The sequence below is a fragment of the Leucoraja erinacea genome, chromosome 28 (genome assembly GCF_028641065.1).
Source record: "Leucoraja erinacea ecotype New England chromosome 28, Leri_hhj_1, whole genome shotgun sequence".
NCBI lineage: Eukaryota > Metazoa > Chordata > Chondrichthyes > Rajiformes > Rajidae > Leucoraja > Leucoraja erinaceus.
In genome coordinates this window covers 30,597,692-30,741,870 of record NC_073404.1, presented here as the reverse complement: position 1 = coordinate 30,741,870, position 144,179 = coordinate 30,597,692, and the positions used below count along the sequence as shown (strand labels likewise).

General features: G+C 45.3%; 3 protein-coding genes and 1 long non-coding RNA gene across 4 annotated transcripts in view; 2 read left to right on the top strand and 2 right to left on the bottom strand.

Moving 5' to 3' along the window:
- The window catches only part of LOC129710475 (EF-hand calcium-binding domain-containing protein 5-like), a 59,278-nt gene extending 39,763 nt beyond the window's left edge, over window positions 1-19,515 (top strand). The window contains exons 13-21 of the mRNA XM_055657431.1: window positions 2,388-2,822; window positions 3,982-4,151; window positions 5,660-5,879; window positions 6,731-6,883; window positions 7,627-7,733; window positions 11,078-11,328; window positions 12,298-12,518; window positions 16,273-16,369; window positions 17,531-19,515. Coding sequence (XP_055513406.1) covers window positions 2,388-2,822; window positions 3,982-4,151; window positions 5,660-5,879; window positions 6,731-6,883; window positions 7,627-7,733; window positions 11,078-11,328; window positions 12,298-12,518; window positions 16,273-16,369; window positions 17,531-17,769 — 1,893 coding nt within the window. The 3' untranslated portion in view covers window positions 17,770-19,515. The remainder of the gene's footprint in view (window positions 1-2,387; window positions 2,823-3,981; window positions 4,152-5,659; window positions 5,880-6,730; window positions 6,884-7,626; window positions 7,734-11,077; window positions 11,329-12,297; window positions 12,519-16,272; window positions 16,370-17,530) is intronic.
- Window positions 19,516-25,260: 5,745 nt separating this feature from the next.
- LOC129710872 (uncharacterized) lies at window positions 25,261-34,951 on the bottom strand. Its single transcript, XR_008725742.1, has 4 exons — window positions 34,902-34,951; window positions 27,226-27,374; window positions 27,081-27,138; window positions 25,261-26,624 (listed from the first exon to the last, which is right to left on the bottom strand). It is a non-coding gene; the product is annotated as an uncharacterized LOC129710872 (long non-coding RNA).
- Window positions 34,952-34,992: 41 nt separating this feature from the next.
- Window positions 34,993-67,131, top strand: nsrp1 (nuclear speckle splicing regulatory protein 1). The gene is made up of 7 exons (XM_055658162.1): window positions 34,993-35,126; window positions 47,926-48,007; window positions 56,978-57,034; window positions 59,533-59,661; window positions 59,949-60,156; window positions 60,980-61,091; window positions 65,942-67,131. Exons 1-7 carry the CDS (start codon window positions 35,107-35,109, stop codon window positions 67,005-67,007), a joined length of 1,674 nt encoding a protein of 557 aa, XP_055514137.1. The 5' UTR covers window positions 34,993-35,106; the 3' UTR covers window positions 67,008-67,131.
- A 4,113-nt stretch (window positions 67,132-71,244) lies between these two features.
- LOC129710870 (sodium-dependent serotonin transporter-like) lies at window positions 71,245-121,070 on the bottom strand. Its single transcript, XM_055658161.1, has 13 exons — window positions 120,552-121,070; window positions 112,332-112,466; window positions 108,023-108,242; window positions 104,015-104,153; window positions 100,158-100,292; window positions 98,149-98,252; window positions 96,088-96,215; window positions 94,085-94,197; window positions 92,578-92,709; window positions 84,419-84,518; window positions 82,197-82,297; window positions 76,801-76,968; window positions 71,245-76,102 (listed from the first exon to the last, which is right to left on the bottom strand). Exons 1-13 carry the CDS (start codon window positions 120,940-120,942, stop codon window positions 76,025-76,027), a joined length of 1,944 nt encoding a protein of 647 aa, XP_055514136.1. The 5' UTR covers window positions 120,943-121,070; the 3' UTR covers window positions 71,245-76,024.
- Window positions 121,071-144,179: the final 23,109 nt, after the last annotated feature.

Sequence of the window (144,179 nt, the reverse complement as noted above, 5' to 3'; positions counted from 1 at the left end):
TAAACAAAACTAATTTATTTGTTTCACAGCATCTTGGTTTTCCCACGACTTTTCCTGCCCTTATATAGAAAATCAGTCGGATCGGGATGTTTGCAATTGTCTACATTTGCAAGTTCATATTTCAGGCTAAAGGTCTTACGTTTGGGAATAAAAGAAGGATCAGAGGATATGGTCACAGTGGGAGATTTATTAGATACAGCTGCTGAGTTCAGACATTTTTTTACTGTGACAAGACTTGTATCTACTTTAGTTTAGTTTAATTTTAGTTCAGAGATACAGCGCGGAAACGGGCCCTTCAGCCCATGGAGTCCAAGTCAACCAGCGATCCTTGTACACTAACACTATCCTACACACACACACTAGGGACATTGATACCAAGCCAATTAACCTACAGACCTGGACATCTATGGAGAGTGGGAGAAAACTCGTGGGGAGAACGTGCAAACTCCGTACAGACAGTGCCCGTAGTCAGGATTGAACCTGGGTCTCTGATGCTGTGAGGCAGCAACTCTACCACTGCGCCACCGTGCTGCCCTGTTCCTTACAAGTGTGTGCTTGGACGACTCTTATTCAAACCCCCTGAAACCTTCGTGTGTTTTAAGTCGGAACGAGTGGATTGATGCAATGCTGGGGATGAGTGGGTTAAAGTGCGATGAGCATTTGTCAGCACTGGGCCTCTACCTGCTGGAGTTTAGAAGAATGAGGGGAGGACTTCATTGTAACTTACCATTTAGTGAAAGGCCTGGATGGAATGGATGGGGAGAAGGAATGGGTGACGTTTCAGGTTGAGACCCTTCTTCAGACTGAGAGTCGGGGGAGAGGGAGACAGAGATATGGAAGGATGTGATAAGGACTGATCAAAGCAGACGATGATAAGCAAATGTTAGAACTAGGGTGGGGGGGGGGGGGGCGAAGGGAGAGAGAGGGACAGGGAGGGTTACTTGAAGTTCGAGAAATCAAATTTCCTATTGCTGATAGACACAAGAAGCTGGAGTAACTCAACGGGTCAGACAGCATCTCTGGAGAGAAGGAATAGGCGATGTTTCGGTTCGAGACCCTTGTTCCACTGGGTTGTGAGCTGCGAGAGCTAGAGGCTGTGAGACAGTGTGGATATTTCCAGGCCTCTGCCAGAGATGGTGGGGAACCAGGATATTGACAGCACGTTCCTGTAACTGGCTGGTCACAGACACTGATAATCCTTCGTTCCACTCTCCATTGTATTACACGGCTGCTGAAGTTCCCAGACGCACTGTTTGGCCGGCTGGAAGGAAGTCCAACAGTCATAACGACTCCATCCCTGAAATCACAAGGGGTGACATGGGTGGTGCAGCGGGTGGAGTTGCTGCCTCACAGCGCCAGAGACATGGGTTCTATCCTGACCACGTGTGCTGTCTGTATGGAGTTTGCACGTTCTCCCCGTGACCACGTGGGTTTTCTCCGGGTGCTCCAGTTTCCTCCCACCCTCCAAAGACGTGCGGGTTTTGTAGGTTAAATGTCTTCTCTAAATTGTAAATTGTCCCCGGTGTGTGTAGGACAGTGTTAGTGTGCAGGTGATCACTGGTCGGAGCGGACTTGATGGGCCTAAGGGCCTGTTTCTGTGCTGTATCTCTAAACTAAAGCTGAATTATACTACAGATGCTGAAATCTTACAGCATTGTAGCACGTTTAGTTTAGAGACACAGCACGGAAACAGGCCCTTCGGCCCACCGAAGGCCGCGTACTAATACTATCTTACACCCACTAGGGGCATTTTATATTATACCAAGCCAATTAATCTACAAACCTGCACGTCTTTGGAGTGTGGGAGGAAACCAAAGATCTCAGAGAAAACCCACGCAGGTCACAGGGAAGACGTGCAAACTCCGTAAAGAAAGCACAATCTCTACCATCTACTTCTGCCTTAAAAATACCCATTGCCTTGGCCTCCACAGCCATCTGTGGCAATGAATTAAACAAAACTTCTCACAGGTAATTTTTCTTGCGCTGTGGACAATATGGGCGCTGTGTTTTGCTGAGTTATAATAGGAAAGATATTGTCAAGCTTGAAAGAGTTCAGGAAAGATTTACGAGGATGTTGTCGGGACTGGAGGGTGTGAGCTATAGGGTGAGGTTGAGCAGGGCTGGGGTCTCTATTCCATGGAGCGCAGGAGGATGAGGGGTAATCTTATAGAGGTGTACAAAATCATGAGAGGAATAGATTGGGTAGATGCACAGAGTCTTTTACCCAGGGTAGGGGAATCGGGGACCAGAGGACATAGGTTCAAGGTGAAGGGGAAAAGATTCAATAGGAATCCGAGGGGTAACTTTTTCACACAAAGGGTGGTGGGTGTATGGAACGAACTGCCAGAGGAGGTAGTTGAGGCTGGGACTATCCCATTGTTTAAGAAACATTTAGACAGGTACATGGACAGGACAGGTTTGGAGGGATATGGACCAGGTGCAGGCAGGTGGGACATTGTTGGCTAGTGTGGGGGAGTTGGGCCGAAGGGCCTGTTTCCACAGTGTATCACTCGATGACCTGCGTTTGCCCCACAGCCCATCACAAGCTGAAGCTCTACCGTAAGTACTACTCGGACAACCCCGCCCTGACCAAGTCAGAGTTCAACGTGTACATCGAGACGCTGGTGGCTGAGATCTCGGGCAAGGAGGACGACTTTGAGAACCTGGTCACGTTCCTGACGGCCAGAAGTGAACAGAACTGCCTGGAGAGAGCACGTCACAGAGCCAGACGCAAATGGTTTTACGACATCAAACGGGCCGCAGCCACCTCCAGCTCCAGCATGGAACCCGTTTATAAAGTTGTCTTTCAATCTCTTTACAAGGTAGGACCGAACAATAGTCCTGGGCCGGTGGGACTGACATGTGATGAAAGAATGGGTCGACTAGGAATTGTATTCACTGGAATTTAGATGGATGAGAGGGGATCTTATAGAAACATATAAAATTCTTAAAGGATTGGCCAGGCTAGATGCAGGAACATTTTTCCCGATGTTAGGGGAGTCCGGAACCAGGGGTCACAGCTTAAGAATAAGGGGTAGCTCATTTAGGACTGAGATGAGAAGAAACCTCTTCACCCAGAGAGTTGTGAATCTGTGGATTTCTCTGCCAGAGAAGGCGGTGGAGGCCAATTCACTGGATGTATTCAAGAGAGAGTTAGATTTTGCTCTTAGGGCTAACGGAATCAAGGGATTATGGGGAGAAAGCAGGAACGGGGTACGGATTGTGGATGATCAGCAATAATAGTGCAATAATAACAATAATAGTTCAGAGCTTATTTGAGGTTGTAGTGTTTAATAGCCTGATGGCTGTGGGGAAGAGGCTGTTCCTGAACCTGGACGTTACAGTCTTCAGGGTCCTGTACCTTCTTAGAAACATAGAAAATGGATGCAGGAGTAGGCCATTCGGCCCTTCGAGCCTGCACCGCCATTCAAAATGATCATGGCTGATCATCCAACTCAGTATCCCGTACCAGCCTTCTCTCCATACCCCCTGATCCTTTTAGCCACAAGGGCCACATCTAACTCCCTCTTAAATATAGCCAATGAACTGTGGCCTCAACTACCTTCTGTGGCAGAGAATTCCACAGATTCACCACTCTCTGTGTGAAAATGGTGGTGGTGAAATGAGTGTGTGGCCAGGGTGTTGTGGGTCTCTGCTGCTGAGCACCTTGTTGAGGCAGTGACTCCTGTAAATCCCTTCGATGATGGAGAGATCAGAGCCGGTGATGGACTGGGCAGTGGTCACAACTTTCTGCAGTCTACTCCGCTCCTGGGCGAACCAGGCCACGATGCAACCAGTCAATATGCTCTCTGCTGTACACCTGTAGAAGTTCAAGAGAATCCTCTCTGACATACCGAATCTCCGTAATCTTCTCGGGAAGTAGAGGCGTTGATGTGCTTTGTTTATAATTGCATCAGCGTGCTGGGTCCACGCTGTGTCTGTAACGTCGACCCTCGTAATGGGACAATTTTCCCGTGACAGGACACGGAGGCGCACGGTGACAACAAGAGAATCAGCTCGTCCATTGCCCTGCTGAGGCACAATTACCACAGGCCAGACAGGGGTGAGGTCTTCCTACACTATGTGGCTTGCACAGTGGAAGATGCACCTTATGTACTCAACCAGGCACTGTACAGAGACATGGGCGTAAGGTAAGTGTGGGCCTTTAATACATCGCGCCTCCACTCCCAACCCTAACGTCTATAGACATAAAATACTGGAGTAACTCGGCGGGGCAGGCAGCATCTCTGGAGTGAAGGAATGGGTGACGTTTCGGGTCGAGACCCTTCTTCAGATCGAAGAACATCACCCATTCCAACGTCCCGCTGAGTTACTCCAGCATTTTGTGTCTATCTTCGGTTTAAACCAGCATCAGCAGTTCCTTCCTACACAAGTGTTTAAGAAGGAACTGCAGATGCTGGAAAAATCGAAGGTAGACAAAAATGCTGGAGAAACTCAGCGGGTGAGGCAGCATCTATGGAGCGAGGGAATAGGTGACGTTTTGGGTCGGGACCCTCTGAGGCAGGTGAAGCGAAGGCATGACTATCGGGTCAGCTGCAAGGAGGCAGGTGCAACGTTGTCTTTCAGCATCGCCAAGGACTGCTCTCACCCCAACCATGGGTCCGGGAGGGACAGGTCCTTGCAGGGCTTCTTGCGGCTGCACTCTATAAACAACGTACCTCGGTGACTGCCAATCACCCCCCCCCCCCCCCCCCCCCCCCCCCCCCCCCCCCCCCCCCCCCCCCCCCCCCCCCCCCCCCCCCCCCCCCACTTATTATTATTTTTTTCAAATCGTTTGCTATGTCGCTCTTCAAGGGAGATGCTAAATGCATTTCGTTGTCTCTGTACTGTACACTGACAATGACAATTAAAATTGAATCTGAATCTGAATCTGAGGTGACGTTTCGGTTCAGGACCTCTGCAGGTGAGGCAGCATCTATGAAGCGAAGGAATAGGTGACGTTTCGGGTCGAGACCCTTGCGGGTCTCGACCTGAAACGTCACCTATTCCTTCGCTCCATAGATGCTGCCTCACCTGTTGAGTTTCTCCAGCATTTTTGTTTACCTTCCTATACAATGTAATTGTTAAGATCGATATGTGAATGGCGGTCACTTTAGATACGGTTTCTAAGAAAGATGGTGAAATAAGGAAAGGTTCCAGGTTCCGTAGCCCCTTGAGTTGGGCCAGCGACCTGTTCAAGTCAAGTCAAGTCGAGTTTATTTGTCACATACACATACGAGATGTGCAGTGAAATGAAAGTGGCAATGCTCGCGGAACAACAAAACAACCAAACAATTTATAAACACAATCATAACACACATATTATTTTACATAATAAATAATAGAAGGAAGAACGTTCTGTACAGTTAGTCCCTGGTGAGATGGGCGTTTACAGTCCGAATTGCCTCTGGGAAGAAACTCCTTCTCAACCTCTCCGTTCTCACTGCATGGCAACGGAGGCGTTTGCCTGACCGTAGTGGCTGGAACAGTCCGTTGCAGGGGTGGTAGAGGTCTCTCATGATTTTGTTTGCTCTGGAGTTGCTCCTCCTGTTGTATAGTTCCTGCAGGGGGGTGAGTGAAGTTCCCATAGTGCGTTCGGCCGAACGGTTGGGGTGGTGAGTGAGCTTGTGTCTGTGTTGCTTGCCGCTTTGTGCCACAGTTTTGCGGTGGTGGACGAGGGGAGGCCGCTGCATATCTACAGGGTGCAGGATCACAGCAATGTCCACTTCTGGAACTGCCACCGGGAGCGGACGGAGGGGTCGTTCCTGGTCATCCCCATCAAGGACCACTACAATCGAGTCTTCGGGGTGATGGGGATCGACACGCTGAGGGACAAGTGCGGCAAAGTGTTCACCGCTCACGAGATCAACTTTTATCCGGTGCGGCGCCCCCCCCCCCCCCTGCTGACTTCTGTGAAACCTCGTTAACCTCTCCGAAACTCCGAAAGAGCAAAATGTATTAAAAAATGGAAAGTCGGTGTTTGCCTTCTCCTAACATTCCCGTTACGTCAAGAGCGTTTTGGTGTCATAAGTCCCAGAACAATGACAATGACAATAGACAATAGGTGCAGGAGTAGAGGCCATTCGACCCATCGAGCCAGCACCGCCATTCAATGTGATCATGGCTGATCATCCCCAATCAGTACCCCGTTCCTACCTTCTCCCCATATCCCCTGACTCCGCTATCTTTAAGAGCCCTATCTAGCTCTCTCTTGAAAGTATCCAGAGAACCTGCCTCCACCGCCCGGCAGAGAATTCCACAGACTCACAACTCTCTGTGTGGAAAAAGTGTTTCCTCGTCTCCGTTCTAAATGGCTTGCCCCTTATTTTTGTGGCCCCTGGTTCTGGACTCCCCCAACATCGGGAATATTTTTCCTGCCTCTAGCATGTCCAAACCCTTAGTAATCTTGTATGTTTCAATAAGAGTATACAAGCCCAGCCGCTCCATTCTCTCAGCATATGACAGTCCTGCCATCCCAGGAATTAACCTGGTACATGACATTCTTGCAGCAGCACAACAGTACAATACACAATACAAAAATAGTATTGAACCCGGGTCCCTGGCGCTGCGAGGCAGTAACTCTACCGCTGCGCCACCGTGCCGCACCAATGACTCTTATGATTTAGGAATGTACCAGCTTGTGAATTCGCAGGTGCCATTGCAACTCTGCTGCTGCCCCCAGTAAATGGCATATTAGTCGGGGGAATGACGGGTGTAATGTGTTTACTAGGGCATCGCAAAGGCGTTCAGCATCGCCTACCACCATGTCCGTCTCCAGAGCAGCATCCTGCGGGCAGTGGACAGCGCCATGATGTGGCTGCTCAACATCAGCCCCAGCATCCAGACCGGCATCACGTATCTCGTGGAACCCACCACCACCAAGGTAGTCCATCACTCCCCTCACAAGCGTTTTTAATGAGTATCTTCGGGCCTAGCTTAATCATTTTAGTTGTAGATTTAGAGATACAGCGCGGAAACAGGCCCTTCGGCCCGTCGAGTTTAGTATTGAATGATTTATTGTCACGTGATAAGTCACAGTGAAATTCTTTGCTTGCAAAGGTATGCAAATAGTGGCCACAGGAAGGGCGCTTACAAAGTTACAAATCCCCCCCCTCCCTGTGCCATGTCCCCCTTTGTTTTTTCCCCCCCTCCCCCCCCGTCCGAGCGGCCCCCCCCCCCCACTCCAGTCCTCCATTCATTCCCCCGGCAGCGGCGTCCTCACTTCCACGTATCCGTCCTCATCTGTCGGTCAGTGCCATCATTGACCGTCGCACCGACCCCTCCACTCTCGCCGCAGGGTCCTCTCCGGACGGCACCGTGGCGCTGACCAGCGATCTACGCACGCTAACGCTTTCCTATACACACTGGGGACAATTTGCAATTGACCTACAATGTTTGGAGTGTGGGAGGGAACCGGAGCACCCGGAGAAAACCCACGCAGTTCACGGGGAGAACGTGCAAACTCCGTACAGACAGCACCCGTAGTCGGGATGGAACCCGGTCTCTGGCGCTGTGAGGCAGCAACTCTACCGCTGCGCCACCGTGCCTCGACAGTGATTCTTATGACATAGGAAGGTATGAGCTTGTGAATACATACCTGCTAACCTATTCCATTGCCCCTCAAAGGAATATGTTTTATGCAAGACGATGACCTCTGAAAACGACCCCATTGAGCAATGGTCCGATGTTCACTCTCCCCCGATGATTCTCAACAGAAAGGACAACTACTTCAGGTCAGACACTAACTTTTGGTTGAAGGTAGACAAAAAAGCTGGAGATCTATGGAGCGAAGGAAAAAGGCAACGTTTCGGGCCGAAAGCGAAGGAAAAAGGCAACGCTGCACCCGCTGAGTTTCTCCAGCTTTTGTGTACCTTCGATTTTCCAGCAAGTGCAGTTCCTTCTTAAAAACATTTGGTTGAAGATGGACACAAACAGCTGGAGTAACTCAGCAGGACAGGCGACATCTCCGGAGAGAAGGAATGGGTGACGTTTCGGGTCGAGACCCTTCTTCAGTTCCTACACTAACTTTTGGTTTATTGGTGTCACCTGGACCGAGGCTACAGTGAAAAACTGTTTGGCGCACTTATCACATAGTCTATTTTACACGGCAGTAAATTTCATCAAAGGTTCAAGATATGCAGTAAAGTGCCTTGACCTGGAATCCCCGTGTTCCGTTCCTTTCATATTTAATTGATTTGTAGGGAATGTGAATCGGGTCAAACTGAAACAGATGCCACAAAATGCTAGAGTAACTCAGCGAGACAGGCAGCATCTCTGGAGAACAGGAATGGGGTCACCAACAGCATCTGCAGTTACTTTCTACACAAAACTGTGTCTCTGCCTCAGAGGGCGGTGGAGGCCAATTCTCTGGATGCTTTCAGAAGAGAGCTCTTAAAAATAGCGGAGTCAAGGGATATGGGGAGAAGGTAGGAACTGGGTACTGATTGTGGATGATCAGCCATGATCTCAGTGAATGTCGGTGCTGGCTCGAAAGGCCGAATAGCCCACACCTGCACCTATTGTCTCTTGAAAACAGATGTCATTTCATTTCAAGTTGATCATCCCTTAATAGAGTCACAGAGTGATACAGCGTGGAAACAGGCCCTTCGGCCCAACTTGCCCACACTGCCCAACATGTCCCACCCAGCTACATTAGTCCACCTTGCCTGCATTTGGCCCATATCCATCCAAACCTACCCTATCCATGTGCCTGTCTAAATACTTCTTAAATGTTGTGGTAGTCCCTGCCTCAACTACCTCTTCCAGCAGCTCGTTCCATACACCCACCTCCCTTTGTGCGATACAGCTGCCCCTCGGGTTCCTATTAAATCATTCCCCCCTCACCTTAAATCTCTGTTTAAGAAAGAACTGCAGATGCTGGAAAAATCAAAGGTAGACAAAAATGCTGGAGAAACTCAGCGGGTGAGGCAGCATCTACGGAGCGAATTAATAGGTGACGTTTCGGGGCTCTGTGAAACGTCACCTATCCATGTTCTCCACAGATGCTGCCTGGCCCGCTGAGTGACTCCAGCACTCTGTGAAACGTCACCTATCCATGTTCTCCACAGATGCTGCCTGACCCGCTGAGTTATAGTGCAGCAGCATCTATGGAGCTAAGGAAATAGGCAACTTTTCGGGCCGAAATCCTTCTGGAAATAGGCAACGTTTCTATTATATAATAGAAACGTTGTCTATTTCCTTAGCTCCATAGATGCTGCCTGACCCGCTGAGTTACTCCAACACTCTGTGAAACGTCACCTATCCATGTTCTCCACAGATGCTGCCTGACCCGCTGAGTTACTCCAGCACTCTAGCTTACATTTAAACCAGATACCAATCTGAAGAAGTGTCCCAACCTGAAACGTCACTTATCCATTTTCTCCAGAGATGTAACAAAAAGGAACTGCAGATTGAGGTTTATACCAGATACTTTAAATGTTGCCCCTCCCAACTTAAATCTGTGCCCTTTAGTATTTGATGTATGCATTCAAGGAATCTTCTGACTGTCTACCTTATCTATAGTGCTCATAATTTTATATACTTTTACGAGGTCACCCCTCATCCTCCGACGTTCCAGAGAAACCAATCCACGCCTGTCCAACTTCTCCCTGTAGCTAATCCCCTCCAGTCCAGGCAACATTCTGGTAAACCTCCTCTGCACCCTGTCCAAAGTCTCTGTATCCTTCCTGTAATGTGGCCACCAGATCTGCACACAATACTCCAAAATGCTGTCCATGCGATCAGATAATATTATACAAGCAAGTCAAACTCCAGTACAATAGGTAGAACAAAGGGGAAGATACAGGGTGCAGAATATGGTTCTCAGTATGTAGCACATCAGTTCCATTGATAAAATCCAATGTGGTTAAATATGATTGGAATATTTAGAATTGCTACTGACTCAGAGGGTGGTGGAGGCCGGTCCTCTGGATACTTTCAAGAGAGAGCTAGATAGGGCTCTTAAAGATAGCGGAGTCGGGGGATATGGGGAGAAGGCAGGAACGGGGTACTGATTGGGGATGATCAGCCAAGATCACATTGAATAGCAGTGCTGGCTCAAAGGGCCGAATGGCCTACCCCTGCACCTATAGTCTATTGTCTAAACTAGATAGAAAAGAGATTTAAAACCGAGTGATTGTATTGGACGATAGTTGATCATCCTTTAGACTCTGGCAATACAGCGTGGAAACAGGCCCTTCGGCCCACTGAGTCCGTGCCGACCAGCGATCGCTCTATAGGCACTAGCACTATCCCACACACAATCCCACAATTGACCTACAATCTTTGGAGTGTGGGAGAAAACCGGAGCACCCGGGAATAACCCACTCAGGTCATGGGGAGAGCGTACAGAGAGCACCCGTAGTCAGGATCGAACCTGTGTCCCGGGCGCTGTGAGGCAGCAACTCTACACCGCACCACTGTGCACTGGGAAGAGCATGCTCAACAGCACCACACTGTGGTGACATCTTCCCATTACGTGGAGTTCCACCTGCCATTGTGTGAACTTCTGTGCCGGACAATTATTTTTTTCCTCTATTGCACTTGGATAGTAGATTTAGTTTTTTTTCCAGATTTGTAAGATTTGTGTAGGGTAACTTCAATTTTTGAAATGATGTTCTCATGGGCCATTTCATAGAAACATAGAAAATAGGTGCAGGAGTAGGCCATTCGGCCCTTCGAGCCTGCACCGCATTCAATATGACCATGGCTGATCATCCAACTCGGTATCCTTTACCTGCCTTCTCTCCCTTTAGCCACAAGGGCCACATCTAACTCCCTCAGATCACCAGCACGAAACTTCTGATCGGAAGTGTTTAGCTTGGGGATACAGCATGGAAACAGGCCTTTCAGCCCATCGAGTCTGAGTCTGAGAAACTTATTGCCTCATAAGTTCATAAGTAATAGGAGCAGAATTAGGCCATTCAGCCCATTAAGTCTACTCCGCCATTCAACCATGGCTGATCTATCTCTCCCTCCTAACCCTATTCTCCTGCTTTCTCCCCATAACCCCTGACACCTGCCTGTTGTCCAATATCAGTGCACATTCTAACTCCTCTTCAATGTTCTTCACACTCAGAAACTACCTCTTCAGATGTGCTGACACCTCGGAAGTAGTCTTCTCATCGACGTATAAAGGGAAGAGGGTGTGTGTGCCTCTGCGCGGCAGAGATGGGATAACGATGGCCATCCTTGACATTGACCTTGGGACTGAGCACGAAATTGTGGCTCACGAGTACAGGAGCATGCTGAAGATGCTGGACATCCTCACCAAGACCTGCTCCATCATCGTGCAGGGAGCTACTGACCCAGAAGGCAGTTTGGACATTGGTAACCTGCCCACCCTCCTCTGTAGAGTTGAATTACAATTAAAATATCAGGTTAAGTGCTCAATCAAGAAAACCCAACCCAAAGTATAATCACAGTGATACAGTGTGGAAACAGGCCCTTCAGCCCAACTTACCTACACTGCTAATATGTCCCATCTACAGTGTACCAGTCCCATCTGCCTGCATTTGGTCCATATCCCTCTAAACCTATCCTATCCATGTACATGTCCAAATGTTTCTTAAACGTTGTGACCGTGATAATAACTCTCAGTCAATAATGTGGCAAGTGTATGGGGTCTGAAGAAGGCCCTCGACCCAAAATGCCACCTGTCCATGTTCTTCGGAGATGCTGCCTGACCCGCTGAGTTACTCCAGCACTCTGTGAAACGTCACCTATCCATGTTCTCCACAGATGCTGCCTGACCTGCTGAGTCACTCCAGCACTCTGTGAAACGTCACCTATCCGTGTTCTCCACAGATGCTGCCTGACCCGCTGAGTTACTCCAGCACTCTGTGAATCGTCAACTATCAATGTTCTCCACAGATGCTGCCTGACCCGCTGGAGTTATCGTGCAGCAGCATCTATGGAGCTAAGGAAATAGGCAACTTTTCGGGCCAAAATCCTTCTGGAAATAGGCAACGTTTCAGGCTGAAACCCTTCTGGGTTTCGGCCCGAAACGTTGTCTATTTCCTTAGCTCCATAGATGCTGCCTGACCCGCTGAGTTACTCCAACACTCTGTGAAACGTCACCTATCCATGTTCTCCACAGATGCTGCCTGACCCGCTGAGTTACTCCAGCACTCTGAAACGTCACCTATCCATGTTCTCCACAGATGCTGCCTGACCCGCTGAGTTACTCCAGCACTCTGTGCCTATCTTTGCTATAAACCTGTATCTACAGTTCTTTATTATGACATTTTCTAACACGAGCATCTTCTTTCTTTCACTTGCTGTGTGGTTTCTCTGCAGATTTTGATAATGAGTATGAAGGTCGAGAGAAGGTGTTGTTCCATGAGCTAATGTTGAAGGAATTGATTGAAAATATCAGGAAACTGAATGAACAGGATGTAGTAGATGTCATGAAGTCAAGTGACCCTCCACTGATGGTCCATAAGGTTTTCAAAATAGTGTTCCATCTCATGAAACCAAACGTCACTGTGGAAGGCCTCGCATGGAACCAGTTGCAGGAGGTAAGAGACAAGATGCATCCACAAGCGTCAGGTTGGCACACTGCCGCAACTTTAGTGCTTTACTTTAGTGGACTTTAGTTCATTGTCACTGCAGTGTCTTTGCTGTGACGGGACAATGGAATTCTCACTTGCTGCAGCACAACACAATATGTGAACATGTAAACATTGTATACAATGGGGAAAAAAAGAAACAGTTCAATAAATAACAAATATAGTGCAAATAACAAATAATAATATAGTCTTTTTGTTTGGCACGGACTTGTAGGGCCGAGATGGCCTGTTTCCGTGCTGTAATTGTTATATGGTTATATGGTCATGTGGACTGAGGTACAGTGAAAAGCTCTTTATGCTTGCGAACCAGTCAGCAGAAAGACAATACGTGTTCACAATCGAGACATTCACAGTGTACAGACACATGATCAGGTAACAACGTTCAGTGCAAGGTGAAGCCAGCAGAGTCAAGGGTCAAGAGTGTTTTATTGTCATGTGTCCCGTGACGGGACAATGGAATTCTCACTTGCTGCAGCACAACACAATATGTGAACATGTAAACATTGTATACAACGGGGAAAAAAAGAAAAAGTTCAATAAATAACAAATATAGTGCAAATAACAAATAATAATATAGTCTTTTGTAGTTCGGAGCTCATAGCTTATTCGATGTGTTTAATAGCCTGATGGCTGTGGGGAAGAAGCTGTTCCTGAACCTGGACGCTACAGTCTTCAGGCTCCTTCTACCTGATGGCAGTGGTGAGATAAGTGTGTGGCCAGGATGTTGTGGGTCCGTGATGATTTTTTAGGTAGTGACTACGATAGATCCCTACGACGGTCAAAGCCGGTGATGGACTGGGCAGTGGTCACAACCTTTTGTAATCTTTTTTGCTCCTGGACGTTCAAGTTGCTAAACCAGGCCACGATGCAACCAGTCAGAATGCTCTCTACTGTACACCTGTAGAAGTTTAGGAGAATCCTCTTCGACGTGCCAAATCTCCGTAATCTTCTCGGGAAGTAGAGTCGCTGATGTGCCTTCTTGACAATTGCATCGGTGTTCTGGGTCCAGGAAAGATCTTCTGATATATGCACGCCCAGGAATTTGTAGTTATTGACCCTCTCCACCATTGTCCCGTTGATATAAACGGGATTGTGGGTCCTCATCCTTCCCCAACTAAAGTCCACAATCAGTTCCTTGGTCTTACTGATGTTGAGAGCCAGGTTGTTGTGCTGGCACCATTTGGTCAGTCGGTCGATCTCACTTCTATACTCTGACTCGTCCCCATCTGTGATTCATCCAACCACAGTGGTGTCATCGGCGAACTTGATGATGGAGTTCGCACTAGAAACATAGAAACATAGACAATAGGTGCAGGAGTAGGCCATTCGGCCCTTCGGGCCTGCACCGCCATTCAATATGATCATGGCTGATCATCCAACTCAGTATCCCGTACCTGCCTTCTCTCCATACCCCTTGATCCCCTTAGCCACAAGGGCCACATCTAACTCCCTCTTAAATATAGCCAATGAACTGGCCTCAACTACCCTCTGTGGCAGACAGTTCCAGAGATTCACCACTCTCTGCGTGAAAAAAGTTCTTCTCATCTCGGTTTTAAAGGATTTCCCCTTCATCCTTAAGCTGTGACCCCTTGTCCTGGACTTCCCTAACATCGGGAACAATCTTCCTGCATCTAGCCTGTCCAACCCCTTAAGAATTTTGTAAGTTTCTATAAGATCCCCTCTCAATCTTCTAAATTCTAGAGAGTATAAACCAAGTCTATCCAGTCTTTCTTCATAAGACAGTCCTGACATCCCAGGACTATGACCGGCTACACAGTCATGGGTATAGAGTGAGTACAGCAGGGGGCTGAGCATGCAGCCTTGAGGTGCTCCCGTACCGATTGTTACTGAGGATGAAGTGGTTCCTCCAATTCGAACAGACTGTGGTCTGTGGATGAGGAAGTCGAGGATCCAATTGCAGAGGGATGCGCAGAGACCCAGTTCTGTGAGCTTGATAACCAGCTTGGTGGGGATGATGGTATTGAGCTCCGAGCTGTAGTCTATAAACAACAGCCTGGCGTAAGTGTTTTTATTGTCCAAGTGGTACAGTGCGGAGTGGAGAGCCAGTGAGATCGCATCCTCCGTTGACCTGTTGTGGCGGTAGGCGAATTGTAGTTGGTCGAGGTTCTTGTCGAGGTAGGAGTTGATGTGCACCATAACCAACCTCTCAAAGCACTTCATCACCACAGACATTAGTGCCACTGGTCGATAGTCATTGAGGCACGTCACCTTACTCTTCTTGGGCACCTGTATTATTGATGCCCTCTTGAAAATGTCCGTAAAATCTCCCGCCAGTTGGTCTGCACAGGTTTTGAGAACTCGACCGGGTATACCATCAGGTCCAAGCGCTTTCCAAGGGTTCACCCCCCTGAAGGATCTTCTGACGTAGACCACCGTGACTGTAACACCATCAGGGCGAATAGGGGATCGGGAAGGCACATCAGTGTCCTCCCGATCAAACCGTGCGTAGAACGCATTGAGCTCGTCAGGGAGTGAAGCTTCGCTGTAGTTTGAGCCGCCTCCGATAACTATCAAAGATAGTCCAATAATAGTTCAGGACTGGTAGGGCTGCTGCCTCAAAGCGCCAGAGACAAGACCTCAGGTGCTGCCTGTGTGGAGTCTGCACGTTACCCCCTGTGACTATGTGGGTTTTCTCCGGGTGCTCCGGTTTCCTCCCAATTCCCAAAAACGTGTGGGTTTGTAGATTAATCGTCCCTCTGTGTGTAGGGAGTGGATGAGAAAGTGGGATAACACAGAACTAGTGTGAACGGGTGACGGATGGCTGGCATGGACTCGATGGGCCGAAGGGCCTGTTTCCATGGTGTTGTTATCTTTAAAATATCCTCCAAAACCAGAAGGAAAGTTGATGTTTGTCTCCCTCTGCTGGCAGTTCACAACCTAGAAACCAAAGAGTCAGAGAGTTGTACACACGGAAACAGGCCCTTCGGCCCATCTTGTCCATGCAAACCAAGTTCCATATCCCTCTAAACCTTTCCTATACATACACCTGTCCAAATGTCTTTTAAAAGTAGTCAATATACCTGCATGTACAGCTTCCTCTGGCAGCTCGTTCCAGATACAGACTACCCTCTGAGTGAAAAAGTTGCCCCTGAGGCCCCTCTAAAATCTTTCCCTTCTCACCTAAAGCCTGTGCCCTCTAGTTTTAGAATCCTCTACCTTCTCCCCATAACCTCTGACACCCATACTAATCAAGAATCTATCTATCTCTGCCTTAAAAATATCCATTGACTTGGCCTCCACAGCCTTCTGTGGCAACTAATTCCACAGAATCACCACCCTCAGACTAAAGTAATTCCTCCTCATCTTCCTAAAGGAACGTCATTTAATTCTGAGGCCGTGACCTCTAGTCCTAGACTCTCCCACTAGTGGAAACATCCTCTCCACATCCACTCTATCCAAGTCTTTCACTATTCGGTAAGTTTCAATGAGGAACCCACTCATCCTTCTAAACTCCAGCGAGTACAGGCCCAGGGTCGTCAAATGCTCATCATCTGTTAACCCACTCATTCCTGGGATCATTTTTTTAAGCCCTGTATTTTTAAGGTGGAGATTGACTGATTCTTGACAGTGTTAGTGCATGGGGATCGCTGGTCGGCATGGACTCGGTGGGCCGAAGGGCCTGTTTTCCCTAAACTAAATTAAATGTCGACACTCAATGGCGTTTTTATTTTTCTCCTTGCAGCAGCTCAATTATGATTTGATTCAACAAATCTGTGACTTTAATCCCATCACCACGATCTCTAAGATGACAACATACCTTCTCCAACAGTACTTTAAAGGTAGGTACTGCCGAGAATGGTATTGAGTGGATTTCAGATGCTTCACGACTAGAATGGTGCCCGGTTTAAAGGGTATCGGCTCGAGAGAGATGAAGGGAGAGGAGGTGGTGATGGTTAGGGGGTGGGGATGGAAGCGAGTGTCGGGGGAGGCACCCCGAAGGTCAGAAGTTGGGGGCACCCCCCGCCCTCCCTTCCCCGCCTCCACACTCCCCCTCCTCCATCCCCCCCCCCCCCCACCCCGCCTCCTTTTCCCCACCCCTCCTATCAGGAGTGCCTGTTTTGCTGAAGTCTAAAATGGCTATTTTTTCCCCGGAGAATAAGGGCATAGGAGTTAAGGAGGCATAGAGCGTGCAAACAGGCCCTTCGGCCCAACTTGTGAATGTTGACCGACATGCCCCATCGACACCAGTCCCACCTGCCAGCGTTTGGCCCATATACCAGGGAGAGGGAGTGTCCATTATGTAACTTATTTTCAATTCGGCAAAATAATTGTGTTCATCTCGGTGTCCCACAGACACAAGGGTTGATGTGGCTTGAAGACAGACACAAAGTTCTGGGGTAGCTCAGCGCGACAGGCATCATCTCTGGAGAGAAGGGATGGGTGATGTTTCGGGTCGACACCCTTCTTCAGACATGTTAGGGGGTGGGAGATTGCAACCTTCACGTGGTCCACCTGTTTCGACGAATGCAATCAACCTGGCGTGCACATACAGAAGATCAAACGGAACAAAGGTACACAAAAATGCTGGAGAAACTCAGCGGGTGCAGCAGCATCTATGGAGCGAAGGAAATAGGCAATGTTTAAGGAAATAGGTAACGTTTCGGGCCGAAACCCAAGGGGTTTCGGCCCGAAACGTTGCCTATCTCCTTCGCTCCATAGATGCTGCTGCACCCGCTGAGTTTCTCCAGCATTTTTGTGTACCTTCAATTTTCCAGCATCTGCAGTTCCTTCTTAAACATCAAACAGAACAAGTTGTCTGACCACTTTAGCAAGAAGACATGTTAGCATGCAGTGTCATCTTGCGACCACGAAGAGGTGCTGTGCTACATGCCACAGCCACAGTAAAATATCCTAATGGCCTGTCCCCGCTGACTGACCCCAGCATTTTGTGTCTATCATTTTGAAACCACTAAACACTCCTCCCTGCGTGTGTTTTTCAGATGTCCGACCTGATGAAGTGTGGAACTATGGCTGCCATATTGTGTACTATCTCTATAACTGGTCGTACCTCTGCTTCACACTGATGGAGATGAAATCCAACCTAAGACACTTCTACCGACCGCCCTCTGTGTGCCACTTGGCTTCATCTGTGGAGAAAGGTTCTGATGACTCACTGTCTGGGAGGAAACCTATTCTCAGTGAAAGAACCCAAAAGCATGCAGCTGCATTTAGTATTTAAATAAATGCCTGCTTGTTTCATTCATGATATCTGTAAGCGCTCACTGAAAACTATGTTGTGTGTCGTGCAATGAATACTGACATGTCAATGATCCAAACTTTCTCGGAAAAAGCTATCCTTGAACCCGGGGGTCATGATTTTAAGACTCCTGTACCTCAGTCATGATGGTAGCATCGAGATGAGAGCGTGGCCAGGGTGGTGGGTGTCTCTGGTGATGCTGGCTGCCTTTTTGAGGCAGCGCTTCCTGTAGATCCCTTCGATGGTAGGGAGGTCAGTACCTGTGATGGACCTTCGATGGTGGGGAGGGTCAGTGATCTGTGATCTCCTTTGTTCCTGGGCACTTGAGTTGCTGATCTACCAGTCAATATGCTCTCCACTGTACACCTGCCGAGGTTCAATGAAGTATTCGGCAGCTTTCTAAATCTCCTCAAACATCGGGTAGAGCTCTGCCTCACAGCGCCAGAGACCTGGGTTTGATCCTGACTACGGGTGCTGTCTGTATGGAGTTTGTACGTTCTCCCTGTGAATGCGTGGGTTTTCTCCGGGTGCTCCGGTTTCCTTGAACACTTCAAAGACGTACAGGTTTGTTGGTTAATTGCCTTCTGTAAATTGTAAATTGTCCTGGGTGTGTAGGATAGTGCTGGTGGATGGGAATCGCTGGTCGATGCGGACTCTGTGGGCTGAAGGGTCTGTTTCCACGCTGTATCTCTGAAGTCTAAAGTAGAGAGGGAGATGGGCCTGCAAGCAGCAGAATCCTATAATCTCCTTATTTCTATCTTGTTTAGTTTATTGTCACATGTACCGAGGTACAGTGAAAAGCTTTTGTTGAATGCTAACCAGTCGATGGAAAGACAATACATGATTACAATCGAGCCGTCCACCGTGTACAGATACATGATGAAGGGAATAACGTTTAGTACAAGGTAAAGTCCGATTTAAGATAGTCCTAGGGTCTCCAAAGAGGTAGATAGCAGCTCAGGACTGCTCTCGAGTTGCTGGTAGAATGGTTCAGTTGTCCGATAAGCCTGATCAGGTACAGCAACCAAGGTACTGGGAGAATTACCACTATCCTTCTATTCGCCTTATATCCATCAGATATCTAATTCTCATATATCCACCTGGAAAAGCAAATAGGATCTCAGTTTAATGTCTTATCCAAAATAATGGCATCTTCATCAGTGTTAGTCTTTCAATGATGCACGGATTTGTTTGCCTAGATATTGAGCATTGGACGAATGTATGACCTTTCTATCAGGTGTAGGAAGTGAGTATCAGAAGCCAGTGGTGTACAAGTCAGCACAGAAATAGCAACTAGAAAATGGCAGCTTTGCAGCCATGTCATCAGTGTCCTGAAATTTAATTTTGGAGGGATAAATAAATCCTTCCACTCAGGGCAGCTGCCACAGTGGTGCAGCGGGTAGAGCTGCTGCCTCACAGCTCCGGAGACCCGGGTTCCATCCTGACCTCGGGTGCTGTCAGTGTGGAGTTTGCACGTTCTCCCTGTGACCGCGTTGGGTTTCCTCCGGGTGCTCCGGTTTCCTCCCACATCCCAAAGACGTGCGGGTTTGTAGGTTAATTGTCCCTCTGTAAATTACCCCTCGTCTGTAGGGAGTGGGTGAACATAGAAGTCGTGTGGAGCCAAAGAACTGCAGATGCTGGTTTATACCAAAGATAGACACAAAGTGCTGGAGTAACTCGGTGGATCAGGCAGCATCTCTGGAGAAAAAGGATGGGTGATGTTTCGGGTCGGGACCCTTCTCCGGTCCCAGCCCAAAATGTCACCCATTCTTATTTCCAGAATTGCTGCCTGACCCACTGAGTAACTCCAGCACTTTGTGTCTATCTTTGCAACCAGAGTAAACAGTTGATCAATGGTCAACGTGAACTCGATGGGTCGAATGGCCTGTTTCCATGCAGTGTCTTTCCATCAATTAAAGAAAACTAGAATACAAAAGCAGGGTTGTAGTGATGAGGCATGATAAGACGTTGTTCAGACCGCATTTCGATAGAATTATGAGCTATTTTGCGCCCCATTTCCAAGGAAGAATGTGCTGGCTCTGAGTGGGTCCAGAGAAGGTTTGCAGAATGATCCCAGGAATGAGTGGGTTAACATATGATGAGCGTTTGACGGCATTGGGCCTTTACTCGCCGGAGTTTAGAAGGGTGAGAGGGAACCTCATTGAAAGTTACCGAATAGTGAAAGGCCTGGATAGAGTGGATGTGGAGAGGATGTTTCCATTAGTGGGAGAGTCCAGAACCAGAGGTCATAGCCTCAGAATTAAATGATGTTCCTTTAAGAAGGAGATGAGAAGGAATTTCTTCAGTCAAAGGGTGGTGAATCTGTGGGATGGCTGTGAAGGCCAAGTCGGTGGATATTTTTAAGCCGGAGATAGATAGATTCTTGATTAGTACGGGTGTCAGGGGTTACGGGGAGAAGGCTGAAGAATAGGGTGAGGAGGGAGAGATATATCAGCCACGATTGAATGGCGGAGTAGACTTGATGGGCCAAATGTCCAAATTCAGCTCCTATCACATATGAACCTGAAAACAGTGGAACAAAGTTTGAGGATGATCAGCCATGATCACGCTGAATGGCGGTGCTGTCTCGAAGGGCTGAATGGCCTCCTCCTGCACCTATTGTTTATTGTCTATTGACATTTGCATCCTTTGCGGTGGCATTGACTGGCAGATGTTCAACGACATTAAGTTTATTCCCTGCAGGGAAAACATCCACACTGAGAGAACATTTAATCTTTCATCGCTCGCCCTGAACTTTATTGAATCAGCTGATGATAAGTATTATACGAGCTGTGTTATTTGTCCTCTGTCAGCAGCCTGATATAATGTAGCACAAATGTCTAGTCATTTATTAGAATGTGGAACCAGGAGCAGAAGTGGCATCAGATAAATTAGACGGTGAGGGACATTAATAACAGAACGTTGGAAAGTCTCATATCTTCAAAGCCTGTGACAGTAATGCCAATGAAGGCTTGTTCAAAGTGAGCGCGCAAACGTTCAAAGTACAACTTTGCGCAAAGTGCAACTTTCAGCCATTCCAGTGATTTGCGAAAGAACTGGAAAGGGATGGTTTTCTTTTCTTTTTTTTGTTTGAAACGAAAAGTGTTTTTTAAGCTTAAATGTCAGTAATTGAACTTCAGTTGCATGATAAATAAGCTACACAAGTTAAGACGATCTTCAGAACAAACCGGCGAGTGTGAGTGAAGATTGAGAAACGCATTTGAAGATTATTTGCTTAGCGTTCACCTCGGTCCGTTTGTAAATTGCATGTGATCAGTTGATTTGCTCTTATTCATCTTGACTGTAACAATTTGTAACTCTGCTTTTTAATATAAACACCGTAATCTAACTGAGACGACTTGCCCATTGACCAAACTCATCCATGCTGCAAGATTCCTGCCTTTGCTAGTCCCATCTGCCTGTGTTTGGTCCATATCCATCTCAACCTTCCTATTCATGTACCTGTCCAAGTGTCTTTAAAATGTTCTCATCTACCTGCCTCGCCTACCTCCTCTGGCAACTCATTCCATATTTCCACATCCGCTGAGTGAAAAATGTGCCCCTCAGATCCCCTTTAAATCTTGCCCTTCTCACCTTATACATGTCAAAAAAAATTAGAAAATAGGTGCAGGAGTAGGCCATTCGGCCCTTCGAGCTAGCACCACCATTCAATATGTTCATGGCTGATCATTCAAAATCAGTACCCCGTTTATGCTTTCTCCCCACATCCCTTGATTCCGTTAGCCCTAGGAGCTATATCTAACTCTATCGTGAATATATCCAGTGAATTGGCCTCCAGTAATGCCAATGACGGCTTGTTCAAAGTGAGCGCGCAAACGTTCAAAGTACAACTTTATGCAATCCACTGACTTGTGTGGCAGAGAATTCCAGATTCACCACTCTCTGGGTGAAAAAGTATTCCTTAAATGGCCTACCCCTTATTCTTAAACTGTGACCCCTGATTCTGGACTCCCCCAACATGGGGAACATTCTTTGTGCATCTAGCCTGTCCAATCCCTTAAGAATTTTACATGTTTCTATAAGATCCTGTCTCATCAGAATACAGTAGAGTACAGAATCAGTTGGTGAGACTGGTGGCCGACAGTTTTCTAAAGACAAACAATAAGTGTGTGGATAGACACAAAATGCTGGAGTAAGTCGGTGGGGGGACAGGCAGCATCTCTGGAGAGAAGGAATGGCTGACGTTTCGGGTCGAGACCCTTCTGCAGACAGAGTCACGGGAGAGGGAAACTAGAGAAATAGACGGTACCCAGGAGAAAGGCAAATATTGAAAATAGATTTTGTAAGATAATTATTTGTAAACAGCCACAGTTCCAGTGTCACAATTACATGCAGTGAATGAAGAGCTAATTGACCAAATATGCCTCTTCCTGGTTGATATATTTTGCTCTTATAAGAATGAACCGACCTGCAATTATTTTAGTGGACTCTGGTGCTGTCTCTATGGAGTTTGCACATTCTCCCTGTGGCCGCCTGGGTTTCCTCTGGGTGTTCCGGTTTCCTCCCACATCCCAAAGATGTACAGACGTGTAGGTTAATCGGCCCTCTGTAAATCGACCCTTCTTCAGTCTGAAAAGATGCTGCCCGTCCCGCAGAGTTACTCCAGCATTTCTTATCCATCTTTGGTTTAAACCAGTATCTGCAGTTCATTCCTACAAAATAAGCGTAATGTGTTCTGTTTAAGAAGGAACTGCAGATGCTGGAAAATCGAAGGTAGACAAAAATGTTGGATAAACTCAGCGGGTGAGGCAGCATCTATGGAGCGAAGGAAAAAGGTGACGTTTCATCACCTATTCCTTCTCTCCATAGATGCTGCCTCACCCGCTGAGTTTCTCCAGCATTTTTGTCTCCCTGCGTAAGATGTTCGTTCACTTTTAAACTACACAAACTACTGGAGTTTGATAATAATTCTCAGAGGGCGACGGATTGTTTATTGTGAATTCTGTGTTGATGTTAATAACGGTTCTGAAATGGTGATTTTTATCTTTGTAATAAAGCCCAGCTACAATAATATTTTTGGTACTTTGCATGTAATTTGGTTTCTTTCAAAATGACAATTTTAGCGTAGCTTTGCAGATAAGAAATATATTGATTTCAGAGCAAAACCAGCAGGATTTTTTTATTACATGCACTGTTCTGTTCTTTATCTTTTGATATCCAATGATGATTTGTCATTGTTCGGTATGTCTCGCTGACATGTTCAACATCAATTAATAAGTCCATTGGATAGGCATCTGAAAAGCGAGACACTGATGTAGGGAGGAACTGCAGATGCTGGTTTAAACCGAAGACAGACGCAAAATGCTGGAGTAACTCAGTGGGACAGGCAGCATCTCTGGAGAGAAGGAATGGGTGACGTTGCAGGTTGAGACTCTTCTTCAGACTGAATCAGGGGAGTGGGAGATACAGAGATAAGGAAATGCGAGGTGTGAAAACGTGACAAAGGGGATGGAGACCAAGGAACATGTAGAATGGATCAGTCTGAAGAAGGGTCTCGAACGAAAATGTCGCCAATTCCTTCTCTCCAAAGATGCTGCCACACTGGGTTTCTCCAGCATTTTTTGTCTACCATAGAATGGATCATTGTTAGCTAGCAGAAGGTAACAACAAAGCAAACAGATATAAAATGTAAATGAGGACAGTCAGGCTGGTCGGAGAATTGGGAAGGGGGAAGGATGGAGAGAGAGGGAAGGCAAGGGTTACTTGAAGTTGGAGAAGTCAATATTCATACCGCTAGGTATAAGCTGCCCAAGCAAAATATGAGATGTTGTTCTCGACGCGAAACGACACCCATACCATCTCTCCAGAGATGTGGCCTGTCCCGCTGAGTTACTCCAGCATTTTGTGTCTGAAGTGTTCCTCCAATTTGCACTGGGCCTCACTCTGACAATGGAGGAGGCCCAGGACAGAAAAGTCAGTGTGGGAATGGGAGGGGGAGTTAAATGTGGGCGATATAATGATGCTTGGTACCAAGATTCTCCTGTAAGCCCACGTTCAAAACTTCAAAAATCATTCATTCTTTAAACATTTTTAAACTAAAATTGTGTCTTTAATTAACCGATGGACTGGACAGGTTTAGAAGGATATGGGCCAAAAGCAGGCAGGTGGGACTAGTGTAGATGGGACATGCTGGTCAGCATGGGCAAGTTGGGCTGAAAGGTCTGTTCCCACACTGTATGATACAGGAACAGGCCCTTTGGCCTACAATGTCTGTGTTGAACATGATGCCAAATTAAACTAATCTCCTCTGCGGGCACGCGATCAATATCCTTCTATTCCCTGCATCTCCTCTTCAAAAACCTCCACCACCACCCCTGGCAACACGTTCCAGGCACCCACTACCCCGTGTAAAAACAAGCGTCACACATCCCCTTTCCTCTCTTACCCTAATGCTAAGCCCTCTAGATTGAAATAATCTATTATACAGATCATCTTAAGCATTCCTCAAATCACAAAAAGACATCTTTAAAGTCCAGTTAATTGTCACGCATACCGAGGTACAGTGAAAAGCTTTTGTTGCGTGCTAACAAGTCAGCGGAAAGACAATACATGATTACAATCGATCCATTCACAGTGTGCAGATACATGATGAGGGGATAATGTTTAGTGCAAGGTAAATCCAGCTAAGTCCGATCAAAGATGGTCCAATAGTAGTTCAGGAATGTGTAGGAAGGAACTGCTGATGCTGGTTTAAACAAGAAGATAGACTCAAAAAGCTGGAGTAACTCAGCAAGTCAGACAGCATCTCGAGAAAAGGAATCGGTGACATTTTGGGTCGAGACCCTTCCCTGTCTGAAGAAGGGTCTCGACCGCAAAACGTCAGCTATTCCTTTTTTCCAGAGATGATATCTGACCCGCTGAGTTACCCCGGCTCTTTGTGTCTATTATCAGAAGTTTAAAACTGCTCTCTGGTTGCGGTAGGATGTTTCAGTTGGCCAGTAACTGAGCTGAAGTGTGTCAATAATGAGCAGATTCCAACGCGAGTGATAAGGCCACGTGATGATATTCACCCATCAGCCAGCCACAGCTCCAATGTCAATGACACCACTGTTGTTACACGTATCACACGAGGTGATGAGTCAGCATAAAGGAGAAAGAATATACCTGTGGCATGCACTGGAAGCTGAAAGAAGTTACATTTTTCTATGGATGTACGGAAACTTAATTATTTATTTTATGTAAAGCACTTTGGTTTCAACACGAGTCGATTTAAATATGCTATATAAATAAAATTGACTTATTTACTTACTATGTTCTTGTAACCTCCGACCGATGCCGCATGGTGACGGATAATACCAAAGATTATAGAGCAGAGTAAGATAGACCACCCCTCCGAAATCCAATGGACTGACGTGTAGTACGTAACGGAACGTCACGGCAGCCATTTGTTTATGCCAAACACGACATCTTTGGTAGTGGGGACGGAATCCACTGTTCTACAATCTGCTCTTACATCAGGTCGCAGGGAAAAGCAAAGACACTAGAGGCTTCTCTAGTATCTTTGGGGGAAGAGGACGTTTCCTCCACTCCTGAGTTGACCCAGGACTGATTCTCGGTCTCCCCGATACCAGATGAAGGCGGCTGGCGGGATAGCCTCAAGCGTCTGCCCACGGTCGGCACTCCCGAGGGAGGCAGCGGGCAATGCTCCTCTAGTATCTTTGGTGTAATCCATTCCAAAGATTGATCCGCTCAATCATCTTTGGTGTAATCAGTGTTATAGGGAACAGAAGGTACACAGAAATGCTGGAGAAACTCAGCGGGTGCAGCAGCATCTATCGAGCGAAGGAAATGGGCGACGTTTCGGGCCGAAACCCTTCTTCAGACTGATGGGGGGTGGGGGGGAAGAAGGAAGGAAAAAGGGAGGAGGAGGAGCCCGAGGGTGGGGGGAAGGGAGGAGATAGCTCGAGGGTTAAGGAAGGGGAGGGGACAGCAAGTGCTAGCAAAATTGGGAGAATTCAATGTTCATGCCAACCGAACGCAAGCAACCCAGGCGGAATATGAGGTGCCGTTCCTCCAATTTCCGGTGTTGCTCACTCTGGCAATGGAGGAGACCCAGGACAGAGAGGTCGGATTGGGAATGGGAGGGGGAGTTGAAGTGCTGAGCCACCGGGAGTTCAGGTAGGACTGAGCGGGAACAGTGTTTTATGGAGCATCGATCACTTCACATATTTAGTTAATATTATTGTAAATTTTATTAATATTGTAAATTACAGCTCAATAAAATGGCGTCATGTCATACCCATGTCATACTATGCTCTTTTCGCAGAGTGGCGCACCTTGCTCTGCTCTATAATCTTTGGATAATACGCTGTACAACATGTGAGTCCACACAGAGGTTGTCAGTTTCCACTTGATGATAGTGGCTTGGCCATGAGAAAGTAGGAGTAACATCTCAACTGTCTTCCAGATCTTTCTGTATGCTGGACTTACCCATAGTCTCTTGAGGCAATGTGTCAACTCTGTGTGAGGAATAATTAAAGTTCTTGAAGGAGGAGCTCTTTGCCTCGTGTTCAAGGAATAGCTTATACTGCCCAATGATATCCTCGCTATTACTCTCATTCACTAGCTTTGATTCCAGCAGGATCTTCAGGAGGAATTTCATCTTAATTGTTCTGTATTTTCTGATGCCATCTTCTCGGGGTCAAGGCAAACCATTGTCCGAGCTAAGGAGTACTGGATGGGCGATTTCTCAAGCACCTCTCCAACTGTTGTTTTAGAAAGTCTCTACATGCAATACGGAACTCCAAGGCTCTTCTGACATTGATGTTGTTGCCCCCTTTCAGTTTCTCCTCGGTAAAGAACCCCAAATCCACCTGCTTCAATTTCCAACAATTGCAAATTTGCAACAAAAGGGTAAAAGGAAGGAGAAGGTGAAGTAAACAATAATAAAGGTGGTGCAATACCCACTAAACAAAGTACACTGTCTGAAATGAAAGCTGTCATGGCTGAGCACAAAGTCAGAAGGCAAAAATATGTCAGTATTTCAGGCAATCATGTGGAAATGCACATCCATTCATATCTTGAAAATTACAAACACAATTTTCACAAAATTGTACCTGAATACTTTCAATGAAGTCCAAATTGGCTCGCTGCCTATCACCTTGAATACCAATTATTCCAGTTGATATGTCAACTATAGCATCAAAATACACTTTTGTAACTAAAAGTTGCCTTATGCAAAAGGTACTTGCACATTTTGGTCATGAAATCGTCAAGTAAATTTAACATGAATGTACCGTTAGCATTGTAGGTGTTGCTCCACGCCTACTCACCTTCCCAATAAGTGGACTCATTGTCGAATTTTATTATTTATACATAGAAGTTTAGATGCTGAAAATAATGATAATAACAATAAAAATAGTGGATCTAGACCAATACGAAATAATTATGAAAAACGATAAACTAGACATAGCCTACCTCTGCTTGTAACAGGCGGTGAGACTTCCTGTTGCCATTTGGTCCATCCATAGAGATTTGCACTAGATTCCTCAATGGCAAATCACCAAGACCCAGATGGAATTTTTCCACCATGATTTCAGATGATCCATGCCCCATAAACTGAGATCCTAGAAGAGAGGACATAATGATCCTGTTCTTTAGCTTGCGAGGGCTCTTAAAGATAGCGGAGTCAGGGGATATGGGGAGAAGGCAGGAACGGGGTATTGGTTGGGGATGATCAGCCGTGATCACATTGAATGGCGGTGCTTACTCGAACAGCCGAATGGCCTACTCCTGCACCTATTGTCTATTTAAACGCAATGTCAACAAATCTTTAAAGTGTGGTGCCAACCCAAAGATAGATAAATAGGAGGTTTTTTCCTCACCATAGTGAAGCCTGCAGGCTATCTCGCTATCAGGAAACATCACCCTGAACAGTTCACCCGCATCCTCAGATGATTCGTAACTATTGTGTGCTGTCACGTGCCTCAATAGCCACCGTTATCCGGCTTTTAATGTATCCATGTTGCTGGCTAATGACGCTGGAGCTGATCGTGCATGGGGCTTGCTACTCGGTGGTATAGTCCCCGAGTCTGATGAGGATGAAGGAGCTGCATCTGGTGGTTTATGGGCAGTTGTGGGAGCGGCTGAGCTTGAGTCTCTTGTAAAGAATGATTATGATCATCTTGCTCTGGTTTTCTTCACATAGGGCAGCTAATAACTTTTGGCGTTTAGCTCCTTTTCCATGACTAGTGAGTGCCGATTCACACATGCAGGCCAAGTCTATTGTCTTATGACAGAGCCGACATTTGGCATGATGTATGTCAGCTTTAGCAATCCACTTTGGATCATGGATCCATCTAGTGTTAAACATACAACTTCCCGGCATTGCTGTTTGCTGAAATCTGTCAGTGACTGGAGAGAACTTTCATGGCCGTCATGACTTTTGTTGCATGATCATTTCCCACTCTGAATCCAAGTCTTCTCCGATCAGTAATTAGGGGCCAGCATCAGAAAAAAACTTTCTTGACTTCGTATCATACACACAAGCAACCTGGCAGCTTATGAATATGTATGTCATAGTTGTAGATCAGTAGAGACTGGTACATTCAGCAGATGGGTGCTTGAGTAGATTTATTGCATGTGCCAAGAGGATTTTTATAAGATTTGCTATAGTCGTTTCTTTCTTATTTTATTGGAAGTGAAGATGTCATTTTTGTAGAAGAAACAAGTTTAGCAGAGTACTTTCATGCCTATATTACCAGCAATGTATCACTCTAATACCTTACACGCCCCTGTAAGAGAAAATGAAATTGTCCGGTGTTCATAGACATACATACATGCATACATAGTACATGCACACAGTATAGTGCATGTACGGAGCTGGAGATTTTGAGCTCCATGGTGCATGCATGCCTTGTGCATGGGGAATGCATTGTGCCTGCAGTGTGTGTGTGTGAGCTTTCACACACTCGGAGAGAGAGAACAGTGCAGTTAATGCTTTCCGTACACTGACAATAGGTATGTTCCAGCCACGTGGTCCTACCTAGCTACACAGACTTGCCCCAGAAAGCTCCACAGTTGAAGACAACCCCCCCCCCCCCCCCCTATTTATTAGAAACACCTACATGAGCTTGAAGCTTAGATTTTACTCTTCATTATTGTATGATACATGGGGAGTCTGTGACCAGTGCTAATTTTTTAGGTGCCGGAGCTGTCAAACAGGGGCATCATTTCAGGTTTTGCTGGAGGGGCAAGCTAGTCTCCCAAAAGGGTCAAACAAGATTATAGCCTATCACTACATCCCGGTGTATAGCTAGTACAATAAAACATATAATACTTAATTTGATAATATGACAAAATATTGCACAGTTACACTCACTAACTATCATGAAATATAATTATCGAGCAAGTAAAGAAAAAGACAGTAATCATGTATTTTTGTAGGGGTGGCGGCCCAGCACCAACTCGCCCTGACCCTCCTGCAGCTCTGGGCCTTCACACTCACTCACACTCACACAGGGGTGGGAGATTGCAACCTTCACGTGGTCCGCCTGTTTCGACGAATGCAATCAACCCGGCGTGCACAATCAAATAAGATCAAAAAGAACAAGTTGTCCTACAACTTTAGGCTGTGCACGCCATACGCAAGAAGAAGACACTCACACACCCACACACCCACCCACTCACTCACTCAAACACACACTCACTCACCCATTCACTTACCCAGCGGCCAAACCTGGGCCCGGACTACCGAAACTGCCGCGGCTGCCAACTCTCACCACCTCGCCGGGCAGGGCCACTGCCGCTGTTGCCGACATTCACTGTCTCCCCGTACATGAATGCTACTGCCGCCGACCCGTATCTCTACTCCAGCCCCCACCTCAGGCCTCCACCAGCGACTCTGCCGACCCTCGCCTCTCCTCCGCCGTCAACTCACCAGCGTTCCAACCTTAGCACTAGGCCTAAGTAGCAATGTTACAAAATTTTGAGATTTTATAAATCAAGTCTGCAATTTATCCCATCAGATAAAGCATAACAATAAGTTTAATTTGACACCAAATTCACTTTCATATCTCGTATTAAAAAGGTTATGGCCATTTTCATACTCGGAAATTAGCATCTTGTTCCCTATTGATTTTCAATGGACATTACAAAAAAGCTGTGATCTTGGATAGTCAAAAGTCCATTTCTTAAGGAAAGATTAACATTTTTAAATAGCCTAAGTGTCCAAAGATTATTCACAAATAATTCACAATATAACATGATTTTTATATCTAATTTACATTAATTTATAGGCCAAATGGAAGGAATTTAGTGTTCAATTGCTGTAAATAAATGCCCATTTAAATCGGCTTTCTAGTGGGTTCCTGTGAGCGCGCTGGTTTAGAACGTTCACATCGCGCTGGATTAGCGCCCTCAAATGCCGAGAAAAATACTGCGGGATATAAAAAGCCCAAAATGAACTATTCGCTATAGATAACTTTATATACAAGGTTATATACATGCCCCATTTAATGTAAAAATAAGGTACATACCTTTAATTGTTTGCTTTATAAAACCCTGGGGCTGCGAGAGGTTGCGGAATGAGAGAGTAATTTTAAAACTATTATAACTATATTATCGAGGCTTATAAAATTAATAATACCTTTTGCGACCGGGTCTTGCAGCGATTTTTCGTTAATGATTTACTAGGCTGAACATCTGCGATTAGAACAGCCTAGTAAAAATCGCGTTTTAAACCCGCCCCCTCCAAACAGCGCCAAAATCGCGGACATGGCTTTGGGCAGATTCCCAATTACGATTCAGGTAGGTTTTGTAACATACCTAGCCTAAGCACTCCACGATGCAGACACCACGTGGTCTGACTCTGCTGGGTCCTACTGCTTCCCCACCCACCCCCCTCCTCCTTCAGTGAACATTGTTAGCAATCATATCTAACAATGTTTCCTGACTTTTACTAAAAATACACATTATAAACGATGAAAAAACGCCACATTACTCAGCATGAATTAATGGTGTTGATGGTGATAGACATAGAAACATAGACAATAGGTGCAGGAGTAGGCCATTCGTCCCTTCGAGCCTGCACCGCCATTCAATATGATCATGGCTGATCATCCAACTCAGTATCCTATCCCTGCCTTCTCTCCATACCCCCTGATCCCCTTAGCCACAAGGGCCACATCTAACTCCCTCTTAAATATAGCCAATGAACTGTGGCCTCAACTACCCTCTGTGGCAGGGTGATGTTGTTGGGGCTGTTGGTGTTGGGGCTGTTGCTGATGGTGTTGGTGTTGGTGTTGGTGTTGGTGTTGGTGTTGTTGATGTTGGGGCTGTTGGTGTTGGGGCTGTTGGTGTTGGGGCTGTTGGTGTTGGTGTTGGTGTTGTTGTTGGTGTGGTGGTGGTGTTGGTGTTGGTGTTGGTGTTGATGTTGTGTGTGTTGTTGGTGTTGGTGTTGGTGTTGTTGGTGTTGGTGTTGTTGTTGGTGTTGTTGGTGATGTGTGGTGTTGGTGGTGTTGTGTTGGTGTTGTTGGTGTTGGTGTTGTTGTGTTGTTGGTGTTGGTGTTGTTGGTGTTGGTGGTGTTGGTTGGTGTTGATGTTGTTGGTGTTGGTGTTGTGTTGGTGTTGATGGTGATGGTGTTGATGGTGTTGGTGTTGGTGTTGTTGTTGTTGGTGTTTGGTGTTGATGGTGTTGGTGGTGTTGTTGGTGTTGGTGTTGTTGTTGTTGTTGTTGGTGTTGTTGTGTTGTTGGTGTTGATGGTGTTGGTGTTGGTGTTGATGTTGATGGTGTTGGTGTTGGTGTTGGTGTTGGTGTTGGTGTGGTGTTGATGGTGTTGGTGTTGGTGTTGGTGGTGTTGGTGTTGGTGTTGTTGGTGTTGGTGTTGTGGTGTTGCTGGTGTTGTTGTTGTTGTTGTGTGTTGTTGGTGTTGTTGTTGTTGGTGTTGTGTTGGTGTTGTTGTTGGTGTTGGTGTTGTTGGTGTTGTGGTGTTGGTGTTGGTGTTGGTGTTGGTGTTGGTGGTGTTGGTGTTGATGGTGTTGGTGTTGTTGGTGTTGTTGGTGTTGTTGGTGTTGGTGTTGGTGGTGGTGGTGGTGTTGGTGTTGGTGGTGTTGGTGTTGGTGGTGTTGGTGTTGGTGTTGGTGTTGGTGTTGTGTGTTGGTGTGGTGTTGGTGTGTGTTGTGTGTGGTGTGTTGTTGTTGATGGTGTTGTTGGTGTGTTTGGTGTGGTGTTGGTGTGTGTTGTTGTTGTTGTGGTGTTGTGTGGTGTTGGTGTGTTGTGGTGTTGGTGTGGTGTTGTGTGTTGGTGTGGTGTTGTTGTGGTGTTGGTGGTGTTTGTGTTGTTTTTCTTGGTGGTGTGGGTGGTGGTGTTGTTGATGTTGATGGTGTTGTTGGTGTTGGTGTTGGTGTTGGTGTTGTTGTTGTTGATGGTGTTGTGTTGTGTGTTGGTGTTGTGTTGTGTGGTGTTGTTGTGTTGTGTGTGTTGGTGGTGGTGTTGGTGTGGTGTTGGTGTGTTGTTGATGTTTGGTGTTGGTGTTGTTGTGTTGGTGTTTTGTGTTGGTGTTGTTGTTGTTGTGTTGGTGTTGGTGTGTGTGTTGGTGTGGTGGTGGTGTTGTGTGGTGTGTTGTGTTGTGTTGGTTGTTGTTGGTGTTGGTGTTGGTGTTGTGTGTTGGTGTTGTGGTGGTGGTGGTGTTGGTGTGTGTTGGTGTTGTGGTGTGTTGTGTTGGTGTGTGTTGTTGATGTGTGTGTGGTGTGGTGTGTGGTGGTGGTGTGTGTGGTGTTGATGGTGTGGTGGGTGTGTGTGTTGGGTGTTGGTTGTGTTGGTGTTGGTGTTGTTGTGTGTTGGTGTTGTTGGTGTTGTTGGTGTTGTGTGTGTTGTTGGTGTTGGTGTGGTGTTGTTGGTGTGGTGTTGGTGTTGTGTTGTGTTGGTGTTGATGTGGTGTGTTGGTGTTGGGGCTGTTGGTGTTGGTGTTGGTGATGGTGGTGGTGGTGGTGGTGATGCTGGTGATGGTGATGGTGTTGGTGGTGGTGATGGTGTTGGTGGTGGTGTTGATGTTGTTGATGGTGTGGTGGTGTTGTTGGTGTTGGTGTTGGTGTTGGTGTTGATGGTGTTGGTGGTGGTGGTGTGGTGTTGGTGTTGGTGTTGTTGGTGTTGGTGTTGGTGTGTTGGTGTGGTGTTTTGTGTGTTGGTGTTGTGTGTTGTGTTGTTGTGTGTGTTGTGTGTGTTGGTGTTGGTGTTGGTGTGTGTTGGTGTTGGTGTGTGTGTGTTGGTGTTTGTTGTTGGTTGTTGGTGTTGGGGCTGTTGTGTTGTGTGTGGTTGTGGTGTTGGTGTTGTTGTGTTGATGGTGTTGTTGGTGTTTGGTGTGTGGTGTTGGTGTGTGTGTGTTGTGTGGTGTTGTGTGTGTGTGTGGTGTGTGTGTTGGTGTTTGTGTGTGTGTGTGTGTTGTGTTGTGTTGTGTTGGTGTTGGTGTTGGTGTTGGGGGTGATGGTGTTGGTGTTGTTGGTGTTGGTGTTGATGGTGTTGGTGTTGATGGTGTTGGTGTTGGTGTTGGTGGTGATGGTGTTGGTGGTGATGTTGTTGATGTTGATGTTGTTGGCGTTGGTGTTGTTGGTGTTGATGGTGTTGGTGTTGGTGTTGGGGCTGTTGGTATTGTTGGTGTTGTTGGTGTTGTTGGTGTTGGTGTTGTTGATGTTGATGGTGTTGGTGTTGGTGTTGTTGGTGTTGTTGGTGGTGATGGTGTTGGTGGTGTTGTTGTTGGTGTTGGGGTTGTTGTTGGTGTTGTGTGGTGTTGTGGTGTTGGTGTTGGTTGGTGTTGGTGTTGTTGGTGTTGTGTGTTGTTGATGTTGATGGTGTTGGTGTGTGTGTGGTGTTGGTGTGTGGTGTGTTGGGTGCTGTTGGTGTTGTTTTGTGGGTGGTGGTGTTGGTGTTGGTGTTGTGTGTTGTGTGTGTTGGTGTTGTGTTGGTGTTGTGTTGGTGTGGTGTGGTGTGGTGGTGTTGTTGGTGTGTTGGTGTGTGTGGTGTTGGTGTTGGGGTTGGTGTGTTGGTGTTGGTGTTGGGGTGTTGGTGTTGGTGTTGTTGTTGTTGATGTCAATAGTCAATACTCTATTTAATTGTCATTTGGACCCCTGGAGGTCCAAATGAAATGCCGTTTCTGCAGCCATACATTACACACAAAGAGACCCAAGACACAACATAATTTACATTGTACATAAACATCCATTGGTGTATGTGTGATGGAAGTGCCAAATAAACTTATCTCTGGGTGCACTGTTTCCCCCCCCCCCCCCCCCCATGTCAGTCAAAGGTTGTGGCTGGTGATGGCGATTGTGTGTGTGGCCATTTTTTGCCACGCCGGGTGTGTGCGAGGTGTGTGTTGGTGTGTTGTTGGTGGTGTTGGTGTTGGTGTTGGTGTTGGTGTTGATGGTGATGGTGGTGTGTGGTGTTGGTGTTGTTGGTGTTGTTGGGGGTGTTGGTGTTGGTGTTGGTGTTGGGTGGTGTTGGTGGTGGGGTTGGTGGTGGTGGTGGTGGTTGTTGGTGTTGGGGGTGGTGGTGTTGGTGTTGGTGTTGGTGGCGGTGGTGTTGGTGGTGGTGTGGTGATGGTGTTGATGGTGGTGATGGTGTGGATGGTGGAGAGGGTGTGGATGGTGGAGAGGGTGTGGAGGGTGGAGATGGTGGTGATGGGGGAGAGGGTGGTGATGGGGGAGATGGTGGAGTTGGTGTTGATGGTGATGGTGTGTTGATGGTGATGGTGTTGATGGTGTTGGTGTTGTTGGTGTTGGGGGTGATGGTGTTGGTGTTGGTGTTGGTGTTGATGGTGTTGGTGTTGGTGTTGATGGTGTTGGGGCTGTTGGTGTTGGTGTTGATGGTGTTGATGGTGTTGGTGTTGGTGTTGGTGTTGGTGTTGGTGTTGGTGTTGGTGTTGATGTTGGTGTTTGGTGTTGGGGCTGTTGGTGTTGGGGAGTTGGTGTTGGTGTTGATGGTGTTGGTGTTGTTGGTGTTGGTGTTGATGGTGTTGGTGGTGTTGGTGTTGGGGCTGTTGGTGTTGGTGTTGGTGATGGTGTTGGTGTTGGGGCCTCCTCTATAATATTCGGTGTACAGAGACTGGGGGAGGGAACGGCGTGACGGATCGACGACGAGCGGCGGGGGCGGGAGTTACCTCAGGCCCGGGGCGGGGGCGAGCGTCGGCCGGCGTGATGACGCAGTGAGCGCGGCGCAACGTGACGTCGAGGAGCGTCGTGACGTGACGTGGCGTGACGTGAGGACGCGGGCCCCTTGCCCCTCCCCCACCGGAGCCGCCTCGAGTCGAGTGGAGTCAAGGCCGACACAGGCGGCGGGAAGCGGCGGCGGCGAGAGTTGGGCCTATGGCGGCCCCCGGCAGGCAGTGAGTGACCGACCGGCGGGAGGGAGCGGCCCCGGGGCCCTGTGTGTGTGTGTGTGGGGGGAGAGGGAGAGGGAATCCGTAACCCGGGGCCTGTGGAATTGGGTGGGGACAATGCCATTTACATCCAGTGTAGTTTATGTAACTCCAGCAACTCCCTCATATCCCTTTTTAAATTATATTTTGGAGCCACACAACACAGACACAGGTCCAGCATCTACAGAGAGATGGAATGGGTGGCGTTTCGGGTCGAGACCCTTCTTCATGTTGTAAACCTGCCTCTGCAGTTGCGTCCAACACTGTAAACAGGCCCTTCGGCCCAACATAGAAATATAGAAATTAGGTGCAGGAGTAGAGGCCATTCGGCCCTTCGAGCCTGCACCGCCATTCAATATGATCATGGCTGATCATCCAACTCAGTATCCTGTACCTGCCTTCTCTCTCCATACCCTCTGATCCCCTTGGCCACAAGGGCCACATCTAACTCCCTCTTAAATATAGCCAATGAACTGTGGCCTCAACTACCCTCTGTGGCAGAGAGTTCCAGAGATTCACCACTCACTCTCTGTGTGAAAAAAGTTCTTCTCATCTCGGTTTTAATGTCTCTGGAATTCTCTGCCACAGAAGGTAGTTGAGGCCACAGTTCATTGGCTATATTTAAGAGGGAGTTAGATGTGGCCCTTGTGGCTAAAGGGATCAGGGGGTATGGAGAGAAGGCAGGTACAGGATACTGAGTTGGATGATCAGCCATGATCATATTGAATGGCGAATGGTGCAGGCTCGAAGGGCCAAATGAACTACTCCTGCACCTATTTTCTATGTTTCTAACATGTCCACGGCAACCGTGATGCCCCAGAGAGACTAGTTCCATTTGTCCCGTATCCCTCTAAGCTTCTCCGATCCAAGGGACAGATCTTGAGTTGTGTAGGAAGGAACTGCAGCTGTTGGATTACACTGAAGATAAACACAAAATGCTGGAGTAACTCAGCGGACCTTGACCCATAACATCATCTACCAATTCCCTTCACGACGGGTGGTGCAGTGGTAGAGTTGCTGCCTAACGGCGCCAGAGACCCGGGTTCGATCCTGACTACGGGTGCCGTCTGTGCGGAGTTTGTAAGTTCTCCCCGTGACCTGCGTGGGTTTTCTCCAGGTGCTCTGGTTTCCTCCCACATTCTAACGACGTACAGATTTATAGGTTAATTGGCTTCTGTAAATTGTATGTAGTATAGTGCTATGTAGGATAGTGCTATAAGAGCCTGTTACCATGCTGTTCATCTAAAGTCTAAGTAAAGTCTAAAAATGCTGCCTGACTTGCTCAGTTCCTCCAGCACTTTGTGTTTTGCTCATGATTCCAGCATTTATAATCTTCCAGCTTCTTGATTAGTATAGTTGTCCGGGGTTATGGAGAGAAGGCAGGAGAAAGGGGTTGAGAGAAAGAGATCCGCCATGATTGAATGGTGGAATAGACTTGATAGGCTGAATGGCCTAATTCTTCTCCTATAATGTTTTTTTGCAGTTCCTTGTGTGTATCATTTTTAAAAGGTGCTGTTTGTGTGTTCATAAGTTTAGTATTGAGTAGTTTTTGCAATGGCAGAAGGTTATAGGTTTAACACTGCCAAAAACACCTACAAAGCCCTCCACCATCTGGCCCCTCCATATCTCACTGACCTCTCCCCCTACCAACCCTCACGGTCCCTCAGATCCACATCAGCCGGTCTCCTCTCCATCCACGTCCAACCTCCGCAGTTTTGGGGACAGAGCCTTCTCCAGGGCAGCTCCCAGGCTCTGGAACTCCCTCCCCCAACTGATCCGTAATTCCGTGTCCCTCACCATCTTCCAGTCCCGCCTCAAGACCCATCTCTTCACCTCTGCCTATCCTTAGTCCCACGTCCCCCTCCCTTTTCATCTGTGCATTAATTGCCTCGTATTGTGTTTTGAATTGAATTCTGTCTTTACTTTGTATACTACTCATGTTTCTACTATTTATTTAATTCCCCTTACATGTTTTTCCTCTACCTGCTAAATTTTTGTAAGGTGTTCTTGAGACTCTTGAAAGGCGCCCATAAATAAAATGTATTATTATTAATATTATAACTCTGACCCTAGGAAAATAAAATGGAGTCCTAGTGTGTGTTTGAACACTGGGCAGAATAATTGGAGGATTACATAATTAATACATTTCTCATTCTATGCCAATTCTTTGCTATCCCAGTTCCGACAAATCTCCTTTTACCTGTCACCATAAGTTTATTGACTTCCAGATAGTTAGGTATCACCTTAGTATCTTAAAAAAATATATTAAAACCTTACATTTTTCTTTCCAGAAAAAAAAGATTGATATGATTCTCGGTTCGAGAGATAAATTGCTTAATGTGCAAGAAGTCCTAGGGTCAAACCCTGGACGAGTACCCAGTGTACAAAATCATGAGAGGAATAGACATACAATAGAGGGTAAACACACAAGAGTCTCTTATCCAGAGTAAGAACCCAAGGAGGTTACACAGAAAAGCTGGAGAAACTCAGCGGGTGCAGCAGCATCTATGGAGCGAAGGAAATAGGCAACGTTTCGGGCCGAAACCCTTCTTCAGACTGATCAGGGGTGGGGGTGGGTGGGGACAAGAAAGGGAAAAGGAGGAGTAGCCGGAAGGCTGGAGGGTGGGAGGAGACAGCAGGGGAGCTGAGGAAGGGGAGGAGACAGCAAGGACTAACAGAATTGGGAGAAGTCGATGTTCATGCCCCCGGGGTGCAGACTCCCCAAACGGAATATGAGGTGCTGTTCCTCCAATTTCCGGTGCTGCTCGCTGTGGCCATGGAGGAGACCCAGGACAGAGAGGTCGGAGGCGGAGTGGGAGGGGGAGTTGAAGTGCTGAGCCACCGGGAGGTCAGCTTGGTTATTGCGGACCGAGCCTTCGCTCCATAGATGCTCCGCTTGGTCTCACCCGCTGAGTTTCTCCAGCTTTTCTATGTAACCTTCGATTCTCCAGCATCTGCAGTTCCCTCTTAAACACTAAGAACCCAAGGACATAGGTTTAAGGTGAGGGGGGAAAGATTTATTAGGAACCTGCAGGGCAACTTTTTCTCACAAAGGGTGGTGGGTGTATGGAACGAGCTGCCAGAGGAGGTAGTTGAGGCAGGTACTATTGCAACGTTTAAGAAACATACACAGGTACATGGATATGATAGGTTTAGAGGGATATGGGCCAAAGGTAGGCAGGTGGGACGAGTGTAGATGGGAGATACTAGAATTCCTTCACTAAACCTCACGGCCTCTGCAGCCTTCTTTCTGCCCTTAAATGATCACCATTCGGTGTAGGCAAGTTGGGCCAAAGGGCCTGTTTCCGCTGTATGTCTCTATGACCTTATTTCTGATTGTATTATCAAGGAACTGCAGATACTGGTTTTACACCAAAGATATTTAGTTCATTATTGCCGTGGTACAGTGAAAAGGTTTTGTTTGCATACTATCCAGTGAATAGAAAGACAATCAAGCCATCTACAGTGCAGGGATAAAGGGTACAAAGAGGCACAACATGCTGGAGTTACTCAGTGGGTCAGGGAGCATCTCTGAAGAACATAGATAGGTGACGTTTCAGGTCTCTGGCACTGTGAGGGGCAGCAGTTCTACCTGCTGTGCCACTGTGCTGCCCAAAGGCTGGTGTGTGGGCAATATGGAATATCAGTAGAGAACTCAGCAATTTTAAAGCATTTGTCCACCCTTGGCTGGATCATAAGGAATAGGGGTAGAATTAGACCCATCAAGTCTACTCCGCCATTCAATCATGGCTGATTTATCTCTCCCTCCTAACCCCATTCTCCTGCCTTCTCCCCATAACCTCTGACACCCGTACTAATCAAGAATCTATCTCTGCCTTAAAAATATCCACAGACTTGGTCTCCACAGCCTTCTGTAGCAAAGAAGGCTGATGTTAGATCTCTGAATTAATTGGCAAGGTGCTCCAGTGCGGCATCAGACATTATGACAAACACCTAGGTTCAGTGCAGGTTCAATGGCCACTCCTACACTATCAATGAATTTGCCTTTCAGATGCTGATACTGTACTAGTGACAGTATTTAAGTAAACTTCTGTTTCTTGGACAGCGTTTCCTCCTACAAATGGCACTAAAAATGCTGTTTTTTTTAGAAGATACCACATAATAAACATTTGTAGGGTACAAGATTAAAGGAACGGAGGCAATTTAAGGCTCCCTTGGTATTGAGATTGTTATGTATGGATTATTGGTTCGAGGAGCAGAATAAGGCCATTCGGCCTACCTCATCTACCCTGCCATTCAATCATGGCTGATCTATCTTTCCCCCTCACCCCTGTTCTCCTTCCTTCTCCCCATAACCCCTGACAACCGTACAACTCGAGCATCTGTCAATCTCCCCCTTAAAATATCCATTGAAGGCCTGCATATCTGTCTGGCAATGAATTCCACAGATTCACCACCCTCTGACTAAAGAAATCCCTCTCTTCTTCCTAAAGGTACATCCTTTTAGAAGACTCTTCCACTAGTGGAACATCCTCTCCACATTCACTCTATCCAAGCTATTCACTCTGTATTGGAATAGGAGGGCAGTTTTGTGATAACTACTGAAGTTGATTGTAATACGCGTTCGAGGGCCAGAGACAGACTGAGAAAATTTATCATAGCTAGCGTTTTTCAGTGTGGATAAATTTGAGTTTGGAGCAGTTGTGGAACAGTAGATAACTCTTTTGTCCGGGCCAACGATTAACTCTTCATTTTGATAAGAACATTAAAGAATCAAGTGGGGGGTTGTTGGGCAGATTAGTTACCTAGAATTGGGGAATTCCATGTTTAAACCATTGAGTTGTAAGCTACCAAAGCGGAATACGAGGTGCTGTTCCTCCAGTTTGCGTATGGCCTCACTTTGGCAAAGGAGGAGGCCCAGGACAGAAAGGTCGGTAAGGGAAGGGGAATTCAAAAGATCATGAGTGATGGGAGCAGAATTAGGCCATTCGACCCATCCAATCTACTCTGCCATTCAATCATGGCTGATCTATCTCCCTCTTAACCCCATTCTCCTGCCTTCTCCCGACAACCCCTGACACCTGTATTAATCACAAATCTATCTATCTTTGCCATAAAAATATGCATTGACTTGGCATCCACAGCCTTCTGTGGCAAAGAATTACACTGATTCACAAGGCTCTCCATTAAAATGGTTCCAGTGGTCCTTGACGGACCAAGCACAAGTGCTCAGCGAAGCGGTTCCCCCCCCCCCCCCCCCCCCCGACCCATTCTTCCTTGTGTCCCATCTGGATGCAAACCGATTTCTCCCCTTTGTGTGGTGTGCCAGAAAGAGGTGTGATTTGGAGTTTCAAAAAAGCCATGGTATATTGGGTCAAAACTAACTATTAACAGTGAGTAGTCTACCCTGGCTGAAGGGCAGCGTGCTTTTTGTGAATTCCTCAATGTTGATTTGCAGGGTGTGCAAAACAAACACGTAGCAACACACTACAGGGGAGGTGAGTGTCAGCCACTGATGGATAATGGGCGTTACAATATGGAACAAGTCGATCTACTCAAAATGCCAAGAAATGCATTGTTTGCCATGCTATCCAAACAGATCAGATAATACTATACATAAATACAATCGAGCCAAACTCAAGTACAATAGGGTGGAGCAAAGGGGAAGATACAGAGTGAGCAATATAGTTCTCAGCATTGTAGCGCACCAGTTGCAGAGACAAGGTCCATTGACCACACAGGGATTGGACAGTACTCTAGTTTACGGAAGGACCGTTCAGAAGCCTGATAACAGAGGGGAAGAAGCTATTCTTCAGTCTGGTGGTGCACGATTTCAAGCTTCTGTACCTTCTGTTGGATAGGAGCATGGAGAAAAAAGGAATGACTGGGGTGGGACAGGGACAAGTCTTTGATTATGTTGGCTGCTTTTCCAAGTCAGCATGAAGTGTAGATTAAGTCAGTGGTGGGGAGTTTGGTCAGTGTGATGAACTGGGCTACATCCACAACTCTAATTTCTTACAGTCTTGGGCAGAGCTGTTTCCAAACCAAGCTGTGATGCAAGCATACATTCTGCTTCCTATGATGCATCTCTGGAAATGTGGAAGAGTCAATACTATTAATTCAGTTTAGTTTATTGTCGCGTGTACTGAGGTACAGTGAAAAGCTTGTGTTGTGTGCTATCCAATCAGCAGAAAGACAACACATGATTACAATCGAGCAATTTACAGTGTACAGATACATGATAGGGGAATAACGTTTAGTGCAAGGTAATTAAAGGTCACCGAGGAGATTCACATAAATTGTATCACATATGTTTAAGCATTGAAATATGTTAACGCAAACTCAAAACCAGAACTATGTATGCCTGTCCTGCCTCATTTGCTGTTGCTCTGTAAAAATGCATGGGGTCATGTGGGGCGGGAGTAGAACTTGGCCATTCGGCCCATCAAGTTTACTCGCCATTCAATTATGGCTGATCTATCTCTCCCTCCTAATCCCATATCTCCCCATAACCCCTGACCCGTTCTAATCAAGAATCTATCTCTGCCTTAAAAATATCCACTGGCTTGGCCTCCACAGCCATCTGTGGCAATGAATTCCACATATTCATCACCCACTGACTAAAGAAATTCCTCCTCATCTCCTTCCTAAAGGAACGTTCTTTAATTCTGAGGCTATGATCTCTGGTCCTAGACTCTCCCACTAGTGGAAACATCCTCTGAACATCCAGTCGATGCAAGCCTTTCACTATTCTGTAAGTTCTTCTAAACCCCAGCGAGTACAGGCCCAGTGCTGTCAAACGCTCATCATATGTTAACCCACTCATTCCTGGGATCATTCTCGTCTTGTTTTTTGGAAGATGTATGTTGATAGTTTGGGCTTGGATGGGGATGGTGCTGCAGACCTGTTAGAAGTATCTAAAATGATGAGAGGCATAGATGGGGGAAGAAATGGCCAAGAATGCACACCAACGCCTGTACTTCCTGAGAAGGTTTAGCAAGTTTGGCATGTCCCCAACCACTCCCACCGACTTCTACAGATGCACTGTGGAAAGCATTTTATCGGGATGCATCATATCACGGTTTGGGAACAGCTCCATCCAAAATCTTCCAAGAAATTGCAGAGAATTGAGGACACGTCCCAGACCATCGCACAAACCACCCTCCCTTCCAATGCCTCCATCTACACCTCACGCTGCTTCGGCAAGGCCAGCAGCATCATCAAGGACCAGACTAACCCTGGCCACTCCCTCTTCTCCCCTCTCCCATTGGGCAAAAGGTACAGAAGTGTGAAAACGCACACCTCCAGATTCAGGGACAGTTTCTTCCCAGAGGTTACCAGGCAACTGAAACATCCTACCAACAACCAGAAAACAGTCCTGAGCTACTATCTACCTCATTGAAGATCCTCAGACTATCTTCAATCAGACTTTACTGTACTTTAACACATTAAATGTTTTTCCTTTATTTTGCATCTGTACACTGGATTGCTCGAATGTAATTTTGCATGCACTGTAACTTGGTACATGTGACAGTATACTAAACTAAACTAAGAGTTGACAGTAAGGACCCTTTTCCCAGGATGGAGAAATCCAATGCTAGAGCGGATATCTTGAAGATACGAGGGGAAACATTTAAAGGAGCTGTGCGGGGCAAATGTTTTACACAGAGGTGCCCGTGACGCTGTGCCGGAGGTGGTGGTGGGGGCAAATACGATAGTGGTGTTTAAGTGACTTTTGGATAGCCACATGGATATGCAGGGAATGGAGGGATATGGATTAAGTGCCGGCATTTCAATACTGATAAAGACCGTTGGTTAGGCTGCATTTGGGGTATTGTGAGCAGTTCTGGTGGCCCCAACACAGGAAGGATGTGGAGGCATTGGAGAGGGTGCAGCGGATGTTTACCAGAATGATGCCTGGATTAAAGGGTATTAGCTACAGGGAGAAATTGGACAGACTTGGATTGTTTCCTCAGGAATGCTGGCGGCTGAGGGGAGATCAGACAGAAGTATATAAAATTATGAGCGGCATAGATAAAGTAGACAGTCAGAAGACTTGATGGGCCGAATGGCAGTTGAGAGCCAGGTTGTTGTGCTGGCACCATTTGTTCAATCGGTCGATCTCACTTGTATACTCTGACTCATCACCATCTGTAATTCGCCCAACAACAGTGGTGTCGTCGGCGAACTTGATGATGGAGTTCGCACTATGTCCGGCTACACAGTCATGGGTATAGAGTGAGTACAGCAGGGGGCTGAGCACGCAGCCTTGAGGTACTGATTGTTACGGAGGATTAAATATTTCTGCCAATTCCAACAGACTGGTCCATTGATGAGGAAGTAGAGGATCCAATTGCAGAGGTATGCGCAGAGACCCAGTTCCCTGAGCTTGGTAACCAGCTTTTGTTTTGTTTTTTGTATCAAAAAATTATTTATTTAATTTCAACACGATACAAAAACCAAACAAAAAACAAAACCGTGGTGACACCCCACCCACCATGTTACAAAATCATCAAACAACTATTTTACAAATATTCTAATAACTACTGTATAACCCCGGTAAAGGGGAAGCATCTGGCTCGGGCAAAGCCCTCTTGTGCCTGGCGCGTGACTCGCGGATGGCCAGGTTGGCCAGGCCTAGGAGCAACCCAACCAGGATATCTTCAGCCCTGCCTACTCCCTAGATCCCTTCACCAGTCCTTCGGTCGCTGACAGCAGAGCCACTCCTCCTCTCACGGACCCTAGGTGGAGTGGTGGTGCTCCTTGCCCTCTGGACCCTGGCTACAAGGGATGCTCTTCTGGTCCCTCTACCCTCAACATGAACGACGCTGCTCTTGGTCTTGGCGTCCTTCTCCAGGTTGTCCAAGAAGGAGCTGACCTGACGCCGGTCGTGGTAACCAGCTTGGAGGGGATGATGGTATTGAGCGCCGAGCTGTGGTCTATAAACAACAGCCTGGCGTCCAATGCAGAGTGGAGAGCCAGTGAAATCGCATCCTCCGTTGACCTGTTGTGGCGGTAGGCGAATTGTAGTTGGTCGAGGTTCTTGTCGAGGTAGGAGTTGATGTGCACCATAACCAACCTCTCAAAGCACTTCATCACCACAGACGTTAGTGCAACTGGTCGATAGTCATTGAGGCACGTCACCTTACTCTTCTTGGGCATCGGTATTATTGATGCCCTCTTCAAGCAGGTGGGAACCTAAGACCTCAGAAGTGAGAGGTTAAAAATGTCCAAAAAAACTCCAGCCAGTTGGTCTGCATTGGTTTTGAGAACTCGACCGGGTATACCATCAGGTCCGGGCTCTTTCCGAGGGTTCACCCCCCTGAAGGATCTACTGACGTCAGCCACTGTGACTGTGACTGTAATACCATCAGGTCGAATGGGGGCTCAAAAAGGTCACAACAGTGTTCCCCCCCTATCAAAGCGTGCGTAGAACGCATTGAGCTTGTCAGGGAGTGATGCTTCGCTGTTGTTTGAGCCGCCTCCTGATTGATGGTCGGGGTAGACTCGGTGGGCTGAAGAGCCTGTTTCTGCACTGTATTTCTAAAACTAAAACTAGATGATACCTTGTTAGGATTTGCCTATTGGGGTAGGATCATCAGCATAAAACAAGGCTCCTGAAAGTCTGGTGGTGTGTTGTGTGACAGCCACAATTGGCCCTAATAAAGCACCCTTAATGCATTTCCTGTGATTTAAAGTTTTTGCAAGCTGTGTTGTTGCATCAGTAGATCTTAAAGATTTTCTTGTAATTAAGTTAGATAATGGATAAACCTTCTGTTTTGGAGCTTCGGCAAGTCCTTTGATAAGGAAAAAATTGCAGTCAGACTAAATAAATTTATAGATTATGAGATGGGAGCTGGTTTCAGATTCAATCTGTTTCTTAGCACACAGTTCATTTCCATATTTTGAAGAATGGGATTACATATAAAATTTGCTCAGGTTTAATTTGACTCTTCAAAGAGTTAAGGAGATTAAAGAGACGGATGGGAGGTCATCCGTTTAAGGTCAGAGGTGTTGGGTACATGGTACATGGAACGAGCAGTCAGAAGAGGTAGTTGAGGCAGGTACTATAACAACATTCAAAATGTATTTGGAGAGGTGCATGGAGAGGCAAGGTTTAGAGAGATGGAGCAAAAGCGGGCAAATAAGACTGGCGTAGATGGGGCATCTTGACCGGCATGGATAAGTTGGGCCGAAGGGCCTGTTTCTCCATGACTCTTAACTGGTCAATATCCGAGCTGCGAGATTTGCTGGAGTTGGTAATACTAACTTGGCACGGGAATGGACAGAGCAGGTGTCTAGTCACAGGCGTGGTTCATTTAAATGAAAACAAAAATTCCGGTTAGTCCAGTGTACGTAGCAGGCACGGGCATGTACAACACATGGAATGATTGCAAGCCTAAATTGCATCTTTGGCATCTGATGTGGAGGTCAGACAAACATAGAGCATTAATTAGCAGGTGAGAGAATGAAATTGGTGCTATACTTATCTCATCATTTATGTCTCTACACCTCTAGCCTTTGTCCAACCATCTTCCTATCAAAATCCCCCTCACCTGTATCCACCCATCATTTGACAAGCTTCGTCCTGCCCCTCCTCACTTCCAGCTTTCTTTCTCCTCCCAACACCACAATCGTTGGGGGTAGGAGATTGCAACCTTCATGTGGTCCGCCTGTTTCGACGAATGCAATCAACCCGTCATGCACAATCAAATGAGATCAAATAGAACAAGTTGTCCTACAACTTTAGGCTGTGCACACCGTACGCAAGACCATATAGATAGACCTACTAGGGATAGGGAGTATTAGGGCGGCATGGTGGTGCAGCGATGCGATCCTGACTAAGGGTGCTGCACATTCTCCCCGTGACCGCGTGGGTTTTCTCCAGGTGCTCCAGTTTCTTCCCACACTTCAAAGACGTGCATACGTAGGGCGGCATGGTGTGTAGGATAAGCGATGCGATCCTGACTAAGGGGTGCTGCACATCTCTCTAAAACCCGTAATCCAGAGAGTGTGTGGGTTTTCTCCAGGTGCTACAACATGGTAACGTTTCTAGTTAGATAAACACTTCAAAGACGTGCATACTGGGGTAGGTTAATTATGTGTATTCAATGTCATTCTTGCTTGCAGCAGCAAAAGGTTTGTAACATAGTACAGGTGTCCCGAAAGCCTTGTGGACCAGTGTAGGATAATGTTGGTGTGCAGTTATCACTGGTCGGCGTGGACTCGGTGGGCCGAAGGGCCTGTTTCCGTGCTGTATCTCTAAACTAAAACTAAACTAAAGTTAATCCCAGGGAGTGAAGTAAGCAAGTGGTTGAAACAGTACAGGGTGAAGGTGACTACAACATGGTAACGTTGCAAGTAGTTAGATAAAGGGTTAATTAAGATCTGGTAAATGTAAACTGGGTCTGGGGAATCCAGATTGGAATTTAATCTTCATGTGTACTGACACGGAATAATGTCATTCTTGCTTGCAGCAGCAACACAGGTTTGTAAACAAAGTACTATAAAATAACAGTTCAATAAATGGAAAAAACCCAATACAGTGCAAAACCAAACAAAACCACATGGAATTTAATCCTGATATGTGTGATGTGCTGATTTGTGTTTGGGTTTAGTTTATAGCCACGTGTACCGAGGTACAGTGAAAAGATTTTGTGCGTGTTAACCATTCAGCGGAAAGACAAACCTGATTACAATCGGGCCATCCATGGTGTACAGATACATGTTAAAGGGAATAATGTTAGTAACGTTTTGTGCAAGATAAAGTCTGATCAGAGATAGTCCGAGGGTCACCAACGAGGTAGATAGTAGTTCAGGACCGCTCTCTAGGTGTTGACAGGGTGGTTCAGTGGCTTGATAGCAGCTGGGAAGAAACTGTCCCTAAATCTGGAGATGTGCGTTTTCATACTTCTGTACCTCTTGCCCGATGGGGGAAGAGGGAGTGGCCGGGGTGAGACTGGTCCTTGATTATGCTGCTGGCCTTGGTGTGCTTGGCATTGGCACTTCTTGGCCATTGCTTCAATATAGGCAGCCCAGGCCGAGTTGCTGGTGATAATTCCTCTAGGAATATCTCTTAGCTCTCCAAGGAGCTCTTAGCTACACATGGTTGAGGATTTACAGAGTGATGAATTCAAATGGGATGCGTGGCTTTATTAGCTGGGGCGTAGAATATAAGTGCAAGCTAGCCTTGATACAAGTTTATAAAACAATGTAGAACCACGGATCTGCTGGTTTCCACATACATTTCACTTACATTACTTGCTCTAGCTTCACGACACGCAACCCTTCAATCCTTTTGTCTCGCACCTATCTTTTCAACCCTGGCCTTTGTCCACCCAGCCAGTGAGTACAATGTGTGACACACTGCCGCACAGAGGAGGAAATGGAGACAAGTACAGTCAATACATCTCAGAAACACCTGGATTAGCATACCAGTCGTCGAGGGCTGGCAATTGCTGGTGCATCAGATTAGTGTAGATGTGTACTTGGTGGCCACTTGGTAGGTCAGGCGACATGTTTCTGTGGTGTAAAATTATGTGAGTACTTTATTATTTTACATCCAGGGCAATTTAAAAAAACATGTGGGCTGGTATGTGGATAGGAAAGGTTTAGAGGGATATGGGCCAAACGATGGCAGGTGGGACAAGTGTAGATGAGGCGTGTTGGTTAGCATGGATTGTAGGGCCTGTTTCCATGCTACAGCACATGATGCTTTGAATCCAGGGCAGTTGCTGATCTAACATTTGTGTGATTTTTGGGAATAAAAACAGCATTATGCATAATGTATTTATTATTTTCACAGGTATGGGCTTATACTTCCAAAGGCAAAGCAGAACACCCTAGCATTATCCAAACATTCGATTTTCAATGATTCAGATGATGAGGTAAGAAGCATTTTTAATATAACAGCTACTGATTTAATTTCATTTTCTGTTTGCCACTGATGTAATTTCCTGTTTTGCCACTGGTTTCATTTAATTTCCTGTTCGCTATGATGTGGTGAGACTATTTCCACTAGTGGGAGAGTCTAGGACCAGAGGGCACAGCCTCAGAATAAAAGGATGTACCTTTAGAATGGAGACTAGGAGAAATTTCATTTGTCAGAGTGGTGAATCTGTGGAATTCATTGACACAGACTGCAGTGGAGGCCAAGTCATTGGGTGTTTTTTAAAGCAGAGATTAACGGGTACTTAATTAGTGCGGGTGTCAGGGGTTACAAGGAGAAGGCAGGAGAATGGGGTTGAGTGGGATTCGTAGATCAGCCATGATTGAATGGCAGAGAAAATGGGCTGAATGGCCTAATTCTGCTCCTATGACATGAACTTCCATTGCAACAAGATATATGCGGTAAAAATATACAATTATTCAAAATTAACTCAACATTTGTATTATTTCTTCTGAGTGCTTTAAGAATGAAAATGCATGTTTAAGATGTTGGCAGACTTCTTTAATTTGGCAGACTGTGATCACCTTGTTCATCATCTGTTTCAAAACCCTGTAGGTTGAAGCTGTGTGCGTGTGTGATATGATACAACTTTCAGTTCGGCAAACAATCCTCTCTATTTGAAGTTGTTATTACAAAGTACAAGGGATTCAACTACTGTCTGAAATTTCCGATAGAAAACCTTATCATCAAAGCAAGAGGCATTATGCAGCTTTGAGCTATTATGAAGGTTTATTCTTCACTGTGTTAAGGTAGACACAAAATGCTGAAGTAACTCCGCGGGACAGGCAGCATCTCTGATATAAGGAATGGGTGACGTTTCAGGTCGAGACCCTTTTTATCCACTATTATTGGCCAAAGCATTCAGTGCAAGTGAGATTCTGATTGCTAAGTATTGTCCATTCAAAATAAACCTCAGGCAATATTCCTTGGAGAACTCAAATTGATAACTTCAAGTAATAATTGTTAATGAAAATTCTTGATTAGTATGGGTATCAGTGGTTATGGGGAGAAGGCAGGAGAATGGGGTTAGGAAGGAGAGATAGATCAACGATGATTGAATGGCAGGGTAGACTTGATAAGGTTGTAAGTGATAGGAGAAGAATTGGGCCATTCGGCCCCATCAAGTCTACTGTGCCATTCATTCCTGGCTGATCTCTGCCTCCTAATCCCATTTTCCTGCCTTCTCCCCGTAACCCTTGACACCCGTTCTAATTAAGAATCTGTCTCTCTGCCTTCTTCCTGCGTATGGCGTGCACAGCCTAAAGTTGTAGGACAACTTGTTCTATTTGATCTAATTTGATTGTGCACGCCAGGTTGATTGCATTTGTCAAAATGGGGCAGACCACGTGAAGGTTGCAATCTCCCACCCCTCTGCCTTAAAAATATCCATTGACTTGGCCTCCACAGATCTCTGTGGCAATGAGTTCCACAGATTAACTACCCTCTGACTAAAGAAGTTCCTCCTCACCTCCTTTCTAAAAGAGTACCCTTTAATTCTGAGGCTATGACCTATGGTCCTGGACTCTCCCACCAGTGGAAATATTTTCTCCACATCCACATTATCTGTGCCTTTCATTATTCTATCATTCCCATGGGTCATTCCCTCTGACATCCTTCATCTGTTGTTTTTTAGAAAGATCTTTCGAAGATTCTATTTTAGTCTAGGATTCCTTCAATAAAATATTCAAAGACTTTCATCTGTTTTTGGGAATGCAATCGAAAGTCCTGATGCATAGCTTAATTTCCACATAATGGGCCTGAAATTTATTTACAAGATTAAATCTATTTCCTCCTGACCTAATCTCGCAAAATAACTCACAATTATATTTGAGTCACGAGAAAACGCAGATGCTGGAATTTTGAGCAAAACACAAATTCCTGGAGGAATTCGGCAGTGTCAGGCAGCATCTTTGGAGGAAGTATACAGACGACGTTTCGGAGTGGGAACTCTTCTTCTGACTTGAACTTCCCCTTGAGTCTGACGAAGGGTCACAACCCAAAACATCAGCTGTGTCTTATCTCCACAGATACTGCGTGACCCGCTGAGTTCCCCCAGCACTTTGTTTTCTCAAATTATACTCCACGTTTAGCATCTCTATTAAAGAAACAACGGTGGCGCAGTGGTGGAGCTGCTGCCTCACAGCGCCAGGGGCCCGGGTTCGGTCCTGACTACAGGTGCTGTCTGTACGGAGTTTGCACGTTCTCCCCGTGACCGTGTGGGTTTTCTACGGGTGCTCTGGTTTCCTCCCACATCCCAAAGACGTACAGGTTTGTAGGTTAATTGTCCTTAGGATGTAGGGAGTGGATGAGAAAGTAAGGATAACAGAACTAGTTAACTAGTGATTGAACAGCATTGACTCAGTGGGCCGAAGGACCTGTTTCTACTCTGCATCTCTCAACTAAACTAATTATATTCCTGACCTTAATTTCTCAAGTATATTTAATAAGTTCTAAGAGTAGAATTAGGCCATTCGCCCCATCAAGTCTATTTTGCCTTCAATCATGGCTGATCTATCTTTCCCCCTTAAATGCATTCTCCTGAACCCCTGACACCCCTACTAATCAAGAATTAATCTACGCCTCAAAAATATCCACTGACTTGGCCTCCACAGCCTTCTGTGGCAATGCATTCCAAGATTCACCACCCTCTGACTAAAGAAATTCCTGCTCATCTCCTTCCTGAAGGTACGTCCTTTTATTCTGATGGCCTCTGGTCCTAGACTCTCCCATCAGTGGGAACATCAACATCACGTCTACTTTAAAGCTTTAATTGGATTTGTTTTGTTTTGGATTAAAACGAGTACCTAACACCACTGAGAAAATGAAAATGCTGGCAAAAAAAAGCTCCAAAGAAGTAAATGGATAATTTAAATATATCTGAAAAGAACTAACCATTTTATATATTGTTCTATTTTCTAAGTTCCAAGTACTTTTCATTTCCTGGCATTTTTTGCTAATACAGCGCTTATTGTACCAATGTGTAAGGTGTCGTGCTGGTTGGTTAAAATACAGAAATCTTTCATAAAAGGTAGTCACAGTAAAAGATGTTGGTTATCTTAAAGTAGGGGAGGACTGACGTCAGAAGCATGAAGCAAGTATTTACTATGGTAACATTTTAATGTAATAATACGTACTTATGGAACAAGATTTTTAGTTTAGAGATACAGCACCGAAACAGGCCCTTCTGCCCACCGAGTCTGCGCCAACCAGCGATCCCTGCACATTAACACTACCCTACACACACTAGGGACAATTTACAATTTCACCAAGCCAAGTAACCTGCAAACCTGTACGACTTTGGAATGTGGGAAGTAAACCGGATCTCCCAGAGAAAACCCACGCAGGTCACGGGGAGAACGTACAAACTCTGTACAAACAACATCTGTAATCGGGATCGAACCCGAGTCTCCAGCAGCAACCCCACTGTCACGCCACCAAACCGCCCGCGAGATGTTCTCTTTGCAAGTTGAATCTTGCATTTTTTTTAAACTTTCCAACTATTTGAACAACAAGCTAATAATTTGTATATCAGTTTAATAAGAAAACTGCCTTCTATTGTAATGGTGACAGCTGCAGCTCTAAGTTCCCAAAATCCAATAAAATACTGCCTCTGGTTTGATGCTATCTTGAGAAGATAAGATATGTTCTTCAGACACAAAAAAACTTAATTGGTTTTGTAATAAATGGCGAGTGATATAGATAAGTAAATTCAGGGAAGGGAATTTCATTTCCTGTGAAAACTGATGTCTTTCTGTGTCACTTGATATTCAAAGCAGTCCCACACAGTTGCACAATTTGTACTATGCACTTATTTATGTTTATCATCCATATTTTGTGAGAGGAAATGAAACGGGAGACAAGATGAGGTCGTTTTGGTGTAAAGTTTAGAAAACCAGAAATTAAACTTGCATAAACTTAGTACGCACTTGACCACGGTGATGGTACTGGATTCTGCTTATATTCAACGTTAGTTTGTGGCTTAGAAGGGGTGAAATTCATAAAATACACTTGCATGGTTTTTTAAAGCGGTTTGTATAGGTTCCTGTAGATACAAGGAACTGCAGATGCTGGTTTACAGGGAAGGGCTGTACTCAACCTTATCTGCCTCGCAGTACCAGAGACCTGGGTTCGATCCTGACCTTGATGCTGTCTGTGTGGTTTGCACATTCTCCCTGTGACCACGTGGGTTTCCTCTGGGTCCTCTGGTTTCCTCCCACATCCCAAAGACGTGCAGGTTTTACGAAAGGTAAATCATGTCTGACGAATCTTATAGAATTTTTCGAGGATGTAACTAGTAGCGTGGATAGGGGAGAACCAGTGGATGTGGTGTATCTGGACTTCCAGAAGGCTTTCGACAAGGTCCCACATAAGAGATTAGTATACAAACTTAAAGCACAAGGCATTGGGGGTTCAGTATTGATGTGGATAGAGAACTGGCTGGCAAACAGGAAGCAAAGAGTAGGAGTAAACGGGTCCTTTTCACAATGGCAGGCAGTGACTAGTGGGGTACCGCAAGGCTCAGTGCTGGGACCCCAGCTATTTACAATATATATTAATGATCTGGATGAGGGAATTGAAGGCAATATCTCCAAGTTTGCGGATGACACTAAGCTGGGTAGGCAGTGTTAGCTGTGAGGAGGATGCTAGGAGACTGCAAGGTGACTTGGATAGGCTGGGTGAGTGGGCAAATGTTTGGCAGATGCAGCATAATGTGGATAAATGTGAGGTTATCCATTTTGGTGGCAAAAACGGGAAAGCAGACTTATCTAAATGGTGGCCGATTGGGAAAGGGGGAGAAGCAGCGAGACCTGGGTGTCATGGTACACCAGTCATTGAAGGTAGGCATGCAGGTGCAGCAGGCAGTAAAGAAAGCGAATGGTATGTTAGCTATCATTGCAAAAGGATTTGAGTATAGGAGCAGGGAGGTTCTACTGCAGTTGTACAGGGTCTTGGTGAGACCACACCTGGAGTATTGCGTACAGTTTTGGTCTCCAAATCTGAGGAAGGACATTATTGCCATAGAGGGAGTGCAGAGACGGTTCACCAGACTGATTCCTGGGATGTCAGGACTGTCTTATGAAGAAAGACTGGATAGACTTGGTTTATACTCTCTAGAATTTAGAAGATTGAGAGGGGATCTTATAGAAACTTACAAAATTCTAAGGGGTTGGACAGGCTAGATGCAGGAAGATTGTTCCCGATGTTAGGGAAGTCCAGGACAAGGGGTCACAGCTTAAGGATAAGGGGGAAATCCTTTAAAACCGAGATGAGAAGAACTTTTTTCACACAGAGAGTGGTGAATCTCTGGAACTCTCTGCCACAGAGGGTAGTTGAGGCCAGTTCATTGGCTATATTTAAGAGGGAGTTAGATGTGGCCTTGTGGCCCTTGTGGCTAAGGGGATCAGGGGGTATGGAGAGAAGGCAGGTACGGGATACTGAGTTGGATGATCAGCCATGATCATATTGAATGGCGGTGCAGGCTCGAAGGGCCGAATGGCCGCTACTCCTGCACCTAATTTCTATGTTTCTATGTTTGTTCATTAATATGTCTGTAAATTGACCCGCGTGAGTAGGGAATAGATGAGAAAATGGAATAACATAGAACTAGTGTGAATGGGTGATCGATGGTGTGTGGACCGAATGGCCTGTTGCCATGCTGTATCTCTAAACTAAACACGTTGTTACGTGGGGCCACAACCTATCGTTCAACGTCGACACGACCGAGAAACATGATTAACTTCAGAAAGAGGAATTTGGGAGAGCACTGGTGACGGAGAGAATTAGCAGCCTCAGAATCCTCAGCATTGACCTCTCGACTGATGTCCTGGATGCATCATGTAGGTATAATAATGAAGAAGGTGCATCAGTGCCTCTGCTCTCTTGGAAGTCTTACAAGATTTGGTATGTCGTTAAATACTTAACAATCTCTCCCTTAATGTCAGCAAGACAGAGAAGAAGGTAATTGACTCCAGGAAATGAGGTGGTGTACAGATCCCAGTCAGCCATGATCATATTGAATGGCGGTGCAGGCTCGAAGGGCTGAATGGCCTACTCCTGCACCTAATTTCTATGTTTCTATGTTATTTTTAAGGCTGAGATAGATTCTTGATTAGTACAGGTGTCGGGAGATATGGGGCGAAGGCAGGAGAATGGGGTTAAGAGGGAAAGTTTGAATAGAGGAGACTTGATGGGCCGATTGGCCTAATTCTGCTCCTATCACTTATGAACATAAACATCAACAGTGCCAGTGGAGATGGAGGGGAGCCTCCGGTTCCTGGGTATAAATCTCACTGCAGATTTGTCCTGGACCAAACACAATGAAGCTACGGGCAAGAAAGAGGAAGGAGCTGGAGCTGAAACGTAAGCAGAACAACATGAGGCATGAAGAGCATTCGTTACAGGCTACATGTGACCAGTGGTCTGGGGAGGCAAAGCAATCAGGACTGTGCCAACGAGCTAAACCTGTTCATTAACAAACTTGATGGAGGAGGGAAATTGGTCGGCCAACAGTTATAAAACACAACAATATACAAAATATACAATATACAAAAGTAACCTAATGGAGGTATAAAATGATGAGTAGATCGTCTTTTTGTTGAGGCAGGGGTAACCTTTTCTAGCTTCACTCTCCCAAACTTGATCAGACTGAAGCAGGAACCCGACTCAAAGTTGCCTGACCCCTCCCCACTCGGCAAAGAAAGCCAAGCCAAGATTCTAATCTTTCAACGTAATAAAAAGGAACTGCGGATGCTGGTTTATACCAAAAAATGCACAAAGTGTTGGAGTACCTCAGCGGGTCAGGCAGCATTTCTGGAGAAAATAGGTGACATTTCAGGCTGGGACCTTTCTTCAAAACGTCTAACTTTCATATTGGTAGGATTGGAATTTGTGGTATTTATCAACATGTATATCTGTGTCATTATCTTTTGGCTGCCATCATTTAATGGACTACATAAACTCTTCAAACAAGTTTGTTTCTGTTTCTGTCTTTTTGCATGAACAATCCTGTTACTAAAATGTTTAGGTAGAGATGTTATCTTCCCCCTCTATTACATTATGAGACCAAATTATTACAGAACTTGAATCGTTTAATTAAATCCTGAACCAGGATTGAAATTTAGCTAATCCCATTTTAATAACTACGCAGGCACAGTGACCCCATACCCAAAATAACAGCTTGATTTAGATATTCCTTTAATTAAAACATTTAATCTAGGTGGCGTAGCGGTAGAACTGCTACCTGCTAGATGCAGAGATGCAGGATCTGGGTTCGATCCTGACTACGGGTGCTTGTCTGTACAGTCTCCTCGTGACCTGCGTGGGTTTTCCACGGGTGCTCCGGTTTCCACCCACACTCCCTAGATGTACAAATTTGTAGGTTAATTGGCTTGATTAAATTGTCCCTAGAGTGTAGGATAGTGCAAGTGTGCAGGGATCGCTGGTCGGCGTGGATTCGGTGGGCCGATGGACGGGCCTGTTTCCGTGCTGTATCTCTCAACTAAACTAAGATTGTCCAGTGAAGTGTTTTTGAAGTGTACACACAGCAATATGTTGGTTTAGAATGTCCTGAATATTTTTATATCTACACTATGGAGATTGTCCTCTTTGCGATGGATAGACTTGAAAGAACTGAATTTGTTTTGTTGAAAAAAACTGAAAAACATTTTCTAATGTTGCATATTTTATTAAAAATGCAGTATTTGGTTTAAGAGTCTTGCTTGCAATGCCTAACCTAAGCCTGAAACTGGATTCTCATTACTCTTACATTGGACTAGATATAGTGCCTTAATTAGTGCATGGATGCTAAATATAATCGTGCACAGCTTTGACTTTTAACATTGCGTTCATTTATTCCAACAATTTCATTTTCATTTTTTAGTACGCAACTGTATCTAGACCTGAGCTTCTAAATATGATTAATCTTGTAACTCATTTAAAATTCTAACGGATATTTAAGTCTCCATTGAGTGTTTAGTTTAGAGATCCAGCGTGGAAACTGACCCACCGAGTCCGCGCCGACCACCGATCCCCGTACACTAACACTATCCCACACATGATAGATCAGCCATGAGTGCACTTGATGGGCTGAATGGCCGAATCCCGCTCCTGAATTTATGAACACTCAGGACAATTTACAATTTACCAAAGCCAACTAACATACAAACCTGAAGATTGCCGCAAAATGCTGGAATAACTCAGCAGGACATGTAGCATCCCTGGAGAGAAGGAATGGGTGAGGTTTTGGGTCTGGACCCTTCTTCAGACTGATATTAGACCTACAAGCCCATACGTCTTCGGATTGTGGGAGGAAGGAGCGCATGGGGAAAACCCACACGGTCATGGGGAGAACATGCAAACTCCGTACAGACAGCACCCGTAGTAGTAAATCTCTTAATCTCTTTTAATGGAAGCATTGGTTCATTTATTCCCACAATTGCATTTTCTCAATAAATTTTCTAGTGCACAACTGTACCTAGACCTGAGCTTCTAAATCTTGTAACTTAATTAAAATTCTATCTTGAATATTTAAGTTTAAGTCTGCACGCTCACCCTGTTATCGCCTGGGTTTCCACCATGAGCTCCGTACGGTTTCCTCCCACATCCCAAATACGTGCGGGGGTTTGTAGGTTAATTGGCCTCAGTAAATTGCCCCTAGTGTGCAGGGAGTGGATGAGAAAATGGAATAACATATTAACTAGTATTAACTAGTTGGTGGTTGGTGCGGACACGGTGATAATTGTACAATTTTCACGTGCTCAGTGTTTCTGCTTTTGTGCAATGGTTAAAAATGTGAAAAAGTCATGCACGTTCCCACTTCTCTGTGTCCAGTTTAAAATATTAAACGATTAATTACAAGACATAAGATCAAGTTTTGAGTTTATTCAGCATATTTATTTTCTCCTTTCAGACGTCGGTCAATGAGAACCTTCAGAAGGAGTCGCTGAAGAAGTCGATGATGAAGCAGGTATAACATCATATTACTTTTATCAGTGTAACATTCATACTTGAAACAACCCGTTTAAATAGTACAGCACTGCGGTATGACTGGTGTAAAATCAGTATTAAAGTTTAATTAACCTGCAAGATCCTATATAACAGGTCTCCAAAACTGTGAACATAGAACTGTGCAGTACAGTGTGCAGTGAAAAGATGTTATACAGTCAAAGAAAAGTTTGTCCATGATTACAATCAAGCTGTCCGTCCACAGTGTAGAGATAGAGGACAAAGGAACAACATTTAGTGCAAGACAAAGCCCAAATAAAGATAGTTCTATTATCTCCAATGAGGTCGATGGTGTGTCAGGACCACACTTTAGCTGGGGAGAGGACAGTTCAGTTCCCTGAATCTGGAGGTGTGCGTTTTCACACCTCTGTACCTCTTGCCTGATGGGAGAGGGGAGAAGAGGGAGTGACCGGGGTGAGACTGGTCCTTGATGATGCTACTGGCCTTGCCGAGGCAGCGTGAGGTGTAGATGAAGTCAATGGCAGGGAGGTTGGTTTGTGTGATGGTCTGGGCAATCTTGGGATCCCAAACCATGCTGTGATGCATCCCGATAAAATGCTTTCCACGGCGCACCTGTACTCGGTGAGGGTTGTTGGGGACATGCTGAACTTCCTAAGCCTTCTAAGGAAGTAGTAAAGTTGGAATGTTTTCTGGGCCACAGCTTTGATGTGCCTGGACCAGGACAAATTGCTGGTGATATTTATTCATAAGGCCGTGAAAACTTTTGACTATCGGCACCATCAATGTTTACTGGGGTATGTGTACAGCTCTGTTTCCTGAAGTCAACCACAATCTCCTTTGTCTTGCTGTCGTTGAGAGAGAGGTTGTTGGCTTGGCGCAAAGTGGTCCTTCTGCAGTTGTACAGGGCCCCAATGAGACCACACCTGGAGTATTGTGTGCAGTTTTGGTCCCCTAATTTGAGGAAGGGCATTCTTGCTATTGAGGGAGTGCAGTGTAGGTTTACAAGATTAATTCCCAGGATGGTGGGACTGTCATATGCTGAGAGAATGGAGTGACTGGGCTTGTATACTCTGGAGTTTAGAAGGATGAGAGGGGATCTTATTGAAACATGTAAGATTATTAAGGGTTTGGATACGCTAGAGGCAGGAAACATGTTCCCGATGTTGGGGGAGACCAGAACCAGGGGCCACAGTTTAAGAATAAGGGGTAAGCTATTTAGAACGGAGAGGAGGAAACACTTTTTCACACGGAGAGTTGTGAGTCTGTGGAATTCCCTGCCTCAGAGGGCGGTGGAGGCAGGTTCTCTTGATACTTTCAAGAGAGAGCTTGATAGGGCTCTTAAAGATAGCGGAGTCAGGGGATATGGGGAGAAGGAAGGAACGGGGTACTGATTGTGGATGATCAGCCATGATCACATTGAATGGCGGTGCTGGCTCGAAGGGCCGAATGGCCTACTCCTGCACCTATTGCCAGGGTAGGAGGTTCTGGTACTCCGTCTCGTCATTATTGGGTATCTGGCCCACTACGGCGGTGTCTTCTGCAAACTTGTAAATGGAGTTGGATTGGTATTTGACTACACAGACGTGGGTGTACAAGAAGTGAAGAAGGCCGCTGCAAACACCTCCATGCAGAGCACCAGTGTAGAGGATTATCGTAGAGGATGATTTGTCTCCTATCCTCACTGATTGTGGCCTGTTGGTCAAGAAGTCAAGGATCCATTTGAGAAGGGGAATGCAGACTCCAAGTTCCATAAGTTTGGAGGTGAACTTGGTTGGGATAATGGTATTGAAAGCAGAGCTGTAGTTGAGGTGCATTTTGTATTATGGTACATGTACAGCCACAGATGGAGTCTCCCACTAGTGGAAACATCCTCTCCACATCCACTCTATCCAGGCCTTTCACTATTCGGTTAGGTTTCAATGAGGTTCTCCTTTCATCCTTCTGACCCTCGGCATGCAGAGGCCCAGTGCTGTCAAACGCTCATCGTATGTTAACCCAATTGTCCCCGGGATCATTCTCGTAAACGTCCTCTGGACCCGCTCCTGGACCAGCACATCCTTCCTCTGATGCGGGGCCCAAAACTGCTCACGATACTCCAAATGTGGCCTGACCAGTGCCTTGTAGGACCTCAGCATTGCACCCCTGTTTTGTATTCTACCCCTCTTGACATAAATGCTAGAATTGTGTTTGCCTTCCTTACTACCGATTCAACTTGCAAATGAACCTTTAGGGAATCCTGCACCAGCAACTCCCAATTCCCTTTTCACCAGACGTGCACCAAGGGACAGTGAAAAGCTTTTTTTGTTGTGTGCTATCCAGTTAGCAGAAAGATTATCCATGGTTAATTGGCATGGGAAAGGCTATTGTATCCTGGACCTTGGATATGTTTCCATATTTGTGGTGTTTTCTAAATACTTATAGCATTGATGTGAAATTTTTTTTTTCCTTACGATGAATTCCAGTTCAAGTGCTTGATCAGTATCTCTCTTTTATAAATAGACTAAATTGGAAATGCAAAAAGCGCTGGCCGAAGACGCCACGGTCTACGAGTATGACAGCGTTTATGATGATCTTCAGCAAAAGAAGCTGGAGAGTAACACAAAATCACTGTCTGGTTCAAACAAACAGGTAGATGTACTAATTGTCAAGTTATTCTCAAATTGCACTGCTGAAGTTTTCTCATGGAAGAAATTTCATTGCCTTTTTTTTTTTTGCTGAAGTGTTTTGAGAAATGACTTGTGTACGTGGAGGAAGTTGGGATAAATTGTGAATATTCCAACTGTGTGAATCACCAGCGGCTGGCTCTGGGCAATTTGCTATTGCCACCCCCCAGCAGACATTTTATGTTTAACAATGTATTTTATGTGTAAACAATCTCACTGTTTTTCCCAATTCCCACCAACCCCCCAACCAAGTCCAAGTACATAGAGAACCTGATGAAAGCGGTGGGCGAGCGAAACAAGGAGCAAGATCGAATGACGGAGCGCAAAATCCAAAAGGAACGAGAGGCTGAGGGAGAGAAGTACGTGGACAAAGACGCATTTGTCACGTCCGCTTATAAAAAGAAGCTCCAGGAAAGAGCTGAAGAGAAAGAGCAAGAACGCAGAGCAGCAGATATGGAGGGTGAGTTATTGTGTCTGCGTGGGTCTGTCTGTCTGTCCGCACGCGTGTCTTTGCGTATGTTCCTGTATGCGGGTGTCTGTGTGCGTGAGTGTATGTACATGTGTGTGATCTCTGTCTCATCATTAGTAAAATGGGTAATTTTTGGTGAACACACTGCTGTCCGACTTCATAGTTTTGCTTCACATGAGAAACTGCATTCAAATTGTGGCTGCAGGTTCTGCCTTAATGTTCACTGCTCCAAAGGGAATACATTTATTTTCTTCCCAGAATTAAGTCATGGCAGGAGTTAAAATGAAAGAGTGAGTATCCAGGGATGTCCTGTGAGTTTATTAAAACCATTCTACCTTTTTCCTTGGTTTTTGCAATCATTGTGTCAAAATGATGACTTCATCCATTTCTGTAACGGGAGTGAACTGCTGGCAGTACAGCAAGATGCAGGATTCTGCAGAATATACATTTCCAAGTAAAAACGTTGGGAGAGGTTGTGTTCCACGAGCATGGGGCGACACAGTGGCACAGTCAATCCTGACCTTGGTTACTGACTGCCTGTGTGGAGTTTGCACGTTCTCCCTGTGACTGCTTGGGTTTTCTCCGGGTGCTCCAGATTCCCCCCGCATCCCGAAGAACATGTAGGGTCTGAGGTTAATTGGCTCGATGTAAATTGCCCCTAATGTATGGGGAGTGGATGAGACGGTGGGAAACCGTTGAACTAGTGTGAACGGGTGATCGATGGTCAACGTGGACTCGGTGGGCCGAAGGGCCTGTTTCCATGCTGTAACAGTTATTAAATATATTTAAAGGTTTTTGTGTTGGTTTTTGTCAGCCTCTCTGGACGTGACTAAACAGAAAGATCTGAGTGGTTTCTACCGGCACTTCTTGAATCAACAAGTGGGTGAAGAGGTTATTCCCGAGTGCAGCATCCGTGCTATCAAAGGGTAAGATGCATCACTGCATTGGTTCTACATGTGGCAAACCTGATCCTCTAGGGTGGCACGGTGGTGTAGCGGAAGGGCTGCTGCCTCACAGCGCCAGAGACCCGGGTGCTGTCTGTATGGAGTTTGCACGTTCTCCCCGTGACCTGCATGAGCTTTCTCTGGTACATTTCTCTTTGCACTATCTGTTGTACTTGTGGCTGGATTGTGCTCAAGTACAGTATGATTTAATTTGACTGGACAGCATGCAAACGTGAGCTAACGTCATAAGGAATAGGAGCAGAATTAGGCCATTCGGCCCATCAAGTCTACTCCGCCAATAAATCATGGCTGATCTATCTCTCCCTCCTAACCCCATTCTCCTGCCTTCCCCCCATAACCCCAGATACCCGTACGAATCAAGAATCGTATCTATCTCTGCCTTAAAAATATCCACTGACTTGGCCTCCACAGCCTTCTTTGGCAAATAATTCCACAGATTCACCACCCTCTGGCGAAAGAACTTTCTCCTCATCTCCTTCCTAAAAGAACGTTATTTAATTCTGAGGCTGTCACCTCTAGTCCTAGACTCTCGCACTAGTGGAAACACCCTCTCCACATCCACTCTATCCAAGTCTTTCACTATTCTGTACGTTTCTATGAGCCCCCCCCCCTCATTATTCTAAACCTCAGTGAGTACAGACCCAGTGCCGACAAACACTCATCATTGGTTAACCTACTCCTTCCTGGGATCATTCTCATAAACCTCCTCTGGTCCCTCTCCAGAGCCAGCACATCCTTCCTCAGATACGGTGGTACCCGTGCCAATAGTGCACCAATGACATGGGTAGAAAGGGGGCGGATTACACACCTGGGTCTGTTGTTCCCAGCTGCTGCTGATGGCATCTTGCAGATTGTGGAGTCCTTGGTTGTGTTCGTGATTAAAATGGAGGGGACATCCCATGATCCTGTCGTGGGCTTGGTCAGTCGATGGCTTGGTCTGGCAGAATATTGCTCATACTTTAATTTCCATCTCCCATTCCCACACTGACCTTTCTGTTCTGAGTCTCCTCCACTGTCAGAGTGAGGCCACACACAAATTGGAGGAACACCATCCCATATTTTGCTTGTGCAGTTTACATCCCATTGATTTCTCTAACTTCAAGCACCCCCTGCATTCTCTCTTTGTCCATCCCTCCCCCACCCAAGTCACATCAGCTTTTGTTCTCACCTCGCTACAGCTAACAATGGCCTATCTCCTTTATCATTGTTACTTTTTGTGCATACCTTTCCTTCACTTCTATATCTCTACATCACCCTCTATATCTCTCGTTTCCCTTTCCCGTGACTTTCCGTCTGAAGAAGGGTCTTCGACCCGAAACATCACCCATTCTTTCTCCCCAGAGAAGCTACCTGTCCCGCTGAGTTACTCTTGCATTTTGTGTCTATCTTCGGTTTAAACCAGCATCTGTAGTTCCTTCCTACACAAGATGTATAACTGTTTTGCGAGTGGCAAACTTCATCTTCAAATGCTGGAGGCACTTGAAGATCAAGTTTGCCACTTGCAAAACAGTGGTGTTTAAGAGACTTTTAGATAGGCACATGGATATGCGGGGAGTGGAGGGATATGGATCACGTGCGGACAGAGGAGATTAGTTTCACCTGACATTATGTTTGGCACAGACACTGGGCTAAAGAACCAGTTTTATGTTCCTTTGTGATGTCACTTCACTTGAATCAGCAAAACTAATGAGTTAATAAATGACGGACTGGTGCAAAATATAGCAAACCGTTTAATTGGGATTATTTTTGATAATTGCCGCCTGCCAAAAATGAATGCTGCTGATCTTTTCCAACTAAAGATTTGTTTAAAAATATAGCATGGAAACAGGCCCTTTGGCCCACCGAGTCCATGCCGACCTCTTCAGACTCGAGAAGGGTCTTGACCTGAAACGTCACCCATTCCTTTTCTCCAGAGATGCTGCCTGTCCAGCTGGGTTACTCCAACATTTTGTGTCTTATCATCAATTAACTATGGAGTTCCATATAACTTTGCTGATTAGAATATTCCACTACTCTGAGGTTCTTAATTTTAAAGTTAGATTTGGTTAAACAAATATCAACGTTGCAATTATAATGTTGTTTAGGCCAGAGTTTCTGCTTTATGCCTGGTGTCAATTTGCAGCAGTCATCTCTGTGATTAAACAGGGAGATTTATTTGGATGGTAAACATTTAAATTCTTACCACCTGACCACAGAGTTGGCTGGAATTATGAGAGAAGGGATTTGCATTGGAATGAAATAAACATCCTGGTGTGAGCCTTAGAGTTTTTTATTTGCTGCCTGGCATGTTTAGTTTAGTTTAGAAATACAGCGTGGAGCCAGGCCCTTCAGCCCAGCGAGTCCATGCCAACCAGCGATCATCCCATACACAAGTTCTAGCCTACACACTGTGGGCAATTAACCCACGAACCTGCATGTCTTTTGAGTGGGAGGAAACCGGGGCACCTGGAGAAAACCCATGCAGTCGCAGTGAGAACGTACAAACTCCGTACAGACAGCACCCGTAGCCAGGATGGAACCCGGGTCCCTGGCGCTGTGAGGCAGCAGCTCTACCACTACGCCACCATGAGACCCTATTTTTATTAGACCAGCTGAGAATCTAAAACTCTTAGTAACACACAGAACTACTTTTGACGTGATCACTATGATAATGAGGGTTTTGAATAGCAATTTATTACAGGAGAAAATGATGAATATGAAATAATCTAGATAATTAACATTCAGTCTCGGTCTACTCCACGGCAGAAGGGGGAGGGGTCGTAAAGTTTGACACCCACAGGGAAGATGTTCTGTCCTGCATCTTAATAGATTCAACTGCAGATTGACAGCAGGCTTACATTAGAAACCTGGTATCTTCACGGCAGCCACCTAGAATGTCATGGGTCCCAAATGTCAAGCATGTGCCTGACCAAATGAATTTGGTGTGAATCTGTAGAATTCTCTGCTACAGAGGGCAGTGGAGGCCAATTCACTGGATGTTTTCAAGAGAGTTAGATATAGCTCTTAGGGCTAACGGAATCAAGGGACATGGGGAGAAGGCAAGAACAGGGTACTGATTTTGAATGATCAGCCACGATCACATGGAATGGCAGTGCTGACTCGAAGGGCTGAATGGCCTACTCCTGCACCTATTTTCTATGTTTCGATGAATTTTGTGGTGTATACATGTGTTAGTCCAGAGCAGGATTTGTACCAGATGGTGGGAACATCCTCGACTTTCCACTAATGCCCTTTAATGAAACTTAATGTAGTTGCTAGCACTGACATCCCTACTAATGGGAACCTAATCTTCCTTGTTTAATTTAGTGGGATATAAAATAATGATTTTCCAAGCGTGATCAAGTTTGAGGGCAGAGAGCTAAAACCTGATGCCTTTTACAGAATTAACCTTCCACACCATGAACATGTCATTTGCCAAAAAGGGTACATTTGAAAACCATCTGTGTAATCTCTTGCATTTGAAAGTATCTTAGTTTAAAGCCTCGAGCCGCTGGCTTTGTGTCATATTTTCAGTTTGAGTGTGATTCTTGACAGAGAGAAACATAAATTGTTCATCATGCTTAAATCATTTTTAAAATTGGAATATTTCTCAAGATGTCGAGAAAATAATATTTCAATACAATAATATTTTATACAATACAATAATACTTTATTAGCCAAGTACGTTTTGCAACACACGAGGAATTTCATTTGCCAAGTCAGTCATACAAATAAAAACGAAATACAAACCAGGACTTGAAGTCCTGAGCTACAGGGAGAGGTTGGGACAGGCTGGGACTTTATTCCATGGAGCGCAGGAGCATGAGGGGTAATCTTATGGAGGAGTAAAAGATCATGACAGGAATAGATCGGGCAGTCTCTTGCCCAGAGTAGGGGGAAACAAGAACAAGAGGGCATAGGTTTAAGGATTTACTGGGAAACTGAGTGGCAATTTGGAAAGATTGTCTTCAAATTTCTTGGTTACTTGATAATGAAAGTAAAGCATTTATTAAACAGATTTTTCATCACACATAATTTTGATAATTCCGTATTCACTTCATATTTACAAATGTAATTAACAAATAAGCTTCCACGTTTGTGTAGGAAGGAACGGCAGAAGCTGCTTTAAACCAAAGATAGACATATAAAGCTGGAGTAACTCAGTCGGACAGGCAGCATCTCTGGAGAGAAGGAATGGGTGACGTTTCTGGTCAAGACCCTTCAGTGATGTGAAGGGAGAGGGAGATGCACAGATAAGGAGTGAAAACAGGACAAAGGGAATGGAAATGAAGGAAACTAGAATAGATCATTGTTGGCTGGGAGAAGGTGATAACAAAGCAAACAGAGATGAAATGTAGTCGACGGCAGCTTCTACGTTTCTAGACTTTGCTACAATAGACAATAGGTGCAGGAGTAGAGGCCATTTGGCCCTTTGAGCCAGCACCGCCATTCAATGTGATCATGGCTGATCTTCCCCAATCTGAGAAGAACTTTTTTCACACAGAGTGGTGAATCTCTGGAACTCTCTGCCACAGAGGGTAGTTGAGGCCAGTTCATTGGCTATATTTAAGAGGGAGTTAGATGTGGCTAAGGGGATCAGAGGGTATGGAGAGAAGGCAGGTACGGGATACTGAGTTGGATGATCAGCCATGATTATATTGAATGGCGGTGCAGGCTCGAAGGGCCGAATGGCCTACTCCTGCACCTAATTTCTATGTTTCTATGTAATCTGTACCCCGTTCCTGCCTTCTCCCCATATCCCTTGACTCCACTATCTTTAAGAGACCTATCTAGCTCTACGAAGAGTTGACATTGTGTATTTTTGTCCTCAGGATAAAAGAAGAACCTGAAGATAATGCCCGTAAAGATCTCGAAGGTTCATCAGGTAACAAACCAGACCAAGACCCAGATGCTGACGCTGGCTTTGACACTGGCAGCGATGATGAAACCAAAGCTAAACACGGCCAGAAGCAAATGCCTTCCAAAGCGAGAAATGATGGCGACAACTCGGACACCAACGAAGACAAAGCCAGAAGTCGTCAATACAGAAGACATGCGGAATCTTCCAGTGATGAAGAGCAAAGTCAACGCGTGGGCCAATCAACCAGAGAGGGCAGAAGCGAGAAAGGCAAGAGCTATTCCAAGACTCCTCGAGATGCAGAGAAAAGAAGCAGAAGTGGAGAAAGATCAAGCCATAAGGAGCACAAACGTGTAAAGGAAAAGCACAGAGAAAAAGACCATTCAAGAAAAGACAGGGACCGAGACAGGTATCAGGACAACAAAGAGAGAAAAATCAAGGAGGAGAAACCGAAAGACCACAACAGTGGCAGGGACGAGAGATCACGGGATTACAGAGAAAGACCTAGAGATGACCAAGCGAGAGATGAAAAGCTCAAAGAACGACAGCGGAGCAAAGTGGAAAAATACCCAATGAGAGATGGGAGAAGAAAGGATGAAAAGAAGAAGGAGAATGAAGAACCAGAAGAGAGAAACTGTGACCGGGATATCCAGGAAGCGGGAGGGGACCCGCGTGAGCCAGTTGATCCGAAGCACGGGGGCAGTGAAAGCAAGGAAGATAGTTCCGGGAATGCTTCAGATAAAGAGAAATCCAAGGAACAATGTCACAAGAGGTCCATGTTACAAGAGAAGGATGAACAAGGGAATGCGGAGCTCAAAGATACCGGGGACGAGGACAAGAGTTTGGATTTGTCGAGTGAGCAAGTATTGAAAGATGACTCCGAGAAGGAGACAAACGGACCTGACCACTCTCAGCAGCTCAGTAAATTTGTCAAACGCAGCAATCAAGAGACTATTACCTCGGCCAAAGAGCGGTATCTGGCAAGGCAGATGAACAGGTCCTCGACAAAAGCATATATCGAACCAGAGGAAAACGACTAGATTTATTCCAGACTATCTACCCAAAAAAAAAAATTCAGTTTAAGTATATGCACACATAATTGTTTTAAGTTTTTTTGTGGTCTTGTATGGAACACAGTAACCATTAAAAACATCGATTAGCAAACCAATGCTTTGTGAAATGATGTCAATTATCACTTTTAAATCAGCACTCGTGCATAAGGATCTGGGCATTTCTGGCAAACCACTCACTTTGTTGTTTAGGTTCACGTTTATTATTGTCACGTGTACTGAGGTCAGAAGGTCAGAAGTGATAGGAGCAGAATTATGCCATTCGGCCCATCAAGTCTACTTTGCCACTCAATCATGGCTGATCTATCTCTCCTTCCTAACCCCATTCTCCTGCCTTCTCCCCATAACCCCTGACACCCACACTAATCAAGAATCTATCTATCTCTGCTTTAAAAATATCCACTGACTTGGCCTCCACAGCCTTCTGTGGCAATGAATTCCACAGATTCACCTCCCTCTGGCAATAGAAATTCCTTCTCATCTCCTTCCTAAAAGAACGTCCTTTAATTCTGAGGCTGTGACCTCTGGTCCTAGACTCTCCCACTAGTGGAAACATCCTCTCGACATCCACTCTATCCAGGCCTTTCAGTATTCGGTACGTTTCAATGAGGTACCCCCTCATTCTTCTAAACTCCAGTGAGATACAGTGAAAATCTTTGTTGTCCAAACAGATAGCTAATACCATACATAAATACAATCAGGCGTGGAAATTGCTATCAAAATATGGAGGGGGCCGGTGGACAGGGGGGACACAATTTCTTGGCGGCCGCACACACGCACGCGCGCACACGCACGCACACACACACACACACTCACACTGTGCGCGCACGGCTTTGGAGGCTCAATCCAGCTCTAAATGCATTTCAACTCTGCCTGTCTCGCCGGGTTATACTACAGCCCTGCCTGGACTGACGGGACACCAGCGCTGCTTCTCCGCGCAGGCTGTAAACCTGGGCCATATTTCCCGCAAGCCCAGGCAGGGCTGTAGGTTAACCTGGCGGGACAGGCAGAGTTGAGCTGGGTTTAGCGCTGTTTCTCTGCGCTGGCTGGGGGCCTGGGGGCACTGCTCCCATCTGACTCCCGACCTCTCTGGCCACCTGTGGGGGGGGGGGGGGGGGGGGGTGGGGGCACTCAGGTGGGGACGGGACACGACGGAGAGCCGGGATCGATCCTGTCTGTGCCACGTCTCCCTCCTCCAATCACCACACTCTATCCTCAGTCCCACCCCCCCACTCATCCCTCCTCCAATCATCGCACTGAATCATCCTGTCCCGCCCCCATTGCCTGCTGACCGACTTCTCTCTCGTCCAATCGGCGCCCTCCATCAGCAGTCCCACCCCCACTGTCTCGCGGAAAGCGGAGATTTCACCGGGTTTTAAAATCCAGATTACAAAAAAATGGGGGGGGAATCATCCCCCCCCTTTCCAAACAGAGGGGGGGGGGGTCGTGTGTCCCCTGCACCCCCCCGGGATTTCCGCCCCTGAATACAAACAATGTAAACTCGAGTCCAATAGGTAGAGCAGAGGGGAAGATACAGAGCGCAGAATATAGTTCTCAGCATTGTAGCGCATCAGTTCCAGAGTCCAATGTCTGCAATGGGGTCGAGGTGAAGAAGGGTCTTAACCTGAAACATCACCCATTCCTTTCCAGAAATGCTTCCTGTCCCGTTGAGTTACTCCAGCTTTTTGAGTCTATCTTTTGGAAAGAATATCATTCCTTGCAGTTGGTATCTATGGCAGATCATCACAAGATAAAGTGCTTGATGTTTATTTTGTTTAGTTTATTGTCATGTGTGCTGAGGTACAGTGAAAAGCTTTTGTTGTTGCTTGTTATCCTGTCAGTGGAAAGACTATACATAATTAGAATCAAGCTGTCCACAGTGTATAGTTACTGAATAAAGGGAAGAACAATTAGTGTAGGATAAAGTCTAGTAAACCACCTGACATTTATTTTTTAACTTTAGTGATCTTTTTCTAATATTAACAATTCAAAACATTGGGAACATAGTTTTCAACTTTTTAGAAGTGCAGGTGTATGGTTACAAAAACATTTGCTAACTTCTGCTCCTCTCTGGCTAAATATCTCCCACTTGCCCATCTCCTGCCCCTTGCAGCCCTCCCTCGTGTCTCCTCTCCTGATTTGACCCCCTTTTGTCTCATTTCATGGTGCGAGCGGCATGGTGGAGCAGAGTTAGTTTTGCTGCCTCGCAGCATCAGAGATCCCAGTTCGATCCTGACTACGGGAGCTGTCTGTACGGAGTTTGTACGTTCTCTCCACGAACTGCATGGGTTTCTAAGATCTCTGGTTTCCTCCCACACTCCAAAGACGTACAGGCTTGTAGGTTAATTAGCTTCGGTAAAATTGTAAATTATCCCTAGTGTGTGAAGGATTGTGTTAGCGTGCGGGGATCGCTGGGCCTGTTTCTGTGCTGTATCTCTAAACTAAACCTCTATCCCATCAAACTACAGCCCCCGGGCCGAATGCGTCCCATAGTAACACAAAATCATCCGGCCCGCCGACTTCCTTCACCTCCGGTACTTCCCGAGGGTGCAGCGCCTGGGCGCGGTGACGCAAGGAGGCCTGCGCTGGCGGGTGCAATAGCTGAGCAGTGGCGAGCTCTGCCTGTACTACATCCTACACAAAGCTGCCGGCATGGCCACTCACCTTCTGAATCTGGGCTTCACTGTCAGGATCAGAGGTAGACAAAAAAAGCTGGAGAAACTCAGCAGGTGAGGCAACATCTATGGAGCGAAGGATTAGGCGACGTTTCTGGCCGAGACCCTTCAGAAGTGGCTGACGCTGCTCTGAGACCAGTCTGAAGTAGGGTCTCGACCTGAAACGTCACCTATCCCTTCACTCCATAGATGCTGCCCGACCTGCTGAGTTTCTCCAGCTTTTTTGTCTACCTTCGATTTTTCCAGCATCTGTAGTTCTTTCTTTAACACACTGTCGGGATCGGGGTTGTCAATAGGGCGTGGACGAGTGAGTGAGTAATTGAGCCACCACTTTCAGGACAGAGCCACGGCAATGGTCCGTAGGTACGCCATGTTGGTGAGCGCCCGTAACTAGGGGCCAGTGATCCGGGTGGTGTCCTTGAAGGGGCAGGATCTATGTGAACACGTGATTCGATGCCTGTCATCCGGTGCGGGATCCATGTGTACACGTGATAGATGTGCGTCCCGGCCCCCATGCAGAACAAGGTTGCCGACCCTACTCTATCCTTTCTCCACCCTTCTGTTCATCAACCCCCCTTCTCCCCTCACCAGTATCCACCTATCACTTGCTCTATCCCATCTTCACCTCTTTGCCAGCTTTCTCCCCGTTACAATCAGACTGAAGAAGAGTCCCAACCTAAAACGTCATCCCCCCAGAGATGCTGCCTGACCCGAGTTATTATAGAACGTTGTGTTATTTTTTATCTTAATGTAATACTAACTGAAATGAATACTATTCTGGTGGAAATTACTTGGGTGTGGGTGGCGATTCAGGAAACTACAGGTAGAGTCACACAGCTTGGAACCAGACTCTTCGCCCAACTTGCCCACGCCGACCAACATGTCCCTTCTACACTAGTCCCACCTGCCTGTGTATGGCCCATATCCTTCTAAACCTGTCCTATCCAAGTACCTGTCCAAATGTTTCTAAAACATTGTGATTGTCCCAGCCTCAACTACCTCCTCTTGCAGCTCGTTCCATACACCCACCACCCTCTGTGTAAAAAAAAAAAGTTGCCCCTCGGGTTCCTATTAAATATGTCACCCCTCACTTTAAACCTATGTCCTCAAATAAAAAGGAAATTAGAGTCTTGAGGATGGGAGATGAGTTTTCTGGAGGTTGGGGAAGGTGAAGGGAGGCAAGGATGGGAGACTGGGAGGGATGTTCACTTCAGTTTAGTTTATTGACACGTGTGCAGAGGTGAAGTGAACAACTTTTGTTGCGTGTTATCTGGGTCAGCGAAAAGACTATACGATTACAATCAATACATTTGTAGTGTATATATACGTGATAAGGGAATAACGTTTAGTGAAAAGCTTTTATTCCAATTTTGTTGATTATAAAATATAACTGAGTACGAATTTAGAAATGATTTCTACTTTGAATGGAAATAGGCGAGGTAGACAGTGTCGAGGGCCCAAAAGCCACCGGCTACGGGAGCCAAGATCGTCCCATTAACGGAAGGCTTGAGGCCCCCGGCCGAGGGAGAAGGGATGAGATTGAACTTGTTTTTCTCCTTCCATCACATTGAGGAATGTGGAGGAGTCACTGTGGTGGATGTTTATGTTAAAATGTATTTTGTGTGTTCTGTTGCTTTTTATTGGTATGACTGAACGGCAAATACAATTCCTCGTATGTTGCAACACATACTTGGCTAATAAAGTATGATTAACTAATGGAAACGATAAACTTTATTGAATCATGTAAAATGATACCAGTAACAGTGGCATACATCTGCATAAATACGACGATTTAGAAATAATCGGCGTACAGAAGCTGGACAAGTACATGGGTGAGAAACACGGCAATAGCAGATTTGAAAAAACAGACGGACTTGAGCTACAAATACAGCAGATGTACAAAAATGGCTTTATATAACCTGTTCCACAAACAACCAGGTCAATCTCACAGACACAAAAATACTCATCTGTTTTTGCCCACTGTATTTCTGGGGCTAACCTGTGACGATCACTAGATGGAGCTGCACTCTGTGCGCGAGAGAGAGAGAGAGAGAGGCTTTCAGACATACATCTCATAAGCTAGCCAACTTTTACAATAGTCACATTATATCTCAGTAATGTCAAATTGCGTTTACATACAAATACGTTCAATTCAGGCTGGAAATATATACTACCAAGCCCCAGAGAAAACATTTATAAATTCAGGGGATATATTCACCAATTCTAGTTCTGTGATCTTTCTCATCGATTTGGTTAAACTATTTTAATTTTGTGGTATAATGAGTTTTGTGTTGCAGGTACAAGCGAGGGACCCTGCAGCCGGTTCATTCTACCCTCTCCAGCTTTGCCAGAAAACAAAGCATGGCTTATGTTTAGAAAACGAATGACAAGGATACAGAAAGATACAAAGACCAGCAGATGCTGGTTTACAAAACAAAAAGAGACAAAGTGCTGGAGTAAGCATCATCAGAGACCCACACCACCCTGGCCACTCTCTCATTTCATCACTGCCATCGGGAAGAAGGTACAGGAGCCTGAAAACTATAACGTCCAGGTTCAGGAACAGCTTCTTCTCTACAACTATCAGGCTATTAAGGTCATAGGTGATAGGAGTAGAATTAGGCCATTCGGCTCATCAAGTCTACTCTGCCATTCAATCATGGCTGATCTATCTCTCCCTACTAACCCCTTTCCCCTGCCTTCTCCCCATAACCCCTGACACCCGTACTAATCCAATTATTAAACACTCCAACCTCAATAAGCTCTGAGCTACATAGATTTTGGGGACATTATTTTTGTCTTTGCGCTAGTATTTTTTAAATATACAATTTATCTTTTGTTGTCTAGTTGAGAGATATAGCGTGGAAACCGGACTCACCAGATCTGCACCTCGACCAGCGATCCCCGCACACTAACACTATCCTACACACACTTGGGACAATTGATCATGTTTACAGAATATTATGTTTACATATCTGCTGTCCTTCTACAAGTAAGAATTTTATATTCCGTTTCTGGACATACGATTTATTATTTTCTAAATGGGGAGAGAATCCAGAAATCGGAGGTGCAAAGGGACTTGGGAGTGCTGGTGCAGGATTCCCAGAAAGTTAATCTGCAAGTCGAATCAGTAGTAAAGAATCCAAACTCAATGTTGGCATTTATTTCCAGAGGGCTTGTATACAAAAACAGGGATCGAGGCTCTATAAGGCACTGGTAAGGCCACATTTGGAATATTGTGAGCCATTTTGGTCATCATATCTGAGGAAGGATGTGCTGGCTCTGGAGAGGGTCCAAAGGAGATTTACAAGAATGATCCCATGAGCAGGTTAACCTACGATGAGTGTTTATCAGCACTGGGCCTGTACTCGCTGGAGTTTAGAAGAATGAGGGGGGACCTCATTGAAACTTACAGAATAGTGAAAGGCCTGGACATAGAGTGGATGTGGAGAGGATGTTTCCACTCGTGGGAGAGTCTAGGACTAGAGGTATTGGCCTCGGAATTAAAGGACATTCTTTTAGGAAGGAGATGAGACTTTTCTCTACTCAGAGAGTGGTGAATCCGGAATTATTTGCCACAGAAGGCTGTGGAGGCCAAGTCAGTGGACTATTTTTAAGGCTGAGATCAATAGATTCTTGATTAGTAGGGGTGTCAGTAGTTATGGGGAGAAGGCAGGAGAATGAGGTTGGGAGGGAGAGAGATCAGCCATGATTGAATGGCAGAGTAGACGTGATGGGCCGAATGACCTGATTCTACTATCACTTATGGCCTTATGATCACAGAGTCAGACAGTATCTATCCACGTGCTTCACAGATGCTGCCTGACCCACCGAGTTACTCCAGCACTCTGTCTTTTTACTGGATGGTGTGAAATGGGAAATCATGCGAGTGGAACAATTTACAAATGTATTTTTTTTACCCACAATATCAGAACAAGTCACTCCATCACTGTTTCAGAAAGCAAATGATGAGAGGAAATTTAATCTACCTAACCCCTATATCACCTCTGCCAAGTACCGCTTTCTGGCCACAAAACACAATCCCACAGATTATAACGGCAGGAGGGTTGGTCACAAGAATGCATAGCTAACAGCTTGTCAATTGACAGAAACACTCTTGTCTTCACCTCCTTTGAAATCAGTTACTGCTTTCTGTTTCAAAGGACAAGTACGTGACTGATGCTCTATGAACGATAGTGGCACAAGACAGAATTTCATAAAGCAATAACTGCAATTCCATGCTAGTTTTGAGATACAGCGCGGAAACAGGCCCTTCAGCCCACCGAGTCCGCGCCGACCAGGATTCACCCCACACTCCAACACAATCTTACACACACTAGGGACAATTTACATTTATACTAAGTCAATTAACCTACAAACCTGTACATATTTGGAGTGTGAGAGAAACCCACGCAGGTCACGGGTTGAACGAGAACGTACAAACCCCCTACAGACACAGCACCCGTAGTCAGGATGGAACCCGGGTCTCTGGCGATGTGAGGCAGTAACATTACTGCTGCGCCACCATGCTGCTTTTGAAATATATCTGGCTACATAAATTAAACTGGCCAGAATGTGTAAAATTGTGAGGAATATATGGGGTAGATGCACAGAATCTCTTGCCCAGAGTAGGGGAATCGAGGGCCAGAGGACATAGGTTTATGGTGAAGGGGAAAAGATTTAATAGGAATCTGAGGGGTAACTTTTTCACACAAAGGGTGGTGGGTGAATGGAACAAGCTGCCAGAGGAGGTAGTTGAGGCTGGGACTATCACAACGTTTAAGAAACAGTTAGACAGATACATGGATAGGACAAGTTTGGAGGGATATGGTCCAAACGCAGGCACGTGGGGCTAGTATAGCGGAGACATGTTGACCGGTGTGGGCAAGTTGGACCAAAGGGCCTGTTTCCACACTGTATCACTATGACTCTATGAGGATATTAATGTCATCATACGACCTCATTACTGAACTAACGTTGCCCAGTTATTGTGTCGTTTCAGTTAGTTTGCTGTGCTCAAAATGCCTGAAAGCAGTTTGGGGAGTCAAGAAAATGTGAGTTTAAGCCTTCAGCTGAAGAGATTGCTATATATATATATAGTATATGTATATCTCATTTAACTTTGAGACTTTTACATATTAAAGTAGTAATGTTAGACACAAACGCTGGGGTAACTCAGCAGGTCAGGGTCAGACCTGCAACATCACCTATTCCTTAATTCCAGAGATGCTGTCTGACCCGCTGAGTTACTCCAGCATTTGTCCCCTTTCCCCAGGCGTCTATTAGAATGCCTTGTAAAAATGATAAAATGTATTTCTTGCCTAATAATTAAAACAAAAAAAACGATTTAATTGTATAAAAACAAAGGTTTACAATTTATTCCAGCTAATTGTATTTAAGTGACTTTGAAATCTTCTTATCCGTTTAGAAAACTTGAAATTAAGAAATAAGGCACCAAGAACAATGATGTGAATTGTAACATCAAATGTTACATTGTGAATACACAGGTTAAAAATCAATAATATACAATTCTGAGCAAATTTTTAAGGCATAACCTCCATTAGCCATTGCAATCCAACAAAAATCCAGTTTGCATTTAATGTAAATTCATAATGAACTTTGATACGGTGCTTTGTAGAACTGGTCATGAAATGTATTTCAGTGATGTCCACTTATAAATACAATTATTTTAGTTTTTTAGACATAGCGCAGAAACAGGTCCTTCGGCCCACCGAGTCCGTGCTGACCAGTGATTACCCCGTACACTAAAACTATCCAACACACACTAGGGACAATTTACAATTTTAACAAAGCCAATTAACCTACAGACGTGTAGGATAGACAAGAAAACCGAAGACCCCAGAGAAAACCCACGCAGGCCACGGGGAGAATGTACAAACTCTGTACAGACAGCACCCGCGGTCATGTTCGAACCCGGGTCTCTGGCGCTGTGAGGCAGCAATTCTACCGCTGCGCCGCTGAATTTTCTCAATTAAAATACACAAGCTACATTATAGAACAAAGCAACAGTCACATGGTATTTGTTATCAAGGTGTACGAGTACACCCTGTGGGCAGTAAATAGAAATTGGAATGTCTAACTCTTATTAAGTTATTCCAATACTTAATGTCCCAGTACAACTAAAAGACAATTTAAACATATTTTGAGGGAAATACTAATATCTCTAAAGTTGCAGTTAGAGGCGCTGTCTGGAGACGTGCTGTTACTCTGGGTTTGGTTCTTTGACCTTGTAATACCTCTTGCTGATCGGAACAGTTAGTCCAAGAAGTAAAGCACACCAATAATTGTTGATTAAACAGCATTCAGATGGACCACAACAGTCGAGGATTCGATTTCACTCCTCTCAGGAGTTATGCTTTTCAAGATCCTCTGTAAAAACAATCAAAAACATGTTATTAGGTGATGTTAAACGGGCCTGTACACTGGGAGACTGCCGGCGTGATATCAGTGTCGCCAAAAGATTTAGAACATTTCAAAACCTAGCGGCGACAAAAAATATGTTGCGACACTTGAAAAAATACCGCCGCATCATACGTCATCATGCCGCAGCATGCCGCAAATTGTTTGGTGACCTGATATATCAGCCAATGAAGCCGGCAGTCGCCGAAAAAAATCAGCAAGTGGGACAGGCCCTTATGTCACACGAGCAGAATTAGGCCATTTGGCCCATCAAGTTTATTCCGCCATTCAATCATGCATGATCTATCTTCACCCTCTAAACCCCATTCTCCTGCTTTCTCCATATAAACCCCTGACACCTGTACTAATCAAGAATCTGTCAATTTCACCTTTAAACGACTTAATCTCACTTTCGCATCCACTCTCTGCACATAGGGACAATTTACAGAAGGCTAATTAACCTACAAAAACCCGCACGTCTTTGGGATGTGGGAGGAAACCGGAGCACATGGAGAAAACCCACGCAGATCACAGGGGGAAACGTACAAACTCCACACAGACAGCACCCATAGCCAGGATCAAACCCATGACATTATAGCTGAGCGGCAGCAACTCTACCCGCTGCGCCACCTAATGTTAAAATAGTTCGTTGAATGTTTGTCTCCTACCTCTCCAAATGTTCCAGGTGTAATGATGATTTTGTAAACCATATAGATTGGAACCCAGATAATTGAGGACAGGCCCAAGAAATTGCCCAACACTTTAGACCAGTGAGGGTAGGTGTAATTAAAGAGTTTAATTTCCATTGGAAGTGCCAGAAAACTGATAATGATGAACTGTTGGGAAAAATAATAGGACAAGCGTCAATGAAAACAGAAGCACAAACACAAATCTAAACACATGCAACTCTTTGATTAGAAAGGAAAATAAGTAGTGCTACCAAGAAGTTTAATTTTTCTGATCAATTTTAACTTTGATGTTCCATTAAGCACTGACATCGCAAGCGTTTGACAAAACAACAATGGTTTTGGCAAGAAATACCTGTATGTGCTGATGTGTTAAATGTTCATATTTGCTTTTTTATTGAGAGCTAATAGATCAGAACTAAAAGGGTTTAATACTGTCAGAGTTTCCTCAATACCGGTCCAAATTATAATTGAAAATTAATTCCACATCCCGAATGATTCTACTGGAAGCGATACATAGTTACATAACAACTGAGTTTAAGTTTAGTTGATTGTCACAGTGAAAAGCCTTTCTTGCGAGCTAACCAGACAGCGGAAAGACTACACCTGATTAATATCGAGCCACCCATGGTGCACAGATACAGGAAAAAGGGAATAAAGTGAATAATGTTTAGTGCACGATAAAGTCCAACATCAAGACCCGGAGCGCAGCCTTAAACGGCCATGGGACTTGCCATCGTCCGCTGGGGGCTCCAATATCGGGAGAAGAATAAGGGACAGGGGAGAGACAAGACTTTGCCTTCCATCACAGTGAGGAGGTGTTTGGAGATTGGGAGTGAGGTAAAAGAGCACGTGGACCCTCAAGAACGGGCAGAAGACACAGCTCAGGTAGGATGTGGAACCATCATTTCCATCCAAGTAGCTCCCCAGAGACAGAATCCAACAGAGAGAAAGTAGTGATACTGTCCTGTCCCTTTATCGTTTACAATCTGGGAAAGGCCAACAGACAAAGATGGCTGCTCCTCATTGTGGTATTCCTACTGCTGCAAATTTAACATTAAGAAGGAAAGGAAGATCTATATACCCTAGTGCCCAACCATACCAACATAACATAATATTTAACACCAGTGAGGAAGAAAGAACGATGTCTCAGGAATTTGAAGAAATATAGACAGCCTCTAGAAACCATTGAAGCAATCTCCAATTTAAAAGGACTGAACATGGAAGCCTGGGAATGAACACTCCTCTGTGGTTCGGGGACACCTACTTTGCGCCCAGGAATAAATTGACCAATTCTAAATTAGATCCCTCAAATTGTATGGTAATGTATTGGAAGGACTTTAAAATTTGAGATTTGGAAATGACATGGGATACGGCTTAAAAGTATTTGAAATTTGAGTATTGACCTAGTATCTTTTATTGTCTCACCCCCAGACAAACAGCCAGAGATGGGAAGGATTGGTAATAGTCATGGAGGAAAGGATAGAACTCGGCAGAGGTCCGGTATTGTAGAACATGAATTGTGTAACTGGTATTGTGTAACATGAATATCCAGGGAACGTGAGAGATGGCATAGGAAGAATAGAGAATGAGGAAGTGTAAATAACAAAGCTCCCCTTCAAGAAGTTGATGCTGACCACCTAGAAAAAGAGTGAGTGGGTTATAAGAAGTACCAGGGGAGTGGGCAGTTGTTGTCAGACTCGATGTATTTGACCGGTGGATCGAAATGTATCTAACCCATTGGTTAAAGTTTAAAAAAAAAAGTTGTACACGAAATGTATTATGTTGCATATCATTGAGATGTATGTACATTGCTTCTAATAAAAAAAAAAAAATAATAAATAAAAAAATAAAAAAAATATCTAATCCTTGATAATAAAACGGCTACTATTATCAAGGTGAAAAAAATTGTCCCTAGATTCGGCATTCTTATTTGGCTTTATTTAAAATAATGGTCCACAACATATTGAAATAAATTGATGAAATTATATATCTGGGAATTCCACAGTAATTGAATTGAATTGTGCTTATCGACCACAAGCTGTGGATTGAAAAGGGGTGAATTCCCTGAAAATCAAAATAGCAAATTAAAGGCTGAGTGAATTTAGGTGAATTGAAGCATTCCCTACAATTGTTTTGAACAAGAGTCATGCCTGTAGGGAATTTGCACTGAACCCAGCTGAAATTCACATGAGGAACCTTCATTAAGAGTACATTGGAAACCACCATGTGACTGCGGAGATAACGGACTACATTGTAGCCAGTATCATAGTATGGGAAGGATTGTATCATAGAATAGGAGCAGTGTACAGAGAGAGGCCTTTTGTTGAGAGTGGATGAAAGGAATGCATGGGAATATCTCCACCACTGCAAGTGGAAGTATGGACTGCTAACTTACTTTATCCCAGGTTCTCTTAGGAACTTTACACTCTATTATGAATCAAGCACAGAGGAATTGGCAACACGGATGGAGGGAATTCGCGCCCAAGAAAACCCGGGAGGTGAAGACTCATCAGACGGGAATCATGAAGCAACGCCCATGAAAACTCGGGAAGCTTGATGAGATTCTGGGAAGGTACATCATCATCTTGTTGTTAATATGTGTGATAGAATGTAACAGTCACCAGTGTACAATTAGTTATCATAGATGGTACACAAAAAAGCTGGAGAAACTCAGCGGGTGCAGCAGCATCTATGGAGCGAAGGAAATAGGCAACGTTTCGGGCCGAAACCCTTCTTCAGACGTTTCGGCCCGAAACGTTGCCTATTTCCTTCGCTCCATAGATGCTGCTGCACCCGCTGAGTTTCTCCAGCTTTTTTGTGTACCTTCGATTCTCCAGCATCTGCAGTTCCTTCTTAAACACTAGTTATCATAGATGCTGCTTATCATATGAAAAAGGGAGGAATGTGAATCCTGGCTAAAACTGAGCAGGAATAAAACCAAAATTTAGTAACCGATTCACGTATTGCTCAGCCATTTTGGTCAAGTCTGTGTTTCTGCATATATATATATTTTTTTTTTCTTTTCTGTTTTGTTTTGTTTATTTTATTAGAAGTTAATACAGTACAAAACAGTCCAGTGGAACCTGATTTTAGGGGCCAATTATGTCATACCGTAATCCATTCTATGTACAACCTCTACTTTTATGTTTTGAGAAGGAAGTAAGCAAGACAAGAAAAAGAAAACAATAGAAAGGGGAAAAAGAGGAAAAATAGATGGTAGAGAATAGAAAAACGTGAAGTGTGTATATATAAAAAAAAGAAAAAGTGGAAAGTAGAAATAGGAAAGAAGGCCCCTTAAAAGAGAAATTTTCGAATCTTTATTCGGAGATGTAGATCTATCCGCGGCATGAACTGAAATCAGCAATCTTTACGGTACCGCTGCATCACATGATTCCAAAAAGTCGATGAAAGGAGACCAACTCCTTAAAGAATTGGTCATATTTATCTATTAGTCGGAGTCTCATTTCTTCACGGTGTGCTATGTCCATCATATTCCTAATCCACATTTTAACAGTTGGTGTGGTTATATTTTTCCAAAATTTAAGTATCAATTTCTTTCCAATTATTAACCCATAATTAAAAAAAACGTTTTGGTCTTTATTTAAATTGATATCTTCTACTATTATTCCAAATATAATCCATTCCGTTTTAGGTTCTATTGTGGACTTGAAAAGCTTTGTAAATATATCAAATATATCACTCCAAAATGCATTCGACTTTGTACATCCTACAAATGAATGTGTTATATTAGCGTTTTGAAACAAACATTTATCGCATCTGGGAGAGACGTTTGGATAAAATTTATTCAACCTCGTTTTTGAATAATATAGTCTATGTAATAATTTGAATTGAATTAAATTATGTCTTGCATTAATAGAACAGTTATGTGTATTCATCAGATACTTTTCCCATCTATCCTTCGAGATCTTTATCATTAGCTCATGTTCCCAATCTTCTCTTAATGCTTCTGTTGAGGGTGATTCTCTATTTAATATATTATTATAAAAGTATGATATTAGTTTTTGTGAATCAGCCTTAATATTCATTGCTTCTTCTAAAGGGTCTAAAAATATAGTTTGAAATCCATGTATATATTTCTTCATAAAGTCACATATCTGTAGATATTTAAAATGTTGATTATCCTTCAGTTTAAATTTTAATTTTAACTGTTGAAATGATAACAGTTTGCCCAATTCATACATATCCCCTACTTTCCTAATCCCCAGTCTATCCCATTGTTGATATGTGTTGTCGATGAGAGATGGTTTGAATGTGGGATTGTTCACTAGTGGGGTTAGTACTGATAGATTATTTAATTTCAAGGATACTTTTATTTGTTTCCAAATTCTTATTTTATTGTGAATAATTGGGTTCTTCTTATATATTATACTCTTCAATTTTATCGGTGAGAGCAAGATCGTTCCTATATCGTGCGGATAGCACTCCTCTTTCTCCATTCTTATCCACTCCAACTGCTGAATGGAGAACTCCAACCAGTACATTATGTTCTTAATATGCACTGCCCAGTAGTAATACATAAAGTTAGGTAATGATAAACCCCCAACTTCTTTAGGTTTACACAAATGCTTTTGTTGAATTTCGTTTCTGCGTATATATGACAAGCTGTTGAATGGTGCCAGTAAGTCTAGAGCCTAGATCAGTGTTGCAGATAAGAAATGTATGAGTATCTCTCCAATTGTCAGTATGAATTAGATTTTTGCAGAGGACCCCCAAAGAAGTGTAAAATGCATGAGTTTGATTGGATTACTGCAAAAGCCTTGCAAATAATGTAAATAATGTTGCCAGACTGTTACCCTGCTGCATGTTGATTGGCCAAAGTGTTAAGCCCTGACAGGGTTGTTTCGAATTCCAGGGTAAATGTTGCATTATTCAAGTTAAGTTAGCTTCTTCCAGAAGCTTCTCCTAGAAACAATGTATGGGAGACTCTGTTATTGGTTTGGGGAACTGTCAATAATGTATTGGTGTAATTAATATGTTTGATAGGACTGTAAAGAGACCACCCCTATGTAGTTCGGCCCCTCAAGGTGCGGGGACTATAAAAGGCAGCCCCCACGAGGTCCTTTGTCAATCTTCTGGAAGAGCACTTGGGACTGCGTGACCTTTTGGAGTGTTTCTGCTTGCACGAAGGACTTGGCCAGGCAGAGACAAGGATCGAACCCACGGTGGTTTAGGTATCGTATAGGGGAATTTGCTGTTCAATCTAAAAATAAAGTTTAGTTGTTCCAGTGCTTGACAGTGCTTTTTTGACTGATCTAGACTGGGGGGGGGGGGGGGTAAGCTTAGAGGAGCATATTTACACTTCTGCTGCCTCTCTCCCCCCCCCCCCCCCCCCCACCCCTTGCAAGTAATCTTACCAGAAGAAAAACTGGACTAATAACGACCCAGCATATCTGCCAGAACTTCCCAGGAACGAACCCAATCATTTCCTTAATATCTTTGCAGAAGTTTTTCATACCTAAAGCATTGAAACAAAAAGTGAACATGAATCAACACAGTTCAACACTTGAGCAAAACACAAAGTGCAGGGGCAGAGAGTTGTGGACAGCCCAGATCATCACACAAACCAACTTCCCTTCCATTGACTCCATCTACACCTCACGGTGCCTTGGCAAGGCCAGCAGCATCATCAGGGACAAGTCTCTCCCCGGCCACCCCCTCTTCTTCCCTCTCCCATCAGGCAAAAGGCACAGAAGTGTGAAAACGCACATCTCCAGATTTAGACACAGTTTCTTCCCAGCTGTTATCAGGCAACTGTACCATCCCACCAGTCCTGAACTACTACCTTCCTCATCATTGACCCTCGGACTATCTTTGATCGGACTTTATTGACAGGGGGGTGGGGGGCAGAATAGTGGAAAACAGAGGCACACCAGGGTGGGGGAACAGGAAATAGAGAGGGGGAAGACGGGAGTGGTCGTTGGAGGATTCAACGTTAGTACCGCAAGGCTGCAAGTTACCCAAGTGGAATATGAGGTGCTGTTCCTCCAGTCTGCGTGTGGCCTCATGCTGTCAATGGAGGAAGCCCATGACAGAAATGTCAGCTATCTTTGAAACACTGATTGTTTCTCTTCCCACAGATGTAGCCAGACCTGCCTGTTTTTCTTACAGTATGAAGTTTGGATTATACTTGATAGTTTAGACTTTGGAGATACATTGTGGAAACAGGCCCTTTGGCCCACCGAGTCCACGCCGATCAGCGATCACCACTGTACACTAGCAAGTTTGCGGATGACACAAAGCTGGGTGGCAGTGTGAACTGTGAAGAGGATGTTAGGAGGTTGCAGGGTGACCTGGACAGGTTGAGTGAGTGGGCAGATGCAGTTTAATATAGATAAATGTGAGGTTATCCACTTTGGCAGCAAAAACAAGGGGGCAGATTATTATCTCAATGGGGTTAGGTTAGCTAAGGGGGAGGTGCAGCAGACCTGGGCTTCCTTGTACACTGGTCACTGAAAGTTGGCTTACAGGTACAGCAGGCAGTGAAGAAAGCTAATGGAATGTTGGCCTTCATAACAAGAGGATTTCAGTATAGGAGTAGAGAGGTTCTTCTGCAGTTGTATAGGGCTCTGGTGAGACCACATCTGGAGTATTGTGTACAGTTTTGGTCTCGTAATTTGAGGAAGGACATCCTTGTGATTGAGGCAGTGCAGCGTAGGTTCACGAGATTGATCCCTGGGATGGCGGGACTGTCATATGAGGACAGATTGAAAAGACTAGGCTTGTATTCACTGGAGTTTAGAAGGATGAGGGGGTTCTTATAGAAACATATAAGATTATAAATGGACTGGACAAGCTAGATGCAGGAAAAATGTTCCCAATGTTGGGTGAGTCCAGAACCAGGGGCCACAGTCTTAGAATAAAGGGGAGGTCATTGAAGACTGAGGTTAGAACAAACCTTTTCACCCAGAGAGTTGTGAATTTATGGAATTCCCTGCCACAGAGGGCAGTGGAGGCCAAGTCACTGGATGAGTTAAGAGAGAGTTAGATAGAGCTCTAGGGGCTAGTGGAGTCAAGGGATATGTGGAGAAGGCAGGCACGGGTTATTGATAGGGGACGATCAGCCATGATCACAATGAATGGCGGTGCTGGCTCGAAGGGCCGAATGGCCTCCTACTGCACCTATTTTCTATGTTTCTATCCTACACACTACAGTAGGGACCATTTACAATTTTTACCAAAGCCAATTAACCTACAAACCTGCACGTCTTTGGAGTGTAGGAGAAAACCGGAGCACCTGTAGAAAATCCACAAGATCACGGGGAGAACGTACAAACTCCGTACAGACAGTGCCCGTGGTCAAGATCGAACCCGGGTCTCTGGCGCTGTGACGCAGCCACTCTACCGCTGCACCACCGTGCTGTCAACATTCACTCACCTTAACCCTATGTCCTCTGGTTCTCGATTCCAATACTCTGGGCAACAGTCTACCTGATCTATTCCTCTCTATAAGATCATGGTTCATAGTTTTTATTAACTAGCGCTAATTAATTCCATTGTTTGTGGACATATTTTTTTCCAATCTTTCCCAGTCTCACTACATGTGGAATCAGCCTTGCACAAGTGCAGAGTAACTTACCGTAAAACCAAGACACAGCAATGGCCTCCAGAAACACCACAACAATAATAGCGGTTCCTGTGGCATATTCTTCAAAGAATTTCACCACGTATGCTCCACCCTGAATTGAAACAAGTAAATAAGACCTTGCTGTGAATGGTTTGCAGAGCAGAGGAACAATGGCTTAGGAATTCAGTAACATCAACAGTTCAGTTTAGTTTAATGTCACGTGTACCGAGGTACAGTGAAAAGCTTTTTGTAGCATGCTAACCAGTCAGCATAAAGACTATACACTATTACAATCGAGCCATTTAACGTGTATAGATACATGGTAAAGGAATAACGTACAGTGCAAGGTAAAGCCAGCAAAGTCCCGATCAAGTCCGAGGTTCATCAGAGTTAGATAGTAGTTCAGCACTGCTCACTAGGTGTGGTAAGATTCTCTATCACTTATGACCTTGTGACAATTTAAGGGCCTGACCGCCTAATTTAATTCGTACAATTTATTTTTTAAACACTAGTAATATTAGAAATTTGAAAATGTGGTTTTCTGTCCCTGTCTGTGACGCTGTGAGGCAGCAACTCTACCGCTGCGCCACATTGCCACCCACAGTTCTCCTCTCCCCTCTTGACATGATTGTATTCATGTGTAATATGATGTCATAAGATGCCATTCGGCCCTTCCAGCCAGCACCACCATTCAACATGATCCTGGCTGATTATCTAGAATCAGTACCTCATTCCTACTTTTTCCTATATCCCTTGATGCCTTTAACCCTAAGAGTTAAATTTAACTCTTTCTTGAAAACATCCAGTGGATTGGCCTCCACTGCCTTCTGTGGCAGAGAATTCCACATAAGGTCATAAGGAATAGTAGAATTAGGCCATTCGGCCCATCAAGTCTACTCCACCATTCAATCATGGCTGATCTATATCTCCTTCCTAACCCCATTCTCCTGCCATCTACCCATAACCCCTGACACCCCTCCCAAACAGGAATCTATCAATCTCTGCCTTAGAAATATCTACTGATGGCTTCCACAGCCGCCTGTGGCAAAAAATGCCACGGATTCACCACCCTCTGACCAAAGACATTTCTCCTTATCTCCTTCCTAAAAGAATGTCCTTTAATTCTAAGGTTATGACCTCTAGTCCTAGACTCTCCCACTAGTGAAAACATCCTCTCCACATCTACCCTATCCAAGCCTTTCACTATTTTAGACAATTCTAGCACTTCATTAAACAGCATGCAAACAAAAGCTTTTCCCTGAATCCTGTTGTATGTGACAATAATAAACCAGAATCAATAATATCCTACTGACAATCGTGCTTTCCATTCCAGTCAAGCATGTGCTAAACAGATGTAGCTGCCTGAATATTAAACTAACCCACTAATCAGCCCAGTAAAGGCAATTATACGTTTTTAAGATAAACTCATTGTGACAAATCTCTCTCCCTCATTTGTCTGTACTAAGCAAGCAATATAGAAGTGTAAAAAAGACACAGAGTGCTGGAGTAGCTCAGCGGGTCAGGCAGCATCTGTGGAGAAGCAGCTTATAGGACTGAACAATAAATTCATGTTCCTCAGTTATACGAGCAGAATTAGGCCATTCGACCAATCGAGTCTACTCCGCCATTCAATCATGACTGATCTATCTTTCCACCTCAACCCCATTCTCCTGCCTTCTTCTCATAACCCCTGACACCCGTACTAATCAAGAATCTCCCTCTGCCTTACAATTACTGATTGACTTGGCCTCCAATGTCTGTTGCCGTGAATTCCACAGATTCACCACCCTCTGACTAAAGAAATTCCTCCTCATCTCTTTGCTAAAGATATGCTCTTTTATTTGGAGGCTATAACCTCTAGTCCTAGACTCTCCAACTAGTGGAAACATCCTCCACATCTACTCTATCCAAGCCTTTTACTATTCGGTAAATTTCAATGAGGATCCCTCTCATACTTCTAAACTACAGAGAATACAGGCCCAGTGCTGTCAAATGCTCATTGTATGTTAACCCCACTCATTCCAGCGATCATTCTTGTAAACCTCCTCTGGACCAGAACATCCTCAAAGGAAATGTGTAGGAAGGAACTGTAGATGCTGGTATAAACAGAAGATAAACACAAATTGCTGGAGTAACTCAGCGGGACAGGCAGCATCTCTGGAGAGAAGGAATGGGTGACGTTTCGGGTCGAGACCCATCTTGGGATGGGATGTGTGTACCAGCACCTTTGTGACCAGAGAAAAAAACACAGGACATTGTCTGCATGCCTTAAATGTTTTAATTCAATGAGTAAAAAAAAACATGAATGAAAAGATTTTAGTTTGCTTGCAAACAGAGTTCTTCAGATTGTTGAAACTAAAACAAAGATATGAAATATTAAACAAACAAGTTCTAAAATTAGGGATATGCCAATTGTCGCCAGAGTATTACTGGAAGCATTCTTGCAAAATGTAAACTCTGATAAGGGAAAGTACAAACTGTGTTTGCTTAATTTATGAACTATTGGCAGTAATTAAGGCATTCAGGGCGCAGCGGTAGAGTTGCTGCCTCACAGCGCCAGAGACCCGGATTCGATCCTGACTTTGGGTGCTGTCTGTACGGAGTTTGTACGTTCTCCCCGTGACCTGCGTGGGTTTTCTCCAGGTGCTCTGGTTTCCTCCCACACTCCAAAGACACACAGGTTTGTAGGTTAATTGGCCGATAAAATTGTTTAATTGTCCTAAGTGCATGTAGAATAGCGTTAGTGTGCAGGGATAGCTGGTAGGTGTGGACTCGGTGTGCCAAAGGGCCTGTTTTCGCACTGTATCTAACTATACTTATCTATAGTCTAAACTAAACTATACTAAGTATCACAGACATAGCAAAGACAATAGGTGCAGGAGTAAGCTATTCGGTCCTTCGAGCCATTCAATGTGATCATGGCTGATCATCCACAATCAGCACCCCATTCCTGCCTTCACCCCATATCGAAGGTAGACACAAAATGCTGGAGTAACTCAGCGGGTGAAGCAGCATCTCTGGAGAGAAGGAATGGGCGACGTTTCGGGTCGAGACCCTTCTTCAGACTGAAGAAAATCACCATTTTCATTGTGGGGGGTGGGATAGAGGGGAGGTGAGGAATGGGGGAGCAGGGAGATAGAGGGAGAGGAGGGGGTAGGGGAAAGGAGATGGAGGGAGAGTTGAGGGAGGGAGTTGGAGAGGGGAGGAGGAGAGCGGGAAGAAGAGGGAGGGTGAAGAGGGCAAGGGAGTGCTGGGGATGAGGGGGAATGGAGAAGGATAGGGGTAGGAAGAGGGATGGCGAGGCGCAGTTGGGGAAGGGTTGCCGTGACTCGCGTCACAACGGGGATCTCTGGCGTCACAACAGGAACCCGTCAGCAGCGCCTGTGCAGTTGGGGGCTATAGTGAGTGGTGGAATATTGCGTTGGGGAACGGTGCCCAATGGGTCCCACTTGGTCTGGTGTATCATATACCTATTAATAGTCTGATCTTGGATGTGTGTATTGGTTTGTGTGTTTGTTTGTGTACAATCACATCTTCTTCAAAAAACTACGCGCTAACAGTAAAAAATTTTACATATTCCGGTAGACATTTTTTCCGTGGAGTCCGAAATCGCCTTATCTGAAAATTCCAAGCTTTATTTCTTATTATTACTGAAAATGTTTAAAAATCTGAATTTAAAAACGACTGTCTTTCGCTGCTGACGTCACAATGGGTCTGCGTGCCGTTCTGCCTCACGCTGCGAGTGACGTCACCCCCCCCCATCTCCCTCCCCCGTTATTCAAAAGACGCAGAAAGAACGAGCAAGTCAGGCCCCGTACTGAAGCCGCCAAGTTCTCGGGTCGCTCGGTCGGTTCCTCTCTCTCTTCCTCTCTCTCCCCACCCCTCTCTGCCCCCCCTCTCTCTCTGCCCTTCTCTCTCTCTCTCTCTGCCCACCTCTCTCTCGCTCTGCCCCTCTCCCTTTGCCCCTCATTCTCTCTGCCCCTCTCTCCCCATCTATGCCCCCCTTCTCTCTCTCCCCCTCTCTCTATCTCTCACCCTCTCTCTCTCTGCCCCCTCTCTGTCTCTCTCTCTGCCCCTCTCTCTCTCTCTCTCTGCCCCTCTCTCTCTCTTTCTCCCGCTCTGCCCTTTCTCTTTACCCCCCTCCCTCTCCCTCTCTAGCCGTGCCTGCGAGTTGGGGGCTATGCGTGCGTGGATAGGGCGGAGGATGGGGTAAAAGGAGCAATAATAATATTAATATAATATCAAAGGGGGTGGTTAGTGTGCGTGTGTGGGTGTGGGGGGAGGGGGGGGGGAGTGGTTAGTGGGTGTGTGATGCCGCAGGCCGCCCTCCTTCCCAGCACGTTGAGGGGACGGGACCCAATGGGTCCCACTTGGTCTAGTATATATTACTAAAACTCTCATCTTATTTGTTTCTATATGTGCCGTTTTATAACTATATTTGCGCAAAAACAGTACATGATAGCACTACAATTTTTCCTGTGATGTAAATTAAACAAATTTCATTCAGATTAATGGTATATTTTACATGTTATTACCATTTTAAACTTTACAAAAAACACTTTAAAAAAGCTCTTTTCCAATTGCCCTGCCCGTCAGAAGTGTTCCACCCTACAATAACATCACAATGGGATCTCATTAAAAATAAATTTTTAACTCAGTTTTAAAAAACATTCACTCACAATGACGTCACAATGGGATTCCCAATTTCATTTACATTATCGAATATACATTATCGCATCACAAAATAAAATCATTTTTTAAAAAAATAATCACGATTTTCTTGTCGAAGCCGGGATCACCTTATCTGAACATTTTATGCTTTATTTTTCGACTTATTTTAGACTCATTACTGATTTAAAGTCTAAAAAAACAAAAGACTTTGAAATTAAAACCATCAGCTTCAACTGATAATGTCACAATGGCTCACCTAGCAGAGACCAGCCTGAATGAAGATTTCATCCTATATTTACAAAACTTACAAAATTCTTAAGGGGTTGGACAGGCTAGATGCAGGAAGATTGTTCCCGATGTTAGGGAAGTCCAGGACAAGGGGTTACAGCTTAAGGATAAGGGGGAAATCCTTTAAAACCGAGATGAGAAGAACTTTTTTCACACAGAGAGTGGTGAATCTCTGAAACTCTCTGCCACAGAGGGTAATTGAGGGTAATTCAGTTCATTGGCTATATTTAAGAGGGAGTTAGATGTGGCCCTTGTGGCTAAGGGGATCAGGGGGTATGGAGAGAAGGCAGGTACGGGATACTGAGTTGGATGATCAGCCATGATCATATTGAATGGTGGTACAGGCTCGAAGGGCCGAATGGCCTACTCCTGCTCCTGCACCTAATTTCTATGTTTCTATTTGACACGTTATTCATGATTTTGACATATTCTGATTCACATTTCCCCCCTCGATGCAGAGATCACTGAACATTTTATGCTTTATTTCTCGACTTATTAACGATAAAAGTTAAAAAAAAAAACCTTGAATTTTAAACCGTCCGACTTCAACTGATGACGTCACAGTGGCTCGACTAGCAGGGGGAGGGCGAATTGCTATTGCACCACACAGGGCAAGTTCAATTGGATTTTTTTTTAAAGCCCACTGTTGAGGGAGGCAGGGGAGTGCTGGTACCTTAAGTTCAGGAACAGCTTGAGTTGGAGGACCACACCTCCCTTGGGGGCTACGGGTAGGGAACGGGTGCGTTGGGGGAGCAGATCCAACGGGTCTGCACTTGGTCTAGTGCTTATTAAAAATCTGATCTTGTTTGTGTGTGAATATGCGGTTGTCTTTACATTTCCTTAAAACACTACGCTGTAACGATTACATTTTTACATATTCTAATTGACATTTTCCCCCTCGAGACCGAGACCACCTTCACTGAACATTTTATGCTTTATTTCTTGACTTATTACTGATTAAAAGTAAGTAAGAAGTTTAAAAACATCAAAAGACTTTGAATTTAAAAAGACCAGCTTCAACTGATGATGTCACCAATGGCTCGGCTAGCAGTGATCAGCTTCACTGAAGATTTCATCCTATATTTCACGTTATTCACGATTAAAGCTTTAAAAATGCCAACTTTTGCAAGATTTTCACTGTTAAAATCATTCCTGCCAGCTTCCAACACACTTCGATCCAATGTTGCGAAACTGGAACACTCTGAACTTCACAGGAGGGAGAGGGCGAATTGCTATTGCAACACGCAGGGGGCAACGGGTAGGGAACAGGTGCGTTGGCACTTGGTCCAGTATCTATACTATTACTAAAAGTCTCATCTTGACCACTTCCTGTCTATGTTGTAAATAGATTTTAGAAAAAACGCTACGCTATATCACTATGATTTTTTTCGCCATCTTACTCACTGTCCTCCAACTGCCCCAATATATTTTTCCGATCGGTGAAATAATAAAAAAAGTTCTGAATGTTTAAAAAATCGTGAGGTCAGCAGATTGGCCTTCTCGCCTGTCAGTCACCATGAAGGTAACGCCCCTTCTGGCACCCGCTGAGAATAGAGTCCTGGAGGCGGAGCTGAGTCTGTGAGCTGCGTGCGGGCAGAGAGAAAGTTGAACCGGGAGCCTCTGAGTGAAGTCGGAGTGGGACAGGGAACTGTGTGTGAGGCCGAAAGCTGAAGGTACGGGGAGAGCTGCGACCACCCACCCTTCTGACACCCCCACCTGTCTTCACGGGCTGCTGTTTTTCCCGGAGGGGGGTGCTGCGTTCGCGGGCGGGGGCAGCGACCACCACGAGGAGCCAGGTGCCGATGAGTGCAGGTGGGGCTGGGATCCAATGAGTGCGACAGGAGCTCGGTCTTGGAGCCGATAATTGAGTCCGGAGCCGGGACCTGCAGCCGATGAGTGCAGTTGGAGCCAGAGCCGCTGAGCCCACACACCACCCTCCCACATACACCCCCACCCCTATCCACACAACCACCCTCCCCCACACAATCCCCTACCCGTCAGCAGTATTCCACCCACCAATTACATCACAATGGGATCTCATTTACCAATGCTTCCGCAGGTCCTCTCTTCACTTTATTAACTTTAACTTAATTTCTGCCCCCCAGTCCCTCGCAACATCTCCCGCCTCAAGTACAACTTCATCACCGATGTGGTGCAGAAATCGGGGCCAGAGGTGGTTTACAGCGAGATCCTGGGGAGGTGAGGAGGGAGAGGATGGGGGGATTGAGGGAGAGGAGGGGGTAGGGAGGGAGAGGATGGGGGGAGAGAGGGAGAGGAGGGGTGTAGGCAGGGGAGAGGGAAAGAAGAGGGAGAATGAAAACGAAGGGGGGAGTTCTGTGGGATGAGGGGGAATGGAGGAGGATAGGGGTAGAAAAAAGGATGGCGAGGTAATGGAAATATTAAACGCAAAGATATTAGCTTTAACTTAATTTCTGCCATTAGTGCGGGCCCGTCAGCCGAGCTTGCGCAGTTGTGGACTATGGGTCGGTGGAATATCATGTTGAGGGACCAGGCCTCCCATGTGACAGGGACCCAACGGGTCCCACTAGGGGTCTAGTATATATTACTACAACGCTCACCTTGTTTGCTTGTTTGTTTGTATGCGTGTGTGTTCTGGAAACACCGCCAAAATGGTACACCTTACTCACCATTGTCCCGTGATGTGCATTAGCCAAGTTTTGTTCAGATTGATGTTATATTTTTCAAGTTGTTGACATTTTAATCTTAAATTAACTTAAAACAGTGCCCCCACTTGCTGGCGGCGCCTGCAAGTGGGGGCAGACCGGTCAGTTGCATCACAATTTAAAATGGCGCCGGTGACGTGGCAGTGACGCAAAATGACGCCATCTCCCCGCGCCTGCGCAGTTGAGGCCTTTGCCAATTTTCAGATCGCTTTTTTTTTTCCTGGTGTACTTGCTTGGCCTCATAACGGGGACCCAATGGATCCACGGGTAAGTTTTGTTCTATTTTAAACACGGCCCACAGGTCCTCTATTCAGTTTATTAACTTTAACTTAATTTCTGCCATCAACGGCACAACTTTGAACGCGGCAATTGCGCTTGCGCAGTGCAGGTCCGTCAGCCGCGCATGCGCAATTTAGTGGAATATTGTGTTGAGGGAATGGGACCCAACGGGTCTGCACTTGGTTTAGTATGACAATAAAACACTCTTGACTCTTGATTTAACAATTAAGATTAGACCTTTACACTTACATACGTGAGGGTGCTCATCGATCCCAGAGTGCAGATCATGATCAGTACCAGCACAAACCACTCTCGCCGTTTTCTCAGTAAGTCCGGATATTCATCCACTACTGCGGTGATCACACCTTCCAGACCTGCAAACTAAAGATCCAAAACAACATCTTACCAAAATATGCTGAAAGAATTTCACCGCTATGAATTATGTTGAACATCATGTATAGCTGGAGTATGCTGCGGGTCAGACAGCATCTTTAGAGGAAAGGAATAGGTGACGTTTCAGTTCGAGATCGTTCTTCAGACTGAGAGTCAGGGGAAAGGGAAACGAGAGATATAGACGGTGAGGTAGAGAGATATAGAACAAATGAATGAAAGATATGCAAAAATATAACAATGATAAAGGAAACAGGCCACTGTCAGCTGTGGGCTAGGTGAGAACGAGTTACAGACAATGAGACTCAACAAGACGACTTTGAAGCTGGTACGACTTGGATGGGGGATGGAGAGAGGTGGAGTGCAAGGGTTACTTGAAGTTAGAGAAATCAATATTCATATCACTGGGGTGTAAGTTGCCAAGTGAAATATGAGGTGTTGTTCCTCCAATTTGCATTTGGCCTCACTCTGACAGTGAAGGAGGCTCAGGACAGAAAGGTCAGTGTGGGATTGGGAGGGGGAGTTACTGTTTAGCAACCAGGAGATCATGTAGGTCCAGGCTGACTGAGTGAAGGTGTTCAGCAAAATGATCTTTCCACTGGCTGGTCAGCTCGCAACAAAAGCTTTTTACTGTACTTCGGTACACGTGACAACAAACTGAACTGAACTGCCTAGAGAAGGAGGGGGGAGGAGGAGGGGGGGGTAGAGAGGGAGGGGGTAGAGAGGGAGGGGGTAGAGAGGGGGGGGGGGAGAGAGGGGGGGGGGGGGTGGCAGAGAGGGAAAGGTGGCAGAGAAGGAGGGGGGGTAAAGAGGAAGGAGGAGGGGCTAACAGGCCCAGTGCTGTCAAACGCTCACGATACGTCGGCGCGGACTTGGTGGGCAGAAGGACCTGTTCCCACGCTATATGTCTGAAATCTAAATGGCCAAAGTAAAACATCTCTTTCTTATAACTGAGTTGAAATACAAATTTTAGTTCAGTTTAGTTTATTGTCAGTGAAAAGCTTTTGTTGCATGCTAACCAGTCAGCGGAAAGACAATACATGATTACAATCGAGCCATTTACAGTGCACACATGCATGATAAGGGAATAACATTTAGTGCATGGTTAAGCCAGCAAAGTCCGAGCAAGGATAATGCGAGGGTCACCAATGAGGTAGATAGTTCAGCACCGTTCTCTGGTTGTGGTAGAGTGATTCATTTGCCTGATAACAGCCGGGAAGAAACTGTCCCTGAATCTGGAGGTGTGCGTTTTCACACTTCTGTACCTCTTGCCTGATGGGAGAGGGGAGAAGAGGGAGTGACCGGGGTGAGACTGGTCCTTGATTGTACTGCTGGCCGAGTGAACTCGAGTAACGCCAATGCTTACCGTGCTGTCCAGACCCAGAGTGACGAGCATGAGGAAGAAGATGGCAGAGAGGAAGGAGGATGCGGGCATGTTGGCCAATGCCTCTGCATAGGTGATGAAGAGAAGACTCGGTCCTACAGGCAGTGGAGAAAACAGGAGCAATTTGCCACACATAGTATTCGGTAGTAAAGAAGGCAAACTTAATACGTATCTATTTCAGAAGGCTTGTATACAAAAAAAGCAATGTAATGTTGAGGCTCTACAAGGTGCTGGTAAAGCCACATTGGGAATAATGCGAGCAATTTTGGGAACCATATCTATAGTAAGATGTGCTGGCTCTGGGCAGCATCCAGAGGAGGTTTACAAGAATGATCCCAAGGATGACTAGGTTAACCTATGATGAGGGTTTGGCAGCACTGAGCCTGTACTCGCTGGAGTTTAGAAAAATGAAGGGAAAATCATTGAAACATCCAGAAGAGTAAAAGGTTTGGATAGTGTGGATGTGGAGAGGATGTTTCCATTAGTGGGAGTGTCATTCCAATAGTGGGAGCGTTGTCAGCGAATCGTCAGATCAGCAGAGACCTTCCCTCTATTGACGAACTGTACATTGCAAGGGCCAGGAAGCGAGCGGGTAAGATCATCTCTGACCCCTCTCACCCTGGCCACAAACTCTTTGAAGCACTTCTCTCTGGAAGGCGACTCCAGACTGTCAAAGCCACCACAGCTAGACATAAAAAAACAACTTTTTTCCACGAGCAGTAGCTCTACTCAATAACCAAAGGCCTGTAGCCTCATTTTGCCCTGGTATTTTATTTAATTCACATGTTTACACTATAAAGTTTTATTATTAATGTTTAATATTTTATGTGTCATTCTTAATTGTTTACTGTATGTCGTGTTGTTACTTGCGAGCAGAGCACTAAGGCAAATTCCTTCTAGGTGTACATACTTGGCCAATAAACTTATTCATTCATTCGTCTAGGACCAGAGGTCAAAGCCTCAGATTTAAAGGACGTTCTTATTGGAAGGAGATGATGAAAATGTCTCCAGTCAGAGGGTGGTGAATATGTGGAATTCTTTGCCACTGACGGCTGTGGAGGCCAAGTCAATGGATATATTTAAGGCAGAGATAGATAGATTCTTGATTAGTACGGGTGTTAAAGGTATGGGGAGAAGGAAGGAGAATGGGGTTCGGAGGGAGAGACAGATCAGCCATGATTGAATGGTGGAGTAGACTTGATGGGCCGTAGGCCTAATTCTACTCCTATCATTTATGACCTTATGACCTTTCTGTTCAGTGTCCACTGCACCATTTAATCTCCTGTCTTCTTTTCCATGTACATTGTTACACATTTGTTTTGAAGCTCGACAGATATTCTGCTTTGAAAAGCCAGGCAAAATCAATAGTTTTACTTATTTATTAGTGACAAATGTGTAATTACATGTACCTGATTGCATTACAAACTGGTTAGCCATTCCCAGCTATTTATTCTTATAATATGTCAGTTATTGGGGAGAGATAATCAGTGCTTCATAGATGGTTAAAGATCAGCTTCTATATTTACTGTTTGTAACCACTTTAAGGTTTGCAGGCACAATAATGAACACCTCCGTAAATTGTTTAAGCCTATGCATAAATCGCAAAGGTTCATTGGGCTTCCTGCTTCTCTCAAGAATCATTTTTAGTTCAGTTTAGAGATACGACAAGGAAACAGGCCCTTCGGCCCACCGAGTCTGTGCCGACCTGCGATCCCCGCACACTAACACTATCCTGCACACTCTAGGGACAATTTACATTTTATACCAAAGCTACCTCAGGAACAATACGGCAAATTGACCCGAATGGAACTCGGAACAGTACAGCACCAGAACAGGCCCTTCATAATTTTATAAATTTTATTAGTTGGATATCCAAAAATATTTCTCAATTTGAAGATACATAGTGCGTTTTTTTTTTTGCAAGAAGGATGCAATTTAAAAAACAACGGTCTGTAACAATTAAGGAGTTGGCGATGCGATCTCACCCAGATCTTTAGCCACTTCTGAAACATCTTCTTTCCTCTTCTCTGCCATGTAGCCCAGGATGGTGAATATAACAAAGCCGGCAAGGAAACTGGTCAAACAATTCACAGAGCTGGTGATCATTGCATCCCTACAGCACCAAGAGAACACACAAAGGTCATCATGAAGGTAGGAACTTCAGATGCTAGTTTACACCGAAGATAGACACAAAATGCCAGAGAATTTTGCAAGGAACAATTTCATTGTTCTATCTGGGACAGATGACAATAAAACACTCTTGACTCTAAGTCAGGCAGAGATAACCCGCAAGTCTTTGGAGTGTGGGAGGAAACTGGAGCACCCAGAGAAAACCCACACGGGTCACGGGGAGAACATACAAACTCCGCACAGACAGCACCCGTGGTCACGTCTCTGGCGCTGCGATACAGCAACTCTGCTGCTGCGCCACCGTGCTGCCCTTGTGTTCTGGAGACAATTCTTGGTGAGCTGTTCATGATAGCATTAACCTCTTCCTTCACCTCATAACTAGGGAGGCAAACCATAGAGTCATAAAGTCACACAGCATTTAAACAGGCCTTTCGGCCCAACTTGCCAACATGCCCCATCTACGCTATAGCATATATGTATACACCTTCTCCTCCTTCTTCCTCTCCCTCTCTCTCCCTGGCAGGCTGTGGGCCAGGCCCGGCAGGGCCATGAGGCAGTTGGGTCAGGTGCAAAGGCATTGTGAGGTCAGCAGCTGGGCAACCTTAATATTTTTTTTTAATGTCAGTTGGTTATAAATTTTAGTAAATATCTCGGGAGATAATCATCCACATTTATAGAGGATTGAATTTTGAAACGATAAGGACATTTTATACCAGAAGATGTAAAAATGTCTGTTATTGTAACGTCAGCAGCTGGGTAGCGGTGGCGTGAGATGGTGCTGTGACTCATGCAGCAGTTTGATTTTAGTGGGACCATGTGAAGGTTCCCATCTCCCCCACCTGTCCCATTGTGATGTCATATATGTAAATGAGATCCATTGTGATTGGACATGTTGCATGGTGGCTGACAACAACCTTCAGACCAAGGAGATCATTGTAGACTTTGAAGTCCAGAGGCGGCAAACGGAGGTGGATTTTTGCTTCATGGGAGTTTTGTTGGAACCACAATTTTATTGATCAAGAAGGCTCATCAATCTGAGGGACTGAAGAAGGTCCACCTGAATCCTTAGATCCTGGGAGTGGATTTATCGAGAGCATCCTTAAACTCATCACAGTTATGGCAATCCCTACGAAATTGAAAATTGCCCAACGCATCACCGGTTCCACGCTCCCCTCCATTGAACTCTCCCAACGCTGTTTTGCTGCTCTCACCCCAACCATGGACTGTTTACCCTCCTACCATCGGGAGGCGCTACAGGTCTCTTTGCCGAACCAGCAGGGCGAGGAAAATGTCACTCTACTCAACACGTACCTCACTGCCACACCCCCCCCCCCCCCAGATTTTTTTTTAAATTAAAAGTGCTATGTCGCTCTTCAAGGCAGCTAAATATTTCGTTGTCTCTGTACTGTACACTGACAATGACAATTAAAATTGAATCTGAATCTGAATCTGGACATGTGAGGTGGCACTGATTCATACAGCAGTTTGATTAAATTTTTTTTGATGTTTTGTTAACAATTTTATTCAAAATCTGGGAAAATAATTGACTGAATTTAGAGAGGAGTGGATTTATGAAATCATAAGTTAAATCCCTACCGAAATTGTAAAACTCTCCACGTTTTTGCGTCTGGTTTTCGAGGAGATACGTTTCAAAGGCAAAATGACATACACACACACAGAGTTTTAAAAGTACATAGGCAGATAGATAGATAGATAGATAGATAGATAGATATCTATATAAGATAAACACAAAATGCTGGAGTAACTCTCTGGAGAGAAGGAATGGGTGATGTTGCGGGTTGAGACCCTTCTTCAGATTTCTCTTCAGGGATGCTGCCTGTCCCGCCGAGTTATACAGCATTTTGTGTCTATCTTCAGTTCAATCCAGCATTTGCAGTTCCTTCCTGCACACTGACCTGAAGCAGTTGTTGTTGAATTTGTTGTAGCTGGCAAATGCCATCAGGACACCAAACCCGGGACCAAGCGAGAAGAAAATTTGTGTAGCCGCGTCAATCCACACCTGCAAGGCAACGAACAGAGGTCACACTAAACCAACTTTTCAGATCGCTACAGCAATTAGTCATAGAGTGATACAGTGTGGAAACAGGCTCGTCAGACCAACTTGCCCACACCGACCAACATGCCCCATCTACACTAGTCCCACCTGCCCATGTTTGGTCCATGTCTATAAACCGTGCGAAAGAAGGAACTGCAGATGCTGGTTTAAACCAAAGATAGACACAAAATGCTGGAGTAATTCAGCGGGTCAGGCAGCATCTCCAGAGAAAAGAAATAGGTGATGTTTCGTGTCGGTGTCTGAAGCAGGATCTCCCCATAACCTCCGTGGGTTTTCCCCGGGTGCTCCGATTTCCTCCCACACTCCAAACACGTGCGGGTTTGTAGGTGGCCCACTGTAAATTGCCTCTAGTGTGTGGGGAGTGAATGAGAAAGTGGGATAACATAGAACTGGTGTGAATGGGTGATCAATGGTCAGTGTGGTCAGAAGGATTGAATTGCTTCATTGTGGGCTATCACACAAACCAACCTCCCTTCCATTGACTCCATCTATACCTCACGCTGCCTCGGCAAGGCCAGCAATATAATCAAGGACCAGACCAATCTCACTTCTCCCCTCTCCCATCGGGCAAAAGTTGCAGAAGTGTGAAAACGCACACCTCCAGATTCAGGGACAGTTTCGTCCCAGCTGTTATCAGGCAACTGAATCATCCTATCACAACCAGAGAGCAGTGCTGAACTACTATCTACCTCTTTGGTGACCTTCGGACCATTCCTTGATGGGACGTTACTGGCTTCACCTTGCACTAAACATTATTCCCTTAGCTTCCTTTACACTGTAAATGGATCAATTGTAATCATGTATTGCCTTTCTGCTGACTGGTTAGCATGCAACAAAGGCTTTTCACTGTACCTCGGTACATGTGACAATAAACTAAACTGCACTGGTACATATGACAATTAAACACCCTGACTCTGTGCCACAGCCTTCGATACCCCCAATGCCTCTGTCTGTCTCACTGCAAGGATCTTTAAATAAACACTCCCTTAGTGTTCAACAGGGAACCCAGTGTGTTGCTCAGGGTAATTTAGTTTAGTTTCGAGATGCAGCATGGAATCATGCTTTTCGGCCCACCTTGTCCATGCTGACCATCGATCAATAATCTCAGAGAAATTATGAAAATGTAAATATCTCAAGGGGTGATGTTATAGAGGTGTGTAAAATCATGAGGGGAATAGATAAGGTGAACCCTCCATTCTCCAGCGTAGGGGAATCAAGAACTACAGGTCATAGGGTAATGGTGAGAAGGGAAAGATTTACTTTAGTTTAGAGATACAGCACGGAAACAGGCCCTTCGGCCCAGCTTGCTCACACCAGCCAACATGTCTTATCTACACTAGTCCCACCTGCCTGTGCTTGGTCCATATCCCTCCAAATCCCACCTATCCATGTACCTGTCGAACTGTTTCTTTGAAGTATTTCTCTGGAATGTGCAGAGGTTACAGGTGGCCGGACTACCTGACAGGTGGGCTACCTGCTACCTTTACCGGCACAAATAAGGGGAAAAAAGGAAATGTAAAAACCGATGCAAAAGTTCATGTTTATAAGTGATAGGAGTAGAATTAGACCAATTGGCCCATCAAGAATACTCCACCATTCAATCATGGCTGATCTATCTCTCCCTCCTAACCCCTTTCTCCTGCCTTCTCCCCAAATTCCATGACACCCCTACCAATCAAGAATCTATCCATCTCTGCCTTAAAAATATCCACTGATGGCCTCCACAGCTTTCTGTGGCAATGAATTCCACTGATTCACCACGCAAAAGAGATTGATCAGGATGATTCCAACATTTGCAAAGAGCTGACAAACTGGACAAGTTTGTGCCTGCCCCGTCACCCCACTCACCTGCATTGTGAACATTTTTCCCCACTGCGGATGCAGGTAGAAGACGATTCCTTTCCAAGCCCCTGGCAGTGTGGCCCCACGGATCAGGAGGACTAAAAGCACGAGATAGGGCAGAGTGGCCGTCACCCACACCACCTACAGGAACACAACATACGTAGAGTGGAGGAAGGAACTGCAGATGCTCAGTTACTCCAGTTCTTTCTGTCTATCTTTACAACACAGAGTGATACATCTTGCCTCCTCTGTATGACTGATTGTACCTCACTGGTTTTGAGTATAGAAGCTGGGATGTAATGTTAAAATTGTACAAGGCATTGGTGAGACCAAATCTGGAGTATGGTGTACAATTTTGGTCACCTAATTATAGGAAGGATGTCAACAAAATAGAGAGCGTACAGAGGAGATTTACTAGAATGTTGCCTGGGTTTCAACAACTAAGTTACAGAGATAGGTTGAATAAGTTAGGTCTTTATTCTCTGGAGCGCAGAAGGTTAAGGGGGGACCTGATAGAGGTCTTTAAAATGACGAAAGGGATAGACAGAGTTGATGTGGACACGGGGCCACCCTTTTCCCTTTGCGCGGCAAAAAGATTCAAACAGAGGACATGACTTCAGAATTAAGGTACAGAAGTTTAGGGGTAACATGAGGGGGAACTTCTTTACTCAGAGAGTGGTAGCGGTGTGGAATGAGCTTCCAGTGGAAGTGGTGGAGGCGGGTTCATTGGTATCATTTAAAAATAAATTGGATAGTTCTGGCATATGGATGAGAAGGGAATGGAGGGTTATGGTATGAGTGCAGGCAGGTGCTGGACTAAGGGGAACGTGGATTTTTTTTTTTAGTTCACGGACTTGTAGGCCCGAGATGGCCTGTTTCCGTGCTGTAATGTTATATGGACAATATGGTTAATATTGTAGACAATTAGCTTTGCTAATATTAATATCCTTGTAAAATTTTAATTAATGTTTTAAATTTTCCAGCAAACGAGGCAAGTTTATAAAAAGCACGAAAACAGGGCGGCACGGTAGCGCAGCGGTAGAGTTTCTGCCTCATCACGCCAGTGACCCCGGTTCCATCCTGATTATGATCTTGTTAGTGTGCGGGGATTGCTGGTCGGTGAGGACTCAGTGGGCCGAAGGGCCTGTTTCTGTGCTGTATTTCTGAACTAAACCAAACTAAAGTTCCTAGCTTGATTAAAGAGAGTGTGGGGAACGGGGCCACAGTGTTTTTAAAGACCGCGCGGCAAACATAACCCATGTACACTTCTCAATTTCCAAACGACTAGATCTCAGATTACTGTGTTTTACACTACACACGTTTTTAAGAATCGAGGTTTCCATCAGTAATTTGAAAGTAACACATAATTTCACAGCCTTCAATTTAGTTAACCAATGCACCTGTTTCGTGGTAGATTTTTTTGGTTCTGGTTCAGTGAACAAACCTAATGACTTCTTCAAAGATCTTTGGGGAATAGTTATGTGATTCAGTTCTGAAGTCGACATCGTGCTGTGAGCGTATTAATTGTGAGGACGTGGATTTTTTTGTTTAGTTTACTTTAGTTTAGTTTAGTCCATCGGCCAACAGATTCCACGCCGACCAGCGATCCCTGCACTTTAACAATCCTACACACACTAGGGACAATATACACGTTTACACCAAGCCAATGAACGTACATACCTGTAACTTCTTTGAAGTGTGGGAGTAAACCGAAGATCTCGGAGAAAACCCACGCATGTCATAGGGAGAATGTAAAAACTCCATACAAACAGCACATGTAGTCGGGATGAACTACGCTGCAAGGCAGCAACTCCACCACTGCACCACCATGCCACCCACGGTTTGATGTGTCTAATTTTACTGCTTAAATCAATAGAGTGGTCTAGACACTTCTACTAAAGCCATTAAATAGGAACGTTCAACCGTTGACATGAATCTCTCATTAGATGCCATAGGATACTGCAGGATTTAGGACGTTACTGATATCGGTGGAGAATTGGCAGATGGAGTTTAATCCGAGCAAGTGTTACACTTTGGGAGGTCAAATGTGGGGTGAATGTATACAGTTACTCTACCAAGACCGTTAACAGCAGTGATGTACAGAGGAATCTCAAGGTCTAAGTTTATAACTCCTTGAAAGTGGCAACACAAGTAGATAGAATAGTGAAGAAGGCATATGGTACGCTTGCCCTTTTGGAGTCACACAGCATGGAAATAGGCCCTTCAGCCCATCTTGCCCACACCGCCCAACATTAAGTATAATAATCAGGAAGGTAGCGTCATATGTTCATAAGTGATAGTAGCAGAATTAGGCCATTCGGCCCATCACATCTACACCGCCATTCAATCAAGGCTGATCTATCTTTCCCTCTTAACCCCATTCTCCTGCCTTCTCCCCATAACCCCCAACACCCATACTAATCAAGCATCTATCCTGTGGAAATGAATTCCACAGCTTAATGGGGTATTTAAAAATATCCAATGACTTGGCCTACACCGCAGTATGTGGCAAATAATTCCACAGGTTCATCTGGCTAAAGAAATTCCTCCACATTTTTCTAAAGGTACATCCTTTTATTCTGAGGCTGTGCCCTCTGGTCTGAGACTCTCCCACTACTGGAAACCTCCTCTCCAAATCCACTCTATCCAGGCCTCTCACTATCCAGTAAGTTTAAATAAGCTCCCCCCCCCCTCAATGAGATCTCATTAAGTTTCTCCTCATCTCCATTCTGTTTGACATGGAGTTATAGAGTCATTTAGCACGGAAACAGGCCCTTCTGCCCAATTTGCTGATATCAACATGTCCCACCTACTGTAGTCCCACCTGCCTGTGAAATGTTTTGCACTACCTTACTCACCTTTGTCCTGCAGTGGTACGTATAAAGTTTCGTTCTGATTGATGTTATATTTCACATGTAATTTCACATTTTTTAATTTAAAAAGTCAAGATTTAAGAAAAAATTCTCCACTCTGCAGCTAATGACTTCACAATGTTACAATGTTGCAACCTCGGCACACTCAGTCCTGCCAGCACCAGCAAGTTACATTGTTGCAATCTCGGCACACTCAGTCCTGCCAGCACTAGCGAGTTACAATGTTGCAACCTCGGCACACTCAGTCCTGCCAGCACCAGCAAGTTACATTGTTGCAACCTCGGCACACTCAGTCCTGCCAGCTCTAGCGAGTTACAATGTTGCAACCTCGGCACACTCAGTCCTGCCAGCACTAGCGAGTTACAATGTTGCAACCTCGGCACACTCAGTCCTGCCAGCTCTAGCGAGTTACAATGTTGCAACCTCGGCACACTCAGTCCTGCCAGCACTAGCGAGTTACAATGTTGCAACCTCGGCACACTCAGTCCTGCCAGCACTAGCAAGCTACAATGTTGCTATTCCTTTTGTTTATATTACTGGTAGCATGGAGGAAGGGTACATTTTTAAAAATAATTTAAAGTCACCGTGCACTGAATTTTGAATAAGGCGAAATGAGCAGCCCCTGTGCTGTTGTGGGCTATGGGTGAGTGGTGGAATATTGCATTGGGAGAACTTGTCGCGATGAGGAAACGGGTGAGTGGTGGAATATTGCCTTGAGGAACTGGTTGCGTTGGGGGACCAGGCCTCCCGTGGGGAAATGGGTGAGTGGTGGAATATTGCCTTGGGGCACCAGGCCTCCCTTGTGACAGGGACCCAATGGGTCCCAGTTGGTTTAATAGGTCTCTAAACCTGTCCTATCCATGTACCTGTCTAATTGTTTCTTAAACATTTCGATTGTCCCAGCCTCAACTACCTCCTCCAGCAGCTCATTCCCACCCACCTCCCTTTGTGTGTAAAAGTCTTGACCCATTTTGCCTTAACGTCACCTACCTTTCCAGAGGTCCGTATGCCCTTCCAAATACTGAAGTACACCACAGTAAATATTATGATCAGACAAATTACAAGGTGCCAGTTGATACCGCCAACATCACCCAAACCATTCGATTTATGAGCCATAAGGACTCGGCGACTGCAAAATAAAGAAGATCTGTCAGGTTACATAAATACTTTCTATTGCAAATTTACAACGCAAACGCCTCATTTTAGTTTAGTTTAGATTAGAGATACAGCACGGAAACAGGTCCATCGGCCCACCGAGTCTGCATCGACCAGCGATCCCCGCACATTAGCACTATCTACACACAAAGGACAATTTATACCAAGCCAATTAACCGACAAACCTGTACATCTTTAAAGTGTGGGAGGAAACCGAAGATCTTTGAGAAAACCCATGCAGGTCACAGGGAGAACGTATAAACTCCATACAGACAAGCACAGTGTAATACTGTAATTAGGGCGATACGGTGGTGCAGTAGTAGAGTTGCTGCCTTACAGCGCCAGGGTTGCACGTTGAGTGGCTTTGGTAAAAATTGTAAATTGACCCTAGTGTGTGTAAGACAGTGTGCAGGGAACGCTGTTCGGCACAGACTCTGTGGACCGAAGGGTCTGTTTCTGTGCTGTATTTGTATACGTAAAGTCTAAAGAATTCAGAAATATAACAAAAATGAGAGAATACTGAAAATACTCCGGAGGTCAAACAACAACCATGGGAGTGATGAAACATGATAGTTTGGACAAAAAGAAGTTCAAAAGGAATGGGTGACTTTTCGGGTGGAGAACCTTCTTCTTCCTGAGGAAGGGTCTCAACCCGAAACGTCACCATTCCTTCACTCCAGAGTTGCTGCCTATCCCGTTGAGTTACTCCAGCATTTTGTGTCTATCTTCGGTGTAAAGCACTATCTACAGTTCCTTCCTACACTAACAAAAGTTCAAGCACCTTACCCAAATTCAAGCCATTTACCACATCATTAATAACATCCATCGCACAGCAAAGTTCTAACCAAATACACGAGAACTAATAGGCCGCTTCAGTTATTAGGCAGCCTGTCCAAGGAAACAGATTTTTATGACATTCAAAAGACAGTTGGACAGATATTTGGAGTGTTAAGAGGGATATGGGCCAAATGCAGGCAAATGGGACGAGCCCAGAATGCAAACTTGGTCGGCATGGACAAGGTGGGCCGAAGTTTCCCTGCTGTACGATTCTATGGCTGAAATCCAAGGCCATCAAATACACGCAGAAATACTGCACATGAAAGTGGAGATGTGAAACAGAGTTATTGATTTGCTGCTCCTGAACGAGTGGCCATCCACCTCTCCCAAGGACGTTCCCCAAATGTACCCGTCATTTAGACTTTAGAGATACTGGGCGGAAACAGGACCTTTGCCCCACTGAGTCCACGCCGACCAGCGACCACCCTCTACACTAACACTATCCTACACACGAGGGACAATTTACATTTATACCAAGCCAATTAACCTACAAACCTGTATGTCTTTGGAGTGTGGGAGGAAACTGGAGATCCCGGAGAAACCCAATCAGGTGACGGGGAGAACGTACAAACTCCATACAGACAGCATCCGTAGCCAAGATCGAACCCGGGTCTCTGGCGCTGAGGCAGCAACTCTACCGCTGTGTCACCATGCCGCGCTGAACCCTTTGTTCTGTATCTCCTGGTTATCCAGAGCTCTGCAACCATCTTGTATCATGAGTCATAGAGTGGAAACAGGCTCTTCCGCCCAACCTACCCACACCAACCAACATGCCCCATCTACACTAGTCCCACCTGCCTGCGTCTGGCCCATCCCTCTAAACCTGTCCAATCCATGTACCTGTCTAAATGTTTCTTAAACATTGCAATAGTCCCTATCTCAACTACCTCCTCTGCCAGCTTGTTCCATACACCCACCGCTGGGTATTAGGGGTTATGGGGAGAAGGCAGGAGAATGGGGTTCGAAGGGAGAAATAGATCAGCCATGATTGAATGGTGGAGTAGACTTGATGGACTGAATGGCCTAATTCTGCTCCCATCACTTTTGATCTTATGACCACCCTTTGTGTAAAAAAGGTTATCCCTCAGGTTCCTGTCAACTCTTTCCCCCCTCACCTTTGCCCAAACCTATGCCCTTGGTTCTCCATTCCCCTACTCTGGGCACGAGACTGTGCATTTATCCTATCGATTCCCCTCATGATTTCAGATCACCCCTCAGCGTCCTGTGCTCTAAGGAATATAGTCCTAGCCTACTGAACCACTCCCTGTACAGCTCGAGTCCTGCAACATCTTCATAAATCTTCCAACTTGACAACATGCTGTTTAACAATAACTATGACCTCCGATGACCCCCTTCTCTTCTCTGTGAGTGTGAAGCTCTCAAGCCTTCTTCTGTAGTATCTCTGCAGCTTTAAACGTCTTCTGTAGCCTTGCATCAGCATGTACACTGATGGACCTTCAGCTGGATTTGCCTGGGACACTTGGTCTCTCCGTTTCCCCGTCGACCCAGAGTGCTCAATGTGTACTCTCAGGCTTCCTGGAGAGATGTTTCAATTCTAAACACAACCTGTGCCTTTGTTAGAATACAGCCATGCATTACGGCAGAGAACAATTTTGCATTCACGAGACTGCAAACAAAATAATCACCTCCACGAGATTTCCCAATCTGCGTTTAGTCACAAGCACCAAGATATGGACACTAAATGCTGGAGTAACTCACCGGGTCAGGCAGCATCTCTGTAGAACATGGGTAGGTGACGTTTCACAGAGAGTGCTGGAGTAACTCAGCGGCTCAGGCAGCATCTCTGGAGAACATGGATAGGTGACGTTTCAGGTCAGGCCTTTCTTCAGACTGATCAGTTCAAGGTGACGGGGAAGAGGGGGTACCGTTTTGACACAAAGGGTGGTGGGTGTATGGAATAAGCTGCCGGAGGAGATAGTTAAAGCAGGGACTAACCCAACGTATAAGAAACAGATAGACAGGTACATGGATAGGACAAGTTTGGAGGGATCTTAGGCCAAATGGGGGCAGGTGGGACTAGTGACTCTAAAACACCAAAGGAAATGGGTGACGTTTCGGATTGAGATCCTTCTCCAGACTGAGACTCGCATAGAAACAGTCCCTTCAGCCCACCTTGACCATTCCGACCAAGTTAGCATACTAGGCTAGTCCCATTTGTCTGCATTTGGCCCATATCCCTCTAAACCCTTCCTACCCATACATCTGTCCAAATGTCTTTTAAAAGTAGTCATTATATCTGCTTCTATAGCTTCCGCTGGCAGCTCGTTCCAGATACGGACTACCCTCTGAGTGAAAAGGTTGCCCCTGAGGCCCCCTCTAAAATCTCTCCCTTCTCACCTTAAGCCTGTGCCCTCTAGTTTTAGAATCCTCTACCTTGGGGAAAACTGCGAGTTCACTTTATCCATGCCCCTCATGATCTTGTACACCTCAATAAGGTCACCCCTCAGCCTCCTACACTCCAAAGAAAACAGTCCCAACCTGTCCAACCTCTCCCTATCTCAGTTTCAATAATACTGAGTGCGAAAGTATTGAGTCTGCCTCCTAAGATGTGACATGGTGGCGCGGCGGTAGAGTTGCTTTCTTACAGCGCCAGAGACCCGGATTCCATCCTGACTACGTGTGCTGTCTGTGTGGAGTTTGCACGTTCTCCCTGTGACCTGCTTGGGTTTTCTCCATTCTAAATGGCTTACCACTTATTCTTAAACTATGGCCCCTGGTTCTGGACTCCCCCAACATTTGGAACATGTTTTCTGCCTTTAGTGTGTCCAAACCCTTAATAATATTACATGTTTCAATAAGATTTCCTCTTATCCTTCTAAATTCCAGAGTATACAAGCCCAGCCGCTCCAATCTATCAACATATGACAGTCCCGCCATCCCGGGAATTAACCTTGCGAACCTATTGAATGGCGGTGCTGGCTCGAAGGGCCGAATGGCCTACTGCTGCAACTATTTTCTATGTTTCTAACACTTACGTGCACTTACACATAAAATTCCTCAGCTGGTGAGACGGAGAACTCAGTCCAGGTGGCGTTATCCTTGAGGAAGTAGTTGGTGCAGTTGGGGGTGTTCCACTCATTGTAGCAGGAGGTCCAGGGAGGCACATAATCGAACGATGAGTAGAGATAGAACAGAGCCCAGGAGATAATGGTGTTATAGTAAAAGGAAATGTACAGATCTATTATACAGATTGCATATCCAATTCCTGCAGGAAATCAAAAAATGTTTTTTGTAATCAAGCCATTTTATTGCAGAAGGAACAAGCAGTCCGCCCAGATCAAACTGATCTCCCAGTTTCCAAAGACTTGAAAATTCTCCTTTCTATTCCCACACTGACCTTCCTGTCCTAGGCCTCCTCCATTATCAGAGTGAGGCCAAATGCAAATTGGAGAAACAGCATATTTCGCTTGGGCAGCTTACAACCCAGTGGTACAAATATTGATTTCTCTAACTTCAAGTAACCCCTACACTCCCTCTCTCTCTCCATATCCCCCCCCCCCCCCCCACCCTAGTTGTTGTCCTAGTTCCAAGGTCGTCCTGGTGAGTTTCATTGGCTGTAACTCGTTTTCATCTAGCCCACATCTAACAATGGCCTGTTTCCTTTATCATTGGTACTTTTTTGCATATCTTTCATTCATTTGTTCTTAATCTCTCGATATCTCTGTCTATATCTCTCTTTTCCCTTTCCCCTGACAGTCTGAAGAAGGGTCTTGACCCGAAACATCATCTATTCCTTCTCTCCAGAGATGCAGTCTGACCCGCTGAGTTACTCCAGCTTTTTGTGTCTTTTTTCAGTTTAAACAAGAACCTGTAGTTCCTTCCTGCACAAGCATCAAATATTGACAGAGGAATCTTGGTGTCCAACTCTCCGAGAATGGCAAACAAGTAGAGAGCGGTAAAGAATTAAGTACAGGTCGCCCCATTACAGGAAGGATGTGAAGGCTCTGGAAAGGGTGCAGAGGAGGTTTACCAGAATGACGTGTAGCAAGAAACTGCAGGTGCTAGTGCTAGTCTAGAACTTTAACCAAGGGCGGAAACATCAAATACGAGAGGGTATTACTTTCAGGTGATTGGGACGATGTTTAAAGGAGATGTGCGGACAAAGTTTTGTTTTGTTTTTTACACAGATGTTGGTGGGTGCCTGTAACACTTAGTTTAGTTTAGGTGCAATGAGGTAGATAGTAGTTCAGCACTGCTCCCTAGTTGTTGTAGGATGATTCCGTTGCCTGATAACAGCTGGAATAGTTCAGGGAAAACTATTGTTGTCCTGAATATAATGAACATCTGCAAAATTCATATACGATGCGATATGATAGAACTTAATTTATCTCAGGAGGGAAATTGTTGGGATCTACCAACAGTCATAAAAACACAAAATACATGAACCATGAAATTAAAGTGATGAGTGGAAAGGATTGGGGATGGGATGGGCAAGGATTGGGGGGGGGGGGGGGGGGAAACGGACGGACAGAAGGGGGAGGAGTTGAACAGCTTGATAACCACAGGGAAGAAGGATCTCCTGTGGCGTCTGTGCTGCATCTTGGTGGAACCAATCTGTTGCTGAAGGTGTTACTCAGGTTGACCAGTGTGTCATGGAGGGGGTGAGCTGTCTTGTCCATGATGCTCCACAGTTTGAGGAGCATCCTCCCCTCCAAGACCACCTCCCATGAATCCAACTCCTACTCCACCCCCAGGTCGGAGCCAACCTTCCTGATGGGCTTGTCAATCCTGTTGGTGTCCGTGATTAACAAACTCATCAGGAAGGCTGGCTCCATCCATCCCAATGAATTCTGAAAATAGAACTTTCTCAATCAGCGAAAAAATTTGACACAACGGGAAGTGTAAGTGACAATATTGCACAACCAGCATGAAAACAGTGAGTTCAGCTTTGTGCTTCTTGGCGGGGCATGCCTTTCTGCTGCTGCTTTTGATCTTACCACTTTGGAAAACGTTCTACACTAATAATAGGCAGTTTCAGCAGCGGGAAGGAAGTGCCTCGAACATCTTTTGATTGGGCCTCTACATTATGAAAGGAGCTTAGCTGCCCTTCCCATGAGTAATAAAATCCAGATGTCACACCATGCAATAGTTTGCTCTGTTATGGTGAGAAGGGCAAAGTTTAAAAGGAGATATTCGGGCAGGTCTTCTTGTTTTACAGAGAGTGGGGAGTGCCTGGAATGAGCGGTGGTGCAGCGGTAGAGTTGCTGCCTCAGTGCCAGAGATCCGGCTTCAATCCTGACTACGGGTGCTGTCTGGATGGAGTTTGTACGTTCTCCCTGTGACCGCGTGGGTTTTTTCCAGGTGCTCCAGTTTCCTCCCACATTCTAAAGATGGTTAATAGGCTTCTGTAAAAATGGTCCCTAATGCGTGTAGGATAGAACTAGTGTACAGGGTGATCGCTGGTCGGCGTGGACTCGATGGGCTGAAGGGCCTGTTTCTTCACTGTATCTCTAAAATTTCAACCCAAGAACCTGGTGATTTTAAACTCTGACTTTTAGATCATCACTGTGTGATCGAGGCTAATTTGGAGCGATCCCTTGAGAGAAGGATCTCATTGAAACCTACCCAATAGTGAAAGTCCTATATAGAATGGATGAGGAAAGGATGTTTCTTGTAGGTGAGTCTGTGGACATGACCGGGAAGCAATGGGGCATCGAAGCAAAGGTGAAATGTTCTTCAAAGAATGCAGGTAGGTGGGACTAGTGGAGATGGGACGTGTGGGCAAGTTGGGCCAAAGGGCCTGTTTCCACGTTGTATCACTCTGTGACGATGATCTTTTACAAGGATGTTGCCAGGACTCGAAGGCCTGAGCTATGGGGAGAGGTTAAGCAGACGAGGACTGTATTCCTTGGAGTGCAGGAAGATGAGGGGTAATCTTATATAGGTGTATAAAACCATGAGAGGAATAGATCGGAATAGAGTCTCTTGCCTATAGTAGGGGAATTGAGAACCCGAGGATTGTCACCTTGTCGTTGTGGAGAAGCTTGTGTGGACCTGAGATCCTGAGAGTGATGCCGTCTGGACCTATGCTCCTGGTAGGGCCACCCATGGTGGTAAGGTCGACCGGGAGGACTCTGACAAAGAGCAATCCAACCAAGACCTTAATGGTGGAACAGGCGGAGGATGATGGCTGACATTAGTGGAGCATCACAACGGCTGGGAAGGCTGCAGCAGAAAAGGGTCTCCGGTCATCTTGAACTCCATGCCACTGGATCCTGACCCAGATCTGTCAAGGATCGTGTGGTGGCTTTCTGTCCACCAGTCTCCCCTTGTTAAACAAAGTCACCCACTGGCGTCCTTCAACCCTTGAGACACCCATGGTAAGCAATGACCGAGGGGGGCCGAAGAAGGTTTAAGGTGTTGGGGGAAATATTTAATAAGAATCTGAGGGGTACGTTTTTCCACTCAAAGGATCAAGGATGTATGGAATGTTGTGATAATACCTGCCTCAACTACCTCCTCCTGCAGCTCAGTACAGTTCAGTTTAGTTTATTGTCACGTGTACCGAGGTACAGTGAAAAGCTTTTGTTGCGTGCTAATCAGCCCGCAGAAAGACAATACATGATTGCACTGTGAATGGCTCGAATGTAATCACGTTTAGTGTTTCCTCTGACTGGATAGCACACAACAAAAGCTTTTCATTGTACCTCGTCACACGTGACAATAAACTAAACTGAGCTGAGCTGCCAGAGGAGATAGTTGAGGCTGGGACTTTCGTAATGTTTAAGAAGCATTTAGACAGGTACATGGATAGGACAGGTTTGGAGGGATATAGGCCAAACGCAGGCAGGTGGGACTAGGGTAGATGGAACATGGTCAGTGAAGGACCTGCTTCCACGCTGTACCATTCTATGACTAAGAGCGAAGAAGGAAACAGTGGGCTTCACAAGATCATAAGTGCTGGATAGAATTATGCCATTCGGCCCATCAAGTCTACTCCACCATTCAATCATAGCTGATCTATCTCTCCCTCCTAACCCCATTCTCCTGCCTTCTCCCCATAACCCGACACCCGTAATAAACAAGAATCTATCTTTGCCTTAAATATATCCATTGACTTGGCCTCCACAGCCGTCTGTGGGAAAGAATTCCACAGATTCACCACATTCTGACTAATTTCTCCTCATCTCCTTCCGAAAGGAATGTCCTTTAATTCTGAGGCTGTGCCCTGTAGTCCTGGACTCTCCCACTAGTGGAAACATCCTCTCCACATCCACTCTATCCAAGTCTATCACTATACCGTACGTTTCGATGAGGTCCCCCCTCATTCTTCGAAACTCCAGTGAAGGCTCACCTTTGAAGAGTGGGCATATCTTTGCCCAGATGGAGATGGCTCCGGTCCTGTGGTACTGCCCCAGTGCCAATTCCATGTAAAAGAGAGGGATGCCACCAAATATTGCCATCAGAATGTAGGGCAGTAGAAAGGCCCCTGCAGTTCAGGACAGATGAAGACAACATCAGTATCACAAGCGGAAAGTATTGCTAAGCATGGTGGCGCAGCGGTAGAGTTGCTGCCTCACAGCGCCAGAGACCCAGGTTTGATCTTGACTATGGGTGGTCTGTGCGGAGTTTGTACATTCTCCCCGTGACCGCATGGGTTTTCTCTGTGTTCTCTGGTTTCCTCCCACACTCCAAAGACGTGCATGTTGGTTGGTTCATTCGTTTGATATAATTGTGAATTGTCTCTAGTGTGTGTAGGATAGTGCTAGTGTACAAGGATCGCTGGCCGGCAAGGACTCCGTGGGCCATAGGGCCTGTTTCCACGCTGTATCTCTAAACTAAACTAATGTTTGATCCCAACTACCTCTTATTCTTATGTCTACTCTCAAGCCTTTCTTGAGGTCCTCTGAGGGAGCGCTGTATGTATTTATCTATGTATGTATTGTTGATCTATGTACCACTGTATGTAGCACGTTAGTACCTGCACCATTGTAAAGCACTTTGGTCAACGAGAATTGTTTTTAAATGTGCTATAGAAATAAAAGTGACTTGACTTGACCTCCCTTTTCTTGAAAGCTTTGTGAAAACCTTTCACTGAAGCTCGGTACACGTAACAATAAACTCACACTTTTCCCTTCGCCTATCAGGTTAAAGGTACAGAAGTGTGAAAACGCACACCTCCAGATTCAGGAACAGTTTCCTCCCGGCTGTTATCAGGCAACTGAACCATCATACCACAACCAGAGAGCAGTTCTGAACTACTATCTACGTCATCGGCACCGAAGCTGTACCGGCAGCAGCGGCAGCAGCAGCAGAGACCAGACTCGGCACCAAAGCTGTAGCGGCGGCAGCGGTAGCAGCAGCGGTAGCGGAGACCCGACTCGGCCTCGAAGCTGTGGCGGAGGCGGCGGCAGCGGAGACCCGACTCGGCCTCTGAGCTGTGGCGGAGGCAGCGGCAGCAGAGACCCGACTCGGCCTCGAAGCTGTGGCGGAGGCAGCGGCAGCGGAGACCTGACTCGGCCCCGAAGCTGTGGCGGAGGCAGCGGCAGTGGAGACCCGACTCGGCCTCTGAGCTGTGGCGGAGGCAGCGGCAGCAGAGACCCGACTCGGCCCCGAAGCTGTGGCGAGGCAGCGACCACCCGCGGAGTTGGAACCGTCGCCTCAGCGCAGAGGGAGAACAAAGAGGGAAGAGCCAGAGACTTTCAGATTTTGCCTTCCACCACAGTGAGGAGGTGTTTGGTGAACTCACTGTGGTGGATGTTAAATTTGTGTTGACTATGTGTTTTTGTCATTTTTTAAAATGATATGTATGACTGCAGGGAAACAAAATTTCGTTCAGACCGAAAGGACTGAATGACAATAAACGAATCTAATCTAATCTAATCTAAATTGGAGATCTTCGACCAGACTTTACTGGCTTTATCTTGACCTAAATGTTATTCACACTATTCCCTTTATCATGTATCTGTACAATGTGGACGGCTTCATTGTAATCATGTACAGGGTATTGTCTTTCCGCTGACTGGTTAGCATTCAACAAAAAGCTTTTCACTGTACCTCGGTACATGTGACAATAAACTAAAGATTGATAACTATGGGTGCTGTCTGTACGGAGTTTGTACGTTCTCCCCTGTGTGGGTTTTTCTCCGGATGCTCCGTTTCCTCCCACAAAGGACATATCAAAGATAAACACAAAATTGGAGTAATTTCTGGAGAAAATAGAAGGTGGCATTTCGGGTTAGGACACGCTCATCATAACCCTATGCCCTCTAGTTCTTGATTCCCCTACTCTGGGGGTACGAGGCTGGGCATTTATCCGATCTATTCACCTCATTATTTCATACACCTCTCTAAAATCATCCCTCAGCCTCTTGCAATCCAAGGAATAGAGTCCCAGCCTACTATATCTCTCCCTATAGCTCAGGACCTTGAATCCAGGCAACATCCTCGTGAATCATCTCAGCACCCGTTCCAGCTTGACAACATTTATCCTATAGCAGGACCTCATGTACAATGACCCGGCCACTAGGATTTCAAACTTCAAATAACCCTTGCTTTTCCTCTCTTCATCCCTCCAGCCCGTCTTACCAGTCTTACTGTCTGTGATTACATTTTATCTCTGTTTGGTTTGTTGTTACCTAGCTAACAATGATCTTGATGTCCATACCCTTTGTCCAGTTTTCACACCTTGCACTTTCTTGTCTATCTTCCTCTCCCCTGACATCAGTCTGAGGAAGGGTCTCGACTCAAAATGTCACCCATTCTTTCTCTCCAGAATGAATGTAGAGAAGATGTGGGAGAGCCTCAGGATTAAAGGGCATTCTGTTTGGAAAGAGATGATGAGAAATGTCTTTAGTCAGAGTGTGGTGAATCTTTGCCACAGAAGGCTGTGGAGGCCAAGTTAGTGGATATTTTAAGAAAGAGATAGATAGATTCTTGATTAGTACATGTGTCTGAGGTTACAGGGAGAAGGCAAGAGAATGGGGTCAGGAGGGAGAGATAGATCAGACATTATTGAATGGAGGCTGAATGGTCTATTACTATTCCAATCCTTTATGACCTCATGAGCATTGATCACTCATTCACACAAGTTCTATGTTATCCCACGTTTTCATCCACTTCCAACACACTAGGGGCAATTTACAGAGGAACAATTAACCTACAAACCCGCACGTCTTTGGAATGTGCAAGGAAGCCGGAGCAGCCGGAGAAAACCTACGCAGTCACAGGGAGAACGTGCAAACTCCACACAGGGAACAATCACCCTACACTAGCACTACTCTACACACACTAGGGACAATTTATAATTTTTATCAAAGCCAATTAACAAAACAACCCTGTTCGTCTTTGCAGTGTGCGAGGAAACCAGAGCGCCCGGAGAAAACCCACGCAGGTCACGGAGAGAATGTGCAAACTCCATACACACAGCACCCGTAGTCAGGATTGAACCCGGGTCTCTGGCGCTGTGAGGCAGCAACTCTACCGCTGCTCCACCTTGCCGCTCTTATTACAGTATTACTGTCCTCAAGTATGGAGGAAGCAGTTTGCATGACAGCCCCCAAACAAATTTTGCAGATGCCAATTATGCAACAGACCTGTACATCTTTGGCATCTTGGAGGAAACCGGAGCACCCAGGGTCTAGAACCAGGGGTCGCTGTTTAAGAATAAGGGATCGGCTATTTAGGACTTAGATGAGGAAAAATCATTTCACCCAGAGAGTTGTGAATCTGTGGAATTCTCCGCCACAGAAGGCAGTGGGGATAATTCTCAGGATGTTTTCAAGAGAGAGTTAGATTTAGCTCTTAGGGCTAATGGAATTGGGGGATATGGGGAGAGAGCAAGAACGGGGTACTGATCCTGGATGATCAGCCATGATTATTTGAATGGTGGTGCTGGCTTGAAGGGCCGAATGGCCTTCTCCTGCACCTATTTTCTATGTTTCTAAATACATCCTGATTTAGCCCAACGGTTAGAGTGCAGTTATTATACATTAATGGATGAGTGATTTAGAAGCTTGGGCTAATAATGCAGAGAATGCCGTCCAAGACACACTGTGCGGCACTGAGAAAATGAAAGCAGCTTACAGTAACTGGAAATAACAATAAAAAACCCATGACGAAGCAGAGGGATTAGTGTAAAACCTCTCTTGGTTCGTTAATGGCCTTTCAAGAACAAAGTCTGCACTGCCTGCCTGCCTATGTTGGAGTCCACATCCACCCACGACATTTTAACTCTTTGGCCTGCAACGCCTGTGTGTGGCATTGAACCCGATCAGCGCTGTGTTCTCCTCAACATACGGACTCTAATGACTCAAGGCTATAAGTCCAGGGTTCTTGCCTACAATGGCCACATATATTCATGTTCATAAGTGATAGGAACAGAATTACACCATTCGGCCCATCTAGTCTACCCAGCCATTTAATCATGGCTGATCTATCTCTCCCTACTAACCCCATTCTCCTGCCTATTTTATCTGCCCCCCAACACTACCCTGGCAGCATGTTCCAGCCCTCACCACCTGTTTTGTCCCACGCCGACCAACATGCCCCATCTACACTAGTCCCACGCCGACCAACATGCCCCATCTACACTAGTCCCACGCCGACCAACATGCCCCATCTACACTAGTCCCACATGCCTGCATTTAGGCCATAAACCTCTAAACCTGTCCTATCCATGTACCTGTCCAAATGTTTTTTAAACGTTGCGATAGTACCTGCCTCAACTACCTGCTCTGACTGCTCGTTCCATACACCCACCACCGTATGTATAAATACAATACCTGTCAGGTTCCTATTAAATCTTCCCCCCCCCCCCACCTTAAACCTATGTATGTCCTCTGGTTCTTGATTCCCATTGTCTGGGCTACAGACTGCGCGTTTATCTATTCCTCTCATATTCCACGGGCAGTTTATAACCCGATGGCATGAACAATGAATTCTTCAATTATAGGTGACAAAACTACAAACAACCCCTTCTCCTTTGTCTCTCACCCCCCCCCCCCCACCTGTATCCACCTATCACCCACCAGAGTTTGTCATGCCCCATCACTCATTTCCAGTTTTCTCCGCCCTGTCTGAAGAAGGGTCCTGACCCAAAACGTTACCTATCCATGTTCTCCAGAGATGCTGCCCGACCCGCTGAGTTACTCCAGCATTTTATCTTTTTTTGTAAACCAGCACCCAGGACGGCATGGTGGCGTAGCGGTAGAGTTACTGCCTCACAGCACCAGTGACCCGGGTTCGAACCTGACTACGGGTGCTGCCTGTACGGAGTTTGCACGTTCTCCACGTGACCTGCATGTTTCCTCCCACACTCCAAAGACGTACAGGTTTGTAGGTAATTGGCTTTAGTAAAATTGTCCCTAGTAGGATAGTGTTAGTGTGCGGGGATCGCTGGTCAGTGCGGACTCGGTGGGTCAAAGGCCCCGTATCTCTTAATTAAACTAAACTAAATGAGCAGTTCCCTGTACCTACACTGTGCATTTGCTCTCTCTCCAAGACAATAATAAACCTGAAAAATGTTTTGTGGACAATTCAGCATTTTATCTTTTTAATCATGATGCTTGTATTTTGGACTTAGTTTGACCTTCACCTGACCTGATCGATTTGCTGCCAACCCACTGAAATACTACAACCTTCAACACAACAACAAAAAGCTCCCCAGTAAAAGAAAGAACATTTGTGATCTTTAGCTTCACAGAATTTTCTGTGCAATTGCTTGACTAAAAAATTTACAAGGAACTAACGCAGTTTAATCAACTGATTTCAAGTTGATTTCAAATATTTATTTAATTATTATTTATATTATTTATAATTCAGCCCATCAAGTCTACTCCGCCATTCGATCATGGCTGATCTATCTCACCCTCTCAACCCCATTCTCCTGCCATAACCCCCGACACCCGTACTAATCAAGATTCTATCTATCTCCGGAGACTTGGCCTCCACAGCCGTCTGTGGCAATGAAGTATTCTCAATATTCTCGATTCTCAGTGTGGGGAAGGGTCCCAACCCAAAATGGAGCCTTCCCATGTTCTCCAAACATGCTGCCTGACCAACTGAGTTACTCCAGCAAGACTGGACTTTATCTTGCAATAAACATTATTCCCTTTATCTTGTAACTGTACACTGTGGATGGTTCGTTGATGTACAGTCTTTCCGCTGAATGGATAGCACGCAACAAAGGGCATTTCAATTTACCTCGGTACACGTGACAATAAACTAAACTAAAAGACACATTATGTTACCCCAGCTTTTTGTGTCAATCTGCACTGTGTGTCCTTTAGTGCATTAACCAGCATCTGTAGTTCCTTGTTTCTACTTCTCCATAGAGTATTGTGTTCAGTAATGGGCACCATGTTATAGGAAAGATATTGTCAAGCTTGAAAGGGTTCAGAGAAGATTTTCGAGGATGTTGCAAGGACTAGAGGGCTAGAAGGTGTGAGCTATAGGGAGAGCTTGAGTAGGATGAGGGGTGATCTTATAGAGGTGTATAAACTTATGAGAGGAATAGATCGGACAGATGCACAGAATCTCTTGCACAGAGTAGGGGGGTCGAGGACCAGAGGACATGGGTTCAATGTGAAGGGGAAAAAGTTTAATAGGAATCTGAGGGGGTAACTTTTTCACACAAAGGGTGGTGGGTGTATAGAACAAGCAGCCAGAGGAGGTGGTTGAGACTGGGACTATCCCAATGTTTAAGGAACAGTTATAGACAGGTACATGGCTAGGACAGGTTTGGAGGGATATATGGGCCAAATGCAGGCAGGTGGGACTAGTATAGCTGGGGCATGCTGGCTGGTGTGGGCAAATTTGGCTGAAGGGCCTGTTTCCACACTGTATCACTCTATGACTGGTGTAGCTGGGACATGCTGGCCGGTGTGGACAAGTTGGGCTGAAGGGCCTGTTTCCACACTGTATCACTCTATGACTAGTGTAGCTGGGACATGTGGGCCGGTGTGGACAAGTTGGGCTGAAGGGCCTGTTTCCACACTGTATCACTCTATGACTAGTGTAGCTGGGACATGCTGGCCGGTGTGGACAAGTTGGGCTGAAGGGCCTGTTTCCACACTGTATCACTCTTTGACTCTATGACTCTATATCAATTCCTCTCTTGTGAAACAAATGGCAGCTTCTGGTTGGTGCCATGCGGGGGAAGACCACCAAGTACTTGGTGTAGCACGCTGGCGCAGCGGGTAGAGCTGAACTGAACTAAGCAGGTGCAAACCATTTTGTAAAGTGATATTGCCCCAATACTTGTCATCATTTTCATCCCTAGAAGGGCTATAACCACAAAATTCTCTACTACACCCAAAATATCCCATCTTGGTGCAGAGAAGTTTTACATGGTTGTTGCCATGACTTGAGGGCCTGAGCTATCGGGAGTGGTTGAGTAGGCTAGGACTTTATTCCTTGGTGTAACAGAGGTGAATAGAAACATAGAAACATAGAAAATAGGTGCAGGAGTAGGCCATTCGGCCCTTCAATATGATCATGGCTGATCATCCAACTCAGTATCCTGGTATAAAATCATGACGTGAATAGATAGGGTGGATGCACAGAGTCTTTTAAACAGGGTAGAGGAATCATGAACCTATGCGTTAAGACATAGGTTAAAGGTGAGAGGAGAAAGATTTATTAGAAAGTAGAATTTACTTTAGACTTAAAAGACACAGTGCGGAAACGCGTCCATCGGCCCACTGAGTCCGCACCGACCACCAACCCTGTACACTAGTACTGTTGAAAACACACTAATCTACATTTATACCAAGCCAATCAACGTACAAATTGTACGTCTTTGGAGTGTGGGAGGAAACCGGAGCACCTGGTGAAAACCCACGCAGGTTACAGGAAGAACGTACAAGCACCGTACAGACAGCACTCGGAGTCAGTCTAGTATATCAGATTCAGATTCAGATTCAGATTCAATTTTAATTGTCATTGTCAGTGTACAGTACAGAGACAACGAAATGCATTTAGCATCTCCCTTGAAGAGCGACATAGCAAACGATTTGAATAAATAATAATAAGTGTCCGGGGGGGGGGGGGGGGGGGGTGGGATTGGCAGTCACCGAGGTATGTTGTTGAGTATGAATGTAAAATGGAGTATGAATGTATATGGAGTGATCGCCGGTCGGCATAGACTCGATGGGATCCTGAATCTGAATCTGATATACTAGAATTATCCTACACACTAGGGACAATTTACTGAAGCTAATTATTTACAAACCTGTACATCTTTGGAATGTGGGAGGAAACTGAAGCACCTGGAGAAAACCTACGCGGTCACAGGGAGACCTGGGTTCGATCCCGACTACGGGTGCTGTCTATGTGGAGTTTGCACGTTCTCCCACATGGGTTTTCTCCGGGTGCTCCGATTTCCTCCCACACTTTAAAGACGTGCAGGTTGTGCGAACTCGGTGGGCCACAGGGCGTGTTTCCAAGCTGTATCTCTAAAGTTTAATGATTGGAAAATGGTGAAGGATTGGAAGGATTTGGAGTGAAGGGTTGGAAGATGAAAGATTGGGAGATGGTGAAGATGGTCAAGACTGACAAGGATCAGATTGCTTACCGCCTCCGTTCTGATAGCAGATGTAGGGGAATCTCCACACATTGCCGAGGTCAACCGCGTAGCCAATGACCGATAGCAAGAAGTCTGCTTTTTTGCTCCAGCTCTCTCGACCTGAAGCAATGGTTTTGTCCACCTCCGAGTGCAGGGCTGGAGCCCCGTCCCCTCCCTTGTCCTCACCGGTGTGCCCACTGAAGGAGGCCTGGTCTTTCTCGCCCTTCTCCTGAGGTTTGGACGGTGCCTTGCGATCCTCCCCCAGGACCTTTTTGGCGGTCCTGGGACTCCGGATCAGAACCCCATTCTCCTTGTAATCCTCCTCTTCCTTGGCGGGCTCTGCCGTTGGCTTCTCCGTGTTGAGGGGATAGACCTCGTTGTTCAAGGGATGTATCTCCATTCCACTGGTCTAGGGAACCTCTCTGATGTCCATTGGAGTCAAGACCAACTGTGCGGCCCCTCGAAAGAAACCTCTCGATGGAAGATCCACTGACTGTTCTTCACAAGTCTTACACTCCCCGCTCAATCCTGCAGATTTCACAGACACAAAAAGATCAACATAAATTAACACACAAGATACTGCAGAGGCTGGAATCTTAATCAAAACCCAAAGTTCTGGAGGAACACAGCTTAAATTTGGTAACTCAAATTTCACTGTACCTTAATTGGTACATGTAACAATTGACCTTGAAACCTCAAAGAGTAATAAGTGTATTACTAAGTGATTAGTACAGTTGCCAGAGGTTATGGGGAGAAGACAGGAAAATGGGGTTATGAAGGAGAGATAGATCAGCCATAATTGAATGGCGGAGCAGACTTGATGGGCCGAATGGCCTAATTCTACTATTCCTTATGGCCTTATGACATCAAAGCAAAAGTGAAATGTTCTTCACAGAATGCAGGCAGGTGGGACGAGTGTAGATGGGACATGTTGGCAGGTGTGGACAAGTTGGGTCAAAGGTCCTGTTTCCATGCTGTATCTCTCCATGACTATGATCTTTTAGAGGATGTTGCCAGGGAACATTGAAGGTCTGAGCTACAGGGAGAGGTTGGGCAGGCTCGGACTCTATTCCTTGGAGCGCAAGAAAATGAGGGGTAATCTTATAGAGGTGATAGAATCATAGAGCAATACAGTGTGGAAACAGGCCCTTCAGCCTAACTCGCCCACACCGGCCAACAATGTCCCAGATACCCTAGTCCTACTTGCCTGCGCTTGGTCCATATCCCTCCAAACCGGTCCTATCCATGTACCTGTCCAACTGTTCCTTAAACGATGGAATAGCCCCAGCCTCAACTATCTCCTCTGGCAGCTCGTTCCATACACCCACCACCCTCTGTGTGAAAAAGTTACCTCTCAGATCCCTATTATATCTTTTCCCCTTCACCTATGTCCTCTGGTCCTCGATTTCCCTACTCTGGGTAAATGACTCTGCATCTACCCAGTCTAGTTCTATAAGGAATGACCGGGGTGGGGCAAGTCCTTGATTGTTTCCAATCTCCTCAGAAATTTTAATTGAGCAAAATTGCTTAGTTTTTACAATATATCATTTCTACTTTACTTTTAAAATATAAAAAATCCAGTGGTATTTATAGTTATAGAGAAGTCGTAGCTGATAAAGTAAAATTATTAGGAAAATAAATGCAGATGATACATGAACTTGTGCATGATTATATTTTCAAACAATTCATAACATTATGCTAATTTCCCTCTTAGTTTAGTTTAGTTTTGAGATAGAGCGCAGAAACAGGCCCTTCGGCCCACTGAGTCCTCGCCATCCAGCGATCCCCACACACTAACACTATCCTACACACACTAGGGACAATTTTACATTTGCCAAGCAAATTAACTCACAAACCTCTACGTCTTTAGAGTGTGGGAGGAAACAGAAGATCTTGGAGAAAACCCAAGCAGGTCATGGGGAGAACGTACCATCTCCGTACAGACCCCGTAGTCAGGATTGAACCCGGGTCCCTGGCTCTGTGAGGCAGCAACTTTACCGCTGCGCCACCATGACACCCTTCTTGGGTTTAAGAACATTTCTTTCCCATCTCTAATAATTATATGAGACATTTTCAATATCAATATCTATATGATTAAAAGTCTCATCTTGGCCTCTTCCTGTCTGCGCTGTATTTTGATTTTAGAAAAAACGCTACCCTGTATCGCTGTGATTTTTGGCCATCCTACTCACAGTCCTCCTCCGCTGAGCCAGACCTGAGGATTTTTCTCATCGATGAAAAATAAGAAAGTTAAGGGCCTGTCCCACTTGGGCGACCTAATCCGCGAGTTCTGGAGAGTTTGCCCTCGACTCGTACTTGCAGCATGGTCGACACGAGGTCATAGGAGGTCTTCGTAACTCTACTTCATGCTCGAGAGTGGAGTGGTCTCCGCGTACTCGAGGCCTCAGCTACCTCACAATGGTTTTTTCAATATGTTAAAAAATGCCTGCGAGTAAAAAAAGGTTGCCATGGAAAAAATCGATACTATTTTTACTCGAAAGTTTAGTCGTAATAGGTCGTAGTAGGTCGGCATGTTAGTCGTATGTAGTCGAAGGTAGTCTTCATCAGTCGAAGGGAGGTCTAAGGGAAGTCGTCTCACTCTCCACTATTCGGTGTCCAATTTTCCCGAAGTTAGTCGTAGCTAGTCGAAGCTAGTCTTCAACATAGTCGAAGGAGGTCGTCTACATAGTCGAAGGAGGCCTTCAACATGTCATTTTTTTAACTCTTCTCAAGCGGGACAGCCCCTTTATGAGTGTTTAAAAAACCTTGAGATCAGCTGATTGGTCCTCTCGCCCGATGAAGGTAACGCCCCCTCCGGGGGGGGGGGGGGGGCAGGACTATAAAACTCCGGATGCCTGGACGCGAGTCAGATCTGCAAGATCGCGAGGGAGAGGCCACAACTGTGATTCTAAGCTGTGAATCAACTGAACTGTCAGTCTGCAATGTACTTGCAATAAATTATTTGTTAGCCCTTAATGACAATGCCACGAGTTGTTTGGCCTGCTGCACTGCCTGTGCTTGAAAGTGCAATGCTTAATTGGAAATGAAATGAAATGAAGTGTGTGTGTGTGTGTGTGAGAGAGTCTGTGTGTGTGAGTGTGTGTGTGAGTGTGAGTCTGTGTGTGAGTCTGTGTGAGTGTGTATGTGAGTGTATGTGTGAGTGAGTGTTTTAGTGTGTGTATGTGAGTGTGTGTGTGTGAGTCTGTGTGTGTGAGTCTGTGTGTGTGAGTGTGTGTGTGAGTGTGTGTGTGTGTGTGTGTGTGTGTGTCTGTGTGTGTGAGTGTGAGTGTGTGTGTGTGTATTGGAATTGGTGGAGAGGTGGAATATTGTGTTGGGGACCAGCCCTCCTGTGTGAAGTTGGGACCCAACGGGTCCCACTTAGTCTTGTATACTATTAAAATTCTCGTCTTGTTTGTCTGTCTGTCAGTCTGTCAGTCTGTGAGATCATGGAACTACGCCAAAATGGTACACAATAGCCCAAAATTGTTTGCAGAATCTTACTCAGCTTTTTACCCATGGTCGTTGGTATCAAGTTTCTTCACATTTGATGTTATATTTCACAAGTTATTGATATTTAGATTTTAAAAAAAGCCAACTTTGAAAATAATAACTGCCAGTGAGTGGGAGATTTTTCTGGCAGCTTCCAGTGATGATGTCACAGTCGTCCCATCACAATGGGATCTCATTTACATAAGCTGCCGTGAAGATTCCGAAAACCGAAAATGACATCACAATGTGATCGCTGCTGCCAATACAGCAAGGAGAGAGTGAGATTTTTGCCCCACCCCCTTGGGAAGGATTGACTGGCTAATGGGAGCGCCGACGCCAACCCAAAAGTCGAGTGCATTTATTGGCTCCGGGAAGCGCTGACTTTCCTCCCCCCCCACGTGGGAAGGATTGATTGCGTTGGGGGGGACAGGTTGTGTTGGGGGAAACGGGCGAGTGGTGGAATATTACGTTGGGGAAATGGGGCCCAATGGGTCGGGGGGGAGGGAGGTGAGAGAGGTTATGGAGGGTGGGAGGGAGTGACTGAGGGTAGGTGAAATGAGAGGGATGGAGAGGTGAAGGAGGGAGTGAAGGAGGGGAGGAGGTGAGGGGAGAGAAGAGGAAGGGTGAAGAGGAGGGGGAAGGGAGTGTTGGGGGATGAGGGGAAATGAACTGCGCCTACGCAGTTGGGGGCTATGGGTGAGTGGTGGAATATTGCGTTGGGCGAACAGGTTATGCTGGGGGAATGGGTGATGGGGGTGATTGGCTCCGGGGGGGGAGTTTGTCTCCGGGGTGAGCGCCGAAGCGCGTTTGGGGACCAGCCCTCCCATGTGATGCCGCGACCCCCCCCTCCCCGCGTTGGGGGACGGGACCCCAACGGGTCCACTTGGTCTAGTTTGAAATAAAATTTGTAGAGTACATTTCACACATTTGGTTAATTGTGTGTGAAAACTGCAACTGGTTATTACAGGTACTGTACTTATAAAATAAAACTTGTTGCATCCACGCTATTTATTTTCTGAGCCCTCACCTGACATTATCCTTCCTCAAAATCTTTCGAAACTGAGAGCCTCACTAAAGGTTGGAATCAGCAATCAGGTATTTCATTAAACACTACATTAGGTGAACAAGTCTCTGGTGTGTACCTTCACTAACTGCTGGGAACACGAGTGATTTTACTCCCCCTTAAAACGGGATCAATTAAAATAGGATTAATCCGCCAGATGTAAGAATCTGTTATCACTTTCAAATGTTCTAACCATCATCAGTATTCAAGGAAAAGGTATTTTAAGCTTTATGCAGCTCAGAGCATCACACAAACCAACCTCCCTTCCATCGACACCTCACGCTGCCTCGGCAAGGCCAGCAGCATAATCAAGGACCAGTCTCATCCGGGTCACTCCCCCTTCTCCCCTCTCCCATCGGGCAAAAGGTACAGAAGTGTGAAAACGCACACCTCCAGTTTCGGGGACAGTTTCCTCCCAGCTGTTATAGGTGACCCTCGGACTATATTTGATTGGATTTTGCAGGCTTTATCTTGCACTAACATTTGTTCACATATCATGTAAACGCACACTGTGAATGGCTCGATTATAATCATGTATTGTCTTTCCACTGACTGGTTAGCACGCAACAAAAAGCTTTTCACTGTACCTCGGTACACATGACAATAAACTAAACTGAAATTTAACTGAAGTCTCACAAACACGAACCCATTTCCTTTCACTTTTCAAAGAGTTCATAAGTGATAGGAGCAGAATTAGGCCATTCAGCCCATCAAGTCTACTCCGCCATTCAATCATGGTTGATCTATCTCTCCCTCCTAACCCCATTCTCCTGCCTTCTACCCGTAACCCATGGCACCCGTACTAATCAAGAATCTGTCAATCTCCACCTTAAAAATACCCTTGTCGGACTCCACAGCCCTCTGTAGCAATGAATTCTACAGATTCACCACCCTCTGACTAAAGAAATTCCTCATCTCCTTTCTAAAGGAGCGTCCTTTGATATATAATCACAAAATGCTGGAGTAACTCAGCGCGTCAGGCTGCATTTCTGGAGAACATGGATAGGTGACGTTTCGGATCAGGACCTTTCTTCTGCCATTTGATCATGCCCTCTCAACCCCATTCTCCTGCCATCCCCGTATCCTTTGACATCGTTACTAATCATAGGAGTGTTGGAAAAGACTGTGCATTATCAGGGATGGCTCTTTAATTAAAACAATCGTTTTATTGGGAAACATTTAAAAGCCCAAACTCAACAAACAATAAATCGACAATTACCCCTCCGGACAATACCCCTTATTTGGACAATGCCACTTCTGGTCAATAGCCAGCTCCATGTCCTCTGTGATATTTTTGTACCCAAGCAACTACAGATTATTTCGGGTGACTTGATTTATTTTGGTGCAGATTAATATAGGAAGGAACGTCATTGTGAAAAGAAAAAGAAAAAAACACAATTCCAAGCATACCATGTAGATCATCGCCGCTTACAGTTATAAATGAACAGTCTACACATAAGGACATCTATTCATTTTCGGTCAACTGCAAAAGGTTTTAAATACGTTGTATTTGGATTTACAAAGCATTTACAAAGCCTAGAAAGCATTTTATCAGACGCATCACAGCTTGGTTTGGGAATAGCTCCATCCAAGACTGCAAGAAATTGCAGCGAATTGTGGACGCAGCCCAGACCATCAAACAAACTAACCACCCTTCCATTGACTCCATCTACACCTCACGCTGCCTCGGCAAGGCCAGCAGCATCATCAAGGACCAATCTCACCCTGGCCACTCCCTCTTCTCCCCTCTCCCATCGGGCAAGAGGTACAGAAGTGTGAAAAAGTACACCTCCAGATTCAGGGACAGTTTCTTCCCAGCTGTTACCAGGCAACTGAACCATCCTACCAACAACTGGAGAGCAGTCCTGAACTACCAACTACCTCATTGGTGACCCTCAGACTATCCTTGATCGGACTTGCTGGCTTTACCTTGCACTAAATGTTATTCCTTTATCATGAATCTGTACACTGTAAACTAATGGATTGTAATCATGTATTGTCTTTCCGCTGACTGGATAGCACGCAACAAAAAGCTTTTCACTGTACCTCGGTACACGTGACAATAAACTAAACTGAACTGAAAAACATCCGATTTAACAGCTTTTTTCCTTAGCTGCCCATCATGTTTATAAAATGCACTAAAAGTTAAGTCTTGCGTTAAAAAATTCGTTTGACATTTGCACCTTGTAATCCTTAAATAATATAAAAATAATGAGTTGCAGATTGTACAACAAACTTTTTTTTAAATTCAATCACGAAATGTATTCATAATAAAAATAATATATATTAACATATATAAACAATCTAAAATATATTATATACAAAATATACAAAATATATATAAAATATTTTCTAAAAACATAAGAAAAATGTAAAATAAAAATACACAAAATACATAATTTAAAATATCATAAACAAAAATAAAATGTAATCATAATAAAATAGATTATATAAAAACTCCAGCATCTGCAGTTCCATCTTAAATATATTAAAATAAAGCATATTATAAAAACTAAAATATATTATTATATTTAAACAAAAATATAAAATAAGTTAAAATATACAAAATAAGTATAACACAAATAAAATGTACTCATAATAAAAAATATATATAAATATAAAACGTATTATGATGTATAAAAACAAAAATGTAAAATATATTATTTAAAATAAAATAACGAGCACAAACTCTCCACACATTCTTCGTGTCCATTCAACAGTGTCATATACTTTGTAGCTCGAAGAAATGGCTTTGTCTTCAGACTTCTCAACAAATACCCAGAATGAAAACAATATGCTTTCAATTACACGCGTGGGGCTTTTTAAAAGTAGACCTTCACTCCACACAATGGTGTATTAAGTGGAAGCTGGAAATCTAAACGACCACATTGTGGAACTGATAGAGACGAGTGCGGGTTTAAAACTAGAGATTCGGACTTTGACTGAGAGACCTCTACACAAGTGCGGATGTTTTTTTATATATGAAAGGTTGCTGCCTGACCTGCTGTTACTCCAGCATTTTGTGTCTGTCTTCATGTAAACCAGCATCTGCAGTTCCTTCCTACACTCCCGTTGAGTTACTTAGTGTTGTGTTCCGAATGTTCTCCATAAAACTGTCTCCGAAATAAAACGAAACGAAACGAAACAGGTGCTTCATACAAATTACCTTCACTTTTTTTCAATATATAAAATAGAAAAAGTAAACACAGCGAGTGAGCACCTGGTGTAGATGTTAATACCTTTTGTGTATTTAACTAACACACACACACACATACACAAAAAAACTTTTAAACAAAACTCAATCCTTCCTTTCGGTTTCTAAACCACTTGCCTTTTTGCAGGTTGTCACCAGTTGATTGTCAAAGCCTTTCAATTTCACAAACCACGGACCCTCGACGTTGCAGTCAGTCGACACTAACCTGTAAACTATTACTTGCAAACCTGCTCTTATATCCACCGGTCTGTGCGTTGTTTTTTTTAACACACACAATTAATATCCTTTGTTCTTCACTCGGTGCATGTATCAAACTGAAAGATCTTGACGCAGCCCCGCATGCAGCGGCTTGCTAGTCTAAAACCTAACCGCTTGTGGAAAGATAGACGCGAGCACAACTACAGATACAGTGGCCCAATTACAAACACAAATGCAACGAGACTGAAACTGGGTAGACAGAGACTGGAGCTCCAGCCAACGTCAAGGCTCCGTGGGGGAGGACCACAGTCAAGCCTCCTTCCCCGAATGTCCTGCTGAACATTGATTTTATTTACATGTCTGAAGAAGGGTCTCGACCCGAAACGTCACTCATTCCTTCTCTCCAGAGATGCTGCCTGTCCCGCTGAGTTACCCCAGCATTTTGTGTCTATCTTCACATTAAAGTTAGAATTAATTTCCAATGTCCTACTGGACATTGAGTGGAAGGCAGGGAGAGTTGGTGGGGACACCCCCTCAAACATGAGTAAGGATATCGATACGATAGGATATGGTACGCTACGATAGAACTTTATTTATCACAGGAGGGAAAATAACTGCGTCTTAGTGAAATCAAATTTGGTGGCAGTTTTAAAATTCACTTTGACTGGAGGCTTAAAAATACCCTAAAGGTCACGTTGAGCAGCAGGGAAGTTAACGCACACACATGTACCTCTCCATCTACTCAAGTCCACTTCTTGTCTGTATAAGATTGACACAAAATGGTTTACAAAAAAAAAGACACAACATGCTGGAGTAATTCAGCAGGTCAGGCAGCACCCCCCTGGAAAACATAGAAAGGCGTTGTTTCTGGTTGGGCCCCTTCATCTGTGGAATTCATTGCCATAGAAGGCTGTGGAGGCCAAGTCAATGGATATTTTTAATAAGTTTAGTTTAGTTTAGTTTGGAGATACAGCATGGAAACAGGCCCTTCAGCCAACTGAGTACGCGCTGACCAGGATCCCCGCGCACTAATGCTATCTATCCCACACATTAGGGACAATTTCCAGAACCCAATTAACCTACAAACCTGTACATCTTTGTGATGTGGGAGGAAACCGGAGCATCCGGAGAAAACCCAGGCGGTCACAGCGGTAGAGTTGCTGCCTCACAGCGCCAGTGACCCCGGTTCAACCCTGACTACGGGTACTATCTGTACGGAGTTTGCATGTTCTTCCCGTGACCTGTGTGAGTTTTCTCTGGGTGCTCTGGTTTCCTCCCACACTCCAAAGACGTACAGTTTGTAGGTAAATTGCCTTTGGTAAAATTGTACACATTTCCAATCAGGAAACTTCTTCAGACTGATTGAGGTAGGGGGAGAGAAAACTGGAACAGAGTTGTGGGTGGGTCAAAGCCCGGTGAGTGATAGGAGGATACAGGTGAGGGGGTGGGGGTGGGTGGATAACATGGTCTTAACGGTGAGAGAGCGTCTCACAGAACTCCCGTCAGAGAGAGGAGGAGAACATTATGTTAGTTTTAATTTAGAGATATCTTTCCCTCCTAACCCCATTCTCCTGCGGGAAGTGCAGCGTAGGTTCCCCAGGTTAATTCCCGGGATGGCGGGACTAACATATGATGAAAGAATGGATCGACTGGGCTTGTATTCGCAGGAATTTAGATGGATGAGAGGGGATCTTATAGAAACATATTACATTCTTAGGGGATTGGACAGGCTAGTAGTAGGCCCCCCTTGGTCATGACTGGTCGGATGCAAGCCTGGGCGATGTCATATGGAGGACAGGCTGTTGCCCATGCAGCACGTCCCCTCTCTCCACGTCGCTAATCGATCCAAAGGAACAGCGGGGCCATTACAGTTTGCCACCAGCTCCGTCGTAGGAGCTACCAGTGAGGTTGTAGACAACAACGAACTGCCTTAGGGGCTCCGACTACGGATATTCTTGAGGTTTACTCCTGGAGCCTCTTCCATGACTGGATATGGCCACAAGGCAGTGGAGGTTTTAAATCGGTTTTCCCTCTCCTAGACGGACTGCCTTCCCAGGCTGACGAGACCCATCTGCCCGAGACTCGTGGGGGCGGGAGCATCTACCTTCCCATGCAGGTCTATAGCACCTGCCCACTACCCAGAACTCCATGACTATAAGCTAGTTTAAACCAGAGATAGGCACAAAATGCTGGAGTAACTCACGGGACAGGCAGCAACTCTGGAGAGAAGGAATGGGTGAGGACTGGACAGGCTAGATGCAGGAAAAATGTTCCCCATGTTGGGTGAGTCCAGAACCAAGGGGTCACAGTTCAAGAATAAAGGGTAGGCCATTTAGGACTGTGATGAGGAAAAACATTTTCATCCAGAGAGTTGTGAATCTGTGGAATTCTCTGCCACAGAAGCCAGTGGAGGCCAATTCACTGGATGTTTCCAAGAAAGTTAGTTAGCTCTTAGGGCTAACGGAATCAAGGGATATGGGGAGAAAGCAGGAACGGGGTACTGATCCTGGATGATCAGCCAAGATCATATTGGATGGCGGTGCTGGCTCAAAGGGCTGTATAGCCTACTCCTGCACCTATTTTCTATGTTTCTATAACTCCTGACACCCTTACTAATCAAGAATCTGTTAATCTCCGCCTTAAATATTTCTTGCATGGCCCTGACCACCAAAGTCAAGGTCAAGTGAATGTTGCAGCATGCATGATGTGACTGCAGAAACAATATGCATAAACCACATTGTATGCGATTCTGTAGCTCTTACTGCCCAGACAAGCAGACTTACCAAGATGAAATTATCATCTGAAATCCCTCGTATATAATCATAAGCAGAAGCCTACAAAGGAGGATAATAAAACACTTGAGATTAAATTTATAAATTTACAGATTGTCAATTCATTCAAGCACCTCTGTCAATTCATGTGTTCTGGATGTTAGCATGACTCGGACAGTACTTTCTTGCCTTTACAGTCAAAAGGTGGACAGGAAGGAACTGCAGATGCTGTTCCTCATGAGAGGACTAAATCAGGTAGATGCACAGAGCCTCTTGCCCAGAGGAGGTGAATCAAGGACGAGAGGACATAGGTTTAAACTTTTTCACACAAAAGGGTGGTGGGTGTATGGTACAAGCTGCCAGAGGAGGTAGTTGAGGCTGGGACTATCCCAATATTTAAGAAACAGTTAGACAGGTACATGGATAGGGCAGGTTTGGAGGGATATGGACCAAACGCACGCTGGTGGCACTAGTGTAGCTGGGAAATGTCGGCCGGTGTGGGCAAGTTGGGCCAAAGGGCCTGTTTCAACACGGTATCACTCCATGACTCTAAGCTAGTTTAAACCAGAGATAGACACAAAATGTTGGAGTAACTCTGCGGGACAGGCAGCGACTGTGGAGAGAAGGGATGGGTGACATTTCAGGATGATACCCTTCTTCAGACTACCTATCAATCAATCTATCTATTCATCAATATACCCATCAATAAGGGCAGCACGGTGGCGCAGTGGTAGAGTTGCTGCCTCACAGCACCACAGACCCGGGTTCGATGCTGACTACGGGTGCTGTCTGTATGGTACATTCTCCCCGTGACCACGTGGGATTTCTCTGAGATCCTCGGTTCCTCCCACACTCTAAAGACGTGCAGGTTTGTCGGCTAATTGGCTTGGTGTAAATGTAAAATTGTCCCCAGTGAGTGTAGGATAGTGTTTGTGTACGGGAATCGCTAGTCAGTGCAAACTGCATCTCTAAACTAAACTGAACTAAACAAAATACACCCATCTATCTATATAGGTGGAAGGGTTCAGGGGAGAGGCAAAGAGTGGGTGGAGGGGGGATAAAGAGAAGTACACCTCTCACCATCTTGAGCTCCAGGTAATGTGTCCCAGGCTGCTCAATCTCTCCCTATAGCTCAGACCCACGAGAATAGGTACAAAAAGCTGGAGAACTCAGTGATGTAGAGAGACATGGAACACATGAATGAGAGATATGCAAAAAAGTAACGATGATCAAGGAAAGGAGGAGTCCACAATGGTCCATTGTAGGCTGTGGGGACGTGATAACAAAGTTATACAGACAGTGAAACTCTACTGGATGACAGTGAAACTAGTACAATGACTTGGGTGGGAGGGGGGGGAGGGTGGAGAGAGAAGGGTGCTGTATCTCTCTCTATCACCGTGTATATCTCTCGTTTCCCTTTCTCCTGACTCTCAGTCTGAAGAAGGGTTTCGACCTGAAACGTCACCCATTCCTTCTCTCCAGAGATGCTGCCTGCCCCGCTTTTCGTATCTATCTTCAGTTTAAACCAGCATCTGCAGTTCCTTCCTAGACATTTTGTCAGACCCTCGAGTCCTGGTAATTAGACAGGTACAGCAATTAGACAGGTACATAACGTAATACAGGGGTATTACAGATTCTATTAGTTATATTCTGATACAGCAGAGGTCTGCTAATGGTGGATTTCGTTAAGTCCTTTGGTAAGGAAGCTAAGGGTGATGAATCAGTGGAATTCATTGCCACAGAAGGCCGTGGAGGCCAAGTCAGTGGATATTTTTAAGGCAGAGATAGATAGATTCTTGATTAGTACGGGTGTCAGGGGTTATGGGGAGAAGGCAGGAGAATGGGGTTAGGAGGGAGAGTTAGATCAGCCATGGATTGAATGGTGGAGTAGACTTGATGGGTCGAATGGCCTAATTCTACTCCCATCACCTATCACTAATGACCTTATGATGACCACTCAAACTGATCCTTGTCTATCAAAATAATAGTAAATAAATCACAACAGTGACAAAATAAGGGCTTGGTGGCCTACAATACAATGAAAATTACATGAAATGTAGAATTACATAATTCCACCAACATTCTAGCCAGAGGACATAGGTTTAAGGTGAGGGGCGAAAGAACCTGAGGGGTGAATTTTATTTTTACACAAACGGTGGTAGGCATTTAGAAGGCACTGCCAGAAGAGGTAGTTGAGGCCAGTACTATAACATTTAAAATACATTTTAAGCAGGTACATGGGCAGCAGGAATGGGTGATGTTCACCCATTCTTTCTCTCCAGAGATGCTGCGTGTCCCACTGAGTAACTCCAGCGTTTTGTATCTATCATCGGTGTAATTCAGCATTTGCAGTTCCTTCTTACACATGTACATGGATAGGACAGGTTTGGAAGGATATGAGTCAAATGCAGGCAGGTGGGACTAGTGTAGATGGGGCATGTTGGTCGGTGTGTGCAAGTTTCCACACTGTACTCTCAAAAGAGAAATATGGACAGTTTCTCAGTCATCGCATCATCTAAATTAGCTCAATATCCTCGGATGACTTTATCATTCACTGCCCGTCTGCTGTATTGAAAAGAAAAACCTATCATTATTACCGTTTAATTCTGTATGATCTAAACTGCATGAAATCTCCAACAGGGGGCTGCAGGCAGTAATCTAATCCTGCTGCACAGCTACAGAAGAACAAACATTCATGCTGTCTTCTTGCTCCGAATAAAACAACTCCATGTTATCCTGTAATCTCTTGCCAGATATCCAACACCCTCTGTTTGTTTTGATACTACGGCTCTTGGTTCCCTGCATTGAGTATTAAGTATGAGTAATTTGATTCTATAGCAAACACGAACACTCTTTCAATTAGTTCGCTGGGCTCTGATAAATCATGTAGTTTCAGTTTTAGTTTTAGAGATACAGCGCAAATACAGGCCCTTCCGCACCGACCAGCGATCCCCGCACATTAGCACGATCCTACACACACTAGGGACAATTTACATTTATTCCAAGCCAATTAACCTACAAACCTGTATGTCTTTGGAGTGTGAGAGGAAACCAAAGATCTTGGAGAAAACCCAATCAGGTCACGGGAAGAACGTACAAACTACGTACAGACAGCACCCGTAGTCGGGATTGAACCCGCGTGTCTGGCTCAGTAAGGCAGCAACTCTGCCATTGCACCACCATGCAGATAGCTCAGATACATTTGGTTTGGCACAGAGACGCAGCGGTAGAGTTGCTGCATCACAGCACCAGAGACACGGGTTCGATCCTGACTACGGGTGTTGGCTGTACGGATGTTTTTACATTCACCCCGTGAACACGTGCGGTTTCTCCGGGTGCTTCGGTTTCTTCCTAAACTCTAAAGACTTTCAGGTTTGTAGGTTAATTGGTTTCGGTAAAGATCGTAAATTGTCTGTAGTGTGTGTAGGATAGTGTTAATGTGCGGGGATCGCTGGTTGGTGTGCACTTGGGCTGAAGTCATGTCAAGTCAAGTCAAGTTTATTCATCACATACACATACGAGATGTGCAGTGAAATGAAAAGTGGCAATGCTTGCGGATTGTGCAAAAAAACTACAAAACAGAATGGAACAGAATCACATATTACATATTTGTGGGAGGAAAAAAAAGAAAAAACTGCAATTTTAAAAAGACACCACACAACAGTAAATTGGTTCAGTAAAGTTAGTCACTGGTGAGATAGGAGTTTACAATCCTAATGGCCTCTGGGAAGAAACTCCTTCTCATCCTCTCCGTTTTCACAGCATGGCAACGGAGGCATTTGCCTGACCGTTGCAGCTGGAACAGTCCGTTGCTGAGGTGGAAGGGGTCTCCCATGATCGTGTTGGCTCTGGAGTTGCACCTTCTGATGTATAGATCCTGCAGGGGGGCGAGTTTAGTTCCCATAGTACGTTCGTCCGAACGCACTACTCTCTGCAGAGACTTCTTGTCCTGGGCAGAGCAGTTCCCAAACCAAACCAAAATGTTTCCGGACAAGATGCTTTCCACAGCCGCTGAGTAGAAGCACTGGAGGATCCTCAGAGACACTCTGAATTTCCTCAATTGCCTGAGGTGGTAAAGGCGCTGCCTTGCCTTACTCACCAGTGCTGCAGCGTGTGATGTCCATGTCATATCCTCTGAGATGTGGACTCCCAGGTATTTAAAGCAGCTCACCCTATCCACAGTATCCCCATTTATCCTCAGTAGTGTGTATGTCCTCGGATGATGTGCCTTCCTAAAGTCCACGATCAGCTCCTTAGTTTATTTTCATATTCAAGAGGAGATTGTTGTCCTGACACCAGAATGCCAGATCAGTCACCTCCTCCCGGTAAGCATTCTCATCATTATCGGAGATCAGGCCCACCACCACAGTGTCATCAGCAAACTTGATTATAGAGTTGGAGCTGAACCTAGCCACACAGTCATGTGTGTACAGGGAGTACAGTAGGGGGCTGAGGACGCAACCCTGGGGGGATCCTGTGCTCAGGGTGAGGGACTTTGATGTATTTCCTCCCATCTTGACTACCTGGGGCCTGGCAGTGAGAAAGTCCAGGACCCAGGCAGACAGGTTGAGCCCCAAATCCAGCAGCTTCTCAGCAAGTCTGGTGGGGGACTATCGTGTTGAAGGCTGAACTGAAGTCTATGAACTGCATTCTCACATAGCCCCCCTTCTGGCTGTCAAGGTGAGAGAGAGCGGTGTGCAGAACCTGGGAGACCGCATCGTCCGTGGATCTGTTCAGACGTATGCGAACTGCAACGGGTCCATGTTGCGAGGGAGGAAGGCGCAGATGTGTTTCTTGACCAGCCTCTCAAAGCATTTCATGACTACCGAGCTGAGGGCCACCGGACGGTAGTCATTCAGACAAGCTGGGGAGGGCCTGTTTCCGCACTGTATCTCTAAACTAATCTAAATGAAGGTAGATGGATCATTATAAATTTTGCACTCTGAGAAAACCATAGTGTTTTGATCTTTTTACCATCAGCGATCTCTCGGTAATATACATCATTCATTCATCATCGTTGAAAACGTTAGCGACGCAGTGGCGCTGATTTCCAACGGGAACGGTGACGGACGCTCCACAAATCTCTGTCCTCCAGTTCCTGCGGACTTCCGCCGCTGGAAGTATAGGATTTTGCTGTGTGTGTTTTATCATCGTTCCTTACAATGCCGTGTACGACAGTGATCGCAACTTCTACTGAAATGTGGATGGCCGTTGGCTCGCTAGGAGCTCATCCGCCCTTTGACGGGTCTTGTTTTTGGTCCTGCTGGGGGTCCACACCCCCTCCTCACCTGGCAAACCAGGTGGGGGAGACGGTTTAGTCGCCGACTATCCGACCATGGAGCAGGTAGCACGGGGTTACATGGTACCCGTGGCGGGGGGAACTCCCCCCCCCGACCTGACCTGAAATATATGGTAATATACGGACTATGTTTTAATATAACTAGATAACTTATCTGAGTTTCTGTATAATATTTGCCTATGATATCCAGCAATTAAATAAGATCAAGATTATTATCCCTGTTTAAAGACCTTCTGAGAGAAAGTAAATTACATTTTATTCTATTTACATCAATTTCCTGAGCCGTAGTGACCATGCTGTCAAATTAAAAGCAGTATAGAAATCAGTTCATCACAAACCGGCCAATATGTATTCCACTATCCGTTAATTTTAGTTATACAAAAGAAAGTGGCATCTCATGTATATAGAGTGACAAAGAGGCCTTTCGGTACATTGGCTTTCACCCAATGCAAATTGGAGGAACAGCACCACATATTTTGCTTAGGCAGCTTACATCCCTTTGTTTGACACCCCATTGGTATGAATATTGAAGATAGACACAAAATGCTAGAATAACTCAGCGGGACAGGCAGCATCTCTGGAGAGAATTAATGGGTGACGTTTCGGGTTGAGACCCTTCTATTGACTTCTCTAACTTCAAGTAACCCTTGCTTTCCCTCTCTCTCTATCCCTCCCCCATCCTAGTTCTCCGACTATTTGACTGTCCTGATTAAATTTTATCTCTGATATTAAATCAGATTTAATTTTAGTTTTTGTCTAAGAGATACAGCGTGGAAACAGGCCCTGCCACAACGACCAGCGATCCCTGTACACTAACACTATCCTACACACACTAGGGATAATTTTACAATTTTACCAAAGCCAATTAACCTACAAATCTACACGTCTTTGGACTGTGGGAGGAACTGGAGCACCCGGAGATTAGTGCGGGTGTCAGGGGTTATGGGGAGAAGGCAGGAGATTGGGGATGAGAGGAAGGATAGATCAGCCATGATTGAATGGCTGAGTAGACTTGATGGGCCGAATGGCCTAATTCTGCTCCTCTGACTTATGAACACAAACTGTTCGATGTTCCATGATAGATGTTCCATGTTCCATGAGCGACATGGTGGCGCAGCGGTAGAGTTACTGCCTCACAGCTCAGAGACCCGGGTTCAATGCTAACTACGGGTGCTGTCTGTACGGAGTTTGTACGTTGTGACCACGTGCGTTTTCCCCAGATGCTCTGGTTTTCTCCCACACTCCAAAGACGTGCAGGTTTGTAAGTTAATCGGGTTAGGTAAAAATTGTAAATTGACCCTAGTGTGTGTAGGATAGTGTTAGTGTACGGGGTGATCGCTGGTCGGCACGGACTCAGTGGGCTGAAGGGTTTGTTTTGCGTGCTGTATCTCTAAACAAACTAAACTAATCTAAACTAGTCAACCAGAGGTGTGGAATAAAGGATCCATCTCCACCTTCTACATTAATTGGCTTGGTACAAGTGTAACATTGTCCCCAGTGTGTGCAGGGTAGTGTTAGTTTAAGGGATGGTCGCTGGTCGGTGCAGACTCGGTTGGCCGACAGGCATGTTTCCCCACTGTATCTCTAAACTAAACTTCACTGATCTAACTAAAAAACTAATATTCTATATTCCATGATAAATGTTGCATGTTCCATGTGGTATCCATAGAACAGTACAGGTAGCAGTGGATAGACACACAAAATGCTGGAGTAACTCAGCAGGACAGGCAGCATTTCTGGGGAGAAGGAATGGGTCACCCAAAACTCCACCTATCCCTTCTCTCCATCGATGCTGCCAGACCTGCTGAGTTACTTCAGCAATCTGTGAAACGTCACCTATCCATGTTCTCCAGAGATGCTACCTGTCCCGCTGAGTTAATCCAGCATTCTGGGTCTATTTATTGGATGGATACAGCTGTCTTTACTACTAGCAGGGAAATCAATTCGTGCTCTGTTTACATTGTACAGAGTGTATACATTATTCACTCTTTCCCACAAGCTATCAGATGTTATTCCCTGCCACACAATGGGCTTTAACAGGTTATTGTTTGGTTGTTGTATGAGCTAAGCAACCAAAGAGAATAACAAGTCACAAATTTGTCAAACATGCACTGCACACGTGTTAATATTGTCCAGGCGCTGAAGTCTGCACACAAACACTGATTACGATAGAGCCTCAAGTTTATTTATATTTCCATGTGCAGCACACACACGTAATCTATATAACTAAAAGTCAGCACTGCAACTTTGAACAATTTCCAGATCATCCCTTTACTTGTAAATGTTGTTCAACCTTTAATTTGTCAGATTGAAAATAATATTCTGTCATTCTAAACTTAACCTCTTCTTTACTTGAGAATTTCATTTTTGCATTGAACATAAGGTCATAAGGAATATGAATAGAATTAGACCATTCGGCCCATCAAGTCTACTCCACCATTCAATTGTGGCTGATCTATCTCTCCCTTCAAACCCCAATCTCTTGCCTTCTCCCCATAACCCCTGACACGCATACTAAACAATAATCTATCTTTGGTACACAAAAAAGCTGGAGAAATTCAGCGGGTGCAGCAGCATCAATGGAGCGAAGGAAATAGGCAACGTTTCGGGCTGAAACCCTTCTTCGAATAATCTATCTTTATCTGTTTAAAAATATCCATTGACGATCTCCACAGCCTTCTGTGGCAATGAATTCCACAGATTCACCACCCTCTGACTAAAGAAATTTCTCCTCATCTCCTTCCTAAAAGAACCTAAAATATTCCTAAAATATTGTTTGTTTAATTTCCTATCATAAATGTTTAATATTATCATTTAATCTATCTAATAATATTCAAATAATCATCGAAATAAGGTTGGCATGGTGGCGCAGCAGTAGAGTTGCTGCCTCACAGCGCCAGAGACCAGGGTTCGATTCTGACCACAGGTGCTGTCTGTACAGAGGTTGTACGCTCTCCCATGATCTGCGTGGGTTTTCTCCGGGTGCTCCAGTTTCCTCCCACACTCCAAAGACGTACAGATTTGTAGCTTACTTAGCTTCTGTAAATGTAGGATAGAACTAGTGTACGGTTGATCACTGGTCGGCATGGACTCGGTGGGTTGAAGGACCTGTTTCCGTGCTGGTCTCTAGTCTCTAGTCTAGTCAATAATGCAATACATGAATGATCAGAAAATACTAGGTTACCAGAACATATAGTGCAAAACCAAAGTCTGTAGTGAAGCCAACGACACGGTCCATAAAATCCCTTGGATCTATGCCAGGTTATTGAAAGAGGCAAGAGAGGTGAAGAGTTAGTCTTGGTTGTGTTTGGCACAGTCACAGTTGGGTGAAGAGCCTGTTCCTGTGCTGTACTGCTCTGCATTCTATAGTTCACCCATCAAAGGGCCACGAAGGAAAAGTTCATAACTCATAGGAGCAGAATTAGGCCATTCGGCCCATCAAGTCTCCACCGTCATTCAATCATGGCTGATCTATCTCTCCCTCCTAACCCCATTCTCCCGACTTCTCCCCATAACTGCTGACACCCGCACGAATCACAAATCTATCAATCTCCGCCTTAAAATACCCAATGTCTTGGCCTCCACAGCCTTCTGTGTCAGAGTTACACAAATTAACTACCCTCTGGCTAAAGAAGTTCCTCCTCACCTCCTCTCTAAAAGAGCGCCCTTTAATTCTGAGGCTATGACCTCTGGTCCCAGACTCTCCGACCAGTGGAAACATCCTCTCCACACCCACTCTGTCTATGCCTTTCATTATTCTGTAAGTTTCAATGATCTCTAATGTGAGGGACGGTAAATGTTACCCCATCAAATCTCCTTTACACATCGTGCATGAGGAGTCAAGAGTGTTTAATTGTCATGATTATTGGCAACGGAACAGTGAAATTCCTACTTGCTGCATCTCAAGAGGCCCCTTAACATTAAAGACACAGATGAATATACAGTAATCAATTACACTTTCAGTTAATAATCAGTAATTGTCCGTTACCAGAACATTATAGCGCAAAACTGGTCCGTAGTGCTACTAAAGACCCAGTCCACAGAAGATCATAGTCGCTGAGTAGTTTAGTTTAGTTTAGAGTTACAGCACCAAAACAGGCCCTTTGGCCCACCGAGTCCACACCGACCAGCGATCACCCCGTGCACTAACACTATCCTACACACTTCGGACAATTTACACATTTTGTTTACCAAAGCCAATTAACCTGAGAACCTTCATTTTAGAGATACAGAACAGAAACAGGCTCTTCAGCCCACCAAGTCCACGTCGATCGGGTTCCCCATAGACTAGCACTATCTGTACTCGAGGGACAATTTACACATTTTGTTTACCAAAGCCAATTAACCTACACACCTGTACATCTTTGGAGTGTGGGAGGAAACCGAAGCACCCAGAGAAAACACACATGGTCATGGGGTGAATGTACAAACTCTGTACAGACATCACTCGTAGTCAGGATCGATCCCGGGTCTCTGGCTCTGAGAGGTAGCATCTCTACCCCTGCGCCACCGTGCCGCCCTGTGTCTCTGATCTAACCTGTGCTGGTATAATGTTTGCACTGAAACATAAATCTGAAAGGCTATAATCTCACTGCTAAAATCAAATTAAGCGACTCTGGCAGTGGAGAATTTTAGCAAAACCCTCATGTTGCCACAGATAAACAATTCAATATTCTTCACAGGAAATCATTCTTAGATGGATAAACCAGTTGCCAGATGGCAGTGTGTACAATGCTTGACTATAAAGCAGTCAAGAACATTCTTGGGATACTTTTTCGTGCATGTCAAGCATCAATTTTCAACTTCATTTGAACAAAGACGTAGGTCTTGACTGCCTCTAGAAATGTTCTCAGAATCAAACATCAGCATCCTATTTGATCAGTGGGATGGGGGGGGGTGGGGGTGGGGGGTGGGGGTGGGGGGAAGATAAGGGGGGGAGTGTATTTAATGCAATGCTAAAAACATCTGCTTTGCTGATGCATTTCACATTTCCACGTAAATGTTCTTCACTTCAGTTTCAGTTTAGTTTATTGTCACGTATACCAAGGTACAGTAAAAAACTTTTGTTGCCTGCTAACCAGTCAGCGGAAAGACAATACATGATAACAATCGAGGAATTCGCAGTGTATAGACACATGATAAGGGATTAACATTTGGTGCAAAGTAAAACCAGCAAAGTCCGATCAAGGATAGTCCGAAGGTCTCCAATCAGGACCGCTCTCTGGTTGTGGTAGGATGATTCAGTTGCCTGATAACAGCTGGGAAGAAGCTGTCCCTGTATGTGGAGGTGGGCGTTTTCACACTTCTGTACCTCGTGCCCGATGGGAGAGGGGAGAAGAGGGAGTGACCGGGGCGAGACTGGTCCTTTCTTTGCTTAGGAATGAACTGCGAATGCCGGTTTAAACCGAAGATAAACACAAAATGGTGGAGAAACTCAGCGAGACAGGCAGAATCTCAGGAGAGAAGGAATGGGGAAAGTTTCGGGTCAAGACCCTTCTTCTGATTGTGGGGGTGCCAATATTGACTATTTTATATTATCTGTGTGTTATTGAGTTTTTATGGGCTTGTTAAGCTGCAGCTAGTAATAATTGAATGGTACCGTTAACAATTATACCCTCGACTCTAGACCTGATGATGGTATTTATTTTGTAGTGCTGACTGGCTGGAATGTTATTTTTTCAGCTATATATAAATAAAGCAAATTGTCTGCATTTTTAGCATGGAATTACTTTGGCTCTTTGTGCTCCTGGTTTGTCATCTTGTTCTTTGAACTTCTTCAAATATACGGCATTCTGTACAGGAGTTTCAATACTTCAAGCCAAGTCCGAAACAAGATCATACTTTAGAGTTTACCGTAGAGATACAGCGTGGAAACAGGCCCTTCGTCCCACCGCGGACCAGCGATCCCCCCGTACACTAGCACTATCCTACGCACACAATGGACAATTGACTTTTCTACCAAGACAATTAAGCTACAAGCCTGTACGTCTTTGTAGTGTGGGAGAAAACCGGAGTTCTCGGAAAAAATCCATAAACGTCACGGGGAGAACGTACAAACTCCGTAAGTCAGTATCCGTGGTCAGGATCGAACCCGGGTCTCTGGCGCTGTAATGCAGCAGCTCTACCGCTGCTCCACCATGACATTTCATTGTATTCAGTTGCAGTACCTGGGCCCACCGGGTGATTCCAGCCCAGTTGCTCCTTCCATTGCCACACTTGAGTCTCCCACATAAAATTAGAATGGATTCATTGGTGATCATTTATCATTTCCAATAGTACGTCCATTTCCCCCCAATTCTTCAGGGTGTTTGAAGACGGGTCTCGACCCAAAAGGGTGGTGAATCTGTGGAAGCCATTGCCACAGAAGGCTGTGGAGGTCAAGTCAATGGATATTTGTAAGGCAGAGAATGACAGATTCTTGATTAGTATGGGTTCCAGGGGTTATGGGGGGGGGGAGGCAGAAGAATGGGGTTGAGAGGAAAAGATAGATCAGCCATGATTGAATGGTGGAGTAGACCTGGTGGGCTGAATGGCCATTGCTGGCACGAGGTGTTCTTTCTAGCCCTGGGCTTGAGCCAGTAGAGTCCGTATGTTGAGGAGATCACTGCATCATCTGTCCATTCCCTCCACAGGTGCTGCCCGATCTGTTGAGTTCCTCCAAGTTTTACTCAAGATTACAGAATCTGCAGTTGCTTGTCTGTCTAGTTAGCAGGCAGACATTATCAATGCTTAGTTTGAGAAGATTTTCTATTAAAAACTCTCCTGAGTTTAAACTGGAAAGCGTGCAGAAAAGATTTACCAAGATGTTCGACACAAAAAGCTGGAGTAACTCAGCAGGGCAGGAGAGAAGGAATGAGGGACGTTTCGGGTCGAGACCCGACTTCAGACCGAAGATGGGTCTCGACCTGAAACAGGCCCTTCCGCCCAACTTGCCCACACCGGTCTACATGCCCCAGCTACACTAGTCCCACCTGCCCGCGTTTGGACCATGGGTAATATTTCCTTTTCAGGAATCTTTGCTGGTTCTGTTGATGTTAGTAGGATCTATCGCTGCAGTGTAGAGGAATATAAGTAACTATTTCCTATTGTAACTACCGTCTTTCTAGGAAGACTTTTTCATGAAACAAATATAATTGGATCATTACTGTTGTTTTTAGTGAAATCTGCTCCCTCTGCCTATCTTATTTAATCAGAAATTTCCAGGAACAATATCTTTGATCTTCAGGAATGTAAAATACACATGCAAGCAAATAACACATTCTCAGCATTCTTGTGGAAGATATTATGGTTATGATGTTATAAGGTCATTTAACAGATGGTAAATAATTAACTGAAGAACACAGCATGGTGACGCAGCAGTAGAGTTGCTGCCTCACAGCGCCAGAGACCCAGGTTCCATCCTGACTATGGGTGCCATCTGTATGGAGTTTGTACGTTCACCCCGTGACCTGCGTGGGATTTCTCCGGGTGCTCCGGTTTCCTCCCACACTCCAAAGACGTACAGATTTATAGGTTAATTGACTTGGTATAATTGTAAATTGTCCCGTGTGTGTGTAGGATAGTGTTAGTTTGCGGGGATAATTGGTGCGGACTCGGGGGGCCA

Coding starts and splice junctions, on each gene's coding strand:
- nsrp1 (XM_055658162.1), top strand. CDS start 35,107: ATGGCGGCCCCCGGCAGGCA. Junction 48,008..56,977: donor TCAATGATTCAGATGATGAG/GTAAGAAGCATT, acceptor TTCTCCTTTCAG/ACGTCGGTCAATGAGAACCT. Junction 57,035..59,532: donor AGAAGTCGATGATGAAGCAG/GTATAACATCAT, acceptor TTTTATAAATAG/ACTAAATTGGAAATGCAAAA.
- LOC129710870 (XM_055658161.1), bottom strand. CDS start 120,942: ATGGAGATACATCCCTTGAACAACGAGGTCTATCCCCTCAACACGGAG. Junction 104,154..108,022: donor CCAGCTGAGGAATTTTATGT/GTAAGTGCACGT, acceptor TTTATTTTGCAG/TCGCCGAGTCCTTATGGCTC. Junction 84,519..92,577: donor CGATGAGCACCCTCACGTAT/GTAAGTGTAAAG, acceptor GTTTCAATTCAG/GGTGGAGCATACGTGGTGAA.